This window comes from Lithobates pipiens, unplaced genomic scaffold, assembly GCF_037356315.1.
Source record: "Lithobates pipiens isolate NorthernLeopardFrog02 unplaced genomic scaffold, aLitPip1_a1.2 Scaffold_1, whole genome shotgun sequence".
In the NCBI taxonomy this organism is placed as follows: Eukaryota; Metazoa; Chordata; class Amphibia; order Anura; family Ranidae; genus Lithobates; species Lithobates pipiens.
The window spans coordinates 227676725-227820903 of record NW_027507685.1 but is presented as its reverse complement, the minus strand read 5'-3'; the positions used below and the strand labels follow the sequence as shown (position 1 = coordinate 227820903).

Sequence of the window (144179 nt, the reverse complement as noted above, 5' to 3'; positions counted from 1 at the left end):
TCTGCTATATGGTGGGCGGCAAGGGGTTAAAGAAACTAAAAAGCAGGGCCTAAAATACTAACTATATAATAAAGAAAACTTAGAAAGATATAATAAAACAAATGTGACTGTAAAAATATAGGGGAGGGGGCAGGGGACAGATGTCAGCGGAGGGGGAAGAGGACGGACGTAGGGGGGGGCGCAGAGGACGGACGTGGGGGGGGGCGTAGAGGACGGACGTGGGGGGGGGCGCAGAGGACGGACGTGGGGGGGGCACAGAGGACGGACGTGGGGGGGGGCACAGAGGACGGACGTGGGGGGGGGCGCAGAGGACGGACGTGGGGGGGGGGGCGCAGAGGACGGACGTGGGGGGGGCGCAGAGGACGGACGTGGGGGGGGGCGCAGAGGACGGACGTGGGGGGGGCGCAGAGGACGGACGTGGGGGGGGGGGCGCAGAGGACGGACGTGGGGGGGGCGCAGAGGACGGACGTGGGGGGGGCGTAGAGGACGGACGTGGGGGGGGGGCGCAGAGGACGGACGTGGGGGGGGGGCGCAGAGGACGGACGTGGGGGGGGGCGCAGAGGACGGACGTGGGGGGGGGCGCAGAGGACGGACGTGGGGGGGGGCGCAGAGGACGGACGGGGGGGGGGCGCAGAGGACGGACGGGGGGGGGGCGCAGAGGACGGACGTGGGGGGGGGCGCAGAGGACGGACGTGGGGGGGGGGGCGCAGAGGACGGACGTGTGGGGGGGGCGCAGAGGACGGACGTGGGGGGGGCGCAGAGGATGGACGTGGGGGGGGGCGCAGAGGACGGACGTGGGGGGGGGGCGCAGAGGACGGACGTGGGGGGGGGCGCAGAGGACGGACGTGGGGGGGGGGCGCAGAGGACGGACGTGGGGGGGGGGGGGCGCAGAGGACGGACGTGGGGGGGGGCGCAGAGGACGGACGTGGGGGGGCGCAGAGGACGGACGTGGGGGGGGCGCAGAGGACGGACGTGGGGGGGGGCGCAGAGGACGGACGTGGGGGGGCGCGCAGAGGACGGACGTGGAGGGGGGGCAGAGGATGGACGTGGAGGGGGCGCAGAGGACGGATGTGGGGGGGCAGAGGACGGATGTGGGGAGGGGCAGAAGACGGATGTGGGGGGGGGGCAGAGGACGGATGTGGGTGGGGGCGCAGAGGACGGATGTGGGTGGGGGCGCAGAGGACGGATGTGGGTGGGGCGCAGAGGACGGATGTGGGTGGGGGCGCAGAGGACGGATGTGGGTGGGGGCGCAGAGGACGGATGTGGGTGGGGGCGCAGAGGACGGATGTGGGGGGGCAGAGGACGGATGTGGGGGGGCAGAGGACGGATGTGGAGGGGGGCAGAGGACGGATGTGGAGGGGGGCAGAGGACGGATGTGGAGGGGGGCAGAGGACGGATGTGGAGGGGGGCAGAGGACGGATGTGGAGGGGGGCAGAGGACGGATGTGGAGGGGGGCAGAGGACGGATGTGGAGGGGGGCAGAGGACGGATGTGGAGGGGGGCAGAGGACGGATGTGGGAGGGGGGCAGAGGACGGATGTGGGAGGGGGCGTAGAGGACGGATGTGGGGGGGAGAGGACGGATGTGGGGGGGGAGAGAGGACGGATGTGGGGGGGGGAGAGGACGGATGTGGAGGGGGGGGCAGAGGACGGATGTGGAGGGGGGGGCAGAGGACGGATGTGGAGGGGGGGGCAGAGGACGGATGTGGGGGGGGGCAGAGGACGGGTGTGGAGGGGAGGCAGAGGAAAGATGTGGAGGGGGGTAGAGGACGGATGTGGGGGGGGCAGAGGACGGATGTGTCTCTGTGTTCTGCTCTTTCTTGCATCCCCTCAGAAGGTGTTTTCATAACTTGTGTGCGTGTTGGCAGGACGGGTGCTGTGGAGGGCAAAGACTGTGTTGTACCCGTCCTCCTCACACAGGACACTCCTCCCCACACGAGAGAACACTCCTCCCCACACAGGACGCTCTTCTCCACACAGAGGACGGATGTGGGGGGCGCAGAGGACGGATGTGGGGGGGGGGGCAGAGGACGGATGTGGGGGGGGGCAGAGGACGGATGTGGGGGGGGGCAGAGGACGGATGTGGGGGGGCGCAGAGGACGGATGTGGGGGGGCGCAGAGGACGGATGTGGGTGGGGGGCAGAGGACGGATGTGGGGGGGGCAGAGGACGGATGTGGGGGGGCGCAGAGGACGGATGTGTCTCTGTGTTCTGCTCTTTCTTGCATCCCCTCAGAAGGTGTTTTCATAACTTGTGTGCGTGTTGGCAGGACGGGTGCTGTGGAGGGCAAAGACTGTGTTGTACCCGTCCTCCTCACACAGGACACTCCTCCCCACACGAGAGAACACTCCTCCCCACACAGGACGCTCTTCTCCACACAGAGGACGGATGTGGGGGGGCGCAGAGGACGGATGTGGGGGGGGCGCAGAGGACGGATGTGGGGGGGGGGCGCAGAGGACGGATGTGGGGGGGGCGCAGAGGACGGATGTGGGGGGGGCGCAGAGGACGGATGTGGGGGGGGGGCGCAGAGGACGGATGTGGGGGGGGCGCAGAGGACGGATGTGGGGGGGGCGCAGAGGACGGATGTGGGGGGGGCGCAGACGGATGTGGGGGGGGCGCAGAGGACGGATGTGGGGGGGGGCGCAGAGGACGGATGTGGGGGGGGCGCAGAGGACGGATGTGGGGGGGGCGCAGAGGACGGATGTGGGGGGGGCGCAGAGGACGGATGTGGGGGGGGGCGCAGAGGACGGATGTGGGGGGGGCGCAGAGGACGGATGTGGGGGGGGGGCAGAGGACGGATGTGGGGGGGGCGCAGAGGACGGATGTGGGGGGGGGGCAGAGGACGGATGTGGAGGGGGGGGCAGAGAACGGATGTGGAGGGGGGGGCAGAGGACGGATGTGGAGGGGGGGCAGAGGACGGATGTGGAGGGGGGGCAGAGGACGGATGTGGAGGGGGGGCAGAGGACGGATGTGGAGGGGGGGCAGAGGACGGATGTGGAGGGGGGGCAGAGGACGGATGTGGAGGGGGGGCAGAGGACGGATGTGGGGGGGCGCAGAGGACGGATGTGGGGGGGGGGCAGAGGACGGATGTGGGGGGGGGGCAGAGGACGGATGTGGGGGGGCGCAGAGGACGGATGTGGGGGGGCGCAGAGGACGGATGTGGGTGGGGGCGCAGAGGACGGATGTGGGTGGGGGGCAGAGGACGGATGTGGGGGGGCAGAGGACGGATGTGGGGGGGCAGAGGACGGATGTGGGGGGGCGCAGAGGACGGATGTGTCTCTGTGTTCTGCTCTTTCTTGCATCCCCTCAGAAGGTGTTTTCATAACTTGTGTGCGTGTTGGCAGGACGGGTGCTGTGGAGGGCAAAGACTGTGTTGTACCCGTCCTCCTCACACAGGACACTCCTCCCCACACGAGAGAACACTCCTCCCCACACAGGACGCTCTTCTCCACACAGAGGACGGATGTGGGGGGGCGCAGAGGACGGATGTGGGGGGGGGCGCAGAGGACGGATGTGGGGGGGGGCGCAGAGGACGGATGTGGAGGGGGGCAGAGGACGGATGTGGAGGGGGGCAGAGGACGGATGTGGAGGGGGGCAGAGGACGGATGTGGGGAGGCAGAGGACGGATGTGGGGGGGGCGCAGAGGACGGATGTGGGGGGGGCGCAGAGGACGGATGTGGGGGGGGCAGAGGACGGATGTGGGGGGGCAGAGGACGGATGTGGGGGGGCAGAGGACGGATGTGGGGGGGGCAGAGGACGGATGTGGAGGGGGGCAGAGGACGGATGTGGAGGGGGGGCAGAGGACGGATGTGGAGGGGGGGCAGAGGACGGATGTGGAGGGGGGGCAGAGGACGGATGTGGAGGGGGGGCAGAGGACGGATGTGGAGGGGGGGCAGAGGACGGATGTGGGGGGGGGCAGAGGACGGATGTGGGGGGGGCAGAGGACGGATGTGGGGGGGGCAGAGGACGGATGTGGGGGGTAGTGATGGGAACTGCTCACTGAAATGAACCGATTCAATGAATCGATTCTTCGGTTCTTCGGTTCACTTGCTGAGTCTACTGACAAGCAAGTGAACCGAAGCTCTGATTCAACCTTCTTAAATGAGTAGAATCAGAAGACTGATTCACACAGAAGGTTGGCAGGTCCTGGTAATGTTTACTTTGATTTAGTTCATCGGCGCAGAGCACAATTGTTGATAATTATTCCACTGTTGTCAGATTAGCGCAGTGTCATGCATTTTGGTGACACACAAACAGCTGTGTTAGGCTGGGTTCACACTTGTGCGATGCGGGAACCCTGCGATTCCACGACGGGTTCCTGCATCGCACCCAACTCGCACGACAGTTCACAACGACATATGCGAACTGCTGGGGAGTGTCATACAATGTTAATGGCACCCCCATTTCAGTTCGCATGTCGCACTGCGAAGTGTCAGTTTGGACATGAATCGGATCACATGAGTGCTATGCGATCCGATTCTGGTGCGGACCAAAAAAAGGGTCCTGTGCGAGTTTAGTCCGAATGCGATACGATTTCAACCAGACTATCTGTATGGCTGAAATCGCATTGCACGGACATCGCCTGTGATTTGCACTGCAGTGCAAATCGCATGCGATTTTGCACGATGCAGCAGTGTGAACCGGCCCTGAGCCTAGGTTTCCGCAAATTTGATGGATAGCAATGTTACCTGTGAAGTTGCCCCAGAATGCAGTTCACATGCACACTAACCCCGCTTTTCATTTAGGCTCTGTTTCCACTTGTACAACTTGTCCTGCGACTTGGGACTGCAAAGTTGCATGACAAGAAGTACCCGATTTCCAATGAGTACTGTTCATATCTGTGCGACTTCAAGTCACAGCGACTTCAGAGTAGTCCCTGCACTACTTTGGTCCCATTGTAATGTGACTTGAGGTCCATAAACCTCTAGAATACACAGGCATGGCTTCAAGTCGTGGCAGAATCGTGCAATTTTTAGGCTAACGCAGCCTGAAAGTTGCACAATTCTGCCGCAATTTTGATGCGACTTTAAAGCAATGCCTGTGTATTCCGGAGGTCTATGGATCTCAAGTTGCATCAAAGTGGGACCGAAGTAGTGCAGGGACTACTTTGAAGTCACACAGATACGAATAATACTCATTGGAAATCATAGAGTACAAAGTCGCAGGACAAGTTGCACAAGTGGAAATGGAGCCTAAATGAAAAGTGGGTTTTTGTGCATGTGAACTGCATTCTGATGGGCCAACTTCACAGTTAACATTGATAGCCATCAGATTTTCCCATAGTCTTTACAGCGCATGCGCAGGAATGATGATCAGATTTTACTACCACTACCATGGGCGAAGTACCCCTGGTAGTAAAATGCAATCGTTAAGGCTATTTTCACACTTGTGCGACTTGAAAGTCAAGTGCTTTTGCCATGATTTTTGCCATGACTTGAAGCAATGTCTGTGTAATCTTGAGGTCTCTGCCACAAGTCGCATCAAAGTCGGACAAAAGTAGTACAAAAACTACTTTGAAGTCACACAGATATGAACTGAACTCGTTGGAAATCATGGGGTGTGACTTGTCATGTGACTTTGCAGTCTCAAGTCGCAGGACAAGTCGCACAAGTGTGAAAGGGCCTCAGGCTGTCCGTACCACCTGATCACTGCTGCTACCTCATTGGTTTAGTGTATTGTTTTACTGGTGGTGACTCGCGGTTCTTTCAGTGTACTGGGTTCTAAAAACTGATACGATTCTTTAAAGAGGAAGTAAACCCTTCCAAACAACTTGGCCCTATAGGTAAGCCTAGATTAAGGCTTACCTTTAGGTCCAAGCAATATCTCCTAAACCTATATGGTTTAGGAGATATTTGCCCGAAAATGGGCACCGCTGTCTACGGCGCATGCGCCGTAGACAGCGGCGCGCAGGCGCACTAAATGCGGCAAATCCATGAATGGATTTGCCTAATTTGTCGACTCCCGTGCGCATGCGCGGGAGTGACGTCATCGCGGCTTCGCCGTATGGTAGCGGCGGAGCTGCGAGACGCGACTCCCGTGCGCATGCGCGGGAGTGACGTCATCGCGGCTTCGCCGCTGTGATTCGTCGGAGCTGCGAGACGCCACGAGCAACATGGATGCGGCGGACTACAGGGATCAGCGGCGACTTCGCTGGCTCCTGTGTCAGGTAAGTGACACATAATGAGCTACTATGCGATGCATAGTAGTCCATTATGCTTTACCTTTGCAGGGAAAAAAAGAGGAAGTAAACCCATAAGGGCCGGTGCACACAGCGATGCGCGGCGAGGCGTCTCCGACTTGCCTCGCCGCGACTTGCACGGACCTCAGCGGCGACTTGCAGAGGACTTCTGTATAGAAGTCAATGCAAGTCGCCCCCGAAGTCGCCCCAAAGTAGTACAGGAACCTTTTTTCTGAGTCGGAGCGACTCGAGTCGCTCCTCTCAGAACGGTTCCATTGTACAGAATGGGGGCGACTTGCGGGAGCGAGGCGAGGCGAGCCGTGTCGCCTCGCCTCGCGCCGCAGTGTGAACCGGCCCTAAGGGTTTACTTCCTCTTTAACTCGGTGTACTGTGCACTCCTGGCTCTTGTTTTAAGTTTGTATCCAGTTCCTGGGTGTCACTGTGCTTTGAGGCAGCTGATTGGTTGCAGGGAGGGGCGGAGCTCTCTCACTCTAGGATCATATTACCACTGCCAGCTCTGCTGCTCTGCTATGTACTGAGTGCAGTGAAATGTTTCAAATGAATCAGTTCACTAAAAAGAACCGATTCAAAAGAACGATTCGTTCATGAACTGGACATCACTAGTGATGTCCAGTTCATGAACGAATCGTTCTTTTGAATCGATTCTTTTTAGTGAACTGGATGAATCGATTCTTTTCAGTGAACTGATTCGTTTGAAACATTTCACTGCACTCAGTACATAGCAGAGCTGGCAGTGGTAATATGATCCTAGAGTGAGAGAGCTCGGCCCCTCCCTGCAACCAATCAGCTGACTCAAAGCACAGCGACACTCAGGAACTGGATACAAACTTAAAACAAGAGTCAGGAGTGCACAGTACACCGAGTTAAAGAATCGTATAAGTTACCGAGTTAAAGAATCCTATCCGTTTTTAGAACACAGTACACTGAAAGAACCACGAGTCACCACCAGTAGTTGTAACACATTTCCCTATCATCCAATTGATTATAACTCTGATCATACTGGTCAAAAAGGAAGGAAAGTGTTAAATTCTCAATGGGTGACAATTTAAAAGCCTGTACAGTACATTCATTAACCATGAATTATATTTCTAGAATTATTTCAGTCACTCTAGTGTTTGTGGTGACACCTCACGTGTGAAGCAATCATCGTTTATGTACACGTGCCCTACGCACATTTATTCACATGCAGATATCAGGGTTGGTGGGGATGGTTTTAGTTTTTATTTTATTAATTTTTTCACTTAACAAGCCCCTATGTGATAGTTTGTTGAAGTGACAGGTTCTCTTTATTGCATATGGGGTCTGGTATATGATTATATGAGTATAGGATTGTGCTCAGTAACCTGGGTAGCAGGTGTTCTGTCAGATCAAGCGATCTATAGGAGCAGCCAATATTGCCACTTACGGTGATGCACAAACAGTTGTGTAAACGAAAGCATGTTTTTGTGTGTGTTTTCTGCATTCTGATGGGCCAACTTCACAGGTAAGATTGCTAGCCATCAGATTTGTCCGTAGTCTTTACAGTGCATAATGAGGCTCCTTTTACACTTGTGTGACTTATCATGCAACTTGGGATACAAAGTCGCATGACAAGTCGTACCCCAAGATTTGCAATGAGTACCGTTCATATCTGTGGGTCTTCCAGTCACAGCGACTTCAAAGTAGTTACTGCACTACTTTGGTCTGATTTTGATGCGACTTGAGGCAGAGACCTCAAGATTACATAAATATTCCTTCAAGTCACATCAAAATCGCATCAAAGTCACGGTAAAAATCGTGGCAAAAATTGCATGACTTTCAAGTCGCACAAGTGTGAAAGGAGCCTAACCAGGGGCGTAACTATAGGGGGTGCAGCAGTTGCGACCGCAACCGGGCCCTGTGATGCAGGGGGCCCATGCAGCCCCCTCCACATATGGCCGGCAGCAGCATAGGCAGCTAGGGGTACCAGTGCACCATGCACACGGGTGGCTGCAGGTGGAGGGTGACTAGCAGAGCTCCATGCTCGTCTATCGCACTGGCTGCTCTTTAGTTGTGCATTCCCCGCATGACCTGTGTCCTCAGCCGGCTCCTCAGAGTACCCCTCTCCTGCTCCATGCATTGCCACTCAGTCCAATGTCTGTTCTCCCCAGCCAAAAATAATAAAAAAAAAGACTGATACCAGTAGTGAAACTACAGGGCTCACAAAGGTCATACCTGTGACCACACCCTGGAGTTCCACTGCCGGACTCGGAGGGAAGGGCCCTGGCTGGGGTTCAGGGGGGCCCTTCATGGTTTCTTGCATCGGGGCCCTGAAGGTTCTAGTTACGCCACTGAGCCTAACGATGGGATTTTACTACCGTGGATACTTCGCCTGCACGCGAAAGTAAAATACAATAATTTTTCCTGTGCATGCGCTGTAAAGAGAATGGAAAAATATGTCTAGCAATGTTAACTGTGTAGTTGGCCCATCACATGCACAAAAATCCGCTTTTCATTTTCACAGCTTTATGTGTCACCAAAATTGATGACGCGGCTGATCTGACAAATTGTGGTCTGACAGAATAATAGGATTGTGATTGTAGCAAGGAACTAAATGCAAGTAAACCTCCCCAGGAGCTGCCAACCTTCTGAGAAGAATCATTCTTCTGATTCTAATCATTTAAGAAGGTTGAGTCAGAGCTTCGCTTCACTTGCTTGTCAGTAGACTCAGCAAGTGAACTGAAGAATCGGTTCATTGAATCCGTTCATTTCACTGAGTAGTTCGAAATGAACCGATTCAGTTAAAAGATCCGGACTTCCCATCGCTAGACATCACTAGTAGGGGGGGGCAGAGGACGGATGTGGAGGGGGGCAGAGGACGGATGTGGAGGGGGGGCAGAGGACGGATGTGGAGGGGGGGGGCAGAGGACGGATGTGGAGGGGGGGGCAGAGGACGGATGTGGAGGGGGGCAGAGGACGGATGTGGAGGGGGGGGGCAGAGGACGGATGTGGAGGGGGGGGGGCAGAGGACGGATGTGGAGGGGGGGGGCAGAGGACGGATGTGGGGGGGGGCAGAGGACGGATGTGGGGGGGGGGGCAGAGGACGGACGTGGGGGGGGGCAGAGGACGGATGTGGGGGGGGGGCAGAGGACGGATGTGGGGGGGGGGGCAGAGGACGGATGTGGGGGGGGGCAGAGGACGGATGTGGGGGGGGGGGGCAGAGGACGGATGTGGGGGGGGGGCAGAGGACGGATGTGGGGGGGGGGGGGGGCAGAGGATGGATGGGTCTCTGTGTTCTGCTATTTCTTGCATCCCCTCAGAAGGTGTTTTCATAACTTGTGTGCGTGTTGGCAGGACGGGTGCTGTGGAGGGCAAAGACTGTGTTGTACCCGTCCTCCTCACACAGGACACTCCTCCCCACACGAGAGAACACTCCTCCCCACACAGGACACTCCTCTCCAAACGAGAGAACACTCCTCCCCACACAGGACTCTCTTCTCCACACGAGAGAACACTCCTCCACACAGGACACGCCTCTCCACACGAGAGAACACCCCTCCCCACACAGGACGCTCCTCTCCACACAGGACGCTCCTCTCCACACGAGAGAACACTCCTCCCCACACAGCAGCATGTCTCTTACTGGAGTCCTGTCCCGCCTCTCCTCCTCGCTCTGTGTGGCGGGAGAAGCAACTCTCTCCCCTCCCCCATTCTGAGCAGTGATCACACCTCACTGTCCTCCTGGGATTGCTTGCTCATCCTCTAGTAAACTCAGACTTCTCTCCTCCAGCCAATAAGAAGGTGAGGGGTGTGGTCTGGGGAGAAAGCAAACTGGAAGCCCCGGACTGGATTCCAGAGCTCAGCTGAGACCCGGGGAGACACAAGGTGGATCAGACCTGGATTATGTTTCTAGGATTTTATCATTGTAAAATACAGCATGTAAGGTGACTGACTGTAGCAAGGACTCGCTGTGGCCCCCTGGAGCTAAACATGGGGCAGAGGCGTCCCTAAGGTCTCCAGCACCCTTGGCGAGAATCTGTATCCGCATTCGGCACCCTCCCCCTCCCCCCGGAACCCCCCCCTTCATTAAAGAGTTAGAATTTTAGTTTGTTTTTTTCATCGATTTCCTTTAATTTTTAATTGTCTGCATAAGGGGTATATTGGGGATGCATGGAGTGTGCTGCGAGTATAGGGGGTGTATGGGGGATGCATGGAGTGTGCTGCGAGTATAGGGGGTGTATGGGGGATGCATGGAGTGTGCTGCGAGTATAGGGGGTGTATGGGGGATGCATGGAGTGTGCTGTGAGTATGGGGGGATGCATAGAGTGTGCTGCGAGTATAGGGGATGCATGGAGTGTGCTGCGAGTATAGGGGGTGTATGGGGGATGCATGGAGTGTGCTGCGAGTATGGGGATGCATGGAGTGTGCTGCGAGTATAGAGGGATGCATGGAGTGTGCTGCGAGTATAGGGGCTTATGGGAGATGCATGGAGTGTGCTACGAGTATGGGGATTGCATGGAGTGTGCTGCGAGTATAGGGGGTGTATGGGGGATGCATGGAGTGTGCTGCGAGTATAGAGGGGATGCACGGAGCATGCTGTGAGTATAGGGGGTATATGGGGGATGCACGGAGTGTGCTGTCAGTATGGGGGATGCATGGAGTGTGCTGCGAGTATAGGGGGTGTATGGAGGATGCACGGAGTGTGCTGCAAGTATAGGGGGTGTATGGGGGATGCATGGAGTGTGTTGCGAGTATAGGGGGTGTATGGGGGATGCATGGAGTGTGCTGCGAGTATGGGGGATGCACGGAGTGTGCTGCGAGTATAGGGGTGTATGGGGGATGCATGGAGTGTGCTGCGAGTACAGGGTGGTGGTATTTGGTGGTATTTGATCACCTCTGCAGTTTTTATTTTTTGCGGTATAAACAAAAATAGAGCGTCAATTTTGAAAAAAAACGCATTATTTTTTACTTTTTTCTATAATAAATATCCCCCAAAAATATATAAAAAAAACATTTTTTTCCTCAGTTTAGGCCGATACGTAGTCTTCTACATATTTTTGGTAAAAAAACGCAATAAGCGTTTATTGATTGGTTTGCACAAAAATGATAGCAGCTACAATATAGGGCAGTGATGGTGAACCTTGGCACCCCAGATGTTTTGGAACTACATTTCCCATGATGCTCTGGCACGTTGCAGTGTAGTTGAGCATCATGGGAAATGTAGTTCCAAAACATCTGGGGTGCCAAAATTCACCATCACTGATATAGGGGATAGTTTTATGGCATTTTTATTAATATTTTTTTTTTTTTTACTAGTAATGGCGGTGATCAGTGATTTTTATCATGACTGTGACATTATGTCGGACACATTGGACTCATTTTGACACATTTTTGGGACCATTGTCATTCATACAGCAATCAGTGCTATAAAATTACATTGATTACTGTAAAAATGTCACTGGTAGTGAAGGGGTTAACCACTAGGGGGTGGGGTTAAGTGTGCCCTGGGCAGTGATTCTGTCTGGGGGATGGGCTAGCAGTGACACAACACTGATCGCTGCTCCCGATGACAGGGATCAGACAATCCGTGCCCTGTCATTAGGCAGAAAGGGGAGATTTTGTGGTTTTCAGATTTTGTGTGTCACTGGTTGCACTTTATTTATTCAGCACGTTTCATGATTGGTTTGCACACTGATACATATCCACATATCATGTATTTATCAGAATGGGGAAGTGCTGTTTACATCGGCATCTCCTGTTCTTCATTTCCGTGACAAGATCCCGGGTATCCCAGCAACAATCGAGTCTGCGGGTCCCGTGGGCACGGTCACGGAGCTCATGGCAGGCGCAACGGAAATTTCAAAGTAACCTACGGGTACGTTACTTTGCCCATCCGTGGCATTCTGCCGACGTATATATGCTGACAGCGGTCGGCAAGTGGTTAATAAAGGACAAAATGACAATGAGGGGAACTTTTAAACTGGTAAAGTGAAAGAATACAATATACCAGTGTGGTTATGTTATGCCCTGGGCTCAGGAATGTAAATAATTTGTAACATGTATTCAAGGGAAATTATTCTGTGACTGAATGCAGCATAATAGAATGTTTTAATCTCAACATTTCTGCGTATCTTCATTTATAGAACAATCTCCCTCTGGTGCAGTGTTAACCTATGAAAAAAAATGCAATACAACACACTTCATTTAAGTAATAAATACCACAAAATAGAAATATTTTAGTGAATTTACTACTTTTGAGATCAATACTGCTCACGTTAAGGCTCAGTTCACACTACCGCGACTTGGGATCCGACTTGTCAGACCTCAAGTCGCCCCAAGTCCTTTGACATTAGGAATTACATTATAGTCAATGAGAGCCGTTGCTCCGACTTCAGAAATGGTTCCTGTACTTTTTCAAGGCAACCTGTACCCATAGAATTCAATGGAAGTCGCCTCCAAGTCGGATCTCCATCTATATTGAAGCGACTTTACAGGAAAAGAAATTTGTTTTCCCAGGCAAACCCCTCCCTCCCGGAAACCTGATTATTCTGTAATTGGCCACAACCACAGTCGCCTGGCCTTGGGGCGACTTGAAGTCATGTTGTAAATGACTCAAAGTCACATTGAAGTTGCCTGCAAGTTGCCTTGCTAAGTCACGCTGTAAGTCGTGTTGCCTCAGTGTGAACCGGCACTTATTCAAGGCAAAAATGTATTTGGTATTTATCGCTTACTGCATTGAACCCACAGTGCTTTAACATCTAAATGTCACTCCGTTACAGTTTCCATTTACTTTAAAATAATTCTACACAATGTGAGGAGTTCATAGAGTGCCATAATCAATCTTTAGAACACCTCTAGACAAAAAAATGTCAGTGCGGGAGACAGATTTATATACATACTGAACAGGTACATGAATCTCTCACATGGATTGTGGCAGCACTAAGGCTACAGCGTGGAAACCCGGTCATCAGTGCATGTTCAGGCCCATGTTATCTAGGACACTGTTGGCTATGCAGTCAATAGCATCGTAGCATTGGGTGATCCGTATTCTGCCATGGGTCAGGAGATTCCCAAGCCAACAGATAAACGTAAACAAAGAAGCTGGGATGCTGGTGATATCTGTCCAAATATGGCTGTTGCCATGGCCATCTTTGGACACATATGTCATATTAGGACAGTGATGTCACCATCTCCCAGCCGGAAGGTGAATGGGACTGCAGATGAGTCATTGGTTGCTAGGAAACAAAATATAATATGCACACTCTGAATATGACTAGTAAACAAACTTTTATAGTGTTGAATGGGAATGAACATAGAGTATAAATAGTATTAATGACCACAATGGGCTGTTACAGTCAGTAATGTCCATTAAATATAAGACAAAAAAAGACAAATGGAAGAGGAATGGCGCCTTCTAAGTGCAGTAAAAGGGTAAATTTTAATAAAAAATTTTAAAAATCAATACACTCACAAAAGTGGTTCATAGATGGGCACTGTAATTATTTCAACATCTGCTAGTCGCCGTCAGGGAGGAGAGGCCATCGTCTGTAAATCCGGCAGAGGGATAGATGATGTGGATGGTCCCAGGCCCGGAAACACCGCTGGATACAATGCTTCCGGTGGTTGTGGAGCGCAAACACTAGGCTGGGATCGGCATCACTTCCCGGGTTAGCGGGGAGGAGCTCGCATTCGGGACATGCGTGTATCTCCTTCAGGCATTATGGTGGCCATCTTAGATAAGGTCATTTTATAACCCCTAGGTCACGTGAGTGTTACCATAGCAACATAAGAAACAGGAAGTAGCAGCATAAGAAACAGGAAGTAGATAAGGTCCTCTAATACCCCCTAGGTCACGTAATTGTTACCATAGCAGCATAAGAAACAGGAACAAGAAGGGCTCTATATATATATAAAACATGACAACTCTAATGGTAATGATGAGTATAGAGTGATGGGGGAAAAAGTATACATACATGAGAATAAACATAGCTAAGATATGGATTGTTGGAATGGTAAAACAAAGGGGAATAGAGAGTGAGATAAAAATAATCATAATAATAATAAATAAAAATAAATGGAAAAATGAGAATAAATGAGAAAACCATAAGAGAATTATGGATGTGATGGACTATAGATATTACTTATGTTTAATGCACATGGTGACTAGGACATGTCTAGTTTAATTTTTATTTGATTGTGAGAAAATTATACATTGGATTATGGGGAAATTTTAGATGTTTTTAAATATTAATATAATTATAAGGGATAAATTATATAAATAATAAGTAGTAGTATTTCAAAACAGTTGTATTAAAAAATGGGGGGTGGTAAAAAGAAAAGAAAACATAAACTATAAATAACTAAGCGTGTGGAATATGAATTATATTAGTATTCTGAATGTGTATAATTTATCATTTATAACAGAGTATTTATTTCAATGGTTTCATTCAATCTTCCAGGGGATAAAGTGTCCAAAAAATAAATCCAATAGTTCTCCCTCTCACAGAGTTTTTTGTAGGGTTCAGATGGAGGGAGGATTTTGGGTATGGATTCCAGCACCCACACTCGTAGACCTGTAGTGGATTGTTCATGAACTTCGAGGAAATATCGGGGCGCACTGTGTTTGTCCCTGCCCAATTCAATAAAATGTTGGTGTTCCCAAAACGTCCAGATAGTGCGGCCGACATATAGAAGGCCACAAGGACAGGTGAGGCAATAAATTACAAATTCGGAGAAACAGGTAAAAAAATCTGGTATTTGATGTAGTTTGCCATTGTGTAAGAAGTCTTTCTGTCTGTGCGTTATATAAGGACATGTAAGGCATAGAGGCTTCTTACATTGGTACATTCCTCTAATATTGAAAAAGGATGTGAGAGCAGTACCAGTGGTAGAACAATCAGTAACAACAGTTTTGAGGTAAGGATCTTCTTTCAAAATTGGCCAGTGTCTGTGAAAAATACTTTCCATGTTTTTGAATTTATTGTGGAACTGTGTGATAAACCTAATGAAACGGGGATTGTCGGAAGATGGTGGCTCTTTATTGACACTATCATCTTTGTGGAAATGCTTAAAGGATTCATCTATGGTGTCTTCTGGGTATCCCTTTTCTTTGAACTTAGTTTTGAGTAGCTGACTATGGGTGATGTAATCTTGTTCGCGGGTGCAGTTATGTTTCAATCTACAGAACTGGCTTTTAGGGATGTTGTTGATCCAATGGGGGTGGTGACAACTCGTGAAGTGTAAATAGGAATTTCCAGCAGAAGTTTTGATATAATTCTGTGCACAGATAGTAGTGTCCTGATGGAACAGTTCAAGATCTAGAAAGGAGAGCTTGTCACTATCGGTAACTGAGGTGAAGGACAATCCCATGGTGTTGTCATTGCAGTATTGCAGGAACTCTGGGATGAGGGTGTCAGGGCCATCCCAGATGATCACAATGTTGTCAATATAACGACCAAAAAAGAGCACATGGGAAGCGTAGGGGGGTTGTTGGAATGGATGAATTTATCCTCCCACAACCCCATCGTTAGGTTAGCGTAACTAGGGGCAAAATTTGCCCCCATCGCCGTGCCTTTGGTTTGGATATAGAACTGGCCGTTAAACTCTAAATAGTTGTGTGTGAGGCAGAATTCGAGTATCTCCAACAGGAATTCAACCTGACATGGATTTATCTGGGAATCAGAGTCAAGGTAATGGTTTACCACCTGTAGACCCACTGTGTGGGGGATGGAGGTATAGAACGATACCATATCAAGTGATAGCCAACGGTACACTGGTTCCCAAGTAGAAAATTAGACAAGGGATCTGAGGAGAGTTTAGTATATGTAGACGTGTCAGACAGTAATCTATTTGCTTCCATAAGGTAATCATCACGATTTAAAACAACCATGCCACCTCCTTTGTTGGCCGGCCTGATGACTACCTGTCGGTTGTCTAAAAGATCTTTCAAATCTTTAAGTTCTGACATAGATAAGTTGGAGAAAGTATTGGTGGTAGGTTGTTCACATAAGCATAATATATCCGCATATACTACCTGATAGAATCTGAGGATGTAGGGGCCTTTAGCAAAGGTGGGATTGAAAATGGATTTAGGATGGGAGGAAGAGTTGATGAATATTGAGCTAGTGTTTCAACAAAAATGTCCAGATTCCCTGTGTAGAGATCTTCCAGGTCCGCTAGTGCATTCAACTGCAACGGTTCCATCATTGATGAACTGGATGTAGTAGTGTTATTGGGGGGGGGGGGGGGGGTCTGTGTCTCTAAAGCCAGTATTAATATTGTCGCTGCAGTTCTTATTACTAGAGTTATTCTTAACAGATTGAATTTGAAAGTAACGTGTCACAGTAAGATTTCTGACAAACCTGTTAAGATCCTGGAACAGAGTGAAGGGATTTGGGGCTGCAGTGGGTGCAAAAGGGAGACCCTTCGCTAAAAGGGACTGTTCAGCTGAAGATAGTAAATGAGAAGATAAGTTAAAGATCTTCACAGTCTGCATATTTCCCCCCTTCTTGTTCTTATTTCTGAGTCTTCCCCCTCTTCTGCCTCTGGCGTGAGCTTTCTTTTTGGGCAGGAGAGGGGGTTGATCCCCAAAAAATGAGAAGTCAAGTTGGATGGGGCAGAAGAAGATGCCTCAATGTGAGGGATCAGGGACATGGGGGAGGGGATACAGTAATGGATCTCATACCAATAGGCAGTGGGGGTATGGAATCCTGAGTGATCATAAGGCATTTAGTAGAGGGTATAGGGGTGTGTGTACCAGGAGGTGATCCTATACCCGCCTGAACAGGGTTGTGTGAGAGAGAGGGACATAGGACAGGTACAGGATGTACTGTGTTATTGGTTAATGTCCGATTTAGATGGTTAACTGAGGTCGCATGTACCCTATGATGCTTGCGGTGGTTCTGACGGACCCTAGAGTACACAAAATTGGGATGGAGACTATGTTTAGGATTATGTTGTGTAGTAAGAGGTGGATATACAGGCGGAGCCAACATAGGTCTGGGTTTACATTCCATGAGAGGAATAGGAATGGGGTCTGTATGGATGGAGAGGTCCTGGCTCAGAGTATGGTTCCGTCTGGGTTTCTTCCAGCAGAAAACTTGGTTGGTATTAGAGGTCGACAAATATATTGGCCGATATTTTCAGTTTTTTAATTAATCGGCATCGGCCGATTGTAAAGGCCGATTTAGAACTACAGCGCGACTTGCAAATGACTTCTGTAATAGAAGTCAATGCAAGTTGCCTCATAGAAGCGACTTTCCTCCTTTCTGGGCAGTCTGCCAAGAAAAGAGCAAAAAGATACAATGTTTACACTTGAATGAATGAACTCAACTCAGTGAGTAGAGTTCTCAGTTTAACCATTTAAAGACTAAATCTTTTCTGACACTTGTTGCTTACAAGGAAAAACCCTGTTTTTTCTGCCAGAAAATCACTTAGACCCCCCAAAAATTATATATATTTTTTTAGCAGAGATTCTAGGGAATAAAATAGCGATTGTTGCAATATTTTATGTCTCACGGCATTTTCGCAGCGGTCTTTCAAATGCAATTTTTTGGGGAAAAAAATACACTAATGATTAAAAAAAAAAAAACAGTAAAGTTAGCCCATTTTTTTTTTCGTCCAAAAGTTTTGACTACCCGTTTTTATTTAATATATAGTTTTTTTTTTTTTACTCTAAATCATACATACAAGTAAACTGATTGGAGGTTTGTTTTGTTTAATAAATATTTAAATGTAAGAAATTTTCTGCATCACTTATGAAGGCTGCTTTCACACTGGAGCGGGCAGGTGTTGATGGTAAAACGCTGCTAGCTTTAGGGGCGCTTTACCATCATTGCTTCGGCAGTGGTACCCATTCATATCAATGGGCAGGAGTGGTGGAGGAGCAGTATACACCACTCCAAATGTGCTGCTTGCAGGACTTTTTTTTTAACATCCTGCCAGCGCATCGCCGCCGTGTGAAAGCACTCGGACTTTGACACAGACTGCAGGGGAGCCATTTTGCAGGCACTTTACAGGTGCTATTTTTAGCCCAAAAGCGCTTTAAAAACGCCCCAGTGGGAAATGTGTGTTAGATTTTATGAGATGAAGGGGGATTAAAAAAAAAAAAAATCGGCCTAACATATCAGCCCAAAAAAATCGCCATCATATATCGGCCGCCATGATTTCTAAATATCGGCATCGGCCAGAGAAACCCATATCGGTCGACCTCTAGTTGGTATATTCGTCAAAATCCCTACGTATTTTATGTTGTTTTTTTCTTTAAAAGACAATCCTCGTGATATTTGGTGTTTAGTTTGAGCTTCCTCAACCATGATGAAGGGAGAGAGGGAATGTCACATTTGAGGGCATCAATTAGTTGTGATATTTTTGGGATAAGACTATGATATTGGATATTGCAGTGTTTTATGATGATTTCAATCTATTTTTGGGTGCAGAATTCAGAAATAGAAGACCATTCTTTGGTCAGTTCTGGACCCAAAAAGCAGCAGGTTTTGGAGTTTTTTTTTTTACCACCTTTTTTTCCGCTCTTTATAATATTTTATTTTATAATACAACTGTTTTGAAATACTACTACTTATTATTTATATATTTTATCCCTTATAATTATATTAATATTCAAAAACATCTAAAATTTCCCCATAATCCAATGTATAATTTCCTCACAATCAAATAAAAATTAAACTAGACATGTCCTAGTCACCATTTGCATTAAACATAAGTAATATCTACAGTCCATTACATCCGTAATTCTCTTATGGCTTTCTGATTTATTCTCATTTTTACATTTATTTTTTATTATTATTATGATCTCACTCGCTATTCCCCTTTGTTTTACCATTCCAACAATCCATATCTTAGCTATGTTTATTCTCATGTATGTATACTTTTTCCCCCATCACTCTATACTCATCATTACCATTAGAGTTGTCGTTGTTGTGTTTTATATATAGAACCCTTCTTGTTCCTGTTTCTTATGCTGCTATGGTAACAATCACGTGACCTAGGGGGCATTAAAGGACCTTATCTACTTCCTGTTTCTTATGTTGCTATGGTAACAATCATGTGACCTAGGGGTTTTAAAAGGACCTTATCTAAGATGGCTGCCATAAATCCTGAAGAAGGGACACGCATGTCCCAAACGCGAGCTCCTCCCCGCTAATCTGGAAGTGACGCCGATCCCCGCCAATGCTGGTGCCTAGTGTTTGCACTCCTCAACCTGGATACGATGTTTCCGGGCCTGGAACCATCCACATCATCTATCCCTCTGCCGGATTTACAGCTGATGGCCTCTCCTCCCTGCTGGCGACAAGCGGATGTTGAAATAATTACAATGCCCATCTATGAATCACTTTTGTGAGTGTATTGATTTAAAAAAATGTTATTAATATTTACCGCTTTACTGCACTTAGAAGGCACTTTTCCTCTTTCATTGGTTGCTAGGAAGCCCGCATTTGCTGGCATCCTAGCAACCACATTCCCTATACAGGAATCTTTCACATTAATGATAGTTTTCCAGCACATATATCCTACTCTGAGCACTGGCTGTAAGTACTATATAGTGTGCACTGTACACAACTCAGAGCTGGTCTTGCAGTGTAAGTTACCCTAAATTGTTTCCTATATGTGTATTTTTATAAATCATAGTCTACCCTTATCATTTTCATGTACTTCTTCCATCTGAAGTACCTGGTTGACCCTGTCAGTCACTTACTTTCCTTGTTCTAAACTGACTACACAAAGCACAGAAGCTTATCTATGTTCATGTGATCAGTTTCCACCCTTTGTCTGATCATTCAGAGATATGGGACACTGTGCAGGCACATCGCATGCCTATTGATTGCAGCGGCAGTTGCTGGACTATTTGCTCAGCAGTGGGTGCATTTTTTTGGTAGTACCTCTGCGTTTGTGCTCTGACTTATGACCAGAGGGGGTGGTACAAATACCACAAAAAAACAAGGGCACAAAGGGGTCGCTCTCAGGCCCTAAGGACCCTCCCTCTGCAACACCATCCCCCCCCCCCCCCCCCCGAAAGATCTAGGGAGGCTGGTCAGAGTGAGCAGTCAGGTTCGTCAGGGGCTTGAAATTGCTTCCGCCACTTCAGCCCCTGTCTATATAACTGAAGGGGTTTGCTCCTCAGCTATGATTGGATTGAAAACTGACCACCCAAAACACAGAAGCTGATCTATGTTCATGTGGTCAGTTTCCACCCTTTGCACAGTGTCCCATATCTCTGAATGATCAGACACATTGCATGCCTATTGAGTAGTTTGTCAAGCCACCACACCCCCCCAACCAATCACATACTACCTCTGACACACACCCTGACCCAATCAAAACCTGCCCCTTGAACCCACCCCCCTGCTCAAGCACTGCCTGAATCTTGCCTCAAGTTGAATCAGCTATGCAATATGGGCATTGTCTGTGCCTGCACAGTGTCCTGTATCCCTGCTCCCCATTATCAGGAAAAAGAGATGTATGGTCACATGACAACTTTTTAACCTTGTAAAAAAGATAAGAAAGCTAATTTCTGGAACTAAGCAAAAACTGTTTTGATGAATGCATAGTTAAAACTTTATTAGAAAGTGTCTATAACCTTGTATATTCACAACTACTTCTTTTAGCAATGTTCACAGCTTTAGCGATATACTCTAAAAGTGATGGTAGTGAAAACTACCTGATACCGGTGCATGTGTCAGTACTGGCACTGAGACTGGCTAATAGGGCTGGTATTAGTGACAATTAGCATTCACTGAGAATAAGGCAAAGTGTTCTGTGAATGGAGCCTGAGCCAATCGAGTAACCCTCTTTGTTCACTGTGCAGTAGCCGTTTGGCATAGGACCCAAAAACAAGTGCTTAACACTAGAGTAGCGGCGCCTATTACAGTGATTTCCAGCTTTCACAGCGATCGGCCAAGTATGCCACATACATACTTTCATTGATCCAAGCTGGACCTAAACTTTAACTTAAAGTGACCAGGGGCAAGTTTTATTCTGTTTTAGCAAACAAATTATAAATAGTAACAACAGATTGTAGCTACTTACATATATATGGTAACGTGTAAGGTGCAATAACTTTTATATACTGTTGGCAGTCGCTTGTGTTTGTCATTAAGGTTTACAGTTTTTACCTTGGCTTTAATAAGTTTTACTGTGGAGCAGGGGCGGACTGACCATTGGGGCACTCAGGCACTGCCCGAGGGCCCCATGCCACTAAGGGGCCCCATCAGGGTTGCCAGCCTCAATAAAACCAGGGACAGTATGTAAAAATCTGTGTTTTTTTAAAAAAAAATCCCAAGATTATAGCTGCCCCGCCTCTACAGTACCTTTTTAGTGTATATATGTGTATTCTGTGTGTGTATATTGTGTGTCTGTGTGTGTATACTGTATGTGTGTCTGTGTATACTGTGTGGCCCCATAATCTCCTATTGCCCGGGGGCCCCATCTTCTCCTATTGCCCAGGGGCCCCATGAGTTGTCAGTCCGCCCCTGCTGTGGAGTAGATACTAGCATTCTCAGATTACATGCCTTTACTGCACCTTCTCTCTCAACCTATGTGTTAACATTCTGGAATAAGATGACCAGATTTTTAAAATTAAATCCAGGGACATACTTTTTTTTTTTTTACTAGTAATGGCAGCAATCAGCGACTCATAGCGGGACTGCGATATTGCAGTGGACAAATCGGACACTAATGCCGCGTACGCACGACTGGTTTTCCCGTCGGAATAAACTCCGAAGGTTTTTCCAACAGAGTTCCGATGGAGTTCCACTGAAACTGTCTTGCCTACACACGATCACACCAAAGTCCGACCGTCTAGAACGTGGTGACATACAACACGTACAACGGGACTAGAAAAAGGAAGTTAAATAGCCAGTAGCCAATAGCTTCCGTCTCGTACTTCAGATTCTTTCTTAAAAATGGGGGGGGGGGGTGCGCAAATTGCCATCTCCGCCCTGGGCACCAAATGGCCTTGTCCCAGCACTGCTTTCTAATAACTTTCACTAAATTGTGCTGGTCATGTTAAAGGCTCCAAACCAGCAAAAATGTGTCTGTATTACTTATTGATTTCCTCCAAAATAAATGTAATAGTCTATAGATTACAGAAACAGATATGATTGATTCTTTCACTTTGGATGCATTCCTGAAAACATGACATGTTGCTGCTCACAATTTTAAAGTGTAACAGAAAAAAACAGTGATCTGTGTTGTTGCAGAGTGTTACCATTGTCTGTGCTGAAGAAAAAGCTGTACATTTCATCATGTCCTTATTAGACTGATTACTAAATGGGATAGTCATTGTTTAGTATGATGACCAGTTCACTCTCAGTATTTTTATGAGGAAAGCTGCAGTCTCTGTATCCTTTTAGAAGTAGTCAATCCTTAGAGAGTATCTCACTCAAAATGAAATTCCTATTGCAGAGGATGCCTAAAACTTGACTTAGTGCCGACTTTTGAGAATATCACAATCAAGTTTCCCAAAATCACACTGCTGAAATTTCTGGGGTCATTCCATACACAAACACTGTGCAGAACAACCAGAACAACCCCAGATTGTTATGCTGCATTGATTTTTTTTTTTTAAATAGATTTTTTTTTTAACCACTTGCCGCCCGCTCCACCATCAAATAACGGCTGGGCAGTGCGGCTCTCGTTCTGGGTGGATGTCATATGATGGCCTCCCAGAATGACTGCTCTCATGCCCCCCCCCCCCCCCCCCCGGGGCAAGCATTGCAGCTGCGCCGGATTGCTAGGACACTTTGCGACCCCGATCTGTGTAAAGAGCTGCGTCCGTGGTTCTTTAACTTTTTTGATCGGCTGTGTCCAATCACAAACACGGAGATGTCGGTAATCAGCGCTCCTCGCCTCACACTGACAGAGTGTGAGGAGAGGCAAACCAATCAGCGGCATCTCCTCACAGGGGACAGCTAAGGATGTAATCAGTGCCCCCCAGTGCCAGCAATGATTGCCCGCCACCAATCTGTGCCCACAAGTGCCAGCAATCAGTGGCCATTAGTGATGCCAGTCAGTGCTGGCTATCAGTGCTGCTCATCAATGTTGCCCTACAATGCTGCCCACCAGTGCTGTCTATATGTGCCCACCAGTGCCACCTATCTGTGCCCATAAGTGTGGCATATTCGGCCTCTTCATCAGTGCCGCCTCATCAGTGCCCATCAGTGCAGCCTATCTGTGCCCAACTGTGAAGTAGAAAAATTACTTATTTACAAAATTTACTGACAAAAAAAACTAAGAACTTTATTTTTTTTCAAAATTTTTGTTTGTTTATTTTTTATTCTTTTTAGGAAAAAATAAAAAACCCAGGAGTGATTAAATACCCCCAAAAGAAAGCTATATTTGTGTCAAGAAAATGATAACAATTTCACATGATTACAGTGTAGCATGACCGTGCAATTGTCATTCAAAGTGTGACAGCGCTGATAGCTGAAAAATGGCCTGGGCAGGAAGGGGGTGTAAGTGCCCTGTATTGAGGTGGTTAAATAGTTTCAAAAAAATCACAGCGGCTACAGACTGAAATTGAAATGTAAATTTTATTAAGTTACGTTCATAAATGGCTTGTGCAGAAATTTTGCGGACTTTATTAATTGTTTTATTGTAAGTTGAGTTCTCCTTTAGGCGCTCAAATGGATTCCCTGAAAAACAAGAAGACAACAGTATTTATATGTTAAAGTGGTTGTATACCCACTTTTTTAACTTTTACCTACAGGAAAGCCTATAATAAGGCTTACCTGTAGGTAAAAAAAATATCTCCTAAACCTGTACGGTTTAGGAGATATTCCCCTCGGTATGCGCCGCTGACTGCAGCGGCGCATGCGCACAAGGGGGTTCTCTCCGTGAAATTCCGGCAGCGCTCGTCCGGCCGGATTGAAATCTCCCGCGCGCATGCGCGGCAGTGACGATATCGCGGCTCCGGCCACTCACAGCGCCGGAGCCGCGATACCCGGAAGAGACGCCGAGGGAGCATGTTGGCTCCCTCCGCGTGGATCGGGCGAGATGTCGGGGCCTCGTTCTAAGGTAAGTATTTCATAATGAGCTAGTATGCGGTGCATACTAGCTCATTATGCCTTTTGCTTTGCAGGTTTAAAAAAATAAAAAAAATTGCGGGTTTACTACCGCTTTAATGATGGATCAGTATATGCCGGCCACTTAAGAATATCTGAGAACAGAAATCTTGTCGGGAAGTGTGGAGGGGCATCTTTCTGTACCAGCCATGATATGGAGGGGCATCTTTCTGTACCAGCCATGATATGGAGGGGGATCTTTCTGTACCAGCCATGATATGGAGGGGCATCTTTCTGTACCAGCCATGATATGGAGGGGCATCTTTCTGTACCAGCCATGATATGGAGGGGGAATAGTTGGATGAAACTTAAAGAAAAAATTCTCTTTTAGTGAAGTTGTTCCTTCCTAAATGTTTTCCCGCCCCCTGCAGTGGAAATCACAAAATGATATACTTTCCTTCAGCCCCACTGCCCAGATCTTCACTGTGCCACCCTGCCTGGCTCTGCACAGCTATTCTATAAAAAGTCTTTAATTTCTATGGCTGGGGCCTCACAGTATATGACTACCAGGGGGAAATCGCCCATTAACCCTTTGAGTCCCAGGGCCATTTTTGCATTTTGTGTACACATGTTTAAAAAATAATTTTAAGTCCTCCTCTGTAACTCAAAACTGGTAACCTGTAAAAAAAATGTACTCTCTAGGGTGTCTGGAAAAATATATAATGTTTTGGAGTTCTAAGTAATTTTCTAGCAAAAAACCCCCCAGATTTTAACCACTTGCCGACCGCTGCACGCCAATATACGTCGGCACAATGGGAGCGGTGGGCAAATGGGCGTACCTGTACGTCCCCTTTATGGTTTTCTGGCGATCGTGTCATGGAGCTGCAGAACAGGGAAGTGCCTATGTAAACAAGGCATTTACCCGCTCTGCCTAGTGTCATGACAGAGATCACCGCTCCCTGTCATCGAGAGCAATGATCGCTTTCATGTGAGTTGAAGCCCCCCCACAGTTAGAATCACTCCCTAGGACATGCTTAATCCCTTCATTGCCCCCCTAGTGATTAACCCGTTTCCTGCCAGTGTCATTTACACAGTAATCAGTGCATTTTTACAGCACTGATCGCTGTATAAATGACAATGGTCCCAAAATAGTGTCAAAAGTGTCCAATGTGTCCGCCATAATGTCGCAGTCCTGATTAAAAGATCGCCGCTATTACTAATTAAAAAAATTAATAATAAAATTGCCATAAAACAATCCCCTATTTTGTAGACGCTATAACTTTTGTGCAAACCAATCAATATACGCTTATTGCGATTTTTATTTATTTTTTTTACCAAAAATATGTAGAAGAATACATATCGGCCTAAACTGAGTAAAAAAATTGCTTAGTTTATATAGTTAAGGAGAAGCGAAAAAGGGGTAAATGGGACTGTGCTGATATTAGTAAGGAACATGGAATTTATTTAAAAAAGGATATTGCTTAGTTTATATATTTTTGGGGGTTATTTATTATAGCAAAAAATTGTGTTTTTTTTTTCAAAATTGTCGCCTTTTTTTGTTTATAGCGCAAAAATAAAAACACACAGAGGTGATCAAATACCACCAAAAGAAAGCTCTATTTGTGGGGAGAAAAGGAAGTCAATTTTGTTTGGGTGCAATGTCGCACGACCACGCAATATTCAGTACGCAGTGTTGAATCGCAAAAAGTGCACTGGTCAGGAAGGGGGTAAAATCTTCTGTGGCTGAAGCGGTTAACTTGTAAATACCAAGTCTGAAAAATAGTTCTGGTCCTTAGAGTGGAATTCCACCCAAAAATGGAACTTCCGCTGTCCGGATCCCCCCCCCCCTCCGGTGTCACATTTGGCAGATACCTGTCTAATGCATGTATTCAGTCCCACTTCTGGCAAAAGATTGGCGCAGTATCCGCGGAGATCTACGCCATGTCAGGCCCCTCCTCTGTCCCCCCTCTGTCTTCTGGGAGACACATAAGTCCCGCTCAGAACGCGCAGCACGACTCTCGCGCATGTGCAGCAGGGAACCAGGCAGTGAAGCCGCAAAGCTTCACTTCCAGATTCCCTTACTAGCAATGCCGGCACCTGCACCCGGAGCCGAGGGGACTGATTGGCTTCGGGTGAGGACATCGCAGGCACCCTGGACAGGTAAGTGTCCTCCTTTTAAAAGTCAGCATTGGCAGTATTTGTTGTAGCTGCTGACTTTCAATTTTTTTTTTTTTTTTTAAGCGGAACTCCGCTTTAAGTAGTTAACAGGGACCCCACTTTATTGATGTAAGCAATTATAGGACAAGATTAGTAACACTACAGTGTGAGCTATCTGTAGAAGACTTCTGAATACTTGGCACTGAATAAATGCCACATGCTTTGCGTTTAAGTGTGTGTTGAACGTACTTGAGTTAATGTGTGTTGACTTTTTTTTTTTTTTTTTATGTGTTGCATTGCATTACCTTGATGTAAACATTTTTAGAGCCGAAGACAAAAATATTTTATTTTGTCCTCCTTAACATACAGTATGCTGCAGCAGGCTGTGGTGATCTGTAGTGAATTGGTCTGTGTTTAAATGCAGCATGTATTGTTTGTACTCTGCACACATCAGTGGTGCATTGCTATGAAATTAGCCTATTGGAAACAGATTTCAGCTTGTTATTGCACTGGGCCTGTGTTAATCGATGCAGCCCAATGGACATGGTGTGAATGGGCCATCAAGCAAACCTTGCAGGAAAATGAAAGGTACTGTACTGCAATTAAGTAGACCTCCCACATTTAAACACACTATAAAAAATAAAACTTTTTTTTTTTTTTTTAGAAAGTAAGTTACTTAACCTCCCTGGCGGTATGATTATGTCAGATTTTTTGCGTCTTAAAGCGGTACAATTATTTTGCATAGAAATTTGGCGTTTTATATTGTAGGCCTGTAATTCTTAGCAATAACACACTTAAATCTGTCCAAACAAGAGTCTAGTAGACATCCCGGGTATGATAAAGTTTGAAACATAAAAATCAAAAATTAGAATATAATAAATAAATATAAATAATTCTAAAAAATAATAATATAATAATAATAAAATAAATATCCCCACAATTCACCATCGCTCAATTCTGCAAGTGTTCTCATTTATTATCACTGTTTTCTAGCTGGTCTAAAACCACTTTTGACATAAAGGGCCATTTTTTGGTTGCTATGGACAATCTCCAGTTTCCAGGCAGAAAGAACAGTATATATAATATAAAAAACTGCATGCAGGACACTGGACAAAGCACTAGGGACAAAAGGGATGTGAAACAATTTCATACAGTAATGTAATCTGTAAGAGTACACTGTATGTTATGATTTTTCACTCTTTTAAATTTGCCGCCAGACTCCGCTCCCGTGCGTTGCAACGCTCACAGGGAACGGAGCCCGGCACAGAGAGGCATCGAGCGGAAGACAGAGCTCGCAGACACCGCGGGGGGACATCGCAGGATCCTGGGGACAAGGTAAGTGCACCACACTAGGATCCTGCAATGCAATCCCGAGTGTGGCTCAGGGTTACCGCTAATGGTGCTGAAATTTAACCTTGAGCCACACTCGGGAAAACTTCCAGGGAGGTTAAACGGGTTGTAAACCCTGTCAAAAAAAAAAAACCTGTAAGCTCATTATGAAATACTTATTTTAGAACTAAGCTCTCTCAGCGGCACCCGCACACCACTGAGATAGCTGACATTTTTCCCGCGTTTCTTCAGTGTTTGCGGGCTCTGGTGCTGTGATTAACCAGAGCCGTGATGACGTCACTCCCATGCATGTGCATGGGAGCCACCAGTCATGGCACAGGGTCCTAAAGAAACGCCACGGGCGGCCATTTCTTTAGAGTGCATGCGTTGATGACCTTGGCGTCTACGTATATAGTAGATATTGCCAAAACGGTGAAAGTTTAGGAGATATTTACAGGACCTACAGGTAAGCCTCATTATAGGCTTACCTGTAGGTACAATTAAAAAGGAAAACTTTACTTCTGTTTAAAGTGGCTATAAAGTCAGAAGGTTTTTTTTTTTTTTTATCTTGATGCATTCTGAGCATTAAGATAAAAAGTCTTCTGTGTTCAGCAGCCAAATCAAAGTCAGTCAGCCAATGAGGAGAGAAAGGGGGCGGGGCCAGGCCACGACTCTGTGTCTGAATGGACACAGGGAGCTGTGGCTCACCTCAGGTGCTTGCTGTGGGGGCACTCAAGAGGAGGGGGGGGGGGGCAGGAGCACAAAAGAGGGACCTGAGAAGAGGAGGATCTGGGCTGCTCTGTGCAAATCCACTGCAACAGAGCAGGTAAGTATAACTTGTTTATTATTTTTAACTAACAAAAAAAGAAAGAAAAGAGACTTTAGTATTTAATTATAAGGCCACATTCTCATGAGAATGTGTAAGGTAAGCCTCTTTCCCTTTGTTTTCTTTCTTTTTATTTCATGGGGATTGTTAAATAAATTTGATGCAAGGTCTGCTTTAAGTGAATTGCTTCTTTGGCTCACTGATGGAGCTCAATGACTTAGTGAGATCATCCAATAAGCCAGTAACATAACCTCATCCTGATCTGATGTAAAATCAAGTTTATGCAAATTGATTCCCTTATCCCTAGCTGCAATGGAGTTTAGGGTAAAAATAATTTATTTTGACCATCTAGCCATAGAAAGGATGAAATGTATGCTCTAGATGGGAGATGAACTTTGATCTCAACAAGACATCAGAGAAAATTCTTGATCATTTTCAACAGTTACTACTTACCGAGTCAACACTATAGGGGTCCGTCTTGCCTGAAACTGAGAAATAAACATTTATCAAGGCAGCTCTATAGAATACGGTGACCATATTTTCACAATAAATTCCTGGGACTCCCTACTGACCACACCCACATGTAACCACACCCACAAAAAAATCACTTGCGTGGGTTTCCTCCGGTTTCCTCTTCAAGGACATGCTGGTAGGTTGATTGGTTCGTGTCTAAATTGGCCCCAGTATGTGTGTGTATGAATGTGAGTTAGGGACCTTAGATCGTAAGCTCCTTGAGGGCAGGAACTGATGTGAATGTAAAATACATACATAAAGCGCAGCCTAAATTGACAGTGCCATACAAGTACCTGTAATTATAGAAAAATATTTAAACAATATAAAAACATATAAATGTTAATAATACCCATAAGAGTTATTCTGTCTGGCTTTATCATCAAAGCATAAGGCAGTATGACAAAATTTTGCTCTCAATCAAAATGCAAATAAAGTACCAATTACTAAGGTACTTTTAGTACTAACCACTACATGGAGATAACCATTTCAAGTTTCCGTATAAAAACATATATAGGATCATCATCAGCATTATCATGAAGTCAGTATGTAGATCTGACCAATTGTATCCTTTAATTTATTATACACCCCCAAAAAATTGTCATAGTAGACACCCTTTAGAATTCTGTTGGGTTGCTGCACCAAAATTGTTGGTGCTTGCGTCCAATTCATGTAGGTGCCAGAGACCGGTGCATGAATCCCTCGGAGCCAAACACAGGGGTCCTACTGTCCATGCTGGACACTTCTTCCTCAGTGCGCTCCCTCCCAGCCACTGCATCCATCACACTGACAGGTGCGTGGCCCAGGAGTTTTGTAGTACGGTGGGTGGAACCTGATCGGGAACTGAGAATAATAAATATTAAATTATAGGTATTGGAATTTCCTTTCAAATTTGGCTGTTAGTGAACGTAACGAGTACAAATTTATCCGTAACTTCAGATAAATTTGTATTAGTTACGTTCACAAACAGTCAAATTTTAAACGAAATTCCAATACCTATAATTTAATAGGTAGTTATTATTAGTTAATTATTATTTAGAATTTTATTGATTTTCTTTTTTTTCAGATTTTCAAATGTTTGAATTTCTGAATTTTCGAATTCCGGAAATTCGGAAATTTGAAAAATCAGAAATTCGAAAATTCAAAGTTTTGACGATTCGAAAATTTGGATTTTCAAATTTTGGATTTCCGAATTTCCAAATTTCTGAAAAAAGCAAAAAAAACGAAAACAAATACATTTTTTTTGTCAGTGCACATGTCTATTTTCCTTTAACCCCCCTGACGGTATTCCCGAGTCTGACTCGGGGTGGATTTTTTATACCAAAATCGGTATCCCAGAGTCAGACTCGGGACAGCGTCGCTGGATCCAGGAGGAGGTTTCCTTACCTTCTCCTTCGAATCCAGCGATGTCTCCCCGCCGTACGAGCGAGCCGTGCCTCGCTCGATCTATCACATCGGCGATCTCCGTGCCCTGCGAGCGTTGCGACGCACGGGCACGGAGATCGGCGCCAAATTCAAAAAGTGAAATAAACAGTATACATACAGTATAATGTAATCTTACAGATTACATTGCTGTATGTAAATATTTCACATCCCCTTTGTCCCTAGTGGTCTGCCCAGTGTCCTGCATGCAGTTTTATATTGTAAAAACTGTTCTTTATGCCTGGAAACTGGAGATTGTCCATAGCAACCAAAACTGTCACTGTACATCAAAAATGATTTTAGAGCAGCTAGAAAACAGCGATAATAAATTAGAATGACTCGCAGAATTGAGCGATAGCGATTTGTGGGGAGATCCGTCATCAAATACTGAAAAGTAATGACAGTGACAATTCTGCAACTCAGCAAATTTCAGTGTTTTTGATTAGATTACATTATTGAATAATTTTTATTATTGTTATATTATTATTTGGTACAATTATTTATAATTATTTATTATATTATAATTTATGATTTAATTTTTCAAACTTTATCATACCCGGGATGTCTGCTAGACTCTGGTTTGGACAGATTTAAGAGAGTTATTCCTAAGAATTGCAGGACTACAATATAAAACGCCAAATTTTCATGCAAAATAATGGTACCGCTTTTAGCACCTAAAATCCGAAATAATGGTACCGCCAGGGAGGTTAATAAACCAACCCAGTATGTCCCAAACTCACCATTCTAATGCAGAATATCATTATTAAAATAGAGATGAATGAAGAAGACAGCAAAACCAAACGCACTTTTACATCATATTTGGTGGGTTCTGAAAAGAACAATAATTAAATATTATTATGGATATGAATAAAAAAGAAATTATCCATTCTGTATAATAAAGCTGAACTCCAAGCAAACAGCCAAAAACAAAGATGAAATACACATAAAGGAGTTGTTTTACCTGACAAAGTATTAGTATTTCTCTCCATCCAGGGCTGAGATTTACTCTCAGCTCTTTCATACAACACAGTCCTGCCTGGCAGGACACAAAGCTGATCGCTGCAATTAATTAACACTTACAGATCTTGTGTCTTCCCCAGCCTGCGACTGGACAGTGAAAGTAGAAGTAGTAGACTGATTAGTTAAATTTCTCTGTTACTCTGTTCTCTCCTCCTATCAGCATGTCTCATATCAGCACATGAGCACTACTGATTTACTACTTGGGCTGCTTCTCGCTCTCCTATTCTGAACTCTGCTACACTGTGGGGTGGATTCATTAACAGCAAACAGACTGTGCAAGGGCATTTGTTCCAGAGCTTAGTAAATGAGGAGAAGCTCTGATGACTTCCATCATCCAATCACAGGCAAAGAAAAATGCTGTCAGTTTTTTTTCCTTGCATGTGGTTGGGTATTCTTTGTAAAGTGAAGCTTCACCTCATTTACTAAGCTCTGGAGAAACTGCACTTGCAGAGTGCATAGGGGTTGATTTACTAAAGGCAAATAGACTGTGTACTTTGTAAGTGCAGTTGCTCCAGAGCTTAGTAAATGAGAGAAAGCTCTGCTGACTTCCATCATTCAATCATGTGCAAGCAGAGATGCTGTTTTTTTTTTTTTTTTCTTGCATATGATTGGGTATTGTTTGCAAAGTAAAGCTTTGCCTCATTTACTAAGCTCTGCAGTAACTGCTCTTTGAAGAGTGCATCTGTACTTGCAAAATGCACAAAGGTTGAGTTAAGTTGAGTTAAGTTGAGTTACTAAAGACAAATAGACTGTGCAGTTTGCAAGTGCAGTTGCTCCAGAGCTTAGTAAATGAGGTAAAGCTTCGCTTTACAAACAATCACAATCACCTGCAAGAAAACTACATTTATGCTTACAAATGATTGGATGAAGAAAGTTAGCAGAGTTTCTGCTCATTTAAGCTCTGTAGCAACTGCACCTGCAGAGTGCAACGTCTCTTTCCCTTTATTAAATCTACCCCACAGTATATTTGTCTTTCGTAAATCAACCCCGGTGATCAGATGCCGATACCAAGTCAAATTTAGGTACTTGTACTGCTTGCATTACAATAAAGTACATTTAATAATTTATCATAAACATGGAGCCGTGATGTCATCACTACCGCGCATGCGCACAGGAGTTTTCTTCCCGGCAGGGTCTGGCTTCTGACGGACTTTCAGCCGAGAATCCCCGGTGCGCATGCGCCACTGAAGTCAGCGGCTCATTGCGAGGGGAATATCTTCTAACCCGTACAGGTTTAGGAGATATTCTTTTTACCTACAGGTAAGTCTTATTATAGCCTTACCTGGAGGTCAAAGTTAAAAATATATCTATACAACCGCTTTAAGCAGTAAGGTTTTCATGTAGTGTAAATGAATAACTCTCACGCAAAAAAATTGATTTAAATCTTGAATCGAGTTGAGAGGACAAATAGATTCAAAATTTAAGGAAATCGATTTATTTTTTTTCACCACCGCGCCGGGCCTCAGGAGTTACTCGGACTAGGCCGAAGCCGCGGCCTCACCTAAAAACTCCTGCCCGCAGCTCCTCAGGACTGGCGCGGTGTCCATCAAAAAAGAAAAAACTTGATTCGAATCGGGAATTGAGTTTTTATTTAAAAACCGCTGATTTTTTTTTTTTTTTTTGAAAATCGCCCAGCTCTACCTAGGGTACACTGCTGCAAACGCCTATTAAACTGATCCTACACAGAAAAAAGGGGTAAATGATGATGTTGCGCTGTGTAGGAAATAACAAAAAAGTCCACAAAGTGCAATAATACCAATGAACTTGTGCTGAAAAAAAATATACAAACATATAAATCAAACATATAAACTACAAATATGTAGCGTGCTAAAGTAAAAGACAAAGGTGACAAATCAAACTAAGTGATCCAGGAGAATAAGTCAATGCCAGTATGCAAAGTGAATCCCACCACCAATAATGGCAAATGAAGTGACGAAAAAATCTTCAGTGATGACACCTGTATATCTACAAGCCTCTCGCCTTACTGCCGCACCACCACAAGCATGACACCCAGAGGCAGAGGCATGATGGGGACTTGTAGTTTTGCAACAGCTGGAGGTCCGCTAATTGCATATCCCTGGTATACAGCATGAGTAAATCACAGGTGTAGTGTTCAATAATTCCCTCCTGGTTTGATAGCTTTAATCCATCTTAGATGGTCTCAGTAAGCAAGGTTTAGGCATAAAAAAGAAAACAAAGTTCATAGCGCGATTCCATAAAAACAAAAAGGAGGTGGATGAGGCAGACCACAATGATTCCACTCACTTTTAAAATAAAAGCATAGACGTCAATCCAAGAATGCCAAGCTTGTAAACTTCAATGCAATCTTGGTACTGCCTCTTATCCAGAGCCCTTTGTGATGTATATCTCTTTATCCAGAGCCCATTGTAGTGTGTATCTCGATATACGGGGATTAGGAATGGGAAAGAGAAGTGCCCATAGCGTAATCCAGTATTATAAAACAATTTATTATGTATAAACATAGTAAAATAGACTTACGTTTAAGTGAATAAAAAATGCAGCAAACCACGAGCACCAAGCTCGTATCCTTCCTTCAAATGTGGATAGTACCTATTCCTCCAAACCCGACATATATCGTCACACCACGTGACTTCATCAGGGGAAGACATTAGGTAAAAATGCTGTCTTTAAATAGTGTAATCAATTAGATAGACGACGGCCATTTTCACGTAGCCCACCATTGAAATGAATGGCGTCGGCCATAATACTGTGGTTTTGCATAGAAACACATGGGGCAGCCATTTTTCGTTTGTTCGTGGCATAAACTAATGCTACTCTTGCATGGGCAACTCAACACGAACACACAGAAAAAAGGCAGCATCACAAGGAACATTATACTAAACAAACAAATAATAACAAGGGGCCAGGAAAAAAAATATTTTAAGGGTTAGATTTGTCACCTTTGTCTTTTACAATAACTTTAGCACGCTACATATTTGGAGTTTATATGTTTGATTTATATGTTTGTATATTTTTTTCAGCACATGTTCATTGGTATTATTGCACTTTGTGCACTTTTTTGTTATTTCTTGTACAGCGCAACATCATCATTTACCCATTTACCCCCAGGTTTTCATATAATTACTCCCTAAACACAGTCCCATAGACTGTTATCTGGCCTTTATTGTATATCTGGAAGAAAGGTAGATTGGAGAGGGCACATCATGACCCAGCACTGGATTTTCAAGAATTTAAGTTATTCCCTGCAGAAGTTTATGAGCTCATGTAGAGACAAAGCAAACTGCCCCGAGTTTGGTTTGAGCAGGGTATGGCAAACTTCAAAGAAGTTTGGATGCCCAACCTGAACCCCAATGAACTCAATGAGACCCGAATCTGTTACATTAAAACTTCCCATTTTCTGAGCTACAAGGCAAGGGGGTGTCAAAAATAGCAAGGGGGCGTGCACTGCCCTGGGGAAGAATTGGAAAAAAAATGTTTTAACCCCATACACCGACCGTATGCAAATATGCGGCCTCGGCTTGAAAGGGTTATACCAGGGTGATGCCTACAGCTGCACACATCACCCCGGGACCGTTTGTACAGCAAATGGTCGGCTTTCTTGGGATAACAAGAGATGCGGCTAGTAGGTGCTCGGCTGTTAGCCCAAGGAGCGGGAGGGGACATTCCCCCCCGCCACCTTACGTGGCTCGCCCGCGCTCTCCCATCCCACCGGGAGGCGGGAGTGACAGTCGGCATGTCTGCTGGCTGGCCGGAAACCTGAACGATTGAGTCTCGGATCTAGTAATCCGAAAACGATGTTATGGCATCACTTCCGGTTTACTGAAGACTTAAGGGCGCCTAATTTTAAAATATGACAGCATTCGAAACAGCCAAACTTTGTGTTTTTTGAATGCTTTTAAGTGCAAAGGAGGGATTTGGGGTCTTATAGACTCCAGATCCCGCCATAAAGAGTACCTGTCACTGCCTATTACTGTTACAAGGGATGTTTACATTCCTTGTGACAGCAAAAAAAATAATCCCAATTTTTTTAAAGGGACAGTGTAAAAAAATGAAAGTGCCCCATCCTTCCGTGCTCACACGCAGAAGTGGACACATACGTAAGTCGCGCCCGCAAGTGTTCAAACCACACATGTGAGGTATGGCAGCGATTGTTAGAGCAATCATTCTAGTACAAGACCTCCTCTGTAATTCTAAACTGGTAAATTTCTACAATATCACCTATGGATATTTTTAAGTACCGTCGTTTGTCCCCATCCCATGAGTGTACACAATTTTAAAGCATGACATGTTAGGTATCTATTTACTCGGGATAACATCATCTTTCACACAGTACAACAAAATTGAGCTAAACTTACTGTTTTTTTTTGTTTTGTTTTAATCATGAAAGTTTTTTTTTCCATGAGTTTAAAAAAGAGCACTGCGCTAATATCTTGTGACATAAAACATTGCAACGATTGCCATTTTATTCTCTAGGGTCTCTGCTAAAAAAAAATATATTTATAAAATGTTTGGGGATTCCAAGTAATTTTCTAGCAAAAAAATAAGGATTTTAACTTTAACTCAGAAAAAGGCTTAGGCATGAAGGGGTTAAATTCCATTCGGCCAGGAGCGATGATTTATTCATGCTTAATGTGAAATATTAAAGATGCCCAATGCCATTAAATAACATGACTGGAGGGTATACTAATCCTGACTCGGAAGGGGCACATCTCTCTGATGCAAAGAATGACATTTGCAAACAACATATTATTCCCGGCTTTATTTAAAAACAAGAAGCGAATTTAAGGAGGACTCCACAATTAAAAAAAAGTGACATTCCTCTGAAAATCCATACCAGACCCCCTTAATCTGAGTATGCAGCCTGGCTAGTCACTAAAGGGGGGGCGAGCAATACCACCATATCTAGACCCATGGCAGGCCACATACTCTGAACATAGGGGGGTGCAAAGCACTAAATGTTGATGAGCACAAGGGCCTCTTCCCCCACAACCTTGGCCAGTGGCTGTGGGGGTATGCCAGTGATGTCCGTGGCATCTCTTCCCCTTTGCTTAAGTGGCAGGGAATCCTGGTGACATCAGTAGTTCCTATGGACATAACGGGCGAAAGCACCCATAGCTTCCTTAGAAACCAGTGACAATGGAAAGTTGTCATATATAGGATTGGTAGAAAAACAGTGGGCCAAACAGGAAAAAGTTTAGGCTTTCAACACCAGTGCTAAATTTGGCAGCAAATTTTTATTTAGTTTTAGTCTTAGGACTAAAATGGCATTTTAGTTTTAGTCCCATTTTAGTCTTCTGCAATTGTTTTTGTTTTAGTCGTATTTAGTCGACCAAAATCTCCAGTACATTTTAGATTTTAGTAGACTAAAATTACTTTAGTTGCCTGAAAGTCATCTAAAATCTAATTGGTAAAGTTAAATTGTAATGCATTATTTAATAATTTCTCTACAATTTCCAAACTCATTATATACAGCTGGAGTTAAAAATCAAAAATGCTATTATTTATGGTATTGAGGTATGAACATGCACTACAGACCAGTGTTAATTTTGACGTCAAATTACAATTTAGTTTTAGTTTTAGGACTAAAATGCCATTTTAGTTTGAGTTGTATTTTAGGCATCTCAATTATTTTAGTTTTAGTCGTATTTTAGTCGACTAAAATGGTATTAAGTTAGTCAACTAAAATGTTTTAGTTGGTTTTAGTCCAGGCTGTCATGGAGAGTCCCCCCCTGGGGGTGCATTATCATGCCACCCTGGGCTTACAGTGTGCCTAAAAAGTATATAAAAGTTGAAGTTTGGCTTTACCAATGTACAGTATTTGCAGGATGTGCCTGACACATTGGACAAGCTCAAAACATCTTTTGACTTCTCAACTCCTATTTACTTACCCCATTTTACAGTGAGGGTCTCCTCCAGACTACTGTGGTCCACATGACAGGAGTAAGTGTCTCCCTCCTGGGTTGGCACTTCCACACTGACTCTGATCTGATAGGTGCCATCAGGATGGGGGAGAATTGGAGTCATTTTATCTGAAGGAAGATGCTCCTTCCCATTCCTCACCCACTTCACATCCACAGGTCGGGGGTGAAACCCGTACACCAGGCACTGAAGTTTTGTTACCCCATCTGATTGGTGATGACTCCACACCTTCACCTCTGGGGGCACTGAGAAAAACAAATAAAATATATATTATATCTTTATTATACAATTCATTAAGATCTGGAAACTATTATTTGATCACGTTCTTCTTTCCCGGGTTTTTGCATTCTCAGAAACTCATTCGCTAATTAGTGGGTTTTTGGGGCTGAAGTTTTACATTGCTGAGAGAAGCAGAGTAGCTTCATGTTTGTTAATGAGCCTAGAGTCTCTAGCAAGAGGCCTGATGATAAATATAAGACTATATTTAGATAGGTGAGAACCTCCCACCCATTACCCCTTTAAAGAGGACGTAAACCCTGATGGGTTTTTCTTCCACTTTATTCCCCTGCAAAATAAAAGCATAATGGGCTAGTATGCATCACATATTAGCCCATTATGTGCCATTTACCTGCAAACAAAGCCCATGATGTCCACGACGTCCCTGCTGGTGGAAGCATCCATCTTCATCCCTCTTCCTTCCGGGGGCCACAAACTCCAGCTCTGTGACTGGCCGGAGCCGTGTGACGTCACTCCCGTGCTTGTGCGAGGGAGCCGCCAGTCACAGCACATGCTGGGGAAGAAACGGCATGGCGCAGTGAACTTGAAATATCTCCTGAATGGCGCACATTCAGGAGATAGTTCAGTACATATTGGTAAGCCTTATTATAGGCGTAATTTAAATATGTCTCAGAGGGGTTTACAACCACTTTATGCACCTGTCTGAACATAACTTTAAGGTGAAGGAGTTTATATAAAATACATGGCAGGACATTAAATATAATGGGAGAGGTGTGCGTATTTAACAACACTCTATTAACCGAGGACTGTTTACTCTTTAACTTAAGGACTGCCTCCTGCACATATACATCGGCAGAATGGCACGTACCTGTACGTTGCTCTTTAAGTGCCCAGCCGTGGGTCGGGAGCGTGCGGCCGCTGGCACGCTCCTGAGTTCCGTGACCGTGGGACCAGTGGACCCGATCGCCGCTGGTGTCCCGCAATCGGGTCACAGAGCTGAAGAATGAGGAGAAGTCTGTGTAAACAAACCTCTCCTTGTGCTTCCTACTGAGCCTGTCACTGATCGTCTGTTCCCTGTTATAGGGAAAGATGATGAGTGATGTCAGACGCCAAGCCACGCCCCCTACAAGCACACACTTAACCCCTCCCCGCCCCCTAGTGGTTAACTCCTTCACTGCCAGTGTCATTTACACAGGAATCAGGGCATTTAAATAGCCCTGATAGCTGTATAAATGACAATGGTCCCAAAAATGTGTCAAAAATGTCCGATGTGTCCGCCATAATGTAGCAGTCACAATAAAAATCGCTGATCGCCGCCATTACTAGTAAAAAAAAAAAAATTAATAAAAATGCTATAAAACTATCCCCTATTTTGTAAACGCTATAACTTTTGCGCAAACCAATCTATAATCGCAATTTTTTTTTTAAACAAAAATATGTAGAAGAATACGTATCGGCCTAAACTGAGGGAAAAAATTTTTTTATATATATTTTTGGGGGATATTTATTATAGCAAAAAGTAAAAAATATTGAATTTTTTTCAAAATTGTCGCTGTATTTTTGTTTATAGCGCAAAAAATAAAAACCGCAGAGGTGATCAAATACCACCAAAAGAAAGCTCTATTTGTGGTAAAAAAGGGACGCCATTTTTGTTTGGGAGCCACGTCGCAGGACTGCGCAATTGTCAGTTAAAGTGACACAGTGCCGAATAGCAAACAGGGGCCTGGTCCTTTGGCTGCAAATTGGTCCGGGGCTTAAGTGGTTAAAACACACAAAGGTCCAAACTACATGGGAAAAAGCTAAGTGATATGACATTGTGAAATCACCAAAAAAAAATCAATAACATTTGGAAAAACTACACCTATTGACTTCTCCACTGATTGCTAGACAGTCCCATTCTCATCCAGTCATTGGTTTTAGATTATAGTAATGAGCAGGGCCCTCTGATTCCTCCTGTATTGAAACTGGATTCTCTGCCCTTATGTTATAAAGTGCTGCATAAATTGTTGGTGCAATATAAATCCTGTATAATAATAATAATAAAACTGAAAAGTCTGTTAATGCGTTGTGAGCTAACTGGGCCCAGACATTAGTAAATTTTAGTGCTATTTTTTACAAGCAACTTTTTGAGTATGTAATTCATTGAATATCAAATGAAAAGTCTAGTTAGGGCCATTTCACATCTCCTGTATTGGAGATTATGGCAGAGTAACAAGTTTTGCTTTAGAGTAAGGTGGTATGGGGCACATTTCGTACACTGTCTCACCATTCTCTTCATTTGCAAAATTGCTGTGTAAGCTCTGACCCAACACAGAGTCCGAGCTTACACAAAGCTAAAAACCTATCCCCCATCCTATGTGACGGCGTTTGGGTCTAAATGTGTAATTGTGGGGAGGCAAGAGGAAGAGAATCACATGTGCCTACTTATGTGGAAGAACTGTGCGCTTCTCTGGCTCCAGCAGGAATGCAGGTTGGTGGAGGAGCAACTAGACGAAAATATGTGCTCTTAAATCCATATCCAATATTACCAGGTTTGCTATGAAGGCCACAGCAGGGCAGTGAATACTCACCGGTTTGCATATGTTGCTCCCTCGCTACCTGAGTAAGTGAAGCTGTGCTCCCAACCTGGGGAATGGCAACCTAAATTCTGCAGCAATTTCATCAGAAGTGATGGGCCAAACATCCCCCCAGATTCGGTCTGCACCAGAACTCCCAAACAGGGAACACACAGATCCCGGTTCTCTCAGGGGAGAGGAGACAGATCATGTGTTCATACTGTGTATGAACACCAATCTCTCTTTCCTTCTAGACAATCCCATCCCCCTTCAGTTAGAACACACCTAGGGAACACAGGTAACCCCTTGATCGCCCCCTAGTGTTAATCCCTTCCCTGTCAGTGACATATATACAGTAAACAGTAACAGTAAACAGTGCATTTTTATAGCACTAATCGCTGTATAGTTGTCACTGGTCCCAAAAATGTGTCCAATGTGTCCGCTGCAATATCGCAGTCCCGATAAAAATCGCAGATCGCCGCCATTACTTTTAAAAAAAATAATAATAAAAATGCCATAAATCTATCCCCTATTTTGTAGACACTATAACTTTGGCGCAAACCATTCAATAAACGCTTATTGTGATTTTTTTTTTTTACCAAAAATATGTAGAAGAATACATATCGGCCTAAACTGAGGAAATGTTTTTTTTCTATAAAAAATGTGGGGTATTTATTATAGCAAAAAGTAAAAGAAATTGTGTTTTTTTTTTTTTTCAAAATGGTCACTCTTGTTTATAGCGCAAAAAATAAAAACCGCAGAGGTGCTCAATTATCACCAAAAGAAAGCTCTATTTGTGGGGAAAAAGGACATACATTTTGTTTGGGTACAGCGTTGCACGACGACGCTATTGTCAGTTAAAGCGACGCAGTGCCATATGACCTGGTCATTGAGCAGCCAAATCTTCCGGGGCTGAAGTAATTAATGATGCTTAAGGTGAAACAATAAAAATGAAATATTCCTTTAAATATCGTGCCTGGGGGATCCCCTTAGTCTGCTGGTAACATGGCACATCTGTACAGTGTATATGACCTGCTGAAGCAAAACTGATATTTGTAAGGAAAAAAAAAAAAGACATTTAAATCGACTATCGTAGCTGTGAGTTATTGAAAAAACAATTGGCGTTGGGGTCTCCCTCCCCTATGCATACCAGGCCCTTTGGGTCTGGTATGGGATTTCTTTTAAATGGCATGAGATTACCCCCAAAATCCATACCAGACCCTTATTCGAGCATGCATCCAACCAGGTCAGGAAAGAGGGTGGGCGGAAGGATGAGCGAGCACTCCCCCCAACTATACCAGGTCACATGCCCTCAACCTTATATAGGTAAAGGGCAGGGCCACCTGGTGATGTCACTGATCGTTGCATGCTGAGTCGGTGACATCACAAGGGGGCGGTGCCATCAGGTGACGTCATCAGGTGGCTCTGCTCCTGGCCTATTTAAGGACTGTCAGATGGAGGAGCAAGCATTCGGAGGTTAGCCTTCCTCATGGGCGGTGTTTTTGGTGTGGCAGGCATCGTGATGATAGATCTACATCGGGGGACATTGTTTTTTGATTTTTTTAAATAAAGGAATTGTCAAAAACTGCCTCCTGTATTTCTTTTTGACCCTTTTTTGGAGAATTAGTGTACCCCTACTCATAAAAAATATGTATAGAACCTGCTGCAGCAAAACCACACAAAAAATGACATTTAAATAGATTTTCCTGGTTGCAAAAAACAAAACATTGGCGGAAATAGAAAAAAAAACGCCCTTTGCGTTTGGTATGGATTTTAAGGGGAACTGCATGCTAAAAATTTTTTTTAAAGGGGGGCGCCTTTAAAAAAAAAAAATCTAATGCTGTTAAATTTTTTTGACTCATTCGTTGTTATGGCACGGCAGCCGGCTTTGGCTTATGCTCGGCCTGAACCGTTCCCCCATCGCTATTCATCAGTAAGGGACCCGACACTTCCCTGATCTAGCGAGCAAGGGCGTGACACAAGCAGTTTAGTGGGACATTTGCCTTAAGCCAGCCATAGACGGGTCGAATCTTGGCCAGTTCAGCAGGAACTGGCTGAGATTCCAACCATTTATGGGCAGGTTGAACGATCCATCAGCTTGGATACAAGTAGCCTGTCGGATTTTAGATGCAATTATTGCAAGTGGCTTTTATAGGTGCTAGCAATAATCACTGTGTTCTCCCAGTGGGGACGGATTCCCCCGCCCCTGCTGGGAGAACACAATGGCTCTCATTATGTTTATGGGGGAATCAAGCGATTTTCTTTCCTGCAATCAATTTGCTCCGTCAATGGCTGGCTTTACTCTCCCTGCTCTAAATTGAACTTACCTTCCAATAACCACCTATTTTGCAGAATGTTTTTTCGGCTATGATGTGAGATGTTCACAATAAGATAGGACACATACATACTTTATTCAGGTTATCATACTAGTTTCACAAATTTCTAAGGATTTTCCTTTTGCTAATCTACAGCTTTCTTTATGTGACACACCTCACATCCAACCCATACAGGTATGACCTTTTGCCGTATATGGATCTTTTTTTCTTTAAAAAATCATTTTTATGGAAGCCTTTTTAGGCTCCTTGTGAATTTTGCAACATATTGGACCTATTTGTTTGCTCAATTTGTCTCCTGCAGTCACCTTTCGTTTTGGCGATTTTGGGGACTAGCTCGTTTCCAACTCTGAGTGGGGTCTTCATTTCAGGGCATAGGCGAAATTGTTTGAGATTGACAGGTACTATTCTACTTTTATTATCCGTTGAACTTTTTGAGACAGGTGGACTTTGGTGGGGATTTAGGATGTGTTCTCTCAACATGACCAGCTCCATTAATTTTGTTATATTCTTTCTACAGCAAATTCTCTTACCTGTTTTTATAATATACAATATTTCTTCTTCCATCAACCATTGGCTCCCCTGAAGAAGCCTAATAGTAGGCGAAACATGTCGGGAATTTTACATCTGAATCGCCAAGAATTTAGTCATCTAAATTAACTGATGGACTTTGTACATTGTTTGTATGAAAATCAATATTTGCTGTTTTCTAATTTTGTACTTATTGACCTTTCTTTGGTCATTTTTAGCATATCCAATAAAATATCCCTTTTAAAAAAATCCTATTTCTCTTACTAATATCAGCACCGCAACAGTCCCATTTACCCCTTTCCGTCTCTCCTTATAGGACACATACACTTTGTGCCGTGTGTAGCACCAACTCACCTCTCTTGTTCAGCTCTGGTTCACCCAAGCTTATGTATTTTTCCAAAGCATTAGTGCAGTGCTGTGTAAGATAGCCTATCACACTCTTAGCAATTATTGGGTCACTGTTCCATCTATCAGCACTGATCTGTGCTTCATATAAAACCGGCGTCCACAGTGATGACTTGTCATCTAGGTACAAGAAGTCTCTCCCATTCAGGGCATATTGGTAATGGCCTCTGACGCTTCCATCTTTGTTCCTTTTACAACCATACATAAGCTGGAGAGTGAGGAAAACTAAACAACAAAGAACATACAATTAACAAGTGTCACCTTCACCACGTCTAGATGCCTAAATGTACTAAGTTGCTGTCATATGATTGGCTGATTAGCAATTTGTGATACCAAGCAATTGAACAGGTATACCTAATGAAGTGGCTGGTGAGTGTATATGCGATCAGGTATCTTTTAGACCAGGGGCTTTGGTTTGATACTTAAAGGGGTTCTAAATGTTCGTGTTTTTTTTAAAGTAACAAACATGTTATCCTTGCCTGCTCTGTGCAAGGGTTTTGCACAGAGCGGCCCTGATCCTCCTCTTCTGGGGTCCCAGTGCCTTGCTCCTAGCTCCTCCCCGCATCGAGTGTCCCCACAGAGAGCCACATTCCATGGGGGCACTCATACGAGCGGGCTCCCGAGTCCTGCTGCTGCATCCATTGACACAGACAGCAGGACTTGGCCCCTGACATCCGGCTTGCGTGTCACTGGATTTGATTGACAGCAGCAGGAGCCAATGGCCCCTGCTGCTATCAATCTATCCAATGAGGACCAGAGACAGCGGCTGGAGCTGCTGTGCTCATTCTCGTCGCTGGAAAGATCCGGTTCAGGTAAGTAAAAGGGAGACTCTGGGGGGCGGGAGCTGCTGCAAGTTTTTTTCATCCTAATGCATAGAACGTATTAAGGTGAAAAACCTTGAGGGTTTACAATCTGTAATATATATGTACAGTACATGAGTTCTTTTCAAGTTGAGAACATTAGAGGTTGGCAACCATTTTTTTTAAATGGTTATATTTTAACCACTTGCCGCCCGCCCTATAACAAAAGCACGGCAGCATAGTGGTTTTAATATCCTGACCGGACGTCATATGACGTGATCAGGATATTAAGCCACTGCGTGCCCCCCGGGGGCGCGCATCGGGGCGATCGTTGTTGCGGGGTGTCAGTCTGACACCCCGCAACTACGATCTCGGTAAAGAGTCTCTGACAGAGACTCTTTACCACGTGATCAGCTGTGTCCAATCACGGCTGATCACAGTGTAAAATAGGAAGAGCCGGTGATCGGCTGTCAAACGCGAGTAGAGGAGAGCCGATCGGCTGCTCCTCTGACAGGGGGGGGTCTGTGCTGATCGATTATCAGCACAGCCCCCCCCCCCCGAGGATGCCCACACTGGACCACCAGGGACGCCACCAGATCACCAGGGGATGCCCAGAACCAGGTATGCCCCCTAGACCACCAGGGATGCCAGCCAGTGCCCATAATGAATGCCAATCAGTGCCCATAATGGGTGCCAATCAGTGCCCACAATGGGCATCACTGATTGGCATGCATTATTGTTTGGCACTGATTGGCATCCATCCCTACAATACTTTAAATTACAATGCCGCCTATCAGTGCCCATCTATGCCGCCTATCAGTGCCCATCTGTGCTGCCGCCTATCCATGCCCATCCATGCCGCCCATCCGTGCCACCTATCCATGCCCATCCGTGCCACCTATCCATGCCACCTATCCATGCCGCCCATCCATGCCAATCCGTGCCACCTATCCATGACAAGCCATGCCACCTATCAGTGTCTATCTGTGTCGCATGTCAGTGCCATCGATCAGTGCCGCCTATCAGTACCACTTCATTGGTGCCACCTTATCGGTGCCCATCAGTGCCGCCTTATCAGTGCCCGTCAGTGAAGGAGAAAGCTAACTTATTTACAAAGTTTTGTAACTGAAACAAAAAAAAACATGTTTTTATTTCAAGATTTTCGGTCTTTTTTTATTTATTTAGCAGAAAATAAAAATCCCAGAGGATATCAAATACCACCAAAAGAAAGCTCTATTTGTGGGAACAAAATTATAAAAATTTAGTTTGGGTACAATGTAGCATGACCGCGCAATTGTCATTCATATTGCGACAGCGCTGAAAGCTCAAAATTGGTCTGGGCAGGAAGGTGTATAAGTCCCTGTATTGAAGTGGTTAACATAATGTAACACTAAAATATGATTTTTTTTTGGATGTGTTGGTTCTTTATTGCCACCTGAAAACATCCACTTATCTAATTAATGGATCTGAGTCTTTTGCAGAGAGGAAGAGAAGACTTCCGAAGGCTTTCTCACTATAAGCTATAACATCTCAAACAATAATCCAAAAAATGATGTAACTTTTGTAATGAATAAGCTAAAAAATGCAGTATACAATACTCACCAGAAGAATCGTTGAGCCGATGCTTTAGTATACGGAGGTTGTCCTCGAAGACTTTCTCCCAGCCTCGGCGATAATTTGTTTCCCTGTCCCAATAACTTTCATCCTCGTGCTTTTCCATCCAGGAAGCCACAGGGACGTCACACTTTCTATCATGGTCATATTTGTCTATCTGCTGATCATTCACGAAACCCACAGCTTCAAATTTGAAAGGACATATGTCTTGCTGATATACTCCAGTGTGGTAATACATCAGGCTCTGTGTTTCTGATCAAGAGAAGAGAGGCATGTTATACTGCAAGAGAGTACATGAAACCTGATGAATTCTGATTGGTTGTTCTAAGTTATTGCATTTTACATGTCCTCAATGATATTTGAATTGTCTTACTGAATAAAACTTATATGAAGAGAATGGGGTTGATTTACTAAAGGCAAATAGACCGTGCAAGTGAAGTTACTCCAGTGTTTAGTAAACGAGAGGAAGCTCTGCTGACTTCCATCATCTAATCATGTGCAAGCAAAATTGCTTTTGTTTTTATTTATTATTTTCTTTGCACGTGATTGGATATTCTTTGCAAAGACATTCATTTACGAAGCTGTGGAGCGATTGCACTTGAAAACGCACAGTCTATTCACCTTTAGTAAGAGGCTGCTGTGTCAGACATTTGTGAACACAGCCAATAATTACACAGGCACCAAGATTTATTTACATAACGCTGTCATCTCTTAGCCAGCATCTTAGTCCACAAAGCTGACCCTGGATAATGCTTGGACAAAAAGAAAAAGCAGATAAAGACATTGGGGTTGATTTACTAAAATTGGTGCACTCAGAATCTGGTGCAGTTGTGAATGGTAGCCAATCAGCTTCTAACTTCAGCTTTTTCAATAAGAGCCCATTCACACAGGGGCAACTCCTGATCCGACTTCAGGTCGCCCCTAGTCGCCTCAGGTCGCCTCAGGTCGGACAACATTTAAAAATCAATGTAAGTGAATGAGAGCCGTGTTAATGCACACTACTGAAGTCGCTCCGACTTCAAAAAAGGTTCCTGTACTACTTCTATCCGACTTGTAGGCGACCGGTACCCATTGATTTCAATGGAGGTCGCCTCCAAGTCGGATCTCTGTCTATACGGAGGCGACTTTGACAGAATTATCAGCTCTCAAGAGGGAACTCCACGGCAAATTTCTGAAAAAAATTTGGCGTGGGTTCCCCCTCCGAGAGCATACCAGGCCCTTAGGTCTGGTATGGATTCCAAGGGGAACCCCCTACGCCGAAAAAACGGCGTGGGGGTCCCCCCCAGATCCACACCAGACCCTTATCCGAGCACGCTACCCGGCCGGCCAGGAAAGGGGGTGGGGACGAGCGGGCGGCCCCCCCCCCTCCTGAGCCGTACCAGGCCGCGTGCCCTCAACATGGGGGGGTGCCTTGGGGGAGGGGGGGCGTGCGGCCCCCCCACCCCAAAGCACCTTGTCCCCATGTTGATGAGGACAAGGGCCTCTTCCCGACAACCCTGGCCGTTGGTTGTCGGGGTCTGCGGGCGGGGGGCTTATCGGAATCCGGGAGCCCCCTTTAATAAGGGGGCCCCCGGATACCGGCCCCCCACCCTATGTGAATGAGTATGGGGTACAATGTACCCCTACCCATTCACCTGTGAAATAAAGTACAATAAAACACACAACACAGAGAAAAAGTATTTTATTGCACAGCCGGGGGTCTTCCGTCTTCGGGGGTCTTCTCGCCGGACTCCTCCGCTATGTGTGTGTAGCTCTTTTGCCAGCGGAGGAGTCCGGCTTTCTTCCTCCCCGCCGCCGGCCTCTTCTCCCGACTTCGGGGGTCTTGTCCCCCTCTTCGGTTCTTCTGCCGGGCCACCGCGCCTGGTCCGGTGGCCCGGTCTTCTGTCGCCGTCTTCCGTTCTTCTGTCGCCGCCTTCGGTTCTTCTGCCGGGCCACCGCGCCTTCTTATAGCTCTTTTACAGGCGGTGGCCCGGTCTTCCGTCGCCGCCGCCGCCGCCTTCCGTTCTTCTCCTTCTTCTTCTCCTGGAGATGTTGACTCGACGAGCTCTCCGGCCACAATGCCAGGGACGCGCTCCGCTGCCTCTTATATAGGGACAATGGGGCGGTGTCACATGGGTTGATGTCACATGGGTTGGTCACATGGGTTGATGTCACATGGTAAGGGGGCGGGGTCACCATGTGACATCAACCCATGTGACCAACCCATGTGACATCAACCCATGTGACACCGCCCCATTGTCCCTATATAAGAGGCAGCGGAGCGCGTCCCTGGCATTGTGGCCGGAGAGCTCGTCGAGTCAACATCTCCAGGAGAAGAAGAAGGAGAAGAACGGAAGGCGGCGGCGGCGGCGACGGAAGACCGGGCCACCGCCTGTAAAAGAGCTATAAGAAGGCGCGGTGGCCCGGCAGAAGAACCGAAGGCGGCGACAGAAGAACGGAAGACGGCGACAGAAGACCGGGCCACCGGACCAGGCGCGGTGGCCCGGCAGAAGAACCGAAGAGGGGGACAAGACCCCCGAAGTCGGGAGAAGAGGCCGGCGGCGGGGAGGAAGAAAGCCGGACTCCTCCGCTGGCAAAAGAGCTACACACACATAGCGGAGGAGTCCGGCGAGAAGACCCCCGAAGACGGAAGACCCCCGGCTGTGCAATAAAATACTTTTTCTCTGTGTTGTGTGTTTTATTGTACTTTATTTCACAGGTGAATGGGTAGGGGTACATTGTACCCCATACTCATTCACATAGGGTGGGGGGCCGGTATCCGGGGGCCCCCTTATTAAAGGGGGCTCCCGGATTCCGATAAGCCCCCCGCCCGCAGACCCCGACAACCAACGGCCAGGGTTGTCGGGAAGAGGCCCTTGTCCTCATCAACATGGGGACAAGGTGCTTTGGGGTGGGGGGGCCGCACGCCCCCCCTCCCCCAAGGCACCCCCCCATGTTGAGGGCACGCGGCCTGGTACGGCTCAGGAGGGGGGGGGGCCGCCCGCTCGTCCCCACCCCCTTTCCTGGCCGGCCGGGTAGCGTGCTCGGATAAGGGTCTGGTGTGGATCTGGGGGGGACCCCCACGCCGTTTTTTCGGCGTAGGGGGTTCCCCTTGGAATCCATACCAGACCTAAGGGCCTGGTATGCTCTCGGAGGGGGAACCCACGCCAAATTTTTTTCAGAAATTTGCCGTGGAGTTTCCCCTTGAGCTCATTCTCTGCTTGGCCGCGGCAAAAGTCGCCTGGCCTGGGGCGACTTGTAAGTCGTCCCAAGTCGCGCTTGAAGTCATCACAAGTCGTTTTGAAGTCGTCCCAAGTCGCCGCTGTCAAGTCGTGTCCAAGTAGCCTGATCAAGTCGCCTACAAGTCGTGTTGCCCCTGTGTGAATGGGCTCTAAGGCTTTGACAATAAAACCTGGAAGCTGATTTTCTATGCACAGCTGCACCAGATTTCGCACTCTCCAGGTTTAGTAAATCTCCCCCATTGTCATGGGGAGCTCTGTGAATTCTGTGAGAGGTGATGAATACTTGGAAGTATTACACCTTACATTACTTCAAGCAGAAGGTTTGCAGCCTAAGCAGAGAGCATTGTTCTGCTTCTTTCACACTATTGGATGATGGATCTGACACTCACTGGCCTGTTAAGCTGGGCAAACACTCTAATGTTTTTATTCCATTTTAATGGGAGATCTGACAAGAAGATTTTTATTTTAGATCAGGATTTTCAATTATTTACAGATTCTGCAGGAGCTTTGTGTTTCACCGCAATTTGGCAAACACAATGGTGTGCAGAACATTGGCTATTGGATTGGAATTTAAAACGATTACTTAAAAATATGGTTTTATTGGAATCTTTTCCCATATATGCAACTATTGAGATTTGGGGGTTCACTTTAGGAATACAAGACTTTTAAGTAATACAGATAATAAAGGTGTTCTATATGCCATAAATTGCCTTTTTTGAAAATCTAGACCTGTCATAGTTTTGTTATGTGGGTCAAAGCACGTTATGTACCTGGTGAAGAAATTCGGACAGCAGATGCTCTTTCTAGATTTCAAATGGATTGTTTTTTTCCAGCTATTTCCGGAGGCAGAGGAACTTCATGCCCCCAGCAGCTTTGGAAAATAGTTTATTCATGGACAACATTATCAATGGCGCCTTCTATGTGGTCTAGTTATACTACAGTATGGTGGCTATGGCTATCTTTTCACATAGCCAGAGTTTTTTAGATTTTTTTCAGAACATTTAGTGTTATTATTTTTGAATGACTTAATGTCTAAGAAATACACTTGGTCTTAAACAAAATCTTATCAGGAGTGTCATTTTTTATTAAAATGCATTATTTACTATCCTGCTTTAGTTTCTTCTCCATATGTCAGGCACTGAAGGGTTATAAGAAATGTTGATGGAGTTATGTAAAATCTCCAATGTGGTCTGTTTCTTCCCTTATGAGGCATGCTTATTAAGCTGCATTTTCTATTTGTTTCTTTGCTGCTCTAAGCCCTTGTACACACGGTTGGACATTCCGACTGAAAATGTCCGATCGGACTGTGTTGTCGGATAATCCGACTGTGCGTGGGCTCCATTGGACTGTTTTCTTTGGAATATCCATCGGACAAAGTTTTGGAGCTGGGCTATAAAACTTTCCGAAAAACATGATCCGATCGGACTTTGTCCGATTGTATGTGGAGAATTTCGATCAGACAAAGTGCCACGCATGCTCAGATCAAATTCCTAGACCAAAGCTATTGGCTACTAGCCTGAACGTAGTCCTGTTGTAAGGAAATAAGGTCGTCATGTTACGTACAATCGGATTTTCCGACAACTTTGTCCGACCGTGTGTATGCAACACAGGTTTCGGACAAAATCCGTCAGACAAAATCCGATGGATTTTGTTGTTGGAATGTCCGACCGTGTGTACAAGAGCCAAGGGTTTCTGAGCTAGTCCCAAATAATCCTCGAAGCAAGAAAGGCCTTAGAATTAATGACGTCATAGCTAACCCCAAAAATATTAAGTTATTTATTAGTCAGTCACAAACTGATCAGCTTGGCAAAGACAAGACTAGGCTAATCTGTTTGATTTTCTTATTGAATTCTTATCTCAATATTAGACCATCTGTGGGGGAATTTTTGCTCTTACATCAAAATGATTTTCCTCTGACAGTTTTTCAATTTCAGGCTGTTCTTCGTAAATCTTTGTGCCGCCCTAATTTAGGTGATGTCAATATATCATCCCATTCTTTCCGCATTGGAGCTGCCACAGAAGCGGCTAGAATAGGTTTGGATTCAAGTACTATTAAGCAATTAGGAAGGTGGAAATGTGATGCTTTTAAGTTATATGTGAGACCTAACAGTGTTTTTTTGAGTTACTTAGGTGGACAGTGAATAGTATGGATAATTGGACATTCATTTGTCTTCTGGGCATGCAGAATAGCATCATCCTGGGTTTATACGGAGTCTCTGGATCTGTATCCTAGTCTTTTTTCAATGTGTTGGCATGGTAAAAGAGGTATGGGTTGGGGGGGGACTTCTGACCAAGCTGGGTACTATGGTGTATGATTATCCTCTCCCAGATATTTTGATCATTCATTTGGGGGGAAATGACATAGGTAGCCAAAAAACATTGAATTGAAACTTTCAAATTAAGTATTACATTCGGACTATCAAGGGACTGTATCCCAGTTCGTCATTCCTAGATACTGGCATTCCTGGCTGAGCTCTGTAGCTTTTCTCCTTTTTGAAAAAATAAGAAAATGTATAGAGTTATTGAAAAGTTTATGGAGCTTGGTTATGGTTTCTCATATCGTCATTTAGAATTAGAAGGTGGTATCCTGGGCCTTTATCGGAAGGATGGAATTCACTTGTCCAATATCTGTTTGGATATAATGAACAATAATCTCCAGACATGTATTGAGCAGGCTGCGGTTTGGTTGTAGCTTGCAGCCCTCCTGTCTGTGTGGGACAGTTTAATAAATACTGATGTGGTTTTGTAATACAGTTTGAGCTGTAATAGCTGAGCTGAGTAAATGGTTATTGTATATTTAAGTCGGTTTAACTATATATGGTGATTGTGTGTGAATCATTTTTACAATTATAATAAAACCAATAATAAAGGCCACAGACAATTTCTGTTCCAAATGATCTCGAGTGGTTTATTTAACATGTCTGGTGATTGTTTAATATATTGCTGCTTGTGATCTCATATTGGGAAAAGGGGAATAGGAGTTTCAAGGCCCCCCTTTTCCTCATGGGAGCACAGCAGCAGAAGTTTCAAGTCTCCCCACAGGTCAGGGGCTCATGGATTTGGGGGAGCCTTGTGACTGCTGAAGAAGGGAGCCTTGAAAATAGATAGAAGGTACTGGAACCCTTTGGGGTTCCTATATAAAGGGGGTGCGGATAGGGTCCGATGGCAGTTGCCAGTGGATGGTATAGCTGTAGGAGCTCAGGCCAAAGAGCACCCCCTCTGAGCCCACAGCAGAATACCCCCTAAGGCGGCATGAAGACGCTGCTGCGGCAGCTTCTGGAGAGGCCGAAGGTGGCGAGGGCTGTATCCGAGGTTCTGAAAGCCCTTGGGGTCACTATATATAAAGGGGGTGCTTTTTCCCTTCCCCACCCCTTTTTTCCCTCTTTCCCTCCCCCACCCCATCCTTCCTTTTCTCCCCCCCTTTACCTTCCCTTTCTCCTACTTCCCCTTTCCCTCCCCTCTCATCTTCCCCCCCCCCCTCTCCTTTGCCCTTGTCATTTCTCTTTCATCTACTTTCCCTCCCCTTAGCCCATTCTGTGTTCCCTCCTCTTCTTCATTCACCGTACCCACTATTATTTAAGTAGAATATACATTTTTAATTCCATTATCACCCACACTTGCATCACTTCTCTGGCTAGATTCCAGCTGCAAAGCTCTTCTCGGCCTCATTCGACACCTTTTATTTGCACTACTCAGTGAGGGTTATCCCTTGTTTCGACATTGAATCGCAGGCATAAAGACCTTCATATGGGTGAGCGTTTGATGGGCTTGGCAGTCGATGGTATACCATACCGTACCTTTACCTTTTTATTTCATTATTACGTATTATACTTCAAGTCAATGTAATGCTTTTTTTTGTTCTGTTCTATGCAGCGTTACATCTAATTGTTTTATAAAACATCCCCAGATGAGCCCAGAGTGGCGAAACACGTTGGGGCAATCACCCCAATGCTACTACCAAGTGATTATATTTTATTATCTGTTTTAAATTCCAAGATGAATCTTTGAGCATGTGCACATAACCTATATTGAAACTTTTTAATTATGTTTTGTATGTAACAATAAAAATCTTGTAATTTTACATACTTACTGTAAAGCATTGTAATGACTTTCTTTCATTGTTGCACCCTTAAAAATCCAGCCAAATAATTTCCCTTGTTTACATTTGGGTACCTATATAAACAGGGTGTGGATAGGGTTCGATGCCAGTCGCCCGTGATGGTATAGCTGCAGGAGCTCCCCAACTCTCCCTCCCTTGTTGTGGCCTTTATATTATGGTGGGCCACCTTTCTGTTAATAAAGGGGAACAGTTTAATAAATACTGATGTGGTTTTGTAATATAGCTTGAGCTGTAATAGCTGAGCTGAGTAAATGGCTATTGTATATTTAAGTTGGTTTAACTATCTATGGTGATTACAATTATATTAAAACTAATAATAAAGGCCAATTTTTGTTTCAAATGATCTTGAGTGGTTTATTTATTTAACTTTAATTTAACATGTCTGGTGATTGCTGCTTGTAATCACATGGCCCAGTCAAAGTCCAGACCTAAATTCAATTGAGAATCTGTGGCAAGACTTGAAAATTGCTGTTCAGACACTCTCCATCCAACCTGACAGAGGTTGACAGAGGTTGGGATATTTTTTTGAGATATTTTGCAAAGAAAAATTGGCAAACATTTGACTGTCTAGATGTGAAAAGCTGGTAGAGACGTCCCCCCAAAAAAAGGTGGTTCAAAGTATTGACTCCGGGGGGCTGAATACAAATGCACATCGCACTTTTTACATATTTATTTGTAAAAAAAATAAAATAAAAAATGAAAACCATTTATCATTTTCCTTCCATTTCACAATTATGTGCCACTTAGTGTTGGTCTATTACATAAAATCCCAATAAAATACATACGTTGTAACATGACAAAATGTGGAAAATTTCAAGGGGCATGAATACTTTTTCAAGGCACTGTACATGCATGTCTGTGCACACCCTAATGCAATAGGCTGCTCACATGTATACATGCGGGTCTGCCTGTGGAATATCATCCAACATGTGTGTTATTTCAGCTTTTAGAATGAATATAGGCACTTACCTGAGATGACACTCTGAAACAATGATGTTAAAATTACTTTAAGTATTAATGAAGATGAAAGATAGGCTGCAGGAAGTAGATCTCTGGAGGATGAATCTGATTTTTTGAGTATACCATCTGTAATTAAACCGAAAATATACATCATCAATGCATGCCTGCATATATTGTCTATGGTCCCTCCTTCCCCTAAATGGCCTTCTGATAGTAGGTCCAAAATTGACATGTAAAAAACAAAGCTAACCTTACCCCCATTTGCCACCCAAAATGTCTAGGTAAAGAAAATGGCATGGTTTATAGGCAGGATTTGGGCTGAAGTATATCCACTGATCTGAAGGAGTTTCCATTTCCTCAGGCTGGCAGGAGACCATTGAGCACTAATTTGACCCCTGCTATGGGCTCCAGGCAGCCATATTGGGGGGTTGCATATCTTATTGGATGCTGAAGTCTGGAGAGATTTGGGCACCCATTTCAACACAAAAGGCCTTCAAAACGAGATTTTGAATCATTCAGTGGGCCAACAGTGTGGGAGTAAGATATGAATAGATTACCCGCTGTATAGGTAGTGAGTAGGAATAGTATTAGGGAGTGGTGCATGTTGAAGAGAGAAAGAACACATTTCCTTTTACAGGGTGTCTCCTCTGTCAGGTTCTCAGAACAGTTTCCCACTGGCAGCCAGATATCTGCAGAGGCTTTCGGGGATCGCAATGTGGTATGGTAAAAGGTAACACCACAACCCCTCCAAGGGAAGTTCTCCTCTGGCATCCTGCGATCTTAAAGCAGATCTAAATGCTGAAGGTTTTTCCACCTTAATGCACATTAAGTTAAAAAAAGCTGCAGCTTCCGCCCAGCCCCCCCCCCCCCTCTTTATACAGATCGAAAGTTTGGGCACCCTAGGTAAAAATGTGTATTAATGTGCATAACGAAGCCAAGGAAAGATAGAAAAATCTCCAAATGGCATCAAATTACAGATTAGAAATTCTTATAATATGTCAAAAATTTTGATTTCATTTCCATCATTTACACTTTCAAAATTACAGAAAACAAAAAAAATGGCGTCTGCAAAAGTTTTGGCACCCTGCAGAATTTATAGCATGCACTGCCCCCTTTGCAAAGCTGAGACCTGCCAGTGTCATGGATTGTTCTCAATCATCATCTGGAAAGACCAGGTGATGTCAATCTCAAAAGTTTAAAATGGCCAGACTCATCTGACCTTGCCCCAACAATCAGCACCATGGGTTCTTCTAAGCAGTTGTCTAGAAAACTGAAAATAGTTGACGCTCGCAAAGCTGGAGGAGGCTATAAGAAGATAGCAAAGCGTTTTAAGATGTCAATATCCTCTGTTCGGAATGGAATTAAGAAATGGCAGTCATCAGGAACAGTGGAAGTTAAAGCAAGATCTGGAAAACCAGGAAAAATATCAGACAGAACAGCTCGCAGGATTGTGAGAAAAGCAATTCAAAACCCACGACCCCTCCAGAAAGATCTGGCAGACACTGGAGTTGTGGTACACTATTCCACTATAAAGAAATACTTGTACAAATATGGTCTTCATGGAAGAGTCATCAGAAGAAAACCTCTTCTACGTCCTTACCAAAAAAAATCAGCGTTTGAACTTTGCAAATGAACATATAGACAAGCCTGAGGCATTTTGGAAACAAGTTCTGTGGACTGATGAGGTTAAAATAGAACTTTTTGGCTGGAATGAGCAAAGGTATGTTTGGAGAAGAAAGGGCACAGAATTTAATGAAAAGATCCTCTGTCCAACTGTTAAGCATGGGGGTGGATCAATCATGCTTTGGGGTTGTATTGCAGCCAGTGGCACAGGGAACATTTCACGAGTAGAAGGAAAAATGGATTCAATAAAATTTCAGCAAATTTTGGATGGTAACTTGATGCCATCTGTGAAAAAGCTGAAGTTAAAGAGAGGATGGCTTCTACAAATGGATAATGATCCTAAACACACCTCAAAATCCACAGGGGGATTACATCAAGAGGCGTAAACTGAAGGTTTTCCCATGGCCTTCACAATCTCCTGACCTCAACATTATTGAAAATCTATGGATAGACCTTAAAAAAGCAGTGTGTGACAGACAGCCCATAAATCTCAAAGAACTGGAAAACTTTTGTAAGGAAGAATGGGCAAAGATACCTCAAACAAGAATTGAAAGACTCTTGGCTGGCTACAAAAAGCATTTACAAGCTGAGATACTTGCCAAAGGGGGCAGTACAAGATATTAACTCTGCAGGGTGCCCAAACTTTTGCAGACACCATTTTTTTGTTTTCTGTAATTTTGAAAGTGTAAATGATGGAAATAAAATCTAACTTTTTTTGACATATTATAAGAATGTCTAATCTGTAATTTGATGTCATTTGGAGATTTTTCCATCTTTCCTTGGCTTTGTTATGCACATTAATACACATTTTTACCTGGGGTGCCCAAACTTTCGATCCCCACTGTACTTGCCTGAGCCTGATCTCGAACCAGCACTGTTTCAAAGAGCAGAGGCTCTCTCTGCTCTCTCCCTCCTCATAGGCTTTGAGCCATTGGCTCCCGCTGCTGTCAATCACAGCCAGTGAGCAGGGAGAGGGGCCGAGACATACATAGCAATTATAGTGTGTTGGCGGTAAGAGATAATTGATTATAGGTATCTAAGATTTGGACAAAATAGGAGTACCACCTATTAAAGTGTAAGACTAAGAATGTGGGATTTTCTTTTTATTTATTTTATTTACTTTCACTCTCCGTGATAAAACAGGACAAATAGAAAGGTTCAATCTCCCCAATGGTGGCACAGACAGCAATAAAAACTGACAAATGTTCCAATCTAGCAGGGCCCTCCTAACCCTCTTGTATTGAATTGCATTGTTGCTGTATTGTCTCCCTTTATATTGTAAAGTGCTGTGCAAACCGTTGGCGCTATATAAATTCTGTATAATAATAATTCCTCTCCACTCTATCAAAAACTAAACAAACTAAACAATTTCGGCCTTTTGCGAGCTGGACATTATAATGTTATAAAAACGCCAGTAGCTTTGCAGTGAGTTTTTCAAAGTTCTTGAATGTTTTTGCAACAGCGTTTTTCAGCATTAGCGTTTTTTAGTGTTTATTTCTTTCAGTGGTTCAAAAACGTAAAAAAAACAATGGTGAGCCACGTATTTGAGCGTTTTTTTGGGTGTTAGAGCGTTTTCACAAGTGAAAAACTGAAAAACTCCTCTCAGAACGCACTCGTTTTTTTTTTACAGCCAGAAAACGCCCCAGCCAAAAACAGTTGATAACAGCCTATGTGTACAAAACATTTGTACATAACAATTAAAGTTAATTGACTGTAGAAAGCCAAAAACTGCAGCTGTAAAAACATCCATAAATGTCCAGCATGCAAGAGGCCTAAAGTGGAAATTGCACCCGAAGTCGCCAATAGCAGTACAGAAACAAATTTTGTGAATCGGTGCGGTGCCACAAATGTGGCGTCGCACCGATTCGGATGGTGCCATTGCCGTCAATTGCCACTGATTTGCCATGCAATTTGACATATCAAATCGCATCAATATGAACCTAGGCTAAGGCATTTTAAAAAGTATATGTAAATCTCTTTAGGCACTCATAGGAGGTATTCTAGAATATAATGCATTTATTGTATCATAGTTACAGCGCTGTTTAATTTAAGCGAACCGAAATTCAACTTACATGGGGATATGGAAAAGAGTTTTCTAGCTGGCTCCTTTTGAGGACGTTTGTTATACTGGGAACGATGGCCAAAATCCAACTTGGACTGTATTTTATACTGTATGAATCTCAAATATAATTTGCTCATGATGCCAAGATACACTGATTAAAAGAAATAATAAATAAACAAGATACAACTGGTCAGTTATTGATGTAATACATACAATGTTTTTGTGCGCTACATCATAAAAATGGACACTTGTGGAAAGACTACTGTAGTGCATTCAGAGAAAAAGACAACCATCATCAATATACGGTAAAAAAAAAAAATATAATAGTAATAATCAGAATTTTCCCCAAAACAACAAAAAGTTTAATGTAGAATGCCAGCCAAAAATAACAAGAAAAATAAAAGAAGTGTAGCCCAATAAAAAGGTAAGATAAAAAAAGCAGCTTTGCTGAAATAATTTACTTTATTCCAGATATTTTCTCCACAGTACTTTTTTGTGCCATTAGATGACGTTGACCAGATCTAGTTTCTGCCACTAGATCTAGCCAGCATCATTCAACCTACCTTCCCTGAGCCCAGGTCATATTGGACCCACCTCCAGCCTGTGATTGGATAGTAAAAGAAGAAGCAGCACAGTCATGAGTTCCTCTCTCTTTCACTTTGCTTTTTCCTTCTATCAGCATGCTTCTTGGCAGCACATAAATTGACTGGCCCTTTGTACTTAAAGCGGCTGATACCGGGTCACATTCAGGCATGTACACTGTTTGTATATAAAACATACAAATATCCAACTCAGGGTTGCTTTTAAATGTACATGTACAAGTAGGGTCCCCTCATGCACTGCATGGGTTAAATGCTTGTCTGGCTGAAGGGCAGGAATAAGTACAACTACTTACCTTTATTGCCCACTCCTGCAGGCTTCTTCCTGTTTGTGCAATCAATTCCCTGAATCCACTTCACTGCCTGGTTGGTTATGTTTTTCTGATATCACTACATACATACAGGGGTGTATCTACTGCGAGGCAAACAAGGCGTTTGCCTTGGGTGGAACTTTTGGGGGGGGGGGACGGCTCTGCTCAGGCAGAAGGGCAGAGGGGGCTCTTTAACCACTTGCCGATCATGCTACAGCCGAATGTTAGGTACAGCGCAGTTGTCCAGTTCTGGGAGGGCATCTATTGACATATTGAGATCGGGAAATGTCTCACTGCCTGTGATCAGAACTGTGCAGTGCCAGTTCTGCAAGTGTGGTTTGCAAACACGCCTGAGCTCATCATTATCCGTCAGTGCTGCCAAAAAGTGGCGCCTATTCGTGCCCATCAGTGCTGCATATTAGTGCAGCCTCATCAGTGCCCACTGGTGCAGCCTCATCAGTGCCCACCGATGCAGCCCATAAGTGCTGCCTATTAGTGCCTATCAGTGCAGCTTCATCAGCGCACATCAGTGAAGGAGATTTACGTTCGACTCGAACATCGGGCTCATCCCTAGTTGCCACTGTCCTCTTCCACTCCTCCATGACACGGCTGGAGGATGTTAGAGACCTTGCTCTCCTCCACTTTCCATGCTAGGATGCCACACAGATGCTCAATAGGGTTTAGGTCTGGAGACATGCTTGGCCAGTGCATTACCTTTACCCTCAGCTTCTTTAGCTAGGCAGTGGTCATCTTGGAGGTGTGTTTGGGGGTTATTATGTTGGACTACTGCCCTGTGGCCCAGTTTTCCGAAGGGAGAGAGGTCCTGCTCTGCTTCAGTATGTCACAGTACATGTTGGTTCCCTCAATGAACTGTAGATCCTCAGTGCCGGCAGCACTCATGCAGTCGCAGACCATGACACTCCCACCACCATGCTTGACTGTAGGCAAGACACACTTGTCTTTGTACTTCTCACCTGGTTGCCCCCACACATGCTTGACACCATCTGAACCAAATAAGTTTATCTTGGTCTGATCAGACCACAGGACATGGTTCCAGTAATCCTCAGCAAACTGTTTGCGGGCTTTCTTGTGCGTCATCTTTAGAAGAGGCTTCCTTCTGGGATGACAGGTATGCTGACCAATTTGATGCAGTGTGCAGCGTATGGTCTGAGCACTGACAGGCTGACCCCCCACCCCTTCAATCTCTGCAGCAATGCTGGCAGCACTCATAGGTCTATTTCCCAAAGACAACCTCTGAATATGATGCTGAGCACATGCACTTAACTTATTTGGTCGATCATGGCGAGGTGTGTTCTGAGTGGAACATGTCCTTTTAAACCACTGTATGGTCTTGGCCACTGGGCTATAGCTCAGTTTCAGGATCTTGGCAATCTTCTTATAGCCTAGGCCATCTTTATGAAGAGCAACAATTCTTTTTTTCCAGATCCTCAGAGAGTTCTTTACCATGAGGTGCCATGTTGAACTTCCAGTGACCAGTATGAGAGAATGAAAGTGATAACACCAAATTTAACACACCTGCTCCCCATTCACACCTGAGACCTTGTAACACTAAAGAGTCACATGACACTGGGGAGGGAAAATGGCTAATTGGTCCCAATATTGACACTCACTTAGGGGTGTACTCACTTTTGTTGCCAGCGGTTTAGACATTAATGGCCGTGTGTTGAGTTATTCTGAGGGGACAGCAAATTTACACTGTTATACAAGCTGTACACTCACTACTTTACATTGTAGAAAAGTGTCATTTCTTCAGTGTTGTCACATGAAAAGATATAATAAAATATTTACAAAAATGTGAGGGTGTACTCACTTTTGTGAGATACCCAGTATATATACATACATACGTTATATTATATATATATATATATATATATATATATATATATATATTTTTTTTTTTTCTAATTCTTGCTGAGCTAAAATATATCTCAAAGATTGTAGCTAAATACATCTTTTATATCTTACCAGTTAGACGTGATCTAATTACTTCGGATATAGGTTTTAACGTTCGTAAACCACCATCATATGATGTGACGGGCTCTGGAGTTTCCTCTGGGCACTGTACACATTTATCTTCAGGACCATAGAAACAAATAAATGTAGTTAGACAGAATGTGGAAGGAGCAGAACATCCATTTATTGTATATATAATGTGAAAAGGTCACTATTGCTTATAGAAGTCTGGATGCAGACAAGTCAGTGTCCTATAGCAGCTCTTGTGATGACAATAGACATGGACATTGAATGAATCCCATCATAACAGAAATACAAGAGATGCCATTTCTGATCTCTATCTGTTAGTTGCCGGGCTAATATTCTGACCTATTGTATCACTATTTTCAGTCACTGAGCCAGCGCAAGTAAGATCAAGATAGTCGAAGAAAAATCCAAAGTTCTTATGCCCATAGTACTTGTCCCAAGTCAGAAAAACAGCCCGGCCGCTAGTATTTTTAGAAAAAAATGACAGCCTCCGTTTTTTTTTTTTTTGGCAGGATATGAATGAGCAAATTCACTTAGAAATAGATATGAATATTTGCCTAAATTCCAGATTAGGCATTATATATTACATTAAAATAGATGTATGTCAACCAGAATGATGTGCTCCCTTAGCTAGCAGTAGTTATGCCGCGTACACACGATCAAACAAGCGGGTGGAAAAGTCCGGCAAACTCAAGTCCGCCAGAAAATCCCCCCGTGTGTAGCCTCCGGGATACTTTTTTGACCCGAAAGTACGGCGGACTTAGAAGGTAGTGTTGCACTCCAATCTTCCTGCAGGACTCGCATTTCGGCAGACAATCCGGCCGTGTGTGCGCCAGTCCGCCGTACTTTTGAAATGAGCAGACTTTTCCCGCGCAGAGAAAAGTCAGCTCATTTCGAGCGGGTCTCCAGGTAGGCGGGGCCCGCGAAGGAGACGCCGCTGGCCCCGCCACCTGATATGGACTTAAAGGGGAACCCCAACGGCAAAAAAAACGGCGTGGGGGTCCCCCCAAAGTCCACAACAGACCCTTGTCTGAGCACGCTACCCGGCCGGCCAGGAAAGGAGGGGCGAGCGAGCGAGCGCCCCCCCTCCTGAGCCATACCAGGTCACGTGCCCTCAACATGGGGGGTGCCTTGGGGAAGGGGGGGCCGTGCGGCCCCCCCACCCCAAAGCACCTTGTCCCCATGTTGATGAGGACAAGGGCCTCTTCCCGACAACCCTGGCCGTTGGTTGTCGGGGTCTGCGGACGGGGGGCTTATCAGAATCCGGGAGCCCCCTTTAATAAGGGGGCCCCCGGATACCGGCCCCCCACCCTATGTGAATGAGTATGGGGTACAATGTACCCCTACCCATTCACCTGTAAAATAAAGTACAAAAAAAAACACAACACACAAGATAAAATAATTTATTGCACAGCTCCGGGGGTCTTCCGTCTTCGGGGGTCTTCTCGCTGGACTCCTCCGCTATCTTCTTGTAGCTCTTTTACTAGTGGAGGAGCCCGGCATTCTTCTTCGTCGCCGCGGCCTCCTCTTCCGACTTCGGGGGTCTTGTCCCCCTCTTCGGTTCTTCTGCCGGGCCACCGCGCCTTCTTATAGCTCTTTTACAGGCGGTGGCCCGGTCTTCTGTCGCCGCTGCCTTCCGTTCCAGGTAGGCGCTCGCTCTCCCCTCCTTTCCTGGCCGGCCGGGTAGCATGCTCGGACAAGGGTCTGTTGTGGACTTTGGGGGGACCCCCACGCTGATTTTTTTCGGCGTTGGGGTTACCCTTTAAGTCCATACCAGACGCGCTCGAAATGAGCGGACTTTTCTCCTCGTGTGTGGGCGAGTCCGTTCATTTCAAAAGTAGGGTGGATAGTATTAGTCCGCTGAAAAGGTGTGTGGGCAAGTAGCCCGTTCGGAAAGTCCGACGGACAGTCTGGCGGGAAGTCCGCCAGACTAAGTATGTCGGACAGACAGCTACGTGTGTACGTGGCTTTAGTCGCATCTAGATTCTTCTGTAATGGTGAAGACGTTGTGGAGCTTATCCAAGCGGCTTCTTCAGTTCTAATGAGTGCCAGGAAAATACTTTGGCATTTATAGCCACACAGATAGCTCAGTCCCTTTATTCCAACCACCATGAAGTGTGTCTCACCCCCTATTTCAAGAACAAGCACAACTTCTACAGACAGAAAATATGGCTGTGCAATACAATCACTAGTGTCCCCTATTATAGAGCACCTGTACATTGAAGAGGCAGAGAGGGGGTCTTGAACTCAAAGGAACAACGCCAAGTCATTGGTTCAGATATTTGGACAATACAGTGGAACCTCAGATTGCAATTAACGCTGTTTATGAGCGTTTCACAATGCAAGTTGTTTTATTTTTTAAATCTTACCTGTTTTGCAAGCGTTGTCCCTCAAGATGAGCAGAATTTGGCCAGAGGTGCGGGGGCACCTTTCCCGAGTGTCTCCGGCGCCCCCTCAACTCTGGCCACATATGGTACTGCATAGACAAGCAGTGGCTGTAGAACGGATTATCTGAGTTTCTATTATTTCCTATGGGGAATCTCGCTTTGATATACGAGTGCTTTGGATTACAAGCATTCTTCTGGAACAAAATATGCTCATAATCCAAGGTATTACTGTACATGGGCCAAGATATGAATCTTGGGAGAGGAAGATTTTAGTGAGTGAACACAAACACTGTGGATAAAAAGATCAGGTTTATATCTGAAAAGGCACAGAACAAATAAAGCCCCATACACACTATCAGATTTTCTGCTGATTTTTGTCTTCAGATTTACCAAAACCATGTAGTAGAAGGGCCTGCCTGATTGCATAGAAATTGCAATTCCTAAGGTTTGACCTCATATTATATGGTTTTGGTAAATCTGAAGGAAAAAATCAGCAGAAAATCTGATAGTGTGTATGGGGCTTTACTCCTTTTCACTCTGTGTTACTTGTCAAGGAATTGGGTAACTTAGAAAGATTTGGGAGTGAGAATTGTATATTAACTGTTGTTTAAAACCAATATTAATGAATGAAGCAGCTACTTCTGTGCACCGATCAGTCAGTGTCATTCTCATTAGCGGGTGTCCCGTCCTCCCGGCTGTAACAGGATCTGTGATTAAAGTGACACTAAAGGTTCAGTTTTTTTTTTAGTTTTTTTTAAATAACAAATGTGTCATACTTACCTCCACTGTGCAGTTCATTTTGCACAGAGTGGCCCCGTTCCACCTGTTCCGGGGTCCCACGGCGGCTCTTGTGGCTCCTCCACCGCAATAGATAACCCCCTCTGGGAAGCTCTCTCCCGAGGGGGTTACCTTGCAGGCGCGCTCCCGTGTAACACACTCAGCATCCATAGCCGCCGAGTGTATGACTCGGCCCCGCCCCCCGCATCATTGGATTTGATTGACAGCCGTGGGAGCCAATGGCTGTGCTTCTATCAATCTATTCAATGAAGAGCCGAGAAGCCACAGAGAAAGCGACGCGGGATTGCGCACAAGGAAATTCGAAGCTCAGGTAAGTAAAAAACGGGGGGGGGGGGGGGGGGGGCTGGGCGGCCGGACACTGCAAGGTGTTTTTTCACCTTAATGCATAGGATGCATTAAGGTGAAAAAACACAAACCTTTACAAACCCTTTAACTTACCAGCAGAATTGAAATTAAGATCTGGTGTTCTGTGCCTGTTACCTAGCACAGTCTGGTAAGAGTCTGATTCATAGGGGGATGTTTTACCCCCCAACTATACACGTGTGGAGGTGATGGTGAAATGACTATATCTAGGATATAATCAAGCACTCTCCCTGTTTTTTGGACTCTAGTACATCTGTTAATGTGAAGTGATCACACAGTTGCAAGGATTACTCTGTGGACTTTACCCATATATACACTGTTAAGATAACACTGTATATGTAACACTGCCTTGATGAATGTTTTTTATCGGTTGTAAATTGAATTTGCTTGTCATCGGCAAGCTTATGTGGTAGCAGCTTCAGCCTTAAATAGGATATCTATGCGTGTTTTATATATATATATATATATATATATATATATATATATATATATATACATACATACATATATATATATATATATATATATATATATATACACACACACACACATACATATACACACACACGTTCTTATATATTTCGTGTCAGAGTTTTACCAAATCCTTAAAGATGAAGTAAACCGTGATGGGTTTTACTTCCTCTTTATTTCCCTGCAAAGGTAAAGCATAATGGGCTAGTATGCATCGCATAGGAGCCCATTATGTGTTACTTACCTGAAACCGAAGCCTGCGATGTCCCAACTAGCAGCGAGCCTCCATCTTCACCCCTCTTCCTTCCGAGGTCGCAAACTCCGGCTCTGTGACTGGCCGGAGTTATGTGACGTCACTCCCGCGCATGCGCACAGGAGCCGCCAGTCACGGCATGACCCCCATTAGAAACGACACAATCTGCCCTTTCTAAAGTGCACATGCGCCGTAGGCATTGGCGCCCGTAGATATTTCCAGCACCTACAGGTAAGCCTTAATATAGGCTTACCTGTAGGTAAAAGTGGTTGTAGAGCGTGTACAACCACTTTAAGCACCTGAATTTGTAGGAGGGGGCCAGTTTGTCTACAAGTAGTTATAACTATTATATAAATGTGGTGAACAAGAGCAGATGGTCTGTTGTGATGGGAGGAGTGTAGATAATAGGACCAAACCCCGACAAGCGTCCGAAGGGCTACTGATAGAAATTATGGGGCCCCATACAGACTACCTGATAGCCCCGCCCCCCCGTCAGAGAAAATATTAAAGCTACAGTTCACTAAAAATACAATAAAATTATTAGCAGACACAAATACAACATAACTCACAGAATTCCTGCTAAATCTAAAAGATAAAACTGAGTTAATTAATAAAAATGAAGTTGAGATGGAAAAAATACACAGCCTCTGTGATCCGAGGGACAGAGGGAGAGCAACAAAGTTAGGCTCCATGCACACTGGGCTTTAAAAAAACTCCAGTTCACTTGGCAGAAAAAAAAACACTCATATAGAACATTTTTTATACAAAGTTTAGATGAGTTTAGGAGAGTTTTACATTTTTTCTGCCAGTAAGCTCCAATGAGAAACGCAAACCAGAAGGCTTTTTACTCCTTTCTCAAAATTTTGAGCTCAAAATATGCCTGTAATCATCCAAATGTGCATAGACACATAGAATCACATTGAACTGCTCCTAAAGGCAGAACACAAAACTCCTGTAGAAGCAGTGATTTCGCATGGAGCCTAAGTTAGAGAGATAAACTCAGGAGCTGAGCTAACCTTAGAGCCAGTGCTGGGAGGAGGGGGATTACTGAGAGAAGACTGTATCTTTCTTAGCAGATAAAAGCTGGCAGCAGGGAGATGGGAGGAGAGCAGCTTTCATTCAGCTGCTGGAGGAAAAAAGACACAATTGTCATCTGTCAGTAATCCCCCACCCCGCGTGGGCCCCCCCGTGTGCTCGGGCCCCCTACAAGAGGACTGGTTGTCCCCCCCATCAGCAGCCCTGAGCGTCTGGGCATGGCAGGGACCCGCGGTGTGCACAGGTCTTACCTCTCTCCATTGTAGCATCAAGATTTTCTTTATGTTTAGGGACATTTTACCATCCTTTACGTCTTTGATCTTCTGTGCATATGTCTCACTACTATATATCTCTCTCTCTAATAACCCAGTTGGGACTGTTCATTCTAAGTTGCTCTCATTTGAATGGGGAAACTGACCTGTCAGATGTTGGTACATGCACCCTGTGAGGTATTGATACATCAACTTTCCCCTCCCTCACTTCTCTTTTTTACTCCCTCACACTCGTACTTATGGTGCTATAGTGGTGCTTGGTCTCTTTTTTCCAATATCAGCAATCTTTTTGCCCTCACTCTTGAGGATTTCACTCACGATTGCACTCTCTTTTCTCTAAAATTTATTTTTTATTTATTTATTTTTTCCCCCAATCAATACACACTGTTTCCTTTTCACATAATCACTTCAGTCCATTTTTTGATGACACCTTTTGCTTTCTATTGCCGCTTAAATTTTCACTTTACACGCAGATTCGCCTCGCGAGTTTGGGCCGGCCGGACGGCGCCTTGTGGGTTACCTCCGCTGACTTGTCCGCCTCGGCTCCCAGGGAGGGTGCCTCCAAAGGGCTGGCGGCAGCCGACATCTAGCTACTGCCATTTTTCACCATTTTACATAAGAATGAACTCTGGGAGGGTTTTTTTTTCTTATCGCCCCACCTTTACCGTAAGTCTGTCAATAACAGACCATTTCTATATCATTTTATTTTTAGAGAAGACATGCGCTTGCTCCTGACGAGTGGTACCTCAGCCACAAAACGCGTAGAGCTACCAACTGTCGTGTTTATTTTCAACTATGTCTAATTCTCCATATATTTTATCAACATTTCTCCCAATTGGATATCCGAGCCATTTGTCAGGCAGGCACTACCTTATATCTATGGTTTTATAGCAACATGAATTTGGTGTACGGTGGAAAATTTTCCTGTGTTCATACTACTATGTATAGTTGTTTCATTATTTTTACTTTATTGTACCAAATATATTCTTATATGGAATTGATAATATTGGATGTATACTGTATTTATATTGATTAACTTTATGAACCAATTAATACATTTTCCCAATTACTCACCAAATTTTATCTCATTGCACCCACGCACTTCATGTAAAGTCCCACTTTTGTTGCTCTTCTCAATATATCATTACAAACTTGCATATCTTTGGTCACTTTATATGTTTTTATTTTTTTATCCCAATGTGCATGCAGCCCTTTGCGCATTATTTATACCCAGGGCTGTCTTTAATATTGATTGGACCCTGGGCTAATTATTTCTTGCCCCCCCCCCCCCATGCAGTTATTGCTCTCCACCTGCTCTGAGACATACAATAAATAGCAGCTAGACTCAAAATCAGTATACTGAATCAGATCAGGCAGCTATTGCGATTAGTTGTCAGAGGTTACAGTGTATCATTACCGCTTACTGACTGGTTGCTAGAGGTTACAGCACACATTACGGCTCACTGATTAGTTGCTAGAGGTTACAGCACATGATTTCTGCTTGTTGATTGGTTGCTAGAGATTACGGTGGATATGACTTCATGGGGTCACGATATACATATCAATGCCGCCAGCCGCCGCTATTTACATATGAATGCCGGTTTACATGTAAACACAGGGTCTGCAGGCGAGTCATCTGTACACAACAATAGGGCAGAGCTGGGCAGCATTAGTAGCAGGACTTCACACTGAGATATCAGGACACAGCACAGGACTAAAACTTCAAAAGACAAGGGAATTTAAACCAGGATAGTTGGCAAGTATGAGGCAACTGCTTTGGGCCCCACAACAATGACAGGGCCCAAGACAGCTGCCCCTTTTGCCCTGCCTTAAAAATCGGCCCTGTTTATACCTATCAAATTGACATGTACTGTCACTAGTCACCTTTTCATCAGAGTTATTAGCAAATTCCTTTTTCTTTAATTTATAGTTGTTTTTGGACCGATTCATTTCTCCTATGGCCACCATATCTCTACCCCGCTTTGTTTTTTGGGTGGGTTTGCTCTCCCTGTTGAACATGTGTATGGATCTATGAACACTGAAGTTACCTATCTCTTGGATCAAGAGATTCAATATTTAAGACATTGGTAAGATGCCCTCCATCAATCTTCACACCATATCTTAATATGTTTTATTTGTTTTTTTGCAATATTTCTGGATGGTGAATACTCAAATACTTATACAATGTTTATTGACAAGCATGTGTTTGTATATTCATTTTTGTACCTTGATTTATCTGTTCAGGTATGGTAATATATATCCCCTGAAGAAGTCTAATACTTGGCGAAACATGCCGGGATTATTGGGATTATCATTGCATGGTTACCAACCAATATAGATCATGGCTGTAAATATCCAAGATAAATTGATCCATCATACTTTTAATGTATTTTAGACGGTTTTTACATTTAATTGTTCTTCTGTTTTTTTGTGACATATTTTTTACTTGATGTAATAAAATATTAAAATTTTATTATGTACCAAATTTGAAAGTTAGTGGCACCTTAAAAATCCCTGCCCCTTTGGGAGTATTTTGTTTTGTATCTTGTCCTAAAATATAATTTGCATTGTATTCAGGCTAAACATTGTTGTCATTGCGATAGATATATATATATATATATATATATATATATACACACACATGCATACACACACACACACACACACATGGTGTGTCTAAAATGTTTGGTGAATGGTATCAGAAAACAAATTCCTTTATTGGCCTTCAAAATAATCACCATGCTTCACAACTTACTTTTGGAAACCTTCATAAAGCTTCTGGAAACTATCAGCTTTTGCAGGAGACTCTTTTTGGGTCGTGTGGAAGATCATTCTACCGATTGCAGCCTGGATTCTGGATCAATCTAGTAGCACCAGGTCTCATCCCCTGTGATGATGGTTCGCAGAAAGGATGAATCCTGGTCACACATGGTAATGAAATCTCCAGAGTTTTCCAACTGTTTTGTTTTCTGTTCGTCTGTCAGCTTGTGCAGCATAAACTGGGTACAGATCTTCTGTTTACTCAAATCTTTGCGGGCAATGGTGAGCACCGTGTGCTTGCTAATGCCCAACTCCTGCGCCATCAATCGAAGAGTCAGACGCTGAACTCATGGCAGCATTCGTCACACTCGCTCGATCATGTCTGGGGTTTTGCTTGTCGATGGCTCATCCTTGATCGTTCCCTTCCCGTCGTGAAAGTCGTAAACACATTTTCTGTTTGAAGCTTCCATCGTCGCGGTTTTCCCCAATTTGTAGCAGAACTTGATGTTTGCTCATTGATCCATTGCATTGTGACCCTACCTCTCACACTGACTACATTTGACTGCCAGCAGCGGGTTTACCCTGGCGGTCACGTGTACTCCATGCTAGGCTGCGCTTCTTGATGTGTGTCTAAATAGCCATGAACATGTGTGCACCTGGTCCATGTTGTCGTTGAGATATTGGACCATTCACCAAACATTTTGGACACACCTCGTATGTTATTATCTTTGAATCTTATGTGAACAAAAGCTGTAAAAGTATTCTTTTTAAATCTGTTTGCCCTTGCACACCTGTAAAAGTCCAAAATGTCCTTCCCTTTGGAGTTTGTTTTAATAAGTTTTCAGGATGTAGTGCTGTCTAATACTGCTTCCTCTACAAATAAGATTATGAAAGCCTTAAGTAATCTGCACCATTGCCATTTTACTCTATTTTGTGGATAGTGATTATCACATTATAAATGTGGCATTGGGAACAGATAAGGCAGCTGTGGTCTGTTTGGTAATCCTGTATGAGCATTGTACAGTGGAACCTTGGTTTACGAGTAACGTGGTTAACGTGCGTTTTGAAAGACGAGCAACTTTTATTTTTTAATTCTGACTCGGTTTGAGAGTGTTGTCTCGCAAAATAAGCATAATTCAAGCTAATGGGCAGTGCAGTACCGCATTTGACCAGAGGTCCGGGAGCACCGGAGACACTTGGAAAGGTTCAGAGCCGTTCGGAAATACTCGGAATGACTCGGAAATGTTCCATTCCCAAGTGTTTCTGAGCCCTTCCAAGCTCAGCTGAGCTGTACACAAGTATTTCTGAGGCTCCCTGGCGCCCCCCACCTCTGGCCACATGCAGTATTGCATGCAATAGAAGTCAATGCAGAACAAATTATCTTTGTTTCTGTTGACTTCTATGGGGAAACTCGCTTTGATACGCGAGTGCTTTGGATTAGAAACATTCTCCTGGAACGGATTGTGCTCGTAATCCATGGTTCCACTGTATAATACTAAAGCTCAGATTGAGATCTAGGCTTTGAGGTCCAACTTTCTGGTATGCCTTGGATTTAAATGTTGTGACTGTGGTTCATCTTGATATTCATGGAAGTCTCAATCATGCTGTAAACATTTTGTTAAAGGGACTTAGTTGCATTTGACATTTCTTTTTATCATCATGGTGAAGGATTCTCTCATGATGTGGAACGTGTGTGTGTGTGTGTGTGTATATATATATATATTATAAGACTTTTAGGTTATGTAAGAGCCTTACTACCATTACTGCAATTTTATTTTACCTATGTTTTTTACTAGCGCTGCAGTTTTGTTTATTATTACAATTCACACCTTTAGCCGTGTAATTTGAAGAATTCGCACATATTGCAAGCTTACTGGCACCATGGGATTGAATGATTTAATTAGAAAAGGGTGTTTTCACAAATCTTTACACCACCAATCCTGTTTTTGGACAATCAACATCTGCCTTGACACATTCCATGGTGATTGGATTCATTTGAATGAGCCACCTGTGTGACTATAAATGCTGGGGTAAACGCCTGACACTATTTCGAACTGAAAAGCAGCTTAGATAACCTATGATAGCCGCCGCCTCCTGGCCCTTTTAAGAGGCTTTAAATGCTGGGAGGAGGAGGCAGGCATTCCGATCATGTGACCACTGTGATTGGCTGTCACATCAGTCTCATGATCAGAAAGCTCCCGATCACAAGTATGTATTGGGAGCTTTCTGATTCCCTGGTAACTGTGCTGGGAGTGCGTAGGGCGTGGGCTCTCAGCACAGAAAATGATCACATAGGAACACATATATGTGGCCTCTCGGCATTAAAGCCCACCTGCTGAGAGGTTGCATATATGAGCACAGCCAGCGGGAACAGGTTAACATTACAGAACAGGTCCATTTCTACACTAGCTATACCATGATTTGAATAAATAACAACCATCACAAGCATGTACCCCCTTCTCATAATACATTTAATCAAAGGTAAACTGTCGTGATTTTGCACACTTTTTGTGTTTATAAACTGATATTACATATTTATATTTTGCATTATTTTTATTTCTATGAAATCCTTATTTAAATAATGAATAAAGGGTGATTTTATATCCAGTGTTTGAAGAATTTGATTGGTTGTCTAATAAAACAGCCCAAAATGAATTCTACATTTGTTGACAGCTCCTGCAGACTTGTATTCTAGATGGTACCATCTCTTCAGGACAAGACAACGAGGGGGTGTTTCCCTTTTTTTAAGTCATTTAGCTGTTTTATTGTATGTCTTTTGCTGCTTACCAAATGAACAAGATTCGATTGGTCTAGGTTGATATGCTTGCAGACAATCATCGTGTGATTTGAGAGATTCTGGAGGTTCTTCCGGACAAAGTACAATTACATCTTGAAAAACACAGAAAGAAATAAAATTGGTATAATGGAAGCAATCATGTGTGAGAGTCGGGCAGGGCTGCACACCCCAAAAGTTTTATAAAGAAATACAATTGGTGAGATAGATTCTAGAAGGAGAATGGAAAGATTACTAAAGGCAAACCTTTTCTTTTAGTTTTGGATAGCATGTAGAGAGATTAGAACAACTATACAGTTCTACTTGAAGTCTAGATTTTGTATATAATGTGAAAGTGTCTCCACCAGTTATGGAAGTCTAGATGTGGACAACTCAAGACCAGAGACTTCATCTATGGGTCATTTTTTTATGGTGTAGGGAAAAATAGTAAAGAGGAACTCTCATGGTAAAGCTGGACACAATTCAAACATGCAAACACCATCTGTCTATCTAAAGAATTCTTTAGGACAAGTTTTGGACATAAACATGAACATTTGGACTCCTAGTGCACTTGAGTTGTCATCAGCACTTAGCCCTTGTACACACGGTCAGAGAGTCCAACGGAATGTGTCCTATCAGACCGTTTTGTCGGATATTCAGACTGTGTGTGGTCTGCATCGGACTGTTTCTGTTGGAATATCCGACGGATCAAGTTTTCCAACTTGCCGGTAAAATTTTCCGACAAAATTCTTATCGGACATACTCCGATCATGTGTAGCCTACTGAGACAGACAAAGTGCAATGCATGCTCAGATCAAATTCCTAGACCAAAGCTATTGGCTACTAGCCTGAATGTAGTCCCGTCTAATGAAATAACGTCACCACGTTATGTACAATCGGATTTTCCGACAACTTAGTCTGACCATGTGTATGCAACATCACTTCCGGACCTCTTCCGTAATTAATCCGTCGGAATTACTCCGACGGATTTGGTAGTCGGAATCTCCGACCGTGTGTACAAGGGCTTAGAGGGCTTTCACACATTTTTAGGGGCCATTTGCGGTGCATTTCAGCCGCTAGTGGGGCACTTCGCTAGTGTCCGAGAAAGGGTTAAAACCGCCCGCGATACACCACAATAGCAGCATTTTTCCAGCGGTATTGCAGCGCTGCCCCATTGATTTCAATGGGAAGCAGTGGTGGAGGAGCGGTAAATGCACCGCTCCTTCACCGATCAAAATAAGCTGCTGACAGGACTTTTCCTGATGTTCTGCCAGAGCACCGCTCCAGTGTGAAAGCCCTCGGGCTTTCACAATGGAGCAGCAGTTTGAGGGCGGAATGCAGGTGCTATTTCTAATGCTATAGCGCGTGCAAAGCTCCCTCGGTGTGAAAGGGGTCTTATTGACTTATACAAACTGAGGATCCAGACAAGTGCATCTCTACTTGGTTTGGCCAGTTGTGTGTGTATAGGATCAAAAATGATTCAGCTGTGTCTGTTTTTTCCTGCTAATGAGTACTCAATTACTCAATTATGAGTACTTATTATCCAAAACAGGATTTTCAGCACCCTTCAAGGATTTATTGCAATTTCTAGAATGACAAAATTACAATGCCTTATGTCCAAATACAAAATATTGCATTGGTTTTCAATTGTTATTTTCCCAGCAACATTAATTTTTCAAAGTGTAATCACTCTGTCCTAAACAGGGGCTACTTGTTAAATTTAGTTTTTGGCTGGGTGATAGTTAGCCCACACTGATTGTATAGTTTGTATTTTGCTAAGCTCAAGGTGAGATGTGGGATGCACCCAATCACCTGGGATGCAGCAATTGCATAGACCAGCATTTCTCAACTCCAGTCCTCAAGGCGCCCCAACAGGCCATGTTTTCAGGATTTCCCTCAGATGAAACGGCTGTTGTAATTACTATGTCAGTGAAACTGATCAAATCACCTGTGCCAAATAATGGAAAGCCTGAAAACAAGACCTGTTGGTGCGAGTGCATGTCACTAAACTCACACTGGCTTCATTCGGAGCCATGCACCCTCACCCACATGGATATCACATTAGGAGGCAACTGGGTTCTTGCAGCTTCTGTGTCCCAACTGACCTCAAAAGGACTGTCTGCTTGGGGATACAGAGAACACCTGCGCATCCCTATGCGCTTAAACACAGCCCCTGCATGGAGTACGCATTAATGTACCCCATGTTAATGAGGGGTGGAAGTCCATCTAAAGTCACAAAGATGCAATCAGATATTATGCTAGCAACATCTATTTTCAAATTCTTACTGCCACTTCTACTGTTACAGCAGTTGGGCGAGGTGTCTTAACAGAGCTATCAGAGGCCAGATAAGACCCCGTGCACTCAGTAATCACACAGATCTGGTTGGATACACCCTCTCCCTTTCTCCGAAATACAAGACTATACAGATTGTTGTGATGAGGGGTGTGACTGCTACTCACCTCTGCCAGCACAGATCTCTGGAGTGTGAGGGTTTGAAGCAGCTTTCTCACTAACCATTTTAAAGCAACTCCAAACAACACTCGCAAAAGTCGCAATTATAACAACATGTGGGTGTACAGCACCATAAAGAGATAAAAAGGTGCTAGACTTTAAGGGACGCTTTATAGAAATACAAGTGTAGGAATTCAAATGATTAATTTTATGTTTACATCAGATAGATAACTGAAGTTTTGGGTTAAATAATGTGAAGACACTCCAAGACCCAATGAGATTTTTGCATGATTGTGCCAATTCAACATGAGACTTCCATTCCTCATTATTCTGAATAAAAAATAAAGACTCTAGCCTGCTTGTAAGGGGACTTCTGATTGGCTGTGTGTTGGTGCCAAAGTGTGCCAGTACATGCCCAGCTTCTCTCTCGTATAGGGCAATAACCCACCTGCTGGTAGCTGGATGCCTTCGCCATAAACTCCTGGCCGTAAGCCCAGTCACGACATTCCTGGCCGTAGGCCTTAATATTTAAGAATAAAATAAATGTCCATACAAGAAATATGTTTTTCATACTACTGCAGCTTTTTAAAGAGGGTTGCGATATCTAACGTCACATTGCCATACTGAAAGAACTCTTCAGTATGGAGCACAACACAGGAACGGACATTCTGTATCAGTCGTTTGGGTGTGGAATGCCAGCACATAATAAGTCATCTTCCCTTATACCTACTCATTCCTTGGGAGCACCACAGTGTCCCATTCTATAGTTCTGCCCAGCTGGGCACGCTCCCAAATGTTACTCTCACTCCCAGTTTACTAGTACTCACATCAGATAACACTTAGTATTGCCTAAAAGGCCTTTTACAGCCTACTCACAGTCCACAGCAGACCGTAACAAGAGTCAGGGTGACTACAGCCGGTTCTTCTGGGTGTTAAACTGCGTCACCCAAGGTTTCAGCCCTGTGAAGGGCCCTTGCAGTAGCTCACTACATCTGTCTGACTCTGGGGTGTTCAGCTTCAATGTCCCATGTCTAAGACTCCTCCCATCCTGGCATTTATATGGGCACTATCTCCATCCGCTATATCACTGGAAGAGGCTTTTCTCTAAAAGGGGACCTAACAGCCAATGTAATAGTTACCTTTAACATACTAATACTACATACTATGTTTGGACAAAGCCACCTAGTGTCAGACTAGCTAACTGCACCTGCTAACATACTCTCAATATCTGACATTCAGAATTGCTCACTATTGTCTCCTAAATGGTCAAACGTCTCTAGTCATAGTAAATGTTTGAAATCAGAATTCAGATAGAAAAAAGCTGATTAGTTCTCACCTTCAAGAGTCTCCTCATCAGGTTCTAGAAAAAAGCAAATGACAAAATAATTTTCTTGTGTCACTATTGTAGTTGGATGTTAACAGAATTGATGAGACTGGCTCTTTCTATCGTACAATTTTCTTTTAACCAGTAATTATTTTTAATATATAACAGTTAAAAGAATTAGTCAGTTACAAAAGGGAGTGTAGCCTGTTCAATTTGCAAAGTAAACACACTCTACTCCTTTAGTACATCAACCTACTAAATCAGAAAGGTTTCTGCTTGTGTATTGGTGATCAGTGTAAACTGCAGACAGACAGAACATCAACAAAGCAATATTTACATTAGTCTGCACTGTGACCATGAAAAAAAGCAAAGGTATCAGGTTTTCAGGGATCGCCATGACTAAGCTCTGAAGGGCGGAGCGAAAAGCGCCAGGGGGGCGTGGCCTGGTTGGAGTCCAGGCTGAAGTTGCCACTAACATATTGATCCGAGGGATCATTCGGCTAAGGAAGACTTTTTCCCATATCAGGTTGTATTTAAATATTGAACAGCACCAAAGCAATATTTACATTACTCTGCACTGTGAAAATGGCTCTCTAAGCACCATGAAAAAAGCAAAGGTATCGGATTATCATGGATCCCCATGACTAAGCTCCGAGGGGTGGGGCAAAACACATTGGGGCGTGGCCTGGTTGGAGTCCAGGCTGAAGTTGCCATTAACACATTGATCAGAGGTAGGGATGAGCCGAACACCCCCCGGTTCGGTTCGCACCAGAACTTTCGAACGGACCCCAAATTCGAACGAACGTTAGAACCCCATTAAAGTCTATGGGACTCGAACGTTCGAAATGAAAAGTGATAATTTTAATGGCTAATATGCAAGATACTGTCCTAAAAAGGGTTTGGGGACCTGGCTCCTGCCCCAGGGGACATGGGTCAATGCCTAAAATGTTTTTAAAAATGGCCGTTTTGGCGGGAGCACTGATTTTAATGACGATTAAAGTGAAAAAAAAAGTGAAATATTCCTTTAAATATGGTGCCTGGGGGGTGTCTGTAGTATGCCTGTGAAGTGCCACGTGTTTTCCGTGTTTAGAACAGTCCCTGCACAAAATGACATTAAACGGAAATAACACCATTTAAAACTGCTTGCGGTTTTAATGTTATATCTGGTTCCTGCAATATGGTTGAAACTCTTTGAGAAAAATGGCATGGGTAGCCCTCCCTGCCCATTACCAGCCTATTTGGGTCTTGTACGCATATTAAGGAGAACCCCGTACCCATATCAAAAAAAGGAAATGCGTGTGGCCCCCAGGCCCTATATACTCAGAACAGCAGTATACAGGCGGTGCAAACAAGACAGGGACTGTGTAGGTTTGTTGTGTTAAGTTGAATCTGTTTGTAATTTTCAACTGGTACATTTTTAAAGTGTAGCTCCAGTCAAAAAAACTATTTTAAAGCTTTTTGGAAAACATAGGGAAGGGTTATCACCCCTGTATAATTTGTTTTGTCGTCCATCTTTTTTCATCTCACTTGCTGTTGTCTCCTTCCGTTTGCAAGTAGGAGATGTTTGTAAATTGGATGTTTGAAAGTAGGGGCCTGTCCTATTTGCTCTGCAGAAATGGCGGAACAAGGTGTTGGTTTTGCCACAACATTGTAAGCCCTCAAAGTGACTCTTGGTGGGCGCTGGAGCGCCCTGCTGTGAACGATTATATCAAGAATTGTAATTACATGCCATTGTTGAACAGTGGTAGAAAAATTTACCTATGGTGGTTGTGGTGCTGGTGCCACAACACTATAAGTCCTCACTGTTACTCTGGGTGGGCATAGGAAGGGGCCCTCCTCTGAAATATTATATCAAGAATTGTAATTACATGTCCCTGTTAAACAGGGGCAGAAAAATTGGGCCTTAGGCACTGGTGCTGGTGCCACCACACTGCAACTTCTGCCATATACTCTAGTTTTATTGCAGGAATTAGCCCTGCTGCAAAGCATTGCATCAAAAATTGTACTTAAACGCCCCTGTTAAACAGGGGCGGAAAAATTGGGCCTTAGGCGCTGGTGCCACCACACTGCAACCTCTGCCATATACTCTAGTTTTATTGCAGGAATTAGCCCTGCTGCAAAGCATTGCATCAAAAATTGTACTTAAACGCCCCTGTTAAACAGGGGCAGAAAAATTGGGCCTTAGGCACTGGTGCTGGTGCCACCACACTGCAACCTCTCCCATATACTCTTGTTTGATTGCAGGAATTAGCCCTGCTGCAAAGCATTGCATCAAAAATTGAACTTAAACGCCCCTGTTAAACAGGGGCAGAAAAATTGGGCTGATGGCATCAACTAGAACCAGAAATGTTCTTCCAACATATCAGCGGAGGAGGAAGAGGATAGACAATCAACATAACAAGACAGTCACTCAGCATCAGCATAGGCAGTCTTGAAGGGATGTGGTATTTCAAAAAAAAATTATTCGGTTACATCAGCTTCAGGTGCTTGGTAGCTGTGGGTGATCCAATACTGATTCATCTTGATGAAGGTCAGTCGATCAACTGATTCGGTGGACAGGCGCACCCTGTGATCGGTAACAAAACCACCAGCAGCACTGAAGGTGCGTTCCGAAAGAACGCTGGATGCAGGACAGGCCAGTAGCTCAATTGCATACTGTGCAAGCTCTGGCCAGTGATCCATCCTCAAGACCCAGTAAGCCAGAGGATTTTCGGTGGGAAAGGTGTCCAAGTCTGACCTTGCCCCTAGGTATTCCTGCACCATGTAAATCAGACGCTGGCGATGGGTGCTGGAACCGATCATACCTTGGGGCTGCGGACTAAAAAATTGTCTGTAAGCATCAGTCAGACTGCCACCTTCTCCACCGCTCCTTCTGACCGATGCCTCAGCAACACGTTGTCCAGGACCAGAAGTTTGTAACCTCCCAGTCTCTGGGAACGCGTTGCACAGACCTTTCTGCAAGGCCTCCCGGAGATGTCTCATCCTCTGCTCCCTCTGCGATGGCAAGATAAGGTCGGCAACCTTACCCTTGTACCGTGGATCAAGGAGAGTGGCCAGCCAGTAATGGTCCCTCTCCTTCCGCAGGCTTTGCAGGATCAGGGAGGCCATGCAGCGTAGGTTAACTGAGGCATTCGGTCCGGAGTCCTCTGGGTCACTAAGGACAACATGATCCGCAGCTACCTCCTCCCAGCCACGTACAAGTCCACGTGTTTCTTGGGACTGTAAATCATCCCTACAGGACTGCTGCTGCTGCTGCTGATGCTGATGCTGAGTGCCAGCCTCCACCTCCATGCTGACACAATCATCCTCCTCCTCCTCATCCTCTTCCTGTGTGATGGGTGGCACAGCAGGAACACTGTCTGGATAAAGGGGGCCTTGAGAGGCAAGGAAGTCCTCCTCTTCCTGCCTCTGTTCTGCCTCAAGTGCCCTGTCCATTATTCCACGCAGCGTATGCTCCAAGAGGTGGACAAGAGGTACAGTGTCACTGATGCATGCACTGTCACTGCTCACCATCCTTGTGGCCTCCTCAACGGTGACAGGACAGTGCATGCATCCCTGATCATACCCCACTGGCGTGGTGAGAAAAAACCAAGCTCCCCTGACCCTGTCCTGGTGCCGTAGTCGCACAGGTACTCATTGATGGCCCTCTGCTGCGTGTGCAGCCGCTGCAGCATGGCCAATGTTGAGTTCCATCTGGTGGGCATGTCACATATAAGGCAGTTCTTGGGCAGGTTCAACTCCTTTTGGAGCTCAGCCAGCCGAGCACAGGCATTAAATGATTGGCGGAAATGCACACAGACTTTCCTGGCCTGCTTCAGGACATCCTGTAAGCCGGGGTACCTGCCCAAGAACCGCTGCACCACCAGGTTAAGGACGTGAGCTACACAGGGCACATGGGTCAGTTGTCCCTGTCGGAGGGCGGAGAGGAGGTTGGTGCCATTGTCGCAAACCACCATTTCTGGCTTAAGCTGGCGTGGCGTCAACCACCTCTCGGCCTGCCCCTGCAGAGCTGACAAAACATCCGCCCCAGTGTGGCTCCTGTCCCCCAAACAAACCAGCGCAAGCACGGCATGGCATCGTTTTGCCTGCGTACTTGCGTAGCCCCTGGAACGCCTACGGAGCACCGCTGGTTCTGAGGACAGAGCACTGGAAGAGGCCATGGAGGAAGAAGAAGAGGAGGGGGTGGAGGAGAGAGGTGTGTCACAACCAATAGTAGCATTTTGGAGGCGTGGTGGCGGAACAACCTCCAACACTACTGCACCTTGTCCTGTATCCTTCCCAGCTGCCAGAAGAGTGACCCAATGGGCCGTGAAAGACAGGTAACGTCCCTGTCCATGCCTGCTGGACCATGAGTCAGCGGTAATATGCACCTTACCGCTGACCGCCCTGTCCAGCGAGGCAAGGACATTGCCTTCCACATGCCGGTAGAGAGCCGGAATCGCCTTCCGTGAGAAAAAGGCGTTTGGGGACCTGCCACTGAGGAACCGCACATTGTACAAAGTCACGGAAGGGGGCCGAGTCTACCAACTGAAAAGGCAGCAGTTGAAGTGCTAGCAATTTAGCCAAGCTAGCATTCAACCGCTGGGCATGTGGATGGCTGGGAGTGAACTTCTTCCGCCGGTACAGCAGCTGGGGCAGGGACATTTGCCTGCTATAATCGGACGTGGGTGTACCGCTAGCAGAGTTCCCGGAAGCACTTGGCTGTGACACACCTAATTCTACACCTTCATTCCTCTCAGAGCAGGTTTCAGAGAGGACTGAAGGTCTAGTGGGGTTGGAGATGCCAGCTGATGAGGAGCAAGGAGAGGTCCGCTTTGTTCTTTGGTGTGGGTCTTTGAGGTACGCTTGCCAACGAGCTGCATGGCAGGTCAACATATGCCTGGTCAAGCATGTGGTGCCCAAGCGGCTGATGTTTTGGCTACGTGAGATACGCTTGAGACATATGTTGCAAATAGCAGCGGTGCGATCTGATGCACTCGTCTCAAAAAAGGCCCACACCAAAGAACTTTTAGAATAATGCGCAGAGGCAGCGCTCTGCACAGGCGGAGCTCTGCGGTGTGATTCAGTCGGTGTGCTGCCCCTAAGCTGGCCCCCGGAGGGCATCCTGCCTCGTTGGACATGTGCCTCCTCCTTCTCCTCCTCCTCCCTCCTTCCAGGCACCCACGTGGAGTCAGTGCCCTCATCATCCCCTCCCTCTTCATCGCTGTAGCAAACCTGGCAGTATGCTGCAGCTTGTGGAACATGACTGCCAGATTGCTGTCCTTCTTGAGCATCCCCTCTCTCTGCGCTCACGCTACTGCCTTCCTCTAGCTGAGTGTCATCATCAGAGCCCACAAAACACTGGGCATCCTCCTGGAGCATGTACCCAACACTGTGCTCAAAGAGTTCAGGAGACTCCTCAGGAGGACGTGGTGGGTCTAGGGAAGGAGTCACTGATGATGACATTGAGAGGAGGGAAGACGATGCGTTGGCAGCTGCTTTGCTACTACCCTGAGACTGGGTGAGAGAGGATGAGGAGGATGAAGAGGGCTTGGTCATCCACTCTACCAAGTCGTTGGCATGTTGCGGTTCAACATGTCCAGCTGACGAAAAGAAGGACACGCATGTCCCATGGCCACGTGCTGATGACAATGCACCGTGTCCACGACCAGCACTGTTGTCTCTAGACACAGAGCCTGCTTGCCCTCTTTTATCGGCTCGCGCCTGTCTGCCTCTCCTTGCTGGCCTTCCAGACATGGTAATGGCCTGAAGGGAGTTGGGTAAAACAGCAGTTGGGTAGTGTATATTGTGCTGGAGGCACACAACACCCACTAACAGATGTATACTGTGCTGTGCTGGAGGCACACACAACTTCCAATAACTCCTGCAGATGGCAAGTGGGCTCAAATAGAGAAGAGCTATGTAGGTGGATATAGCGGTATGTACTGGGTACAGAGCACGCAGACAGCACGCACTATCTCCTAACACTACTGACTGCAAGCTCTATTATAAAAGATAGATCACTACTACTAGCTATATAGGTGAGGTGAATATAGCGGTGTATACTGCGGTCAGGGCACGCAGACAATAACCAGAGAACACCAGAGATAAAGGGGTATATACAGATGTATACTGTGCTGTGCTTGAGGCACACACAACTTCCAATAACTCCTGCAGATGGCAAGTGGGCTCAAATAGAGAACAGCTATGTAGGTGGATATAGCGGTATGTACTGGGTACAGAGCACGCAGACAGCACGCACTATCTCCTAACACTACTGACTGCAAGCTCTATTATTAAAGATAGATCACTAGCTATATAGGTGAGGTGAATATAGCGGTGTATACTGCGGTCAGGGCACGCCGACAATAACCACTACACAACAGCAAGATAGAAAATCGGCCGAAAATGATCGGTGTGTACTGTGTTGAAGGTACACAGAACACTCACTGCTTCAGACGCCAACACACTACACAAGGCCGCCGCGATGGCGGCCTTATATAGTGTGGGGCGTGCACTACACAGCCTGAGCTATGATTGGCCACAGGCATCCTGCCTGTGGCCAATCATGGCTCTCCTCGCTGCTGGCGCTGCGATTGGCCAAGCATGCGGGGTCACAGTGCATGCTTGGCCAATCATGAGCCAGCAATGCACTGCGCCATCGCAGTGCATTGTGGGCCGTGAGCGCCACGCAAATTTGACGCGAACGGACCAAAATGTTCGGATTTCGCCGAACGGACAAACAGCCAATGTTCGACTCGAACACGAAGCTCTTCCCTAATCAGAGGGAACAGTCGACTAAGGAAGACTTTTACACATATCGGGTTGTATTTAAATAGCTACCTGATTTCTATACCTATACTAAAAGAGCTTGTGTTTTTTAAAATTACCGGTATCCTTTTTTTCATGTTAAATTGACTATTTTTGAAGATTACTTAAAACCCTCAACATATTGCATGTTTTCTACAAGCAGAGGGCCTATAGAATAACATTATGGTAATTGCATTGTTTTGTTGTGCGATACTAGTGCAAGATTTGAAGATTTTGATTCCTGTGCTAATTAGGTAAGATACAGCAGCAAATCGAAGAACTAGGCTGCACTTGAAGAACAAGTACTCAGGGGCAGCCCATCCATTAAGTGTGCACAGGTGCCCCCCCCATTCATGGGTTTGGCCCCCTAATCTACATGCAGGGTGCATGCATTCCAATGAGGGGGGTTTTGAAGGGTGGTCTCAGGGAGCAGAGAATGAGAACCGAGCCCAACCAGGAGTGTTACAATAGCAAATGAATAATCGCTATTTTAACACTGATCCTCCTCCTGGCCAATCAGGAAGCAGGTCTTGAGATCCATCACCCAATTGGCTGAAAGGACGGGCGATCCTATTGAACGCCTAGGAGTAGGGGAGAAGATGCACGGCAGAAGCGAGGAGGAGGAGAGGACCCAGGAGCTGCTGCCCGCCACCTCGATGGGGTAAGTACTGGACCGATCAACAGCGAGTGGGCGGGGGATTTAAGGTTCCCCTGGGGGGAAACAAAAAACACCAGCCGCCACTGCAAGTACCCCTTACACATCTGCATGGGGGGCTGTTATCGGTGCCCCTTATTGATAAAGGGGGCTTATAGATTCTGATGAGCCCCCACCCATAGACCGCCCCGCCACAAACACCAGGCCAGGGTTGTAGGGATGATGACCTTGTTCTCAACCTGGCAGGGTACCGCTCCGTTGAGGGCATGAGGCCTTGTGTGGTTCAGGAGCACCCAAATCCTGCCATGCTGCATGCTTGGATAAAGGTCTGGTATGTTTTTTTGCATGATTTGCCCCTTAATATCGATACCAGAACAAAGAAGCTGAAGCTGACATTTGCCAGTAATTTAACCTGAATCTTTCAATGTCAGTTTTGCTAGGTAGGTTGTATACGTCACACAGTTGCGCCATGTGACGTGGGGCATCACCCAGGCTTATTATTTCTAGGAATTTTGCATTTCTAATATTGATTTTAAAACTATAGTAACATTTTCATACCTCTCAACTTTTCAATTACAGACTGAGGGACACTGGAGGAGTAAAAAGACCTGCTATGCGCTACATCGCGGCAAATTGTGGGTGTGGAAAGTGCCTAGCAGTGGGAGGGGCTTAAGGGGTGTGGTTAAACAAAACCCCTGCTTCCTTGTACCTATAAAATTTGCTTTGTCTGAGCCTAACTTAAAGAACTTTGTTAAAATAAAATGTAATTAAAATCGTCAGGGACTGCATAGCAGAGGTATGGACATAATACAGTTGATGGTGAGAGACTGCAGACATATTACAGGAGATGGTCAGAAACTGCAGACATGATACAGGAGATGGTCAGAGACTGCGTACATGAAAAAAATAGGTGGTCAGAGACTGCGGACATGATACAAGAGACATGATACAGGAGATCGTCAGAGACTGCAGACATGCTCCAAGAGACCGCCAGATACTGTGGACATGCTCCAAGAGACTGTCAGAGGCTGTGGATGTGATACAAGAGAAAAGATACAGGAGATGGTCAGAGACTGCAGATTTGCTCCAAAAGACTGTCAGAGACTATGAGCATGCTACAGGGGTTGTTGAAAACTGGGGGCATGCTACAGTAGTCAATCATAGACTGGAGACATGATACATGACAGATTACAGATAAGTGTCTGCAGGGGATCAATGGGCCACATAAAAAGGGGCAATGGGCTACATGTGGCCCCAGGCACTAAGCACTGCACTGTGAGTTTGGAGAGAAGTGCACATTGTTTTTCTAAAACTCCAAGCACTAGCACTCTTCTCCAGCTCTTGCAACACTGCCAGGATGTTGGCTATGATACATAAAATATTATCAATTGATGGAGATTGGGGACATGAATGCGCCAGTCTTCACACACCAACAATTGTTCTAACTGGCAAACCTGAAGATTGGTACAACATAACCTGAAACCCTTCAGCACTAAAATGCTGTTAAAGTCCAACTTGAAAATGATCCCTTGCAGTGATGATGTGCCAGCAGTGCAAGGGTTACCTGCATTGTAACTTTTGTCCAATCTCCTGCTATCCCATGCTGTTCAGACAGCTTGGTGTGCCCCCCCCCCCCCCTCCTCCTCTGTGTACAGGAATACATCACAGGACAGGAGGAGGAGGAGGGACGGGTTCCGTGCATTGTGTGTGTGTGTGAGAGGCAGAGGGGAGAGATGCAGCTGCCCTGCAAGTGTAGCTCGCCGGCATGCAGGAACCATGGCGAACCGCATAAGCCGTGGCCATTTCAGGACTTAGCCCTGATTCCCCGGGAGAGTGTCCAATTTGCGGGACAATCCCAGTGAATCAGGGACGGTTGGGAGGTATAAAATCGCTGCTCCCCTCAGAATTTTTTTATTTTTTTTATTCTGCATTGGTACATGTTCCTGAGGGCAGTGCTGAGCCTCCTCGGGCTATTTGTATGGCAATTCATGGCCTATTAACCTGAAAATGACTATGACTGTGTTTTAGCATACATTATTTATACTAATCAGCAATATGCATATCAGTTTGTTAGGTCACAATAATAAACAAAATGGTTATCATTAGAGAGTTATTAGCTGCTCCGCATGTATTGAAAGGCTGGGTTATGCATATATTATTGTATTTTTAAACACTCTGTTATCTGTGGATTTGCATCTTACAAATAAGCAAACTTTTACTCACGCAAATAACAGGATCGTATGGACCTTCCAGCTGTCTCCGGGATCGATAGTTTAATGCCATCTGTAGTAAAATGTAGAAAGATATCTTAAGAAGAAACTCTAGCTAAGAAGTGACCTTACTTATAATCTTTTTGTGTCAAGGATTCAAACAAAAACAATGCATCGTTCAGGGCAGTGGAATTCGAGTGCAGGTTAAAAGTTGCAATCTGGGTGCCAAAGCTGTGGCGTCTTCCCATCCACCAGAAGACAGTATAGTTGTCAGAAAAAGACAGCTGGGAACTCCATAATCCTCAAGCATTTTATTTTGCCATACCAGTGAGTACACAGACAGTGACAGACGCGTTTCGTCGATAAGCCTTGTTCACAGCACACACGTGAATTAAAAATGATGAACATACACACACACACATACATATATACATATATATATATATATACATATATATATATATATATATATATATATATATATATATATATATATATACACACACACACACACACACACACACACACACAGTATCTCACATATGTGAGTACACCCCTCACATTTTGTAAATATTTTATTCTATCTTTTTGTGTGACAACACTGAAGAAATTACACTTTGCTACAATGTAAAGTAGTGAGTGTACAGCTTGTATAACAGTGTAAATTTGCTGTCCCCTCAAAATAACTCAGCACACAGCCATTAATATCTAAACCGCTGGCAACAAAAGTGAGTACACCCCTAAGTAAAAAATGTCCAAATTGGGCCCAAGGTGTCAATATTTCATGTGTGGTCATGGAGTTGGGCATGGAGTTCACCAGAGCTTCACAGGTTGCCACTGGAGTCTCTTCCACTCCTCCATGACGACATCACAGAGCTGGTGGATGTTAGAGACCTTGTGCTCCTCTACCTTTCGTTTGAGAATGCCCCACAGATGCTCAATAGGGTTTAGGTCTGGAGACATGCTTGGCCAGTCCATCACCTTTAGCCTCAGATTCTTCAGCAAGGCAGTGGTTGTCTTGGAGGTGTGTTTGGGGTCTTTATCATGTTGCAATACTGCCCTGCAGCCAAGTCTCCAAAGGGAGGGAGGTCCTCCTCTGATTCAGTACATCACAGTACATGTTGGCATCCATGGTTTCCTCAATGAACTGTAGCTTCCCAGTGCTGGCAGCACTCATGCAGTGCTAGACCATGACACTCCTGCCACCAAGCCACCAGGCAAGACAAACTTGTCTTTGTACTCCTCACCTGGTTGCCCCCACACACACTTGACACCATCTGAACCAAATAAGTTTATCTTGGTCTCATCAGACCACAGGACATGGTTCCAGTAATCCATGTCCTTAGTCTGCTTGTCTTCAGTAAACTGTTTGCAGGCTTTATTGTGCATCATCTTTAGAAGAGGCTTCCTTCTGGGATGACAGCCATGCAGACCAATTTGATTCAGTGTGTGGCGTATGGTCTGAGCACTGACAGGCTGACCCCCCCCCCCCCCCCCCATCCCTTCAACCTCTGCAGCAATGCTGGCAGCACTCATACTTCTATTTCCCAAAGACAACCTCTGGATATGACGCTGAGCACACGCACTCAACTTCTTTGGTTGGCCATTGTGAGGCCTGTTCTGAGTGGAACCTGTTCTGTTAAACCACTGGTTCTGTTAAACCACTGTATGGTCTTGGCCACCATGCTGCAGCTCAGTTCAGGGTCTTGACAATCTTCTTACAGCCTAGGGAGCAACAATTCTTTTTTACAGATCCTCAGAGAGTTCTTTGCCATGAGATGCCATCAGTGATGGCTCTGGCAGGGAGCAGTGCAATGTATGTTTCAGTTTAATCATAATGCTTTTTTTTTTTTTTTCTTATTGATTTGTCACATAGGGTTGATTTACTAAAGCTGGAGCGTGCAAAATCTGTTTTTTATTATGTCATTTTAACGTCCAGTGTGCATGAGGCCTCATTGAAAAATCTGAAGTTAGATGCTGATTGGTTACCATGCACAGCTGCACCAGATTTTGCACTCTCCAGTTTTAGTAAATGTGACATTTTATTCATGTCACTGCACAGCCACATAGTATGTTGCGCTGCTGTGCTGCTGTGCAGTGACATCCAGTGCAGTGCAGAAAAATTAAGACATGCTGCATTTTTTTGCACTGCACATCACACCAGCATTGTGGTGTGAACAGAGCACATAGAAAACAAGTGTTTTCTGTTTCCTAGTGGTGACCTGCATATATCCAGAGCAGAAAAATGCAGATCACTGCAAATAATGTGAATAAGTCCTACAACTTTGTTCTGCAACTATTCACAAATTCAACAAAGAGGGACCCCCTAGATCATGGGTCTTCAAACTACGGCCCTCCAGATGTTCAGAAACTACAAGTCCCATCATGCCTAGTAATGTCTGTAAATGTCAGAGTTTTACAATGCCTCATGGAATGCGTAGTTCCGCAACAGCTGGAGGGCCATAGTTTGAGGATACCTGCCCTAGATCAGTTCCCGGGCTCCAAAAAACAGCCTTGGCAATGTTCATGATCATCACTTACCATCAAATGTGGCAATTGGCATTCTTTATGATGTGACACGGATTTTTACTTGTCCTGGTGCTATGCAAATGTCCCCTCCTAGTCCAGCTGAAAAGCAAAATTAAATCATTTAGTGAGAGTATTTTCTTTTCAAAAATATTAAAGAGGAGCTGCACAAAAAAAAAAATATTAAAAGCCAGCAGCTACTAATATTGCAGCTGCTGACTTTTAATAATATCACACTTACCTGTCCCAGGTTCCAGCGATGTCGGCGGCAGATGACGAGCGATCGCTCGTCTCGCTGCAGCCACCGCCGCCATCCTCTGTCAGGGAATCGGGAAGTGAAGCAAGAGGGCTTCACTGCCCGGTTCCCTACTGCGCATGCGCGAGTCGCGCTGCGCTGGTTCCCCGCTGTGTCTCTGGGAACTGTGTGTTTCCCAGAACACAACGGGGGGGCGGAGCCATGCGGCGGTGGGCAGAGCCATGCGGCGGTCTGGCCGGAAGTGGGTGCAGTTACCTGGATTATCCAGGTAACTGCACCCCCCTCCCCCCCGAAAGGTGCCGATTGAGGCACCGGAGGGGGGGAGGGATAATACTAGCGGAACTTCCCCTTTAGGGTGAAGAACCGCTTTAAAGTCAACAAAAAAACAACAAAAAACAGTTTTTCGCCTCATACCAACTAAGGATGAGCTCAGGCGTGTTCGCATGGAACACGTGCTGAGCCCGCCAGGAAGTCGGCGCAGTGCTGCGCTAATCACTGGCAGTGAGACATTGCCTCGATGTCCGGCTGCAGAGATCAGGGAAATGTCTCCCTGCCTGTGATTAGCGCAGCGCCACGCCAACTTCCTGACGGGCTCTGCACGTGTTCCATGTGAACATGCCTGAGCTCATTCCTAATACCAACAGGCATTGTTTTCCTGGGTTTGAGGGGCACTGGGAGCATTTGGCAAGCCCAGGTCAGCAAAACCCTATTGACTTCAACTGAGCAATACAATTACGAGGTGGCATCAAAGAGTTTTGAGACTAGCTCAGTTTACAAGAAAGTACTTTATCTACGTTTACACACTGTCACCTTCAAAATAGTCCCCTTGCACAGCAATACAGAGCTCCCAGTATTCCTGCCACTTCCGGCATGTGTCCTGGAAATCTTCTCTTCGAAGCGTGTCGAAGGACCTTCTGCTATTTGCTCTGGGTGTCAAAACAGCGACCATTGAGCTGGATCTTCAACTCATTGCAGCTTTGCTGTAAACTTGCCGAATATTATAAAAAAGTCTCTGCGGCAGATTTGCCCAGTTTCACACAGAATTCCACGTTTTCTCTTTGTTCTAACTTGCTGTTCATGATGAAATAGCAGACGTGGTAACACACGTGGTCAGATAAGCACCAGTTGCACACAGTGGCGGCTGGTGGTCCAAATTTTAGCAGGGGCACAAAACAGACCTGGCCCCCTTACTTGCACCCCCCACCCCCAGTCAGGCTCTTGCACTACATAGTAGATGGCAGATCTATAGGAGATTGCACAGACTGTATTGTGTATGATCTGGTGAAAAAAGGGATTGGACAGAGTATGGTCAGCTTTAGGACAATACCAAGAAATAAACTGCTTTCATATAGGAAAGAGGAGGGATAGCCAGGATATACACAACCAGCAGGAAGGGGTGTGCAGGGATGGATGGACAGGTAGGTGAGTAGGTGGGTGGATGGATGGATGCGGTGGATATATGGATGGATGGATGGGATGGATTAATTGGGTGGGTGGATGGATTAATGGGGTGGATGGATGGGGTGGATGGATTAATGGGGTGGGTGGATTAACGGGGTGCGTGGATTAATGGGGGTGCGTGGAAGGGGTGGATGGATTAATGGGATGGGTGGATGGATTAATGGGGTGGATGGATTAATGGGGTGCGTGGATTAATGGGGTGCGTGGATTAATGGGGTGCGTGGATGGGGTGGATGGATTAATGGGATGGATGGATTAATGGGGTGGGTGGATGGATTAATGGGATGGATGAATGGATTAATGAGGTGGATGGATGGATTAATGGGGTGGATGGATGGGGTGGATGGATTAAAGAGGAAGTAAACCCTGATGGGTTTACTTCCTCTTTCATTCCCTGCAAAGGCAAAGCATAATGGACTACTATGCATCGCATAATAGTCCATTATGTGTCACTTTCCTGACACAGGAACCAGCGATGTCACCGCTGTGCCCTGTAGTCTGCCACATCCATCTTCTCGGTGGGTTTCGCAGCTCCGCCACTGTCATACGGCGAAGCCGCGATGACGTCACTCCCGCGCATGCGCACGGGAGCCGAGACGCGCGGCATTGCGCGGCATCTTCGTTATAGAGGATGCCACTCTCAGTGCGCATGCTCCGTAGACAGTGGTGCCCGTCTTCGGGCAAATATCTCCTAAACAGTATAGGTTTGGGAGATATTTCTTGGACCTACAGGTAAGGCTTAATCTAGGCTTACCTGTAGGTCAAAGTGTTTTTTTTAAGGGTTTACAACCACTTTAATGGGGTGGATGGATGGGGTGGATGGATTAATGGGGTGGGTGGATGGAATAATGGGGTGGGTTGATGGGGTGGATGGATTAATGGGGTGGATGGATGTGGTGGATGGATTAATGGGGTGGACTGACAACTCATGGGGCCCCAGGGCAATAGGAGATTATGGGGCCCCCGGGCAATAGGAGATTATGGGGCCCCCGGGCAATAGGAGATTATGGGGCCCCCGGGCAATAGGAGATTATGGGGCCCCCGGGCAATAGGAGATTATGGGGCCACAAAGTATACACACACACACACAGTATACAATCACACAGTATACACATACATGTACACACAGTATACACAGACATGTTTCTGTTGACTGAGAAGGTACTGGTGAGGTGGGGCAGCTATAATCTCGGCATTTTTAGACCAAAGGGATGTCGGTAAGGGACATTTCAGAGATAGATGTAAAAAAATAAAAAATAAAATAAAAAAATAAAGATTTTTACATACCGTCCCTGGTTTTACTGAGGCTGGCAACCCTGATGGGGCCCCCTAGTGGCCCAGGGTCCTCGGGCAGTGCCCAAGTGGCCAAATGGTCAGTCCGCCCCTGGATGGATGGGGTGAATGGATGGGGTGGATGGATGGGTTAATTGGATGGTGGGATGGATGGGGTAGATGTAGATCTGCCTGCCAGTGTTTTGTTTCATCACAGATCTCTGTACAGTGAAGGACGCTTGTCTTCCCCTCTTCCTATACTCCCAGCACAATGTCACCATCCAGTAGGATCAGATCCCCCTGCCAGGGAGAAGCTCTGGTCTCTGCTCTCAGACTGGGTGTAAAAGAGGAGAGGATAGAAGAGGAGAGGCAACTAGCATTATCCACTCTGTGCCAGGCTGCCCCTACCTGACACACATTTAACACTAACAGCCCCATCCAGATGTACTGCATCCAGAATGTGCTAAAAGCTTCTCTCTTTAGTCTCAACCCTCCAATGCCCCCCCCCCCCCCCCCAATATCCACTACACAGGCAGCTGCTGCAGGTCTGAGGGCACAACACAAGAAGTTTCTTTATCTTACCCGCTAGCAGCTGCTGCTTCAGAGATGTGTCCCGATCACCGGCCGACTCCTCCAGGCTTGGCTACTGAACCCGGCCTAGATCACAAAAAGCACACAATCATTCTGTATTTTAATATGCACTGTGCATATATGAGTCAGCAGCATGACTCTTGAATCTATGAATGACTCAGTCTACAGAGCTCAGTGCTCACACGCTATAATTTGTATTTTTGGTTATGTTAGTATTGTTGCATAATTCAAGGTATCTGTGTTTTTTTTTATTTTTTTTCTGTATTGCAGCGTTTATAGAATATTTATTGCAGCAAAATAAAGTTACTTAACATCTAATATGCTTACTGTACTGACTGAGTATATCAAAGGACTGCAGTTCTGATCCTTACTCTTAGCTTTGAAGAAATGAGTTGTGAGTCGATTCAGTGATTCAAATCATTTCACTGAACTGATCCAAATGATTCACCTCACTAAAATGAATCACTCTGCCCAAGTCTAGACTCCTTTGCTCATGTTCAGACCGGCAGCCAGGATGAGTCATTCAGAAAACCGGAAGTGATTGGCTGGTCCAATAAAAGCACCGCCGTACGTCCTATGGACCAGCCAATCACTAACCAACATCAGGACACATAATGCAGGAGAATGCCCCAATGAGCGTCTAGAGGCGCTCTGCATAGCGCCACAGGGCATCAAAAAACACTGCAAATGAAGTTTTTTGCCTGCAATCACGGGATTACATTGGCTTGACCCTTCCATAGTGCACTGTGACCGGCCCTCACCTCGAACACAGTGTACTTAAAGCGGGGTTCCACCCTAAAGTGGAACTTCCACTCGTCAGAACCCTCCCCCCTCCGGTGTCACAGTTGGCACCTTTCTGGGGGGAAGGGGGTGCAGAAAAACTAGTCTCTAAACTTTTTGATACCACATTGTACAGAGGGAGCGATCTCTCAGTATCTCATCCATACAAAGCAGGGATGAGAAACTAAGAGATCTCATAGGCCTGATTCACACCTATGGCATTTTTAGTGCTTTTTGCATTTTGAAGATTTGCACTGCAGTCCATTTAACATGGTTTCCTATGGAACACGTTCTGTAGAGCAAATCTGCAAAAAGGAAAAAGCACTAAAAATGCCATAGGTGTGAATCCAGCCTTAGGCTCGATTCACATCTATGCATGTTGTTTTGAGCATTTCTGCAGCGCTTGCCGCGTTTTTGGACACGCGTTTTGCCTTTTTTTTGTTTAGTTTTTTTTTTTTTTACAGTGTGGTTGCTTAGCAACCAGCTATATACAGTGTAAAAAATGAAAAACAAAAAACACAAAACGCAAATCGCGGTAAAAACGCGGTACTTGTGTTTTGGATGCGGGTCCATTGACTTCTATTACATGCAAAACGCTGCATTTTACATGAAAAAAAGTCCCTGACCCTTTCCAAAAACGCAGAGGCACAAAGATGCATTGATATGAACATGTCCCATAGGAACCCACGTTAAAAAATTTCCCTGCATTTCTGCAAAATGCATCAAAAACGCCTTGGTGTGAATCAAGCCTTAGTACGAGCAGCACACTTTACAAACATTACACATACAGTTGTGCTCTAAAGTTTGCATACCCTGGCAGAAATGGTGACATTTTGGCATTATTATTGAAAATAGGTCGCCCATGCCAAAAAAAAATTCTTTTATTTAAGGATAGTGATCACATGAAGCCATTTATCATCACATCGTTTTTTGGATCCTTTTTCAATCATGTACGAAGGGGTTAAAGTGTGTACAGATGTCCAGGGAAACAAGTACAGGCCCAAAGCCCTTCGGCACATCTCTGTGCACTTGCAGAATCCAGGAGTGAGGGACGCAATCATTCTCACCTAGGCGAAAAATGTGGAAATGCTGCTTTGGAGCAAATCGCATATTTTAAAAATAAATACAGATCTATTCCCATGGATAGAGAGGGAAGGAGGAGGCAGAGAAAGATGAGATTAGGCTGAGGGTGAAGGGCCGCTTTAGCTATATTTTATGACATGAAACGATCAGTTTTTGCCACATCAAATGTATAACACATCTACACACCGAGGAGGTGTCCCCCTTTTTTAGGCTCTACAATTGAGAGAAATGGGCACACACATAGTTGCCAACATTGTAAAAAAAAATTCGGGACACTTTTTTGGTAGTAGGCGGAGTAGTGTTATAATTAAGGGGTGGGGCATGCGGTTATAGGTGTGGCACAGGAAAAAATGCGCAGCGCGGCAAAATATGGGCGTTGCTTACGTAAAATATTGGGTGTGGCTTACATGGGGCGTGGCTCAAAGGGGTGTGGTTAGTGTCTGAGATGAATGCAGGATGGAGAGGGAAAGGGAAGGGGGGGGGGGAGAGGGAAAGGAGGAACAGCAGCCCCCGATCCTACACCACAATAGCAATATGTGTTTTCCAGAGTTTGACAATCCGCAAATAAAGATACTCCAAATACCTGGTGTTAGCGATTCAATCATCCCAGCGCCATGATTGTTATGCTGTTAGGATGATTGAAGGGCATTATTTCTATTATTACATTGTAATATGAAATGAAATCATTCAACTCACCATAATGCAGAATCAGTGGGAGCCATGAGCACATCACAAGCCACGTTGCCTGCCACCAGATGCCATCAGGTGCCCAATCAGAGCAGCCTTCCTCACATCTGGTGTCCATCAGCAGAGCCCCTCCTAACATCTGGTGCCCCTCTGACATCCAGACTCTGACTGCGCCCCTCTGACATCCAGACTCACTGGCGCCCCCTCTGACATCCCATCCACAGACTGGCCCCCTCTGACATCCAGACTCTGACTGCGCCCCCTCTGACATCCACAGACTGGCCCCCTCTGACATCCCATCCACAGACTGGCCCCCTCTGACATCCACAGACTGGCCCCCTCTGACATCCCATCCACAGACTGGCCCCCTCTGACATCCCATCCACAGACTGGCCCCCTCTGACATCCCATCCACAGACTCCCCCCCTCTGACATGACATCCCATCCACAGACTGCCCCCCCTGACATCCCATCCACAGACTGCCCCCCCTCTGACATCCCATCCACAGACTGCCCCCCCTCTGACATCCCATCCACAGACTGCCCCCCCTCTGACATCCCATCCACAGACTGCCCCCCCTCTGACATCCCATCCACAGACTGCCCCCCCTCTGACATAAATTGACCCTAAAGTGTGCGGATTATAGAGGGCACATAGCATTTGCCACACAATACATATACAGCATACATAGCATAGAGTGCACGTAGCATCGAAAGGCATATAGTACAGTACATAACTAATATCACTACCACTAACAGTTAAAAAAAAAAAGTTTTGCCGCTATATTTTGTTGGCTGAATAATTCTGATACCTTGTGTTTACATGTATATCACACGTAATTTTAGTGTGCAACTGCTATCGACTTTTGTACAAGATTATGGATATGTTATATATGTTACTTATGGCTGGGTGGGTCTTGCTATGCAGCAGTGAAGACGTGTTGTCCCTGAGCTCCGGCCCTGACCCCGCTATTATCGCACCGTACCGCCGCATGAACACCGCCACACGCCCGGGCACGATGGGCAGGAGAACCGGCAAGTCCCTTCCGAAAAAGGGTGCTCCCGATGACTCGATTAAGCGCTTCCTGGTGGAGCCGGACGAGGTGGGTGACATGGATGGCCTAGGCCGCTCTCCCCTGAACTCGAGCGGGCTGGCTGGCCCCGCCCCCCGCCTCAGGCCTGAACGCAGAGCTCAATCCCCGGCCTCGTCGGCGGGGTCTGAGGGGGAAGAATGTGGACGTTCGGAGGTGGCAGCGCTGGTGAGCGGACTCCCCACTAAGTCTGAGCTGGCCTCCATGCTCCTGGGGCTCGAAAAATCTATCAAGCGGGAGGTGTCCGCTGTCCGTTTCGGACCTGGCGCAAGTGCTGGACCGCGTGGAGGAGACGGAGCTGCGCTTGGACAGACACGCAACCGCCATTAGATCTTTACAGGCGACCACCCGCTCCCTTGCTATAGCCCACCGGTCGGCCCTATACAAGATCGAGGACCAGGAAAATCGGAACCGCCGGAATAACATCCGTATCCGCGGGTTGCCGGAGGCGACCGGTGATGAGGATCTTCTCCCTACGGTCCGGGGTATTTTAAACGGTCTCCTAGGGAATGCAGCAGATCATCCCTTAAAAATTGACCGAGTTCATAGGGCCCTTCGGCCACGTAACATGGCGGTGGACAATCCGCGGGATGTGATCTGCAGGGTGCATTACTTTGAGCAAAAGGATCGCATTATGCAGAAGCTTAAGGGGACGCAAGTACTGGACTTTGACGGAGCATCGCTTTCCTTCTTCCTCGATCTGGCCAGGGAGACTCTGGAGCGCCGCAGGGCCCTGCGACCCCTAACTGATCAGCTGCGCTCGGCTTCTATCAATTACCGCTGGGGCTTCCCTGCTGCCCTTATTGCTCATAGGGATGGGAAAACGGCGATTCTGCGGTTCCCTGAGGACCTTGAGAAATTCTGTGCGGATCTCAACATCTCTCCCCCTGAGCTCCCGGGCTGGCAGGAAGGCATCCCGCCTCTGGAGAACACCCCTGAGGCGACGTGGCAAAAAGTGTCTCGCAAGCAACGTGCCCCCTCCTTCGGCCTGCCGGCTAGCCAGCCGTAGTACACGGCTGCTACCTTTAGAACGGTTGTTTGGTCCTGCCGACATGTCGTCCCTGGTTCCGCAAGTACATTATAATACCTTACAGTGCCTACATAACTTTCTCGTGTTATTTTTTTCTCTTTTTTCTGTTCTTTTTTGGTTCCCAATTTTTTTACACTTATGCCCTTACTTTCTGCGTTGCCTATGGTGTGCGCAGCATGTGGGCCCGGAGCCCCCCGGGATCTTTGGAACCTGTTCATGCGAGACTTGTGACTGGTGGTTCCTTCCTTTCTTATTTCATAGTATAGCTGTACATGTGGGAGGTTTGTGTTCCGTATTTTTAATTTTGCCTCTGGTTTTATGTTTATTTTCTAGGGGTGGTTAATTTAATTTAGTTTATTTTGTCCTGAGCAAGGTGCTATTATGCATAAGTGCGATTATATGTTTGGTGTATGGGGGTTGGGGTCGGAGCTGCGGCCTGTGATGCCTGTTCTGGGTGGCCGCGGACTGCTGCTGGCTGGCCCCTCCTTGTACCTGGAGAGGGGGCGTCGGATGGGTCCTCGTCTCCGGGCTCCTGCCGGGTTTTCGGTGGGGGGGTCTGGGGTGAGGGCTTGTCCGATTGTCCCTGCACTACAGTGCAGGCGGCTGCGTGTTCATGTTGCCCTCGGACGGATCGGGGCTTCGGCCCCTGGTACCGAGGAGATGGTGGTTAATGTTATTGCTGACCTGTTCTCTCTCCCTTATTCTTTCTCTATTTTTTCTTTTCTGCCTCTTTCTCACCTTTTCTCTTTCCCCCCCTGTCTCCCTGCCCCCCTGCCTTTGGTCCTGTCTCGTGATATCAGTGTATTTGTTGTGGACTCTGGCGGTTCCCCATGGCCACGTTAGAATTGTTATCATTTAATGTGCGGGGCCTACACACCCCTGGTAAACGCCATAACTTATACCGGGAACTGGGTCGCCTGCGGGGGGACGTGGTCTTCCTACAGGAGACCCATCTTACTCACACCACGTTGGTGAAGTTGTTCTCGCCGCAATACCCCACTTGGTATTATAGCCTTTCTGATGTGCACAAAGCAAAGGGTGTGGCCATTGGGTTCCGCAGGGGTACCCCTTTTCATTTGATTGACATGTTGTGTGACCCGCTCGGACGCTTTCTGTTCCTCAAAGGTAGCCTCGGTGGCTTGCAATGTACGCTGGCGACCCTATATGCACCTAATCGTGACCAGGCCACCTTTATAGCCGCCACGCTGAGGAAGCTGAGAGACTTTGCTAGCGGATGCGTTGTCCTAGCCGGGGATTTTAATACCCCGTTAGAACCCGTGCTTGATACCTCCCTGGGGAGGTCCTCGGTTTCACGTAAAAGCCTTGCGTTTATACGTAAACGCCTCTTTGAAGCTCAGTTAATTGAGGTTTGGAGGACGATGCATCCGAGGGCAAGGGACTACTCATACTTCTCGAGTGTTCACCAATCTTACTCCAGGATTGACTATTTCTTCCTTGACCACCACCATCTTTCTCTTTTGTCAAATTCTAGTATTGCATCTTCCCCCCTGTCTGACCATGCCCCTATTTTACTTACCCTTAATATTTCGTCACTGCCCCATAAATCCGCCAATTGGAAGCTGAATGAGAACCTGATTAGTGAGGAGGCAGACATCTTATATATGCGGGACGATCTCACCCAATACTTTCTTGATAACACCCAACCGGAAATTTCCCCGGGAGTACTCTGGGAAGCCCATAAGGCCCACATACGGGGTAAGTTCATGGAGTTGGGGGCCAGGAGGAAAAGGGAAGTGGTATTGCGACAGGCTAAGCTACTGTCGGATATTGCTTCCCTTGAATCACAACATAAGGCCAGCTTGGCGCAAGCTACTCTTCACTCCCTTCGGAGAAACGGGAGGAGTTGAAAGCTTTGTTTCATGAGCAATGGAAGCGAGATGCCCGTAGAGCAGGGATCCTCAAACTACGGCCCTCCAGCTGTTGCAAAACTACACATCCCATGAGGCCTGGTAAAAGTCTGACATTCACAGCATGACTAGGCATGATGGGAATTGTAGTTCCTGAACAACTGGAGGGCCATAGTTTGAAGACCCATGCCGTAGAGTATCCCAAAAATTTCATGAATGGGGTAACAAGCCGGGGAGGCTCTTAGCGCGCTCCCTACGTCTGGCTAAGACTAGGACGTTTATTGAAAAAATTAAAACACCTTCTGACACACTTATATATGAGACTTCCGGAATTGCCAAGGAATTCCATGCATTTTATCAAAGCCTATACCGCGTCCCCTCAGCGGTGCCGGACTTGGAGACTAAAAAGACTTTAATCCGGGAGTATTTGCAGCGGGCTGATTTGCCCAGATTGGACCCGGCGGTCCTCGACACCTTGGATGGGGAATTCTCGGTCCAGGAGTTTAGTGTGGCTCTGAGGGCTATGGCGAGTGGCAAGGCCCCCGGTCCGGATGGCTTTACGGCCTTGTATTATAATACCTTTGCGGGGACCTTGCTGCCCTGCCTCGCCTCCTATGCTAATACGATTTCGAAGGGGGGGACTTTTCGCCCTGAAACCTTGCACGCACATATCTCTGTGCTTCCTAAGCCGGAGAAAGACCCCAGCCTCTGTGGGAGCTATCGCCCAATATCCCTCCTAAACTTAGATGCCAAATTATACGCCAAGGTTATCGCGAATAGGTTACTCCCTCTCCTCCCGCGATGGGTTTCTACTGAGCAGACAGGGTTTATTCCGGGCAGGGAGGCGCGTGACAATGCCCTTCGCACTTTTTCCTTGATGGACTATGTGCGGAAGACCTCCCAGTCCACCCTGTTACTTTCCACGGATGCTGAAAAAGCGTTTGACAGGGTGGACTGGGAGTATCTGATGGCCACCCTTTCTCATTTGGGTGTTGGGCAGACTCTCTTGTCCCACATCTCGGCACTATACCAATCCCCAACGGCCCAAATCCGGGTTAATGGTTCCTTAAGCAAATCTTTTACGCTCCATAATGGCACGCGTCAAGGTTGCCCCCTCTCCCCGATACTCTTCGCCCTCTCTTTAGAACCCTTCCTATCCACAATTAAAAACAACCCGAACATCCATGGGATCACTGTCGCAAATACCGAACATAAATACGCGGCATATGCGGATGACATCCTGTTTTATGTCCAACAACCCCTGATTACCCTCCCTAATTTGATGTCTGCCTTCTCCCAATTCGGCCTTATATCTAATTTTAAAATCAATATGTCCAAATCGGAAATTTTAAATGTCACCGTCCCTGTGGAGGAGGTCCGTCTTCTCCAAGCTTCCTTCCCATTTACCTGGCAAGCCCACCAAATGAAGTATTTAGGTATTTATCTTACATCCAAGCCCCAAGCCCTCTTTAGTGCTAATTACCTTCCCCTCATTAACGCCATTAGATCTGATCTACGTCGTTGGTCACAGGTTGCTCATTCATGGCTAGGTAAGATTGGAGTGATTAAAATGAATGTCCTGCCCAGGGTGTTGTTCCTCTTCCAGATGGTCCCTGTGGGTATCCCGGCGAGCTTTTTCGTGCTTATGGAGTCCCTGATTGGTCAGTACGTTTGGAACAGAAGGCGTCCGAGGTTGTCCAGAGCCCTTTTGTATAGGCCCAAGCGGCTGGGGGGTTTAGCTCTACCGAACGTTAAACTGTATTTTATGGCAACTGTCTTATGCAGGATTTCAGATTGGAAGTACCACAAAGGCTCAAAACTTTGGGTTGCTCTTGACCAGGCACTCAGCGGCACAGAATTATACACTCAAGTTTGGATTCCTCAGAAATATAGGTCGGTGGCACCCAATACTTCCACTCTTACCCACTCTACCCTACGGAATTGGGATTTGCTCTGTAAAAAACACAAGTGGCTCTTCAACTCCCCCATCATGCCTTTGACCGGCCATAACTACTTCCCGCCGGGAAACATTGATCCCAGAATTTATTCCTGGAAATTGGCTGATTCACCTCTTTTGCACCATGTTGCCAATCAAGCAGGCATTTTACCCTTGTCTCAACTAATACCCCCTGTGCGGGTGACTCTTATGGATCACTGGACTTACCGACAACTGGTGGATTTTGTTCGCTCCCTCCCGAAACCTCTTCACTCTCTAGCTGACCTGACTCCAATTGAATCTGCTTTCCTAGAAGACCAACCGGTGGAGCGGCCCTTGTCCTTTTTTTACCACACCTTACAGCTTCTTTCGAGGCACAAAAATCTACTATATTGTCAATGGCCCACTTGTCTTCTACGGCCTCTAGGACTGCAGAAGTGAACTATAAGTTGTTAACGAGATGGCATTATACCCCGGTGGTCCTGCATAAACTCTTCCCGCAAACGTCACCTCTCTGTTGGAGAGGGTGTGGGGAATGTGCCTCTCACGCCCATATTTGGTGGTTCTGCCCCCTGATCAGACCTTATTGGGTAACAATTTTATATTGGCTGAAGGTCATTTTAGGTTATGAGGTTCCAAACGATCCCTGGGTAATATTGTTTCACTGCACAGGCTCCCCGGCAGGATCCTATAAGAAGTCTGTGACCCCTCATTTGCTTAACGCTGCAAAAGCGCTTATTCCACGTCAGTGGAAGCAATCCACGATCCCATCCCTACGGCAATGGCTGATGGAGGTGGATCGTACATATCAATTGGAAGATCTTACCTACTCCCTCCGAGGAAAAGCAGACTTGGGGAAACGAATTTGGGCCTGCTGGGTAGCCTTTAAGTATACCTCAGATTATGCGAATATTATGGCGCAAACTGGTTATGTCCTTATGTTATGTTATGTTTTGATATAATTTTTTGTGTGTTATTTATTTTCTGGTTGGAGACAGGACCGGGCAGTTCCCCCTTTTTTCTCTTCCTCTTCCTCCTCCCCCCCCCCCCTTTTTCTTCCCTTTCTTTCTTCATCCCCCCTCTCTTTACTCTCTTCTGCTATATTCTCTCTCTCTCCTTTTCCTTCTTTCGACTTTTTCTTTTTCTTCAGTAACTTGGTTCAAAACACGTTGAATGGTCCATCAAGGGTTGCATGATTATGTACCTGATGTCCAGACACTGGGTTGGAGAGCATTTCTGTTATACGGATTGGGTGTGCTTCACTGATAATCAGAAGCTCCCTCGTAGAATTGTGCGGTTAGCGAGTTGTGGTTATAAGCCCCGCCATATTTATCTTCTGTAACCCTGATGTCACTATGTATGGTTTATTGTTGATAATACGCTGTATGTCACTGTTTTCTTATGCTTTATTCTTTAATAAACACAAATTAAACAAAAAATATATGTTACTTATGCATATATTATTTGTTGATAACATTTTTTGTATAGAAACACATTGATACAAACTTATCACATGTTAATTGCATCATCCAGTGTAATACTTTTGCATGTCTGTTGATTTTGTAGCTCAATATACAGTACTGTACATATTTCTTATACTAACCATAAGGTTCTAACCATTACATAGTTACATAGTTAGTAAGGTTGAATAAAGACACCAGTCCGTCCAGTTCATCCTGAGTGAGTGTCTACAATTGTCCCTATCCCTGTACATTGCACACACATCAGTCCCTACCCTCAAGCAGCCCACAATCCAAGGTCCCGATTCATATACTAGGGCCAATTTTGGACAGAAGCCAATTAGCCTACCTGCATGTCTTTGGAGTGTGGGAGGAAACCGGAGTACCCGGAGGAAACCCACACAAGCACAGGGAGAACATGCAAACTCCAAGCAGATAGTGTCATGGTTGGGATTTGAACCAGCGACCCTTCTTACTGCTAGGTGAGAGTGCTGACCACTACAACACTGTGCTGCCCTAGAGCATTTCCAGTATAGACTCATGTTTTTGTTACATGGTAGTGTTGTTAAGAAGATGATTTATGGACATCAAAGCAGAGTTCCACCCGATTTTTCGTTTATTAAAAGTCAGCAGTTACAAAAAGTGTAATACTCACCTGTCCCACGGTCCAGCCATGAGGCTGCCCAAAGCCTCGCTCCTCTCCCCCTCCTCTTTGCGGCGTTGTCATAGCAACTATGGGCACCCAGAAGTGACAGCTTACGGCTTCACAGCCGGGTGGCACTGCGCACCCGCGAGTCATGCTGCGGTCTTCTGGGACCTGTGACGTGTCCCAGAAGATCGCTGGCAGGGAGGGAGGGGCTACCTAGGGCAAGCGGAGGAGTTGCCTAGGCGGCCAAGAAGAGGAAGCGGGACAGGAAGTCCCACTAAAAAGAAGGTACCCCCCCCCCCCCCGAAAAAAAAAATGACATGCCAATTGTGACATGTCAGGGGGTGAGGAATGCTTAAAGTGGAAGTTCCACTTTTAAAGTGGATGTAAACCCAATTCATGAAATTTGAGCTGGGCAGAAGCAGCTCTAGGCTTTGTGAGGCCCTAAGTATAACTTAGACATGGGGCCCACACTCACATACATAAGGGAAAATAGAATTCAAGCAATAAAAATGAATTGTATATAGTACTGGTGTCAGTGTCCCCCATTTTAAAGCTGGTGTCAGTGCTGGCATGTTCTCAGTACTGGTGTTGGGGCACTCTATCTCAGTGCAGTGTGCTTTGTCTTGGCACTGATGTCAGTAACCTCTCTCTCTCTCTCAGTGCTGATGTCAGTGCTCTGTCTCTCTGTGCTGGTGTCAGTGTACACTCTGCTAGTGCTGGTGCCAGTGCTGTCTCTCCCAGTGCTGGTGCCAGTGCTGTCTTTCCCAGTGCTGGTGCCAGTGCTGTCTCTCCCAGTGCTGGTGCCAGTGCTGTCTCTCCCAGTGCTGGTGCCAGTGCTGTCTCTCCCAGTGCTGGTGCCAGTGCTGTCTCTCCCAGTGCTGGTGCCAGTGCTGTCTCTCCCAGTGCTGGTGCCAGTGCTGTCTCTCCCAGTGCTGGTGTTAGTGTTGTCTCTCCCAGTGCTGGTTTCAGTGCTCTGTCTCTCCCAGTGCTGTACTCATATAGAGCTCCTTGAATCCGGTCTCATAGAAGAGAAGGGGCTGTGCGAAATTTCACCACCTCGGAGGTCTCATTATCCCTGTTGAGCAGCAGTAGGTCCCCTCAGACTCCCCATAGTGGACGAGCTCCTGGTGGGAGATAGCCACAGAGAAGCAAATCATGAGCAGTGCCAGCGCAGAATGAAGAGCACCTTGCCCACCATGGCTGAGGATCGGCACTGGACTGAGCTGGGACCTTCCAACCACCTCAGTGGAGCTCTGGGTGGCCGGGGATGAAGGTGGTGTGCACATCCCCTAGTCGCATGCACACCCTCGTCACATGCACACACCCCCAGTCACACGTACCCCCCAGTCACATGCACACCCCAGTTGCATGCAACCCCTTGTCACATGCACATCCCCAGTTGCATTCACACCCCCCTAGTCACATGCACACCCCCCCAGTGACTGGTACACACCCCCTAGTCACAGGCACACCCCCTGTCACATGCACACCCCCCCAGTCACATTCACACCCCAGTTGCATGCAACCCCTTGTCACATGCACATCCCCATTTGCATTCACACCCCCCTAATAACATGCACACACCCCCCAGTGACATGCACACTCCCCCTAGTGACATGCACACTCCCCCCAGTGACATGCACACACCCCCCAGTGGCATGCACACACGACCTCCTATTTTGCCTAATTAGAGAGCCGCCTCTGGAGCTGGGCACATATATCTGCAGTGTTTTCTTATCCCTCTTCAAAGCTCTAATTCGCATAGCTGTCCCCTGCCCCGTTCTTCTGTTATCAGCCTGATAACGCCTGGCAAGTTTTCCATCACATATGATAAAAGCAACCTGACTTTTGTGTTGAGGAGGATGTGCTGGACTATTCAACTAACAGAGCTGAAAGTCTCTACCTATGTGGAGGGGGGTGCCTTTCCTTCAATCTACTGTCTTGACAGTATACCCAGACTTCACTGCAGTGCTGAACAGAAAGAGAAACTCTCCTAACAAGATCTGACCTTTCTAAACAGTACAAGGAAGATGAAGACAGCTGAAGACAACTTATTTAGGAAGATTTGTTTTTTTCATCTGTGTGTATAATCTGAAGCTGTTCATTTCACTGGGTATATGTGGGGGTTTACATCCATTTTAACCACTTGCCATCCGCCATATAGCAGAATGACAGTGGCAAAGTGGTTTTAATATCCTGACTGGGCGTCATATGATGCCCTCAGGATATTAAGCCGCTGTGCACCCCCGGGGGTGCGCTTTGCGGCGATCGTTGTTGCTGTGTGTCACTCCGACACCCCGCAACTACGATCTCGGTAAAGAGTCTCTGACGGAGACTCTTTACCACGTGATCAGCTGTGTCCAATCACGGCTGATCACGGTGTAAATAGGAAGAGCCGTTGATCGGCTTTTCCTCACTCGTATCTGTCAGACGCGATTAGAGGAGAGCCGATTGGCTGCTCCTCTGACGGGGGGGTCTGTGCTGATCGATTATCAGAGCAGCCCCCCCCCCCCCCCGAGGATGCCCACACTGGACCACCAGGGATGCCACCAGACCACCAGGGCTGCCCAGCACCAGGTATGCCACCCTAGACCACCAGGGATGCCAGTCAGTGCCCACAATGGATGCCAGTGTCCACAATGGGCATCACTGATTGGCATGCATTATTGTTTTTTCACTGATTGGCATTCATCCATACAATACTGTACACTACAATGCCTCCTATCAGTGCCCATCCGTGCCTCCTATCAGAGCCCATCCGTGCCTCCTATCAGGGCCTATTTGTGCCACCTATCAGGGCCTATCAGTGGCGCCTATTGGTGCCACATCATTGGTGCCCATCAGTGCTGCCTTATCAGTGCCCGCCACTGCAGCCCCGTCGGTGCCCATCAGTGAAGGAGAAAACTTACTTATTTACAATGTTTTGTAACTGAAACAAAAAAAACATTTTTTTTCTCAAAATTTAAATTTTTTTTATTTGTGTAGCAGAAAATAAAAATCCTAGAGGCGATCAAATACCACCAAAAGAAAGCTTTATTTGTGGGGAGAGGATATTGGTGGACTGGTGGACAGGGGAGAGGGAAATGGTGGACAGGGGAGATGATATTGGTGGACTGGTGGACAGGGGAGAGGGAAATGGTGGACAGGGGAGACGATATTGGTGGACTGGTGGACAGGGGAATGGTGGACATCGGAGAGGGTAATGGGAGAGGATAGAGGTGGACAAAGAAGAGGGTAATGGAGGACAGGGGAAAAGGTAATGGTGGACAATGGAGAAAATAGTGGTGGACAGAGGGTAATGATGAATGCAGGGGAGAAAGCTAGTGGTGCACAACGGCAAGGCTGGTGACAGCATTAGGCTGCTTAGGCAGCCACCTTTGGGTTCCAGGATAGGGGGCAGGGAAATCTGAATCCTCAGCCACTTGCTGGGGAATCAGACTTTTAACTAGTTCAGTTCTTAACCACTTAAGCCCCGCACCATTTGGCTGTCCAAAGACAAGAGCACTTTTTGTGATTCGGCACTGCTTCGCTTTAACTGACAAGTAACTAACAATTGCACGGTCGTGCAACGTGGCTCCCAAACAAAATTGACATTCTTTTTTTCCTACAAATAGAGCTTTCTTTTGGTGGTATTTGATCACCTCTGCGGTTTTTAATTTTTGCACTATAAACAAAAATAGAGCGACAATTTTGAAAAAAAATCAATATTTTTTACTTTGCTATAATAAATATCCCCAAAAAATATATAAAAAACAAAAATTTCCTCAGTTTAGGCTGATACGTATTCTTCTACATATTTTTGGTAAAAAAAAAATGCAATAAGTATTTATTGATTGGTTTGCGCAAAAGTTATAGTGCCTACAATATAGGGGATAGTTTTATGGCATTTTTATTGATATATTTTTTTTACTAGTAATGGCGGTGATCAGCGATTTTAATCCTGACTGCCACATTATGGCGGACACATCGGACACTTTTGGTGCTATTTTGGGACCATTCACATTTATACAGCGATCAGTGCTATAAAAACGCATTGGTTACTGTGTAAATGTGACTGGGCGTGAAGGGGTTAACCAGTAGGGGGCTAGGAAGGGGTTAACCAGTAGGGGGCCAGGAAGGGGTTAACCACTAGGGGGCTAGAAAGGGGTTAAATGTGTCCTAGGGAGTAGGGGGTGTGGCTATGAGTGACATGTCTCTGATCGCTGCTCCCGATGAGCATACGATCAGTGACATGTCACTAGGAAGAACGGGGAGAGGTTGTGTTTAAACTGACATCTCCCTGTTCTTCAGCTCCATGACACGATTGCGGGACATCGGCAGACATCGAGTCTACGGGTCCCGCTGGGGCACGGTCACGGAGCTTGCGGGACCACACTGCAGCAAATTTAAAGGGACGTATCTGTACGCCCATTTGCCTGTCCGTGGCGGGGGTTGCCATATCATCCCTTTAATCCAGGGCACATATGAATTACGCAGGTTCTAAGGCAAATTTATTGCAGATAAGGCACCAAGTGAGTTTAATTATCCCCTTATAAGCCACAGAACCTGTGTAATTAATGTGTGTCCTGGATTAAAGGGATGATGTGGCAACCCTCCGTGCCATTCTGTCGGTGAAAATGTTTGTGCGGCGGTCGGCAAGTGGATATTCAACCCTTAAACTTTAAAGTGATTCAGTGGCTGTATAACCACCAATCACTTTCACAGAGCACCCCCCCATTGTGGTTCCCCATCTCTCCTGCTCATTCGTAGACTTACTATGGGGCTTCCATTGTCATCTGCCTCACCTGCACAACTCCACACACTGAAGGCTATACTTTCAGCTATTAAAACCATTCAACTTTTAAAATGTTCAGCTCTTTCAGCTAATGATGGGACTTCTTCCAATTTTTTTTCTACTATTTATACTTTTTAAAAACAAAACCGGCCTATGGGCTGGGAAGGGAACACCCCCCAGAGTTGATTGGCTAAGGGCTAAAGTCCAGCCCAGATCCATAACTCATAAATTGAGGAGCTTGAGATATGGTGGTGTGATTCACATGGAACCAATCCAACTGGTGAATTGCAGACATGGCTGATAGGCTCCTGTCACCTTGGTAAAAGTTTTTAACCCCTTTTATTTTCATAGCCATTAGCCAAACTGTGAATGTCCTTATGTCTTTTTTTGTATTTTTTTGTAATTCTTTTCTTTGTACATGTTATATGCACTGCCCACTTTCAGGATTAGTTAGACAAACTGCTAGGTGGTTGCAAATTACCGTTTGTTGTGTGTGTCTGGTCAGGGGGTGTGTGTGGACATTAAAAAGAGTGATTGGCATGAGGAGGAGCTTGTAGGATAGCATGAGGAAGTCTGTGCTAGTTTCTAGACTGCTCCCCAACCCTAAGACCCCATACACACTATTAGATTTTCTGCAGATTTTTATCTTCAGGTTTACCAAAACCATGTAGTGGAAGGGCCTGCCTGATTGCATACAAATTGAAACGCTTAAGGTTTGACCTCATATTATATGTTTTTGGTAAATCCAAAGACAAAAATCTGCAGAAAATCTAATAGTGTGTATGGGGTCTTACAGTGCAGATTGCATGTAAGATTCAAAGGGTTTTTTTTTCTCAGAGGACATGTGCAGGAACTCCCCCCTTCTGGGTCACCCCTTGTCTCTGCCCCCTACCCACCTCGGAGCACCGTCCTTTGTTTCCATCCCCTACCCACCTCCCAGTACCACCCCTTTTAGAAAATACAGAACAGAGTATAATTTTGTGGTGCTAAGAAACTTTGATGGAATTTTGTTATTGATAACTAGAAAAGCAGTAAAAATAAATCCCCTGCCGTCAGCAATAATAGACCCCGCCAGCAACGATACCCCGCCAGCAGCAATAGGCATCCTTCCCCCCTACCAACAGCAGATCCTCCTTACAACGAGGATGCCCCAGCAACAATGGACCCCCTGCAACAAAATACCACCCCAGCAAAAAAAAAGACCCCCAACAGCAACAACTGATCCCCCCCAGCAGCCAGCATGAATAGACCCTCCAGCGTTCAACATCAACAGACCCTCCAGCAGCCAGCATTATTAGATCTTTCCCTTAACAGTAGACCCCTCCAAACAACAACTGACCCCCAGCAACATAAGACCCCCATGCAAAAATAGATCCCCTCCAGTAACAATAGATCACCAGCAGCCAGCACACCCTAGCACCTCCTGCCATTACATACATTTAGTTCTGCTAGAATGGTGTCCCCCCATGATCCCCCTGAAATAAAGCCCTGAAGATTCATATCTGACTGTGTGTTGTCAGCCAGCTAGATTGGAGTGAAGTCTCCCTCCAGTTGCAGCCAGAGGTAGTGCAGGCTGTGACAAGGGTATCACAGCTAGTATTCTTGCTCAAAGTAATCTCACCCTCATTCCCTCCTACCCCAGTCAATGGCCTTGCCCCACTTAAATAGCCTCTGCAGGCTTGCGTCTAGGGTCGCCACCTGTCCGGGAGTCACCCGGGTTTGATTCATGTGTCCGGGTTTCAGGCAGACTGAGACCCAGGTACATTATTCAGACCGGCTGTGGCTCCCCAAGTAACCAATACAGTCACACACAAATTTGTTGCCAAACGGGAGCTGTGGGCGGCTGTCTGGGGGCAGGTTCGGCATCACTGGGGGGGGGGGATAGGGCCAGCAAGAGCAGTTAGGGCACGCCCACCGTTTGCTGCAGCATGCTATGCGCACCACAATACTACTTTCCTTGGGGCACCCAAAGGGATCCCAGGCACTAAAGTGTTTGGGTTTGGCTTGAAGAAAAGGCGGCAACTCTACTTGCGTCCTTGACAGAATGCATAAGCTCGTTTCCTCATTACACAATGCTGTTTAGTGTTCAGCACAGCTCAATGCTATAGCTGTAACACTATAGCTTAATGGAGCACAAATAAAGTGTGTGGCATATGAGGGTGGGGGGTAGCATTGGGGGTGACTATATATATATATATGCATATAGCTATAGCATTGGGGGTGACTATGCATGCATAAAGCTATAGCATTGGGGGTGACTATGCATATAGCTATAGCATTGGGGGTGACTGGAGGGGCAGCAAAATGCACCTTTGAATAGTAATGATGGGCTAATGGCGCTACCTCAAACCTTCTGTTACCTATTATCTTCCCTATAGGCTCTGTGAAACCCAATTTGTGTTTACTATGATGTCCCAATTGTTTTGTGTTTATGTCCAACTAATACTTTCTGTTAACCCAAATTCAACCATGTGCCACTACAAATCAGTTGTGTTGCTTACCCTAAAAAAGGTGGACACGTACAGTTTTTCACTAGCGTGATCGAGCACTCAATCAGAATCCCAAAGGGATAAGAAATAAATAAATTAAACCCTAAAACACCCAACACCACATGTAAAATCCAAGAATCCCAAACAATATTCAAAATATTTTTGTGATAGTAATTTTTGTGATACCAAAAATATTAGTATACTACACAGCAGACAACCGCACTCAGTGTACAAAACCCCCTAATCGGGGAAGAAATTACACCTATAATCGCACTGCGTTTGTGCAGTTCCTGTGCAATTACTAACACTGTGCACAATTTGTATTTCCACTATAATACCCCGTGGGTGAAAAAATATTACAATAAAGAAACAAAGACCACCAAGACCATGAGAAGAAAAAAAATAATAAAAATAAAAATAAAAAATGAATAAATGTGCGGGGTGATTCCTAACCCCCTTGCGAATGTGAAAAATACAAAAACCTGAAAAAAGTGTAAATAAAATCCAAAAAATATCAATAGATATATATATATATATATAAGGTCCACAAAGAGTCTCTTATCATGTATTTTCAACCATGCGATTATTCTTTTTCAAATAACAGGAAGGTGACTTTTGTGATTAGGCCTGCTTATTGGTGACTTCCGTGCTCGTTCCCCCTCAAGGGTCCCCACTCACCGAATCCACGCACCCCCTAGGGGGTATATTGCCTGTAATCTGTGCTCCACTAGGTTGAGGATTCTTCTAATTAGCTCTGTCTTCAGCTGGTCCTCCCCAGGGTTTATTGGAAATGATGAGAGAAGGAGGCTTTGTTATCCACCAATGGGTCCTCAAGAAAGAAAAAATCTACTCATGGTGTAGTATTCTCAATAACTGACCACTTGAGAGAAAGGGAAACGGGCAGCGTCATTACGTACACCACGTCACTTCCGGTGCGCCTGACCCGGTGGAGCGCAGCTGGAGCGCACGCCGTTCGACTAGGGGATTACCCTTGTGGATGGGCGAACCGGGCTGGTGCCAAGATTTCTTTTAAACCTCCGTCCATAGGAGGATGACTGCTTAATGAAGATAAGTAGATTTGCATCCAGTGTATGGGAAGCCTGTAGTGCCTAGAAAAACGGGACCCCCTAGAGAATTGGGGGCTTAGGCTCCATGTAACTGTGTATAGCGCTGGTTTGCACTAAAAAGGATTGTACCGCTGGTTTTAAGATACATTTTCATTTTTGATTTTTTATTTTTTATTTTTTATTTTTAATATTTTTCTGACTTTCTGACTTTTATTTTATTTTATTTTGCCACTTTTTGGTATACCCTTTGAGATGCATTATTGGTACATACATATATACTAAATGTACAGGCTTATAGTGCAATTGCTGTAGATCGCACTTTTGGTTTAAAGGGACATTTTTGTAAAAAAGCCCTTTTTTGCACTAAGCACTGTAAAATAACTTTTTAGCATAAACGAAAGCTCCCTTTTTTGTAATTATATAACATTTTTGTAATAAAGGATATTTTGAGTGATCATTAGTCCTCTGCTATATGCATATCAATAAGGTATATAAATCTTTGCAGAAGCTATTACTCTGTGAAAGCCTTTTTGAAGAATATTTTTTGTAGCCCGTTTCCCTTTCTCTCAAGTGGTCAGTTATTGAGAATACTACACCATGAGTAGATTTTTTCTTTCTTGAGGACCCATTGGTGGATAACAAAGCCTCCTTCTCTCATCATTTCCAATAAACCCTGGGGAGGACCAGCTGAAGACAGAGCTAATTAGAAGAATCCTCAACCTAGTGGAGCACAGATTACAGGCAATATACCCCCTAGGGGGTGCGTGGATTCGGTGAGTGGGGACCCTTGAGGGGGAACGAGCACGGAAGTCACCAATAAGCAGGCCTAATCACAAAAGTCACCTTTCTGTTATTTGAAAAAGAATAATCGCATGGTTGAAAATACATGATAAGAGACTCTTTGTGGACCTTATAGATATATATATATCTATTGATATTTTTTGGATTTTATTTACACTTTTTTCAGGTTTTTGTATTTTTCACATTCGCAAGGGGGTTAGGAATCACCCCGCACATTTATTCATTTTTTATTTTTATTTTTATTATTTTTTTTCTTCTCATGGTCTTGGTGGTCTTTGTTTCTTTATTGTAATATTTTTTCACCCACGGGGTATTATAGTGGAAATACAAATTGTGCACAGTGTTAGTAATTGCACAGGAACTGCACAAACGCAGTGCGATTATAGGTGTAATTTCTTCCCCGATTAGGGGGTTTTGTACACTGAGTGCGGTTGTCTGCTGTGTAGTATACTAATATTTTTGGTATCACAAAAATTACTATCACAAAAATATTTTGAATATTGTTTGGGATTCTTGGATTTTACATGTGGTGTTGGGTGTTTTAGGGTTTAATTTATTTATTTCTTATCCCTTTGGGATTCTGATTGAGTGCTCGATCACGCTAGTGAAAAACTGTACGTGTCCACCTTTTTTAGGGTAAGCAACACAACTGATTTGCAGTGGCACATGGTTGAATTTGGGTTAACAGAAAGTATTAGTTGGACATAAACACAAAACAATTGGGACATCATAGTAAACACAAATTGGGTTTCACAGAGCCTATAGGGAAGATAATAGGTAACAGAAGGTTTGAGGTAGCGCCATTAGCCCATCATTACTATTCAATTTTTAAACATAACCTGGGTTTCAGATTGTGTTCTTAGGGAGGCAGCAACCTCATAGTGATTAATATAAATAGGTCCAACTTTTATATATGTATTTTCTACATTGCTATACCTCATAAAAACTGCAACTAGCAACACATTATCAATAGAGTCAGGGGGAGACACAGGCATTCACATATATCCCTGTTTGACTGTGACCTGCTCCATAAGCGCGGCCTTCCGTGTACAGTTGAAAATGCACCTTTGCCCCGTAGACAAAAATCCTTCCACCCACACTGTACAGGGGGGGAATAATGATGTATTGGCATGCAGAATGCAGGGCAGAGAACAAAAGAAAGTTTAGATCTAGAAAGATATTCTTTTCCACAACACACGAGATATTATACACAGGAAGACACCATTAAAACACAAAGTAAATATTCAACATATCCACGTTACCTTTTATAGCATTCACAGCTCAGATCTGCCCGCCTTTTGTGTGAACTTTATAGTTAACTCTTCCTCGTCTACGAGAGAAAAGAAAAAAAAACACCTGTCACGCCCAGCTTTGTTCTATTGTTTGGATGGTGAACCTTGGCACCCCTGATGTTTTGGAACTACATTTCCCATGATGCTCCTGCACTCTGCAGTGTAGTTGAGCATCATGGCAAATGTCGTTACAAAACATCTGGGGTGCCAAGGTTCACCATCACTGGTTTAGACTTTTAAATCATGTATTAATGGGATTGTGATGTGCAATCACCTTATTTTAGGGACGTTTTATAAAAGATTTACAAAAAGACATAGATAGCGGCCAGTTGCACCTCAATTGGAGGGACTGTCCCTATTTCAGTACTAACGCTGGTCATAAAATTGTTCATTTTTCAAATCATTATTGGGGTCAAAACGACATTCATTTTCAATCACGATGATGAGAAAATTCTAAGGCACGGGATAGAAAACTGTTCTCAAACACATTTTTGTACAGTGTATGTGGTTTTTGTTCGGGAATTACATTCATTCTAAAATCAAATGAATTAAAAGCAAGTTAAATTTTCAAACAACATTTGTCCAATCATCCAATATACAAATAATTTTCAGGATGAATGTTTATACAGACATTCTCATCCGAAAATCTACTAGTGTATGGCCAACAAAGTCCTTTTGTTTCTATTTTATTCTCAGTTGTTCCTTTGTTTTGTCAAATGTATATATCACTATACAAATGTATTGTATAAATATTAACATGATTTTTAAACGATCACCTTGTAAAACAATTCATTTAGTTAAAAATAGAAATGAAAGGCAAAAGATGTTTGTATAGCTATAAAAAAAAAAAATTAAATACCTTTTTTTCCCCCTTTTTTATTATCTGTCCTCAGCTGCATATGAGCTGGGAGAGGAGAAACAGCAGAATAGTGATCTTGTCAATGAATGGCTGTGCAGGTGGAGCTTGTCAGTACAAGTCTGATCACTGGAGGAGAGCACACTGAGTTGCCAGCACAGCTAGAGAGCTGACCATGCTATGCTCCCCTGCTTAGTGTTGACAGTTTTTAATAGGAAAGCAACAGGACTAGCAGGAAATACCTATGATTTCACACAAAGGAAGCAATATAAAGTCCAGGAGTTAACCAGTCCACAGGAAAGAGACGGAGGAGGGTGAAGGGGGGGGGGGGGGGGAACAGGAGAGAGAGAAGCAGAGAAAGAGAGGGATACTTTCTCGTACAAGTACATGGTACAGCAAACACATATCAGGAATATGAAGTGTTGGTGTAACAAACGCTTTAAAATGGGTTGTGAAGGTACAATAAAAAAATATAATTAACAAACATGTCTATACTTACCTACTCTGTGCAATAGAATCACACAGAGTGGCTGGGAACCTCCTCTTTTCAGATCCCCCACTAGTGTTCCTGGCCCATTCTCTCTGTCCTGTGCCCCCATGGCAAGTCGCTTCCCATGGGAGCACTCATGCATGCTTTCACTCAAGTCCCGCTGCTGCATCCATTAACACAGAGGCTTAGGCGTGTGCTAGGTGTGCCTGGGCACACCCCAATTACCCTGGGCAATGCAAATTTCCCCTGCCAAATGCCCCCCCCCCCCTAGTGGCAGCTTAGGCTACAGAGAAAGGGACTGGGAAATCTCTATTCTCAGTCCCTTTCTCTGCTATTTCACCAAAGCCCCTCAATGGGGCTCCTAACAAATCATAAAAAAAAAAAATATATGAAAAAAAGGATATTGTACCAAAAAATAATAATAAAAAATATGTAATAAAAGAATAAAATTAAAAAAAATTACTGACACCAATCTCATCCCTACACATACACAGTAGACAGTGTCAGTATTTAAGCGTTGGGGTGCACACGCTAATGCAATTGGTTGCGCACGCCTATGGACAGTGAGACTCAGCCCCGCCTCCCACTCTGTCATCACTGGTTTTGATTGACAGCATTGGGAGCCAATAGCTCCTGGTGCCCCAGAAAAGCCAGCGAGACCTGGAAGTGAGGGAGAAAAGATCTGCAGACATTCACGGTGCTGGATCGAATAAGATCTCAGCTAAATAAAGGGGGGGGGATGCTGACACCTAAACAATAGTGGGAATGCTTCAGCAGTCCCACTATTGTTCGTTTTTTATTTATTAGTGGGACTGCTTTTTTTTAACATTGAAGTCAATGAGAGCATGCTTCAAATCCTTAAAATCTTCTTCCGCTACCAAAAGTTTCAGCTCCTTCATACTTTCACCTACAGATGCCAAACAAACTTTAAAAGGTTCACAAAATATTCAGCTATCTGGCTATATCTTTTCAGTTTGATATCTTTTCCATTTTTTGTGAAAAAAGCTGTTTAATTTTAGTGATCATTTCAGAAACTTTCATTAAATTTAGTGCAGCCAGGCTTTTGTTGTCTGTTTTGGTTTCCATGGTTAGCAAAGCTTCTTATACACAGTGATGGGCAGTGGGGGAGGGCACAGACACACCATGTACTGATTTATAATAGAGGAATATGATGGGGCAGTTTTGATGGGGGCAATATGATGGGGCAGTTTTGATGCTATTCAGCATTCCCACGCATTTTCTCAAGGAAATGCATTTCCTAGTTTTTATTTTATTCCATATGTTTTTTGGCTCTGCGTAACGTCTGCATACTTTCAGCTATTAAAACCATTCAACTTTTAAAATGTTCAGCTCTTTCAGCTAATGATGGGACTTCTTCTAATTTTTTTTCTACTATTTATACTTTTTAAAATATTTGGCTTTTTAATACTTTTTTTTAATATTGACGTGAATGAGAGCATAGTTCAAATCCTTAAAATCTTCTTCTGCTCCCAAAAGTTTCAGCTTCTTCATACTTTCACCTACAGACGCCAAACAAACTTGAAAATGTTCACAAAATATTCAGCTATCTGGCTATATCTTTTCAGTTTGATATCGTTTACAGTTTTCATGAAAAAGCTGTTTAACCACCTTGCGCCCGCCCTATAGCCGAATGAGGGCCGTAGAGCAGACGCGTTCGTCCGGGAGGCCGTCCCTGGACGTCTCAATGTTTACTTCCGCAATGCGCGCCGCCGCGGGCGGGCATCGCGGAAGTTCTGTGTTCGCCGTGTCCCTTGGGGACAGGCAAACACAGATCGCTGTAAACGGCCAATCACAGCGGGCGTTTACAGCATGATCGGCGTGTCCAATGGGAGATGATCTCATGAGATCATCTTTCAGCAACGCTCTCCCTCCTCACACAGACAGTGTGAGAGGGGAGAGATGAACGGCTGCAGCGGCAGCCATTCTGCCTGGAGTTGATAAAAAAAAAGTAAAAAAAAGTGCCACCTGCCCCCAGTGCCACCTGTTGTCAGTGCCATCTGTCATCAGTGCCACATAGTGCCATCTGTCATCAGTGCCACGTATTAGTGCCATCTGTCATCAGTGCCACGTATCAGTGGCATTTGTCATCAGTGCCACCTGTCAGTGTCACGTGCCATCTGTTGTCAGTGTCACGTGTCATCAATGCCGCTTATCAGTGCCATCTGTCATCAGTGTCACGCGTCATTGGTGCCATGTATTAGTGCCATCTGTCATCGGTGGCACGTATTAGTGCCATGTATTAGTGCCATCTGTCATCAGTGCCACGTATTAGTGCCACGTGTCATCAGTGCCACGTATAAGTGCCACGTGTCATCAGTGCCACATATTAGTGCCATCTGTCATCAGTGCCACATATCAGTGCCATCTGTCATCAGTGCCACGTGTCATCAGTGCCACGTATAAGTGTCATCATTGCCACGTATCAGTGCCATCTGTCATCAGTGTCACGTGTCATTGTCCTGGTGCTTCAAAAGTGTAATAAATAGTCAAGTTAGATGTGTAATTTATGTTCCTAGAACACATGAAGGCGCTACCTGCATGTTGGGCCTCTCTATGTGGCCAGGCTGTGAAAAAGTCCCACACATGTGGTATTGTAATACTCAGGAGGAGTAGCAGAATTTTTTGGGGGGTGTCATTTGTGGTATACACATGCCACGTGAGAGAAATAACCTATTACAATGACAATTTTGTGGAGAGAAAAAAAAAAAGAAGAAAAATCTTAAATTTTGCAAAGAATTGTGGGAAAAAAATGACAACATCAAAAAACTCCCTATGCCTCTTACTAAATACCTTGGAATGTCTACTTTCCAAAAAGGGGTCATTTGGGGGGTATTTGTACTTTCCTGACTTGTATGATATGTAGCAGTATAAATTGTGGCCAAAATTTATGAAGAAAAATTAATAATTTGCATAATTCTGTCACAGAAACAAAGAAATATGTGTTTTTTTTCAAAATTTTCGGTCTTTTTTTCATTTATAGCGCAAAAAATAAAATCTCCAGAGGTGATCAAATACCACCAAAAGAAAGCTCTATTTGTGGGAAAAAAAGGACAAAAAATTCATTTGGGTACAGTGTTGCATGACTGAGTAATTGTCATTCAAAATGTGAGAGCACCGAAAGCTGAAAATTGGTCTGGGCAGGAAGGGTGTTTAAGTACCCAGTAAGCAAGTGGTTAAGTTTAGTGATGATTTCAGGAAATGTTATCGCTTAAACAGAGAGTGTATTGGACTGCTTAGAGTGGATGATGTCATAGCTAGAGCACAGAGCCTTACAAAAATGATCTTAGTTCCTTCTCTATAAATTGCTCTCACGCCCACAAGATCTACTTGTCATACACAATTTATACATCAAAACGTAGTTTGGTTGCAGGCAATGTGCTCAGTTTTGTGATACGCCTTTTACTTTATGGCTGGTTGAGCTTCCAAATGACAAAATTCCACACTTTCTTCCATTGACTGTCCTGTATAAAGTTCACATTTTCCAGCGAAACGCACAGTCAACTTTTTTTAAATTGCTGACATGCCCACATTTTTAAGTTTAAGTTTATCAACATAAATTTTATACCCATACGTTCACATAGCATGTACTGTTGTGGATTTATTAAGGCTTGTTTGAAGGGTTCTCTCACACTGTCCCTTACTCATTAGGTGTGGGGATTAATGATCAAAAAGCTTTTCAAAAAACCTTTAAATATTCCACATCTTTCATACATTAGTGGTGGTGTTAAACTTTTTAAATTAAATTCATGTTTATTTTAAAACCATTCCTACTTTTCCAACTATTCTCACTTCAACTTTTTCTTACGGATTTAAAGCGGAGGTCCACCCTAAAATGGACCTTCCGCTCATCGGAATCCTCCCCCCCTCCGGCGCCACAATTGGCACCTTTCAGGGGGGAGGGGGGTGCAGTTACCTGGATAATCCAGGTAACTGCACCCACTTCCGGGATAGCTCTCTGCGGAAAGGGGCGTGGATTACGCCCCTTTCCGCAAGTGCCCGTCCCTTTCCGCAAGTGCCCCGCTGCCTGCTGGGAAAACACACAGATCCCAGAGGCAGCGGGGACCGTCCTTATTGCGCAGCGCGGCTCGCGCATGCGCAGTAGGGAACTGGGAAATGAAGCCGAAAGGCTCCATTTCCTGATTCCCATACCCAAGATGGCAGCGGCAGCACCCGAGAAACGATCTACAGATCGGCTTCGGGTGCCGACATCGCGGGCGCGCTGGACAGGTAAGTGGCACTATTTTGAAAGTCAGCAGCTGCAGTATTTGTAGCTGCTGGCTTTAAAAAAAAAAAAAAAACACGGAGTCCCGGCGGACTCCCGCTTTAAGGTATTCATCCAGTTAGCTTTAGCAATTCAGCTATTCAGCATTCCCACTCATTTTCTCCAGGGAATGCATTTTCTAGTTAACCTTAATACAAGGAATGCATTAAGGTACAAAATGTTTAGACTTTATAACCACTTTAAAATGTACCAGTTTGCATTAAAACTTGTTTCCAACTTCTAAATTATTTTATTTGTTATTTTGAAAAAAACTTTAAAAATTAAAAGTAGTGGTGCAAAAGGCACTTGACATCCACGTCCTGGATGCGTTTTTACCTACAATTCACACCACACTCCATTCTGGTGCATTTTTGATGCGTTTTGCTGTGTTCCAGTACAGTTCTGTGCATAAAAAAATGCAACATTCTACTTTTATTTTATTTTTATTTTTTTTCTTCACTGGAACTGATTGCACTAGTGTGAACTATGCGTTTCAAAACCATATAATCTACCGTCCATGCATTTTTGAAGCAGATAAAAAAATGCTGGACACCATCTGGTGTGAACCATCTGTTAAGGAAGTATTACTTGATCCATTTTTTAATAAATAAATGCATTACATAAAAAAAAAAAAAATAAAAAAAAAATCACCCTGTAGGTGGAGCTTAATCAGTGTGGCCAAGAAATGGGAGTCAACACACATGTATTTTACATCATAAAAATGGAATGTTTACAGAAATAAGACTAAGTTTACAGCAATGGCACTACATATGATGCAGGTCATAACTTTTGTAATGCAGAGAAGGTAATATTTATCACCAAGGCATTGTTTTAATAGTGATATAACATGAGCTTACTGACCACAGAATGTATGAGAAACACTTCCCATGGAAGATTACTGGATTATCCTGCAATCTCCAAACCCTTGCAGTTCTGATGGAGGGAGGCAGTTCCAGGAAGATGCCAGAAGAGACACCATGTAGGAGGAAAAACTTCTCTTTCCCTTCTCATCAGTTCTAGTGCCTCTCCCTATCATGTCTCCTAATCTATCCCTAACCAGCAGGGCTCTGACCTACTCTCACTGTGGGCACGCCAGTGACTCAGAATTAGGGATGAGCTCGGTGTTCGACTCAAACATCGGCCGCTCATCTGTTCGGCGTATTCAGAACTTTGTGGACTGTTCGCACCAAATTCGTGTGGCACGAACGGCTCACAATGCACTACGCCATCGCAGTGCATTGCTGGCTCATGATTGGCCAAGCATGCACTGTGACCCGTGCATACTTGGCCAAAGGCAGGATGCAAAAGGGGCAACTCTGTGGACTCTGATGTAAAGGGGCAACTCTGTGGACTCTGATGTAAAAGGGGGACTCTTGTTATTAACTTCATATGATTAGAAATGTTGTTCAATAGTAAAATTATATGTATAGTTTATACTATAAAAAAAATTACAGTGGGCCGCTAAAGTGTTCGGGTTTGACTTGAAGAAAAGGTGTCAACCCTACCATAGCCCCCAGATTTATTTCACTTAAATCTATGTGGTCCTATGAAAGCTTAGTCTCCTGGAAAGAAAAGTATAATGGGGACACAGGCATTCCGTTTCTCTCATGCCGCGTACACACGAGCGGACTGTATGGCCTACTTAGTCCGCCGAAACACATTTCAGCGGACAGTCCGCTGGTGTGTGGGTTTCAGCGTGTAGTCCGGCGTACTAAGAATTTTGTTTTTTCCGAAATTCTGTCCGTCGTACTCGCATTTCGGCGGACAATCCGGTCGTGTGTATGCCAGTCCGCCGTACTTTTGAAATGAGCGGACTTTTCCCACCCGGAGAAAAGTCCACTCATTTCGAGCGGGTATCCAGGTAGGCGGGGCCCGCGAAGGAGACATCTGGTATGGACTTAAAGGGGAACCCCAACGCCGAAAAAAATCGGCGTGGGGGCCCCCCCCAAGTCCACAACAAACCCTTGTCCGAGCACGCTACCCGGCCGGCCAGGAAAGGGGGGGACGAGCGAGCGCCCCCCTCCTGAGCCGTACCAGGCTGCGTGCCCTCAACATGGGGGGTGCCTTGGGGAAGGGGGGGCCGCGCAGCCCCCCCACCCCAAAGCACCTTGTCCCCATGTTGATGAGGACAAGGGCCTCTTCCCGATAACCCTGGCCGTTGGTTGTCGGGGTCTGCGGGTGGGGGGCTTATCGGAATCCGGGAGCCCCCTTTAATAAGGGGGCCCCGGATACCGGCCCCCCACCCTATGTGAATGAGTATGGGGTACAATGTACTCCTACCCATTCACCTGTAAAATAAAAGTACAAAAAAAAACACAACACACGAGATAAAATACTTTATTGCACAGCTCCGGGGGTCTTCCGTCTTCGGGGGTCTTCTCGCCGGACTCCTCCGCTATCTTCTTGTAGCTCTTTTGCTAGCGGAGGAGTCCGGCTTTCTTCCTCGCCGCCGGCCTCTTCTCCCGACTTCGGGGGTCTTGTCCCCCTCTTCGGTTCTTCTGCCGGGCCACCGCGCCTTCTTATAGCTCTTTTACAGGCGGTGGCCCGGTCTTCTGTCGCCGCCGCCGCCTTCCGTTCTTCTTCTTCTTCTTCTCCTTCTTCTCCAGGAGATGTTGACTCGACGCTCTCTCCGGCCACAATGCCAGGGCCGCGCTGTGCGGCCACTTATATAGGGACAAGGGGCGGTGTCACATGGCTTTATGTCACATGGGTTGGTCACATGGGTTGATGTCACATGGGGACGATGACATCGTAAGGGGGCGGGGTCACCATGTGACACCAACCCATGTGACATAAAGCCATGTGACACCGCCCCTTGTCCCTATATAAGTGGCCGCGCAGCGCGGCCCTGGCATTGTGGCCGGAGAGAGCGTCGAGTCAACATACGGCGGTGTCACATGGTATATGTCCATACCGCCGCCTGGTATGGACTTAAAGGGGAACCCCAACGCCAAAAAACGGCGTGGGGGTCCCCCCCAAGTCCACAACAGACCCTTGTCCGAGCACGCTACCCGGCGCCCCCCCTCCTGAGCCGTACCAGGCCGCGTGCCCTCAACATGGGGGGTGCCTTGGGGAAGGGGGGGGCACATCTCCTGAAGAAGAAGAAGAAGAAGAAGAAGAAGAAGGCGACAGAAGACCCCCGGAGCTGTGCAATAAAATATTTTATCTCGTGTGTTGTGTTTTTTTTTGGGTACTTTTATTTTACAGGTGAATGAGTAGGGGTACATTGTACCCCATACTCATTCACATAGGGTGGGGGGCCGGTATCCGGGGGCCCCCTTATTAAAGGGGGCTCCCGGATTCCGATAAGCCCCCCGCCCGCAGTCCCCGACAACCAACGGCCAGGGTTGTCGGGAAGAGGCCCTTGTCCTCATCAACATGGGGACAAGGTGCTTTGGGGTGGGGGGGCCGCGCGGCCCCCCCTTCCCCAAGGCACCCCCCATGTTGAGGGCACGCGGCCTGGTACGGCTCAGGAGGGGGGGCGCGCTCGCTCGCCCCCCTTTCCTGGCCGGCCGGGTAGCGTGCTCGGACAAGGGTCTGTTGTGGACTTTGGGGGGACCCCCACGCCGATTTTTTTCGGCGTTGGGGTTCCCCTTTAAGTCCATACCAGGCGGCGGGGCCCGCGAAGTCTCCTTCGCGGGCCCCGCCTACCTTCACACGCGCTCGATATGGGCAGACTTTCCTCCGAGCGGGAACAGTTTGCTCATTTCGAAAGTAGCCTACACACGGGCGGACTGTTCGCTCAAACCAAGTTTCAGCGGACAGTTTTTTGGAATTTCCGAACACCAGATTCACCAAGGTGCAGGTTCCTTCTGTCTCAATTGGGTATAATAAGAAATGCACATGCAGGCGCATGCCGGAGCACAGGCCAGATTAAGGGCATTGGGGGCCTGGTGCTGCAGTGGAGTAGGTTTAGGAGTGGCAGGGATATGAGGTAAGTAATGTCATATCCCAGCTCTTGCCCAGACTTGGTCACAGCCCCACAGGGCTGTAATGTTAGGGAAGCCCAGAACTTAAATTACCAAGCTTCCGTAAGAGCCGTGTGTCGGTGTGTGCTCTGAGGTGAAAGTTTCCAAGCCATCAGAATACAGTGATCACTGCTGGCAGCTATAGCAGCCAGCACTGATCGCTAAAAAACATAAAGACACGCTGGTTGTACTGTCAGTTGATGGAGTCAAATTCTATACAACCAGTCTGCACAGAGATAGATTGAAATATCTGCTGAACCGGCAGAATTTCAATCTGTCTATTGTGGCCTAAGACCACCAGTCTCTGGGTTTAATAATATCCTCAAATCTTCTGAAAGGGGGGCTCCACTTAGGTGTAGAAATTCACTCTGAACTCCACCTTATTTCCAGAACTCTCTTTAGGGTCCTTTAACACTGAAGGCGCTGTACAGGCGTTTTAGTGCTAAAAAATAGCACCTGTAAAGCGCTTCTTATGCCACCCCAGGTTTCCCAATGGGGTGGTGCGCTTGAAGGACATTCTGAAAAGTCCAACAAGCAGCATTATTGGTGCGGTTTGGGAGAGGTGCCCAGCCCATTGAAATGAATGCAACACTTTCTTTGGCCACTAGTGGGGGTTAAAAGTGCCCCGCTAGCGCCACTAAAACAATGGTAAAGGGCCACTAAAACGAGCAGCGCTGTACCACTACCGCCCACATCGCCCCAGTGTGAAAGTACCCTTTGGTATTAGATGTGCAAACAAAAAGGTGAGACCACATCTAATACCTACAGAGAGTAATGGAAATAAGGTGGAGTTCAAAGTGAACTGTGTCATTACCTGCAGGGATTGGCATTTAGGGGGGTTAAAGCAGGCAGGGATGAAATGTGATATCAACTATTCACTGCCTGTCAAAAGCCTCTGAAAAGTGACCTGAGCATGGATCACTTTTCAGAGGAGTGGCAGTGGCTGCTGCAAGTGAATACAAGCATTTAGGCTCACACTGGTGTGCTGCGGTTTGGCTGCAGTGCGGGTGTACTGGCGGGTGTCACACCCCCTCAGACTTCTTTTAGGTTACTCATTGTTGCTGCATGTTCTGAAAGTGCACCAAACATGCAGCATGCAGGACATTTTGTGCACTTTCAGAACATGCAGTAAAAATGTGCATCCTCTATGTCCCAGGGGCAACATGCAGGATGACTGCCAGTACACCAGCACTGCAGCCAAACTGCAGCATGTCAGTGAGAACCCACATCATACCACCTAGCCCTAGGAGGGCAAGGTACTGGCACAGGCTGCTAGAAAAAAACTCTTTGGCTGCAGAGAGGGGGAGGGAGGAGCTCACTTACTTGGATGGTCCCAACCTCCCAGGAGCCTCACTGGATTCCAGCCAACTGCTCAGATTGAGCAGAGAGCAGGTCCAGCCTCTGCCAGCCAATGGTGTGGAGTAGGGAGGGGCAGGGCGGGGCTGTGCTGTGTAACACAGACTGTCAGCCCTGACATGAAGACATCGCTGGCTCACAGTACTGGACTTGGCCAGCTCAAAAACTGTGCATGTTGAGGTTTTGAGCTGACGACAAAGCAGCCTTTGCCACCGCATATCAGAGCAGCCCAGGGGGCAATTGCATCCCTGCCCCCTGGCCCAGCCCTCCCCTGCAGGAGACAATCAGAGACTGCAAATATTATACAGGAGACTGCCAGAAAATACTCCACACTGCCTGTTTAAAGTGGTTGTAAACCCTTACAACCAACTTTGACATACAGGTAAGCCTAGATTAAGGTCCAAGAAATATCTCTTAAACCTACATGGTTTAGGAGATATTTGCTAAAAGACAGGCACCGCTGTCTACGGCACACTGAGTACGCCGCAGTCAACGGAGATATGCTGGCTTCGCCGAATGACAGCAGTGGAGCTGCGAGACCCCACAGAGAAGATGGATGTGCCGGACTACAGGGGACAGCGGTGACATCGCTGGCTCCTGTGTCAGGTAAGTGACACATAATGGGCTACTATGCAATGCATAGTAGTCCATTATGCTTTGCCTTTGCAGGGAATCAAAGAGGAAGTCAACTCATCAGGCTTTACTTCCTCTTTAACTCCGTAAATACCACTTGAAAGCACAGAGGACAAAGTACTGTTATAGGCTGAGAAAACAAAGCTCTTTGTCTGCAGTTAAGGAAAGGGGGGCGAGGGAAGGAACGGAGGAGGGGAGGGTCCGTCAGTCACAACGGTTTCAGGTGTACAATGAATGTGACTGTCAGCTTCTCCATTAACTTCACATCCTATTCACACAGCACATGGGCTGCCGTGTGGGCGGAGCCAGGGAGGGAGGGGTGAGAAGAATCAAAGCCGAACTAAATGGTAGAGGCGGTAGCACAGCTCCCCCCAGCTGTGCTGTCTGCACTCCGTGAGAACAGAACACGGACACTCCGCCCTGTGACACATGCAGCCATCTCTGTATTCACACAGAAGGTTGGCAACACTCACTGATGGGGCATCCCACCGCATTGGCACTGTCCTGACACCACCCAATATGTGGCACCTGGGCTGGGGAAGACCCCCCTCCCCCCTGTTGATATTCCACTAGCACTGCCTCTGAATCCGGGGTCAAAACGGGGGACACATTCGGAGGGGATACCTGCTCAGTCCGGGGACAGTCCCCGGAGATCGGGGACGTCTGGTCAGCCGACTATATGGACACTTTATATCTTATGTCCCTGATTCATTTATAATATTTTTAGCATTCCATCTGTGCGATAATTATTGATTTATTTATCATTTTATGTGTCAAATCGCACCAATCACCCTCTGGTTAGTATTGTGGATTTTACCCATATTTTTTAGATTGATTACCTTGCACAATCTGCACTGTGACACTTATTGCACTTTAAAATTTGTTTATTTACACTATATATATATATATTGTGTGTATGTGTATATATATATATATATATATATATATATATATATATATATATATAGGTAAAACCGTCTCTTTTGAACATAACTTTATCAAGGAGCGCAACATCAATCTTTTTTGTATATCTTATCTATTACAGGTAGTGTTTGACCCTTATGCCCCGTACACACGAGAGGGATTAAGTCTGACAGACCTCCAAAGGAGTTCCGCCGGAGTTCCGCCGGAGTTCCGACGGAGTTCTGGCGGACTTTTCGACCGAACGGACTTGACCACACACCATCACACCAAACTCCGACGGAGTCGAACGTGATGACGTACGACTGGATTCGACGTAGGAAGTTCCTAGACAGTAACCAATAGCTGCCCTAGCGTCGGTTTTAGTCCGTCGGAGTAGCACACACACGAGCGGATTTTTCAAAGGGGACCGGGTCCGGCGGAGTTCCGTCGGGAAAATTTAAAGCATGCTTCATTTCTAAAGTCCGTCAGACTTTAGCTTCGCTAAAGTCCGTTGCAGCCCACACACGATCGGATAGTCCGCCGGACTCAGTCCGTCGGAGTTTGGATGTCGAAAAGTCCGCTCGTGTGTACGGGGCATTACAGTGTTTGCAGCAACCTTGTCTTCACACCCTTGTTTTTACTAGCGCAGGAGTATCCTTTCTTACATACAAGAATGTAAACACAGAGAGAGAGAGAGAGAGAGATGTTCTGTACAGAAAGATATCCCATGTTCAGAGAGAGAGATCTACTATACACAGAGAGAGAGAGAGAGAGAAAGAAGTATACTATATAGTAGGGATGCACCGAATGGGCTTTTTGGTGCCAAAACCGATACCGAAAATAAATCTTCCTTGATCCCCAAAACTGATACCGAAATTGACTATTTAAAAATAAATATTTTTATAGAGGTGATGGTCAGACACTGGGGACATGCTACAGAAGATGGTCAGAGACTGGGGACGTGCTACAGGAGATGGTCAGAGACTGGGGACATGATACAGGAGATGGTCAGAGACTGCGGACATGATACAGGAGATGATCAGAGACTGGGGACATGATACAGGAGATGGTCAGAGACTGGGGACATGATACAGGAGATGGTCAGAGACTGCGGACATGATACAGGAGATGGTCAGAGAATGGGGACATGATACAGGAGATGGTCAGAGACTGCGGACATGATACAGGAGATGGTCAGAGACTGCGGACATGATACAGGGGATGGTCAGAGACTGCGGACATGATACAGGAGATGGTCAGAGACTGCGGACATGATACAGGAGATGATCAGAGACTGGGGACATGATACAGGAGATGGTCAGAGCGCTGCGGACATGATACAGGGGATGGTCAGAGACTGCGGACATGATACAGGAGATGGTCAGAGAATGGGGACATGATACAGGAGATGGTCAGAGACTGCGGACATGATACAGGAGATGGTCAAAGACTGGGGACATGCTACAGGAGATGGTGAGAGACTGGGGACATGCTACAGGAGATGGTGAGAGACTGGGGACATGCTACAGGAGATGGTCAGAGACTGTAGGCATGCTACAGGAGATGGTCAGAGACTGGGGACATGCTACAGGAGATGGTGAGAGACTGGGGACATGCTACAGGAGATGGTCAGAGACTGGGGACATGCTACAGGAGATGATCAGAGACTGCAGGCATGCTACAGGAGATGGTCAGAGACTGGGGACATGCTACAGGAGATGGTCAGAGACTGGGGACATGCTACAGGAGATGGTCAGAGACTGCGGGCATGCTACAGGAGATGGTCAGAGACTGCATGCTTGGTACAGGAGGTGGTTAGAGACTGCAGGCTTGGTACAGGAGATGGTCAGAGACTGCAGGCTTGGTACAGGAGAGGGTCAGAGACTGCAGGCATACTACAGGAGTTGATCAGAGACTGCAGGCATGGTATAGGAGATGGCCAAAGACTGCGGGCATGCTACAGGAGATCAGTGCAGCCTCACTGTGCCCAGCAGCCTACCAGTGCCTGTCATATAGCCTGCCTGTGCTTCACCAGTGCATAAACACACACACACACACACACACACACACACACACACACACACATAAAACACACATAAAACACACATATAACACATACATGCACACACACACATATAAACATACACATATAACACACACACACATATAAACATACACATATAACACACACACACATATAAACATGCACACACACAGAGGCATACAAACATATATATATAATGATAGTCTTTTTTTCAAAACGGGGGACACATTCGGAGGGGATACCTGCTCAGTCCGGGGACAGTCCCCGGAGATCGGGGACGTCTGGTCAGCCGACTATATGGACACTTTATATCTTATGTCCCTGATTCATTTATAATATTTTTAGCATTCCATCTGTGAGATAATTATTGATTTATTTATCATTTTATGTGTCAAATCGCACCAATCACCCTCTGGTTAGTATTGTGGATTTTACCCATATTTTTTAGATTGATTACCTTCCACAATCTGCACTGTGACACTTATTGCACTTTAAAATTTGTTTATTTACACTATATATATATATTGTGTGTATGTGTGTATATATATATATATATATATATATATATATATATATATATATATATATATATATATATATATATATAGGTAAAACCGTCTCGTTTGAACATAACTTTATCAAGGAGCGCAACATAAATCTTTTTTGTATATCTTATCTATTACAGGTAGTGTTTGACCCTTACAGTGTTTGCAGCAACCTTGTCTTCACACCCTTGTTTTTACTAGCGCAGGAGTATCCTTTCTTACATACAAGAATGTAAACACAGAGAGAGAGAGAGAGAGATGTTCTGTACAGAAAGATATCCCATGTTCAGAGAGAGAGATCTACTATACACAGAGAGAGAGAGAGAGAAAGAAGTATACTATATAGTAGGGATGCACCGAATGGGCTTTTTGGTGCCAAAACCGATACCGAAAATAAATCTTCCTTGATCCCCAAAACTGATACCGAAATTGACTATTTAAAAAGAAATATTTTTATAGAGGTGATGGTCAGACACTGGGGACATGCTACAGAAGATGGTCAGAGTCTGCGGACATGATACAGGAGATGGTCAGAGACTGGGGACATGATACAGGAGATGGTCAGAGACTGCGGACATGATACAGGAGATGATCAGAGACTGGGGACATGATACAGGAGATGGTCAGAGACTGGGGACATGATACAGGAGATGGTCAGAGACTGCGGACATGATACAGGAGATGGTCAGAGAATGGGGACATGATACAGGAGATGGTCAGAGACTGCGGACATGATACAGGAGATGATCAGAGACTGGGGACATGATACAGGAGATGGTCAGAGACTGGGGACATGATACAGGAGATGGTCAGAGACTGCGGACATGATACAGGAGATGGTCAGAGAATGGGGACATGATACAGGAGATGGTCAGAGACTGCGGACATGATACAGGAGATGGTCAGAGACTGCGGACATGATACAGGGGATGGTCAGAGACTGTGGACATGATACAGGAGATGGTCAGAGACTGCGGACATGATACAGGAGATGATCAGAGACTGGGGACATGATACAGGAGATGGTCAGAGCGCTGCGGACATGATACAGGGGATGGTCAGAGACTGCGGACATGATACAGGAGATGGTCAGAGAATGGGGACATGATACAGGAGATGGTCAGAGACTGCGGACATGATACAGGAGATGGTCAGAGACTGCGGACATGATACAGGAGATGGTCAGAGACTGCGGACATGCTACAGGAGATGGTGAGAGACTGGGGACATGCTACAGGAGATGGTGAGAGACTGGGGACATGCTACAGGAGATGGTCAGAGACTGTAGGCATGCTACAGGAGATGGTCAGAGACTGGGGACATGCTACAGGAGATGGTGAGAGACTGGGGACATGCTACAGGAGATGGTCAGAGACTGGGGACATGCTACAGGAGATGATCAGAGACTGCAGGCATGCTACAGGAGATGGTCAGAGACTGGGGACATGCTACAGGAGATGGTCAGAGACTGGGGACATGCTACAGGAGATGGTCAGAGACTGCGGGCATGCTACAGGAGATGGTCAGAGACTGCAGGCATGCTACAGGAGGTGGTTAGAGACTGCAGGCTTGGTACAGGAGATGGTCAGAGACTGCAGGCTTGGTACAGGAGAGGGTCAGAGACTGCAGGCATACTACAGGAGTTGATCAGAGACTGCAGGCATGGTATAGGAGATGGCCAAAGACTGCGGGCATGCTACAGGAGATCAGTGCAGCCTCACTGTGCCCAGCAGCCTACCAGTGCCTGTCATATAGCCTGCCTGTGCTTCACCAGTGCATAAACACACACACACACACACACACACATAAAACACACATAAAACACACATAAAACACACATAAAACACACATAAAACACACATAAAACACACATATAACACATACATGCACACACACACATATAAACATACACATATAACACACACACACATATAAACATGCACACACACAGAGGCATACAAACATATATATATATATATATATATATATATATATATATATAATGATAGTCTTTTTTTTTAAATAGGCAGCTGCAGCTCTGTACATTTACCAGTAGAGACCTGCGCTATAGCCAAATGACAGCTACAGCGCAGACCTCTTTGCCGGGACGACGTCTATTGACGTTGTCCCATGCACGAGCGGCCTGAGGGGCGCGTGCGGCGCGCTCTGTGATCGGCGAGTCTATGAGACTTGCCTGATCACGGATCCGAGCAAGGAGTCGATCCCTACCCCTTACCACGCGATCAGCTGTCAGCCAATGACAGGTGATCATGTAATACAACGGAGCCGGTAATCGGCTATTATTCCTCCTCGCGCTGACAGCGTGAGGAGAAAAAAAACAGCCGATCACCGGCGGCCGTGATCGGGACATCAGTCCTGATCACGGCCAGCCCTGCCAGTGCCCACCTGCCCCCTGCCAGTGCCACCTCATTAAAAAATAAGTGCCCCCGTCAGTGCCACCCAGCAGTGCCCACAGTGCCACCCAGCAGTGCCCACAATCTGCCTCCACAACGGTGCTGCACCCCAGTGCCACATATTCATGCCCATCAGTGTCATCTATCAGTGGCCAGTAGTGCCACCTATCAGTGCCCATTAGTCCCATCTATCAGTGGTACCTATCAGTGCCCCTTAGTGCCACCCATCCGTGCCACCCATCCGTGCCACCTTATCTGTGCCCATCAGTACTGCCTTATCTGTGCCTATCGGTGCCACCTTATCTGTGCCTATTAGTGCCGCCTTAACTATGCCTATCAGTGCCCACCAGTGCAGCCTATCAGTGCCGCCTCATCAGCGCACTTCAATGAAGGAGAAAAATGACCTGTTTGCAAAATTTTATAACAAACTATTAAACATGATTTTTTATTTTTTTTGCATCTTTTTTTGTTTGTTTAGCAAAAAATAAAACTTCCAGCTGTAATTAAATACCACCAAAAGAAAGCTCTATTTGTGGGAAAAAAAATGATAAAAATGTAATTTGGGTACAGTGTTGTATGCCTGCGCAATTGTCATTCAAAGTGCATCAGCGCTGAAAGCTGAAAATTGGTCTGGGCAGGAGGGGGGGTTTAAGTGCCCAGTAAGCAAGTGGTTAATCTCCATGCTGGGTACTGCACTCTAGGGGGAGGCAGAGAGCACAGCACACACTGCTAGATGCCTCTCCTTTGCTTTCACTTTCACAGTAAACATGGTGCCCAGCTCCTGCACAGTTGATTTACACATCGGCTGAGGAGACATATGCAGCCGCCGCTGTGGAGAGGGGGACTTTACAGCGAGACCCCACAGGATGACTGCAGCATAGGTGAGGAAGGAGGGGAGGAGGAGAGCTAAAGACAGAATGACACCCCTGTGATGGGCGGCACTGGGGCGGGGCCAAGCCCAGCAGGCTTCGCCCCATTTTCGGCACCAGTGTCTGTGAAAAATTCTCTTTCGGCTGTTTGCCGAAAGGGACATTTTCGGCCGATATGTTTCGGCGGCCGAAATTCCTGTTGTCGGCTGCATATACTATACAGAGATGAGAGAGAGAAGTATACTATACAGAGAGAGAGAGAGAGAGAGAGAGAAGTATACTATACAGAGATGAGAGAGAGAAGTATACTATACAGAGAGAGAGAGAAGTATACTATACAGAGAGAGAGAGAGAGAGAAGTATACTATACAGAGAGAGAGAGAGAGAGAAGTATACTATACAGAGATGAGAGAGAGAAGTATACTATACAGAGAGAGAGAGAGAAGTATACTATACAGAGAGAGAGAGAGAGAGAGAGAGAGAAGTATACTATACAGAGATGAGAGAGAGAAGTATACTATACAGAGATGAGAGAGAGAAGTATACTATACAGAGATGAGAGAGAGAGAGAGAGAGAAGTATACTATACAGAGATGAGAGAGAGAGAAGTATACTATACAGAGAGAGAGAGAGAAGTATACTATACAGAGAGAGAGAGAGAGAGAGAAGTATACTATACAGAGAGAGAGAGAGAAGTATACTATACAGAGAGAAGTATACTATACAGAGAGAGAGAGAGAAGTATACTATACAGAGATGAGAGAGAGAAGTATACTATACAGAGAGAGAGAGAGAGAAGTATACTATACAGAGAGAGAGAGAGAAGTATACTATACAGAGATGAGAGAGAGAAGTATACTATACAGAGAGAGAGAGAGAGAGAAGTATACTATACAGAGATGAGAGAGAGAGAGAGAGAGAGAAGTATACTATACAGAGAGAGAGAGAGAGAAGTATACTATACAGAGATGAGATGAGAGAGATCTACTATACAGAGAGCGAGAGAGAGAGAAGTATACTATACAGAGATGAGAGAGAAGTATACTATACAGAGATGAGATGAGAGAGATCTACTATACAGAGAGCGAGAGAGAGAAGTATACTATACAGAGATGAGAGAGAAGTATACTATACAGAGATGAGATGAGAGAGATCTACTATACACAGAGAGAGAGAGAAGTATACTATACAGAGAGAGAGAGAAGTATACTATACAGAGATGAGAGAGAGAGAAGTATACTATACAGAGATGAGATGAGAGAGAGAGAAGTATACTATACAGAGATGAGGGAGAGGGAGAAGTATACTATACAGAGAAATAGAGAGAAGTATACTATACAGAGATGAGATGAGAGAGAGAGAGAGAGATCTACTATACAGAGAGATAGAGAGAAGTATACTATACAGAGATGAGATGAGAGAGAGAGAGATCTACTATACAGAGAGAGAAGTATACTATACAGAGATGAGAGAGAGAGAGATCTACTATACACAGAGAGAGAGAGAAGTATACTATACAGAGATAAGAGAGAGAGAGAGATCTACTATACAGAGAGAGAGAGAGAAGTATACTATACAGAGATAAGAGAGAGAGAGATCTACTATACAGAGAGAGAGAGAGAGAAGTATACTATACAGAGATGAGATGAGAGAGATCTACTATACACAGAGAGAGAGAGAAGTATACTATACAGAGATGAGAGAGAGAAGTATACTATACAGAGATGAGAGAGAGAGAAGTATACTATACAGAGATGAGAGAGAGAAGTATACTATACAGAGATGAGAGAGAGAGAAGTATACTATACAGAGATGAGAGAGAGAGAAGTATACTATACAGAGATGAGAGAGAGAGAAGTATACTATACAGAGATGAGAGAGAGAGAAGTATACTATACAGAGATGAGAGAGAGAAGTATACTATACAGAGATGAGAGAGAGAAGTATACTATACAGAGATGAGAGAGAGAGAAGTATACTATACAGAGATGAGAGAGAGAAGTATACTATACAGAGATGAGAGAGAGAGAAGTATACTATACAGAGATGAGAGAGAGAGAAGTATACTATACAGAGATGAGAGAGAGAGAAGTATACTATACAGAGATGAGAGAGAGAAGTATACTATACAGAGATAAAAGAGAGAGAAATCTACTCACAGAACCAGAGCCACAATACCCAGAAGACACGCCGAGGGAACATGTCAGCTCCCTCGATGTGGACCGGGTGAGTTACTGTTATCTCGTTCTAAGGTAAGTATTTCATAATGAGCTAGTATGCGGTACATACTAACTCATTATGCCTTTTCCTTTACAGGTGTAGAAAAAAAAAGTCAGCAGGTTTACTACCGCTTTAATATGATCCAGATCTACAGCTCTTCCTGCCCCCTGCTCTGCTGATAGGATGACATTGTTGGAGGGGTCCTGCTTCTGCCCTGCCAAAGGTAGGACTGTGCAGGGGAGGCAGAGAGTAAATGGGGCCACTGTGACTACAGAGAAAAAGGAGAGGGCATGACTGCATGGGGCACTGTGAAGGGGGGGCTGTGATTGGTAGGGGCACTGTGATGGAGGGCTGTGATTGGTATGGGGCACTGTGATTGGTAGGGGCACTGTGATGGGGGGGGGGGGCTGTGATTGGTAGGGGCACTGTGATGGGGGGCCTGTGATTGGTAGGGGCACTGTAATGGGAGGCCGTGATTGGTAGGGGCACTGTGATGGGGGGCTGTGATTGGTAGGGGCACTGTGATGGGGGGCTGTGATTGGTAGGGGCACTGTGATGGGGGGCTGATTGGTAGGGGCACTGTGATGGGGGGGCTGTGATTGGTAGGGGCACTGTGATGGGGGGCTGTGATTGGTAGGGGAACTGTAATGGGAGGCTGTGATTGATAGGTAAACTGTGATGGGGGGCTGTGATGGGGGGGCTGTGATTGGTAGGGGCACTGTGATGGGGGGCTGTGATTGGTAGGGGCACTGTGATGGGGGCTGTGATTGGTAGGGGCACTATGATGAAATGAAAACTGCACTGTAAAGGGGGACTGTAATCATCACAGTTTCCTTTACAGTGCAGTCCCCTTATATCACAGTGCCCCATTACATTAATGTGCGGAGAACCGACTCCATGATTATCCCCTCGCAAACGGGCTGTTGTTGGAAAATTGGCAGCTCAGTCTAAATTGCCCGGGCTTATTTTGTGTCCCAGTCTGGGCCTGTCTGGCAGCATCCTCCGGACCATCAGAGTGCATGACAATAGCAGCGGCATGCAAGTTGAATATCTCCTAAACCGTAGGTAAAAATGTGCAAGCCGGGTACACAACCGCTTTAAAGCGGAGGTCCACCCTAAAATGGACCTCCGCTCATCGGAATCCCCCCCCTCTGGCGCCACAATTGGCACCTTTCAGGGGGGAGGGGGGGTGCAGTTACCTGGATAATCCAGGTAACTGCACCCACTTCCAGGGTAGCTGTCTGCGCCCCTTTCCGCAACTGCCCGCCCCTTTGCGCAAGTGCCCCGCTGCCTGCTGGGAAAAACACAGTTTCCAGAGGCAGCGGGGACCGTCCGGATTGCGCCGCGCGGCTCGCGCATGCGCAGTAGGGAACCGGGAAATGAAGCCGAAAGGCTCCATTTCCTGATTCCCATACACAAGATGGCGGCGGCAGCACCCGAGTGTCGATCTAGAGATCGGCTTCGGGTGCCGACATCGCGGGCGCGCTGGACAGGTAAGTGTCACCATTTTAAAAGTCAGCAGCTGCAGTAAAAAACGCGGAGTCCCGGCGGACTCCCGCTTTAAGAAGTTCTCAGCCCAGCTCAGTATAGTGTTGGCAGCAGAGGGGAAGCTTCCATACTGTTGCCGAATAGAATCATTTCTGTACCTTCAGCTCCATCTAGTGCTCAAAATGTAGTATGTTTTTCTGAAATACCTGCAGGAGAAAATACTGTACACTGCATTTTGTTCACAAAGTGGAGTTGGTGATACAGGATTATTCTTTGAGGCTGGGTTCACACTTGAGAATGCAGCGGCTCACAGCAAGAGTCCGGTTCATCCCCATTCACTGTTTCAGGTCTGATTTCAGCCTGAATTTTGGGCTGAATTCAGACCTGAAACGGACCAAAAGACACATAGGGCTCCTGTGCAATTCGCAATGGAGCTGCTGTGGAGATGTGTGAAACGGCTCCATAGAGAGCTGATCAAAATCTCCTGCAATGCGAATTGGATGCAGAGAAAAACAATGTGGTTTGCAGGCACGTTTTGCATTTTTAAATCCGCGCTTTTGATGCTTTTTTGCATGCAGTTTTCATGTATTTTGCTTTTTTTTTTTTTCCTTTAAATTCACTGTAAATAACTGGTTGCTAAGGTGCGGGCCGGGAAGCTGGCCGCTGTGTCCTTCATAAACTAAGTCATCAGCTGTTGGTGCATGTGCCACTAATTATCCCTCTCCAGGGGCGTAACTAGAAATCACAGGGCCCCATAGCAAAATGTTGTATGTCCCCCCACAAAAATAGCAAAGCAGTGCAAAACCGATGACAGTCTCCCACCTCCTGTCCAGAGCCTCCTCATGCGCTGAAAACGATGTCCCTTCACAGACACGCACGAGTGTTCTGCTCCACCCACTCTGCTCTTGACTCCTGCTGTCGGCTACATGTGACTGGGCCCGGGAGGCTTAGCAGTAAACTTACAAAAAACACAGGAAATTTCCCAAGGGGTTTTTTAGCAGCAGAGAGTTGGTATGAGAATAATTGATGTAAAGAAAAATAATTTATTTAACAGACAATAGTAATTCCAAATGAAGTAGTACATCATCCATATAGGTAGTGCAACAAAAAACAAACATGGAACATCACTCATAGCAATGAACACTCTGTACAAGCATGGTTTGCCAATTGTATTTGTAACATATGTATCCACATGAAAAACCCAGATGCATTTCGACCCTTGCGATTTCCAGTCTCTTCAGGGGGGATTTATATTCTAGGAAAATGTCAAAATATCTAATTCTATATGGATCCTATATGGATGATGTACTATTGTTCATTTGGAATTACTATTGTCTGTTAAATAAATGATTTTTCTTTACATCAGTTATTCTCATACCAACTCTCTGCTGCTAAAAAAAACCCTGGAGAAATTTCCTATGTTTTTTTGTATACTTATGGGTTATGCAGCTTTGGGGGCTCCCTTATTGTGTTTTTTCCTTTGAACAGTAAACTTACATTCCTCACTGGGCCCCAGGGGTGTACCTAGAGCATTTGGCACTCGGGGTGGATCCTATATCTAGCACCCTCCAACTTTAAAATGTAAAAACACCTCACTGTACCCCCTGCATACCTCTGCATCCCCCAATATCTTTGTCACTACGTTGTACCCCTTTACATTACGCAACCCGCCCCCTACAGCTCTGGACACCGTTTATATTACACAACCCCCTGCACAACTGTGCCCCTTTACATTACACAACGCCCTGCACCACTGGACCCCTTTACATTACACAGCACCCTGCACCACTGGACCTCTTTTCATTACACAGCACCCTGCACCACTGCACCCCTTTACATTACACAGCACCCTGCACCACTGGACCTCTTTACATTACACAGCACCCTGCACCACTGGACCTCTTTACATTACACAGCACCCTGCACCAATGGACCTCTTTACATTACACAGCACCCTGCACCACTGGACCTCTTTACATTACACAGCACCCTGCACCACTGGACCTCTTTACATTACACAGCACCCTGCACCAATGGACCTCTTTACATTACACAGCACCCTGCACCACTGGACCCCTTTACATTACACAACCCAATGCACATCTTGACCCCTTTACATTACACAACCCCCTGCACATCTGGACCCCTTTACATTACACAACCCCCTGCACATCTGGACCCCTTTACTTTACACAACCCCCTGCACATCTGGACCCCTTTACATTACACAGCACCCTGAAGCCGTTGGGTTCACACTGGTTTCCTGGAGTTTGTCGCAGTGCTGGGGTATACACCGTTTTTCTGCATTTTATCCCCATTTTTAGCTGCAGTCCCACAGACTTCTATTAGTTTGTATAATGTTACTGTGTTTTCTGCAAGCACACCAAAGTTGCAGTATAGAAGCCATTTGGCGCGCTTTCAGAAAATGTTGCAAAAATGTGTAACCTAATAGAAGTCTGTGGGACTGTAGTGAAAATGGAGTTAAATGCAGGAAAATAGTGTATACACCAGTACTGCAACTGAACCACAGGGCATCAGTGTGAACCCACTTGAGTCCTGGTTCACATATATGCGATGCAGGAATCAGCACGATTCTAGAGCGGATTCCTGCATTGCATGTCGCATGCTGGCAATGACACTGCCCTTTGCAAACTGCTACGGTTGTCAGTGTAAAGTTAATGACATCCCCAGATCAGTTTGCAGATAGCAGTGCGAACTGTGAAATGGTGCAGGAATGGGATTGCATAGGTGTGAACACCCATGCGATCCGATTCCAGTGCAGACCAAAAAAAAAGGTCCTGCACCATTTTGGAGCGGGTACAATGCAGTTTGTATGGCTGAACTTGCATTGCACAGACATCGCATGTGATTTGTATAGCAATGCGGTGTGAATCACATGCAATGTCTGTGATTGCACTAGAGAAAACCCTGGCTAGGAACATGATGTGGCCATCTATTAGTATGGGCTGGTTAAAAGAAAATGCTTTGGATAGTTAATGAGAGATTCTGCTGGAGGACAACAGAGGAGAGAGAGAGAGAGAGAGAGAGAGAGAGAGAGAGAAGAGTCTGCACACAGTGACAGGGCTGCTAACTCACTTGGATGTTCCCACTGGGTAGGCTTGGCTACTGAATCACTGAATCGAATCAGTGAATCAACTCACTACAGTTTGAATGAGTCGAATCATGAAAGTGAATCTGATTCAATTCATTGCCAAAGATCCTCCCCTTTCAGGATTTTTACGGAGCTGAAAAACAGCAGCCTCAGATCATGATTTGTAAAATTAGCTATAATATGATTGTGTGAGCCTTCAAGATTTCCAAGTTTCTGAATAAATCACAGAGCACACGCGGTTCTCTTTTGTATGATGTCTGTGTGTGAAGCAGGCAGCAGCTAGTCAAGTCAAGTCCAGTCTGTAATGACACACTCAGGAAGAGAGCAGATGAGTATCAACATTACGTGAGCCAACAGCATGGCTCCTGAATCTATGAGTGGTTCATGAGTTGTGTGTGAGTCAGGAGAGCAGTATAACTCCTTAATCCAGGGGTGCCCAACCAGTGGCCCGGGGGCCACATGTGGCCCGCGGAGCCCTCTGATGTGGCCCGCGACCTCCTGCTCTGGGATGGCTGGTTGGCAAGCCCAGATCACTGATCCGTCATCCTAGAGCCTCAGTGTTGTGAATGAAGCTGGCGACGGAGAAAGCAAGCGGCTGTGGAGCAGAGCCGCATAAGCCAATGCTTCCTGTATAGCGCTGGCTCCTGTCACAGGCGGAGTGATACCAAATAGGGCCATATCTGTTCTGCAGTGGGTACTGGGCTGCTTTCAAACTGATCCGCAGGTGTACCACCTACCTCGAAGGGCCCATAGAGTGGGTTGTATCCATGTCTGCTCTCTATATGCAGAGTGGACACAGACCTGTCATCCGTCCGCTCCACTCATTGTGGCCCTCAACTGGTTACCAAGTCACTTAAATGGCCCTCACTCTTCGAAAGGTTGGGCATCCCTGCCTTAATCTATGAGTGACTCATTAGGTTCATGAGTTGTGTGTGAGTCAGGAGAGCAGTATAACTTCTGAATCTATGAGTAACTCATCAGGTCTCATTAGATTCATGAGCTGCTGTGAGAAGTCTTTGAATGAGGCTCAGTTCACATTGGTGCGATCATGCGGGAGACCCTGCAGTTCACACATCGCACCACACTGCCCTATGCGATTGCGAACTGCTGGAAGTACCAATACAAAGTTAATGGCACCCCCAGATCGGTTTGCATATCGCAGTGCAGTCAATTCGGATGGGAATCAAATTGCATGGGGATGTGAACACCCATGCGATTCGATTCAGATGTGGACCAAAAAAAGGGTCCTGCATGACATTGATCCAAATATGAGTCAAATTCAGCCATACAAATCTGTATGACTGAATTTGCATCGCACAGATGTCACACAGCGCACTAAACGCAGCACTGTGTGAACTCAGCCTAGATCACAAAGAGCACACAATCATTCTGTATTTTAAAATGCACTGTGCATATATGAGTCAGCAGCATGACTCTTGAATCTATGAATGACTCAGTCTACAGAGCTCAGTGCTCACATGCTATAATTTGTATTTTTGGTTATGTTAGTATTTTTGCATAATTCAAGGTATCTGCTGTATTGCAGCATTTATAGAATAGTTATTGCAGCAAAATAAAGTTACTAAACATCTAATATGCTTACTGTACTGACTGAGTGTATCAAAGGACTGCAGTTCTGATCCTTACTCTTAGCTTTGAAGAAATTAGCCGTGAGTCGATTCAGTGATTCAAATCATTTCACTGAACTGATCCAAATGATTCAACTCACTAAAATGAATCACTCTGCCCAAGTCTAGTTCCCAGGATGCTCACACTAGCTTCTGCAGCTGTAGGCTACTTGTGTGAACGTTCCCGCCCCCCACATTCCTTTCAGACACGGCACACGGGCTGCACGCAGCTTGGGCGGACACAGGAACAGAGGGGAGCCGATGCAGCTTCCATTTCTGTGGAGGGGGGAGGAGTTGTACTCGCTGGGCTGTTAGAACGTAATGTAGAATGCACAGCATTGTGTCAAGTACAGCAGACATCCCTATATTTTTGCCCGATGGGTCAGTCCACCTGAGCTGGAATCTTCCTGTGCACATTGCCACTACCAAGCCTGCCCGTTGTCACTGTTTCATATACCGCCTAACATCCCCCCAGTGTGTGCCACCCGGTGTGGACTGCCCCTTCCCCCTAGTTAGTACACCGCTGCTGGGCCCCACTTGGCTGCTGGCCCCATAGCGCCCGCTTAGGTCGCTATGGCGGTAGTTCCCCCATTGTCCTTCTCTCATATCTTCTCTGAAACGCCTGCTAGATACTTGGGATATTCCTCATATTTCATGGATGGGTCTTATCCATGCCATCAAAATGTCCCTCTTTCTCAAGATGCTATACCCATTTAGGGTTCTTCCCATCCCCATTCTTCCTCATGCCTCTGCATTTTGCAATTTCGTATCTTAAAATGTATCTGGGTTAGAACCAGACTGTACAGATCCCTTTTGTACACTCCAAAAATTAGGGGAATGTTGAGAGTTCCCAATATTGCCCTTTATTACAAAGCAACCCAGATTGCTCCCATCGCCGAACTACACTCAGTTAATTTGGCACCCCTATGGACCCGTATAGATGTCTTGGATACTGACCTAATTCCTATTTCTTCTATACCATGGATTGCTCCTGTGCCTAAATCTCTAAACCCAATTTTGGCCCATACCTTCTCTGTCTAGGATTCTATTAAATACTCTGCATGTCTGATATCGCCCCTACCTCCCACTTTCACTACTGCTCAACTATCCTTTGTTGTTCCCATCTGGGTTGGAGAACCCCCGCAGTTTTCAATGGTGGAAGCACAATGGTCTTGGGCGTTCGTTGCTTACGGCCAGAGGAAACTGTTTATACCAATCCTTACGGGACTCCTACAAGATCCCGAATTGGAAAGTTTTCTATATGTACAAATTCGTCACTTTTTTTGGAGTCTCTAACCAACATAATGAACACCCATTATTCTCCACCGCCTTCGATATCAGATGTCAAACCAACCCTACTACTCAGAGTCTGATCTCCTTGTTATACTGTATTCCTCTATATTGAATAACACTGGATCGCAAACCCCCCCATACTGTGACACATGGGCAAAAGATTTTTGTTCTGCTCCACAGCCAGGAGATTGGCATAAAATGTGGTAGTCCCTCTTTAAATCTTACATAAATACATACACTATATTACTAAAAGTATTGGGATGCCTGCCTTTACACACACATGAACTTTAATAGTATCCCAGTCTAAAGCCTCTTACACACGGTATGATTGTTGGCCAACCAAGTGTCTGATTTTTGTCAAAAAGGAGTCTGCCAGGATTTTGTCTTGCATACTAACGGTACACAATTGTTGTGCCACAAATACGAACGTAGTGACGTTCTACGAGGAATTTCCGCTATTGAGCGCCACCCTTTGGGCCTCTTCTGCTAATTTCATGTTTGGTGAGCATTGATTCCGAACATGCATATTTGTACTTTTGTGTGATGGATTTGTGTACTACCTACCAGAAAATCTGACAACAAACCGTTGTCCGCCAAAAATGTACTAGCATCCAACATTTGTTGGCCGAAAGTTTGGCAAAAATTGTCAAAAGGAGCATACTAACGTTAAGATTTTAGGACAACAGTCTGTCAACAGACAATCCCTTGCCAACAATCGTATTGTGTGTACAAGAGTTTAGTCTGTAGAGTTCAATATTGAGTTGGCTAACCCAAGGCTGTCTACAGGGTTGAGGAGTGTGTCTATAGAAATGTTTGAGCACTCTTCTAGAAGCGCATTTGTGAGGTCAGGCACTGATTTTGGGCGAGAAGGCCTGGCTCTCAGTCTCCATTCTAATTCATACCAAAGGTGTTCTATCAGGGTGAAGTCAAGATTCTGTGCAGGCCAGTCAAGTTCCTCCACCCAAAACTCGCTCATCCATACCTTTATGGACCTTGCTCTATGCACTGGTCCAAATCATTTGGTGGAGGGGGGATTATGGTTTAGGGTTGTCTTTTAGAGGTTGGGCTTGGCCCCTTAGTTCCAGTAAGGGGAACTCTTAGGCCGCGTACACACGCGGGGACTGTTCGCTCAACTTTGTCCGCTGAACAGTGTTTCAGCGGACAGTCCGCTCGTGTGTGGGCTTCAGCGGACAGTTTCAGCGGACAGTATGACGAACAAAGTTTTTCGGAAATCCCGAAAAACTGTCCGCTGAAACTTGGTTTGAGCGGACAGTCCGCTCGTGTGTAGGCTTGTTCGTCAAACAAAGTTCCGCGCATGCTCAGAAAGAATTTATACGCCGAAGGTTGCATTGCAGTGTATAGGACGTCGTTTTCTAGTCCCGTCGTACGTGCCGTTCACGTCATCGCGCACGGTTTCAGAGGACTGTTCGTTCGTCGTGTGTGGCCAAGTCCGTCCATGCTAATTTTGAGCGGACTGTCCGCTGAAACTGTTTGACGAACAAAGTTGAGCGAACAGTCCCCGCGTGTGTACGCGGCCTTAAGGCGTCAGCATACCAAGACATTTTGGACAATTTCATTCTCCAAACTTTATAGGAACGGTTTGGCAATGGCCCCTTCCTGTTCCAACATGACTGCGCACCAGTGCATAAACAAGGTCCATAAAGACATAGTGCCTCTTGTATTAGTTTATGTGTTAGGGTACAGGCTGGGGAACACATTTCCAGTGGTTGTATATGTTTAAGATAACGGTGCTCTGAATCTGTAGACAAATAAGTTTGACTATTTTGCTTAGGTCCGTATCTGACGTAGTTTTGGTTTTACCCTGTCTCAAGTACCCTTGTATTTTCTGAAAAAATCCTTTATTTTCCTATATATTCCTGTATGTCCTTGCAATAAAAAATGGAGAATGAACAATAATAAAAAAAAAAAAAGGATTCTGTGAACCCCCATAACGGCCACAGTAGGTGTGCAGACTGAGGACAACTACTAAAATACTGAAACTTAGGGGTTGATTTACTAATTCTGGAGAGTGCAAAATTTGGTGCAGCTCTGCATAGAAATCGGCTTCCAGGGTTTTTGCCAGGGCTTTATTGAACAAGAGGAAGTTAGAAGCTGATTGGCTACCATGCACAGTTGCACCAGATTTTGCACTCTCCAGTTTTAGCAAATTAACCTCTTAAGCCCCATACACACTATCAGTTTTTCTGCTGAGTTTTTCCTTCAGCTTTACCAAAACCATGTAGTGCAAGGGCATGCCTGATTGTATACAAATTGAAACTCCTAAGGTCTGACCTCATATTATATGGTTTTGGTAAATCTGAAGGAAAAACTCAGCAGAAAAAACTGATAGTGTGTATGGGGCTTTAGTTTCAGGTGGGTCAACCCTTGAACTTCTTACCTTACTGCATATGATTTTGCACTCTGAGGCTGTGCTACCAAAATTGTTGTATGACCAGGAAAGCTGGGCTATTAAAAATATTATTGCAATTTAAATTTAGCACTTACCTGTCAGCTGAAAGAAAAAAGCAGTCTTCTATCTGAAGATCCTTTTTGTAGCACACATAAAAATACCCCTGTGATAGCTTGTCCAACGTTGTGAGCAGTGCACGGGAGGAAATCTAAGCTTGCACTAAGAGTGAAAGTAAGTTGTTTTAGTTTTCTTTATACTTTAGTGTGGCTTTGTTTAATAGAAATTTACTTTTATTTTTCACTTTCCATTTTAGTTGTTTAAAGCGGGAGTAAACCCACAGATGTTTTTTTTTTTCTACCTGCAAAGGAAAAGGCATAATGAGCTAGTATGCACCGCATACTAGCTGATTATGAAATACTTACCTTAGAATGAGGCCCCGACATCTGGTCCGATCCACCCCGAGGAAGCTGACATGCTCCCTCGGCGTGGATACCTGGTTTCTTCCAGGTATCGCGGCTCTGGCGCTGTGAGTGGCCGGAGCCGCGATATCGTCACTCCCACGCATGCACGCGGGAGATTTCTTCCCGGCAGCGTCCGTAGTCTGCTGAGTTTTCAGCCGGGAATCCCCTGTGCGCATGCGCCGCTGCAGTCAGCGGCGCATTGCAAGGGGAATATCTCCTAAACCGTACAAGTTTAGGAGATATTTTTTTTACCTACAAGTAAGCCATATTATAGGCTTTCCTGTAGGTAAAAGTCCCAAACAAGGCTATACAACCACTTTAATTGTTTGAATTTGCTCTGAGGAATCAGTGAGACCCAGAGCGAAAGAGACTGCAGGGAGGGGTAGTGCCGGGCCGGGCATGACAGTGTGTCTATAGGAGACATAAGAGGTTAATCTTTTGTTGGTAAGGGGAGTGGAGAGAGGGGAGAGGAAGTGAGCAAGTCAGTTCAAGGGGGGGAGTGGCCATACTTAAGAGAGGGGCGGAGTTAACTGGTCAGTCTGAGAAGGAAGCTGAAGGAGGAGGTAGTTTTCTCACTGCTCCTCCACAAAAATGGCCAAAATAGACAGTATCCTAGCGTGACTGAGAGTGGTGGCAGCTATGAGGGGACCAGACTGGCTGCACAGCCAGGTCGCAGCCCTTATTGAGAACGAGGCAAGCGGGTTCGGAGCAGGTGAGGTGTCCCATCGCACATGAAGCCTCTGGTGTGCGCTTTTCCCAGGGCCACCCACGCGGCCTATTTGTTCCCCATAGGAGCCCATGCGAGGACCGATCAGCTCCTCAGGTGGACTGGGCTCAGTCAG

General features: G+C 45.5%; 1 protein-coding gene across 11 annotated transcripts; it reads right to left on the bottom strand.

The window, feature by feature from the left end:
* Positions 1-23683: 23683 nt before the first annotated feature.
* Positions 23684-143092, bottom strand: LOC143983984 (H-2 class I histocompatibility antigen, Q7 alpha chain-like). 11 transcript variants are annotated; one of them, XM_077484216.1, is made up of 16 exons: positions 142972-143092; positions 112336-112403; positions 91350-91424; positions 87794-87880; positions 85266-85325; positions 75611-75634; positions 71837-71938; positions 60696-60803; positions 57810-57950; positions 54124-54240; positions 45802-46065; positions 43349-43624; positions 37308-37583; positions 31158-31246; positions 28939-28973; positions 23684-23804 (listed from the first exon to the last, which is right to left on the bottom strand). In XM_077484216.1, exons 4-16 carry the CDS (start codon positions 87813-87815, stop codon positions 23792-23794), a joined length of 1527 nt encoding a protein of 508 aa, XP_077340342.1. In that variant the 5' UTR covers positions 87816-87880; positions 91350-91424; positions 112336-112403; positions 142972-143092; the 3' UTR covers positions 23684-23791. The 11 variants fall into 11 exon arrangements, with proteins under 11 accessions (XP_077340342.1, XP_077340359.1, XP_077340333.1 ...); XM_077484233.1 differs by lacking the exon at positions 91350-91424; XM_077484207.1 differs by lacking the exon at positions 142972-143092 and having other exon boundaries at positions 112336-112491.
* Between the last annotated feature and the right edge of the window lie 1087 nt (positions 143093-144179).

Bases quoted from the DNA above. Each gene is read 5' to 3' on its own strand.
- LOC143983984 (XM_077484216.1), bottom strand. From the start codon at position 87,815: ATGCCAATTGCCACATTTGATG. The intron at 57,951-60,695 runs GTAAGATATAAA...TCTTTTAATCAG, and splicing joins AATTAGATCACGTCTAACTG to TGTATCTTGGCATCATGAGC. The intron at 43,625-45,801 runs GTGAGTATTGTA...TTTGTTGTTTAG, and splicing joins TCGGCTCAACGATTCTTCTG to TTTTCCTCACTCTCCAGCTT.